This window comes from Psammomys obesus, unplaced genomic scaffold (genome assembly GCF_907164565.1).
Source record: "Psammomys obesus unplaced genomic scaffold, mPsaObe1.curated_primary_1811, whole genome shotgun sequence".
NCBI classification, from domain to species: Eukaryota; Metazoa; Chordata; class Mammalia; order Rodentia; family Muridae; genus Psammomys; species Psammomys obesus.
This window is the reverse complement of record NW_026596034.1, coordinates 5,351,101-5,495,279: the sequence shown is the minus strand read 5'-3', so window position 1 is coordinate 5,495,279 and position 144,179 is coordinate 5,351,101. Positions and strand designations below refer to the sequence as shown.

The 144,179-nt window shown below is 44.7% G+C and overlaps 2 protein-coding genes and 1 pseudogene across 7 annotated transcripts; 1 reads left to right on the top strand and 2 right to left on the bottom strand.

The window, feature by feature from the left end:
- Positions 1 to 39,931: 39,931 nt before the first annotated feature.
- On the bottom strand, positions 39,932 to 95,823 carry Cyld (CYLD lysine 63 deubiquitinase). Of its 5 annotated transcripts, none has more exons than XM_055620773.1 (17): positions 95,774 to 95,823; positions 87,037 to 87,689; positions 85,431 to 85,733; positions 83,363 to 83,468; positions 72,188 to 72,286; positions 68,044 to 68,157; positions 60,986 to 61,365; positions 59,949 to 60,114; positions 58,538 to 58,679; positions 57,292 to 57,414; positions 55,398 to 55,489; positions 54,441 to 54,507; positions 48,567 to 48,699; positions 47,571 to 47,679; positions 46,663 to 46,781; positions 46,142 to 46,358; positions 39,932 to 44,985 (listed from the first exon to the last, which is right to left on the bottom strand). In XM_055620773.1, the coding sequence occupies exons 2-17, from the start codon at positions 87,538 to 87,540 to the stop codon at positions 44,801 to 44,803; spliced, it is 2,859 nt and encodes a 952-aa protein (XP_055476748.1). In that variant the 5' UTR covers positions 87,541 to 87,689; positions 95,774 to 95,823; the 3' UTR covers positions 39,932 to 44,800. The 5 variants fall into 5 exon arrangements, with proteins under 5 accessions (XP_055476748.1, XP_055476750.1, XP_055476752.1 ...); XM_055620775.1 differs by lacking the exon at positions 95,774 to 95,823 and adding an exon at positions 95,682 to 95,747; XM_055620777.1 differs by lacking the exon at positions 95,774 to 95,823 and adding an exon at positions 93,666 to 93,684.
- Positions 61,783 to 63,014, top strand: LOC129686749 (nucleophosmin-like; annotated as a pseudogene).
- An 8,290-nt stretch (positions 95,824 to 104,113) lies between the features above and the next one.
- Nod2 (nucleotide binding oligomerization domain containing 2) lies at positions 104,114 to 139,369 on the bottom strand. Of its 2 annotated transcripts, none has more exons than XM_055621519.1 (13): positions 139,325 to 139,369; positions 133,225 to 133,691; positions 128,036 to 128,141; positions 123,226 to 125,041; positions 119,440 to 119,523; positions 119,185 to 119,271; positions 117,250 to 117,333; positions 115,097 to 115,180; positions 114,547 to 114,630; positions 109,825 to 109,908; positions 107,460 to 107,543; positions 105,109 to 105,781; positions 104,114 to 104,939 (listed from the first exon to the last, which is right to left on the bottom strand). In XM_055621519.1, exons 2-12 carry the CDS (start codon positions 133,681 to 133,683, stop codon positions 105,709 to 105,711), a joined length of 3,045 nt encoding a protein of 1,014 aa, XP_055477494.1. In that variant the 5' UTR covers positions 133,684 to 133,691; positions 139,325 to 139,369; the 3' UTR covers positions 104,114 to 104,939; positions 105,109 to 105,708. The 2 variants fall into 2 exon arrangements, with proteins under 2 accessions (XP_055477494.1, XP_055477495.1); XM_055621520.1 differs by having other exon boundaries at positions 119,185 to 119,268.
- Positions 139,370 to 144,179: the final 4,810 nt, after the last annotated feature.

The following is a 144,179-nucleotide window of genomic DNA, read 5'->3' as shown; positions in this document are numbered from 1 at the left end:
AGAACCGGTACCGCCCTTTTACCCAGCAGCACCAGCACACTAGACGGTGACGGCAGTAAGAGTGCCTGCCAGAGGCCAGGGCTCCACAGACCCAGCAGCAACCCTCTACATACTGTGCTCCTGGAGATTATGACGGCGCTGAGCAGAAACCCCTCACACGTCCATAAACAAGAGACCCCTGGCTAATCACGACATACCCGCAAGTAAAATGAGCAAACCACCGGTCTGTAGTAAATAGGGGCCTTACCCACATGTCAGCAAAGGATGGCAAACACATGCCATGGCACATGCATGATCCCATTTCTGCGATGTTTAAAAGAGGCTCCCTGCTGATAGAGAGTAGACCCCTGAACACCCATGGCACGTGCTGGGGAGAGCCGGAAGAGAGCATCCGGGAACTCTCCACCTACCTTCACGTGGAGCATTAGGGGGCACTCGTTAAACTTGTCAAGTCTCAGGTTTGAGATTTGTACCCTCCAGTGTTGGACATTTCACTCCATTGTCTTAAAAACGTCTGTCAACTCCCTCCCACTTACTACCTGTGGAAGGCTAGACCAGACCCTGTTCCATTCCCAAAACAAGCAGCATTCCCAGCTCAGTACATTTCTCCAGCTCGAGCTCCTGGGAAATGATGACGGTGCTATGAACCGTCTCACAAATGAAATAAGTACACAAGCCAGTGGGTCAGAGGCGGCCTTGCTAATCCTGCTGACAGAGTTCCACCAGTGCCACTACCAGCAAGAATAAACAAGAATGTTTTCCATTTTACACTAGCTGAAGCATCCCAGGCCCTGCCTTATTTTACCTTACTCAATCCTTGCACTCCAGGTAGCTCATCCGGCCTGCAAAAGCCATCTGTTAAGTTTACGGAGGAAACAGGAGTGGCTCTTAATTACTCTCTGTCAAAAATTAAGTGATATAAATTCATGGTTAAATAGATTATATTAAAAACGAGCAATAATTCCCATAGCTTAACACTTCCTAATTACATATAGTATTACCCATGGCGTCACTAACTTAGAACACTTGTGAGGCCAGAACTGTGCATTAGCTGCTCTTCTCACCGATACCAAACACCGGATAGAAGCAGGAAGGGCTTATTTCAGCTCACATGCTGTGGTTCTCAAGACGTGGGCCGTGGCCCCCAACAGGGGCCGCATATCAAATATTTGTACCACGACTCCTAATAGGAGCAAAGTTTACAGTTATGAAGTAGCAACAAAATAATTTTACGGTTGAGGATCGCCACAACATGAGGAACTGTATTAAAGGGTCGTAGCATTAGGGAGGTCGAGAGCCACTGGTTTAGGATTTGGTATGTCACCGCTAGGGAAGGATGGTGGCAGCTTCATCCATGGCAGCAAGAATGTGGCAGAGATGCCTCACTGGGTGGCAGATACAAAGCAGGGAAACGGTGAGTGGAACCAGGGATGGGTGTACCTTCCCAAGGCAGCTCCTAGGAACCACTTCCACCAGCCAGCACCACCCCACCCCCAACCCACCCCTAAAGGGTTCCACAGCCTTCAAGTTCGCCTTCAAGAGCTGGAGACTTGGCATCTCAACTGCGAAGCTGGGGAGGCTGCCACAGATGGAGCTGCCACAGCCCCGTGTGCTTGTGTGCTGTCGCATGCTGCTGCCCAACGGGAGGACCAGTACTAAGAGCATTCTCCACAGAGGTCAGCCAGCATCACAAATCAGGGCTTCTTGTTTTCTTCATTGCCCAGACTTCAAAAAAACTAGTCAAAAGTATCAACAGTGCCTCTTAAACTTAAGTGGGCAGCACCTGGAGCCATTATATTGTCATTTTGGGCAAAGTTTTGACACATATTTAAGCTGTCTCACTTCTGTTAGCCTCATTTACGAAGAGGAAGCATCAACAAGCTTTACTTCAGAACCGTCTCCATTCATCAGCTGCCACCACAGGCAGGAAAGGAGCCAACACCATTTTGGGAGAAGCAATTGACTGTGTGGAACTTACAAGAAGCATTGGATAGGGCAAGGGTAAACTGCTATATTTCTTTATATTTGTAAATTTTAGAATTACTTTTGTAGTATGTAGTCCATACAATACTTTTTTTATCAAGCCGGCTGTTGTACATTTACACATTACTGACTTTGTTTTCACCTCAACACAAACATGTCATAACATAGGTTAATACCTATGAGGCTTAGAAAAGTGTGTGTGTGTGTGTGTGTGTGTGTGTGTGTGTGTGTGTGTGTGTGTAAAACACGGTCTTTTATCCATCATAGCTTTGTCAGTCTCACTGACACACAGCTCTCAGAAACCTGGCATTTCATGCGCTTGTGCAAACACCCCAGAAAGCACACTGGCCAATGCCTCTCATATTTCCCGTTCACACCTGAGGAAAAAGAAGCTGGAGAAGGTGAGCATGTTATGCAAAGCCTAAGTCTGGCCAGTGGCATGGGTGGCACAGGCCCTGATCAGGAGCTTCATCTCCGCTCTAGCGGACACTGAGAAGCCTTCGCTGCCCTGTTCCACCACACATACACACTGCCGCCAAGCATCCTGAAAGCCTGGAATGAAGGGGTACCAGCAAACGGTGTTCCAAGTAAGGCACTATGACTTGGCTTAGCATGCAGTGTTTCATTATTTACCCTAAGTCAAATGAATCCCTTCCAAGCCCTCACTGTGCAGATCCAGCCAGGAAAGCAGTCACAACTATTCGTAGCTCACCATGAGCTGGGTGGGATCTTTGAGAATCCAGCAATGGGAAGAGGGAGCCCCCTAGTTGTCCCCCTGCTGCGTAGGGACCTTACAGCTTTATAGTGGGTCCCTGAGTGTGCCAGCGACCAGTAGCCACCATTCTTCAGCCATTGGGCTGCCAGGGTGGTAGAATTCTCTCCGGCATATGGCCAGAGGCAGGCACCAACATTACCATACTTTGGTACTTTGACAATCACTCGCATAGATAGAAACCCTCACACTTCGTTCGGCACATCAGACAGCGGCAGAGCCATGAACCTCACACACCACACACCACACACCACACACCACACACAACGCACGCATGCATGTACCCTCAACCAGAAGTACAGAGGCACCGACCACACTTACACACTGCCAGAGGCACAGATAGCTGCTGAGGGGCCCAACAGGCAAGCATACAGGCTCCATGCTCTCAGACTCGAGACACTCATTAGACATACCCCACCACCCTCAGACCAGAGAGTGAGTGTGCACACTCCCACTCCCACACAGGCAGGCAGTGTTTGCAGCCCCTCAGCAGACACACACACACACACACACACAGGTTCACACCCCGACACCCAACCACACGCCCACACTAGCGTGGATGTATCTGAAAACCCTCCAACAACCCCACCGCTCCTGCCCCCGCCCCCCAAACCAGCAGGATGCAAGTTCAAAGGCAGGCAATGGGCTCCCACTCTGCCCTCGAAGCTTGGCCACAGCAGCAGCCCCCCCCCAACCACCGCAGGTGCCTGCAGAGGTGCCAGGCCCTGCTGCCACTCAGCCAATGGCAGCAGCCCCCTGCCCCCACCCCACCAACAACGGTATGCATGAAAAGACGGATGTAGACGGGGCGGAGCCAGTGGTGAGAAGGGCAGAAGATGAAATCATAATCCTGCCGGGTTTGTTCATTTCAGTGATAATTAGCGGCGCATTCACGCCGACTCACCGGCCGCTCCCGGCTGATCCCGAGTGATGGATGCCTGGTGGTGCTGAATGCAAATTAGCATAATTTCATTACCGAGGGACCCGTGAAAAGGTTCAATTATAGAGCAATCTCATTAATACCAGGGCTTGTTAAACTAATAGAAAGAGACAGGCCCCGCAGCTCCGAGAGGAGACACGTGCCCCGAATGCAATTTCATGAAGCCCCAGTACCTGGCCACACCCACACCCCCACTGCCCTGCAAGCTTGGAGCTGGGATCCTGGCCTCTGAGGCCCAGAGCCCCAGAAGACACTGATCCACAGCTTCAGAGCTCTGGCTCACAGTGCTAAAGTGACTTGTCCAAGGTGTGTGGTGCCATGGGGATACCTGCATGGAGGAAGAGAGTGCCCACTTCTGTCTAGGGACTGACCTTATAAACATGTAGGTAACCTCTCTGGAGCCTTTCAGCTGTGACTCAGTTTCTCCACTATTATCAGCCCTTGTTAGCCCCAAACTCTTGGAAACCCGGCTCTGGAAGGAAAGCAGACTGGAAACCATAGTCCGCGTGAGTAAAGAGAAACACCCCCACACACTCACTTCTTTCTGGTCACCAACATGGGTAGTCTAGCTGAAGAACCCACAGGAAACAGCTTCACCCAGGAGGGCACTTCCTGGCCCTAGGGAGCTCTTGGATTAGAAAAGAAAGCAGCTGCCTCTGCCTTTGACATGGGATTTCTTAGAAGTTTAACCTTCCTCTTATTTGACCTTAGCAAAAATGGGTCAAGCTTGGCCCAACCTCAAACTCCCAGGAGCCCTTGGCAATGACCTCAGGCCTGCACTCTTCCCACAAGCCTGGGACATGCAGAGGTGGATTATATGACTTCGCTGTATTTTTTTTTTTTTGTCACCTCTGCAATATCTGAATTTTTTCCCCTGCAATTGTAAGTAAAACAGAACAAGTCCCCAAATGCCCCAAGTGGGAGAATGAGTCACAGCATTTGTGACTGAGCACACAAAAATATGCAGTGACTCAGAGGGCCCAGCAGAAGAGACCAGCCCACAAAAGGCCTCCTTGTTGAGACTTTCAAGGTATAGGGGAGGGAGCCGAGCATCTGCAGCCTGCAGCTTGCCTGACTGCGGCTGGTGACACTTGTGGTGGGTGTGTTTTTGTTCTGCCTGTGCTGTCCCTCCCCCTCTGTTTGTTTTGCTGTTTTGTTTTGAGACAGGATTGCACACAGCCCAGGCTCTTCTCCACCTGACTGAGATTGCCACAGATGGCTTTGAACCCCTGATCATCCTGCCTCTACCTCCTAAGTACTAGGAGTACAGGTAGGCCTGCACCAGCATACCTTGACTGGTTTTCTTTTTTTGCAATAACACAGCGAAGACAGATAGTATTGTAAGTGTACCCTGGCAGCTACAAACAATTTCTATTTGCAAACGGTGATGAGAGAGAAGAGGAAGCACCTCAGAAAACAGCTGGTTCCTGGGACTCCAGAAGTCAAGTAACAGGAAAGCCACAGCGTAGGCTGGCCTAGTCACAATAATCACAGTACCCAGGAGGCTGAGGCAGGAGAATCTTCATGAGTTGCAGACCAGCCTGAGTTATACAGTTATACAGTTCACAGTATATATACTGTGAAAGGGAAAAAAGAAAAGAAAAGAAAAAAAGGCAGGTATGGATGGGTATTGCAGGGCATGGCAGAGCCTTGGGTAGGTACAGAACATCAGAGAAGGGACAGCGATGGGATGAGAGCTTCGTGGGGCCTTGGACCACGGTAACTGGCTGGTCCCTGGGTAGACTTGGGGAACTGTGGGCAAGAGAAGGTCTCAGAGCTGTGGGAGATGTTTCTAGCAACCTCAGAGTTAGACCACCAACCCTCAGAAGCCATAAAAATCCCTGGCAGAGATGTGTGGGAAAGGTGGGAGCCAGAGCTAGGTCCCCATTGATCACAGCAGAAAGCTAACAGCCACTTCCCCCAAAGTGATGAATTGGCAAGTCCTGGCAGCAGACACTCATTCCTGAGAGAGGGGGATGGTTTGGGAGTATATTATATATGTATGTATGTATGTATGTATGTATGTATGTATATACATATATATACATACATATATATACATATATACATATATGTATGTATATACATATATATACATGTATATACATATATATATACATATATATATACATACATACATACATATACACACACACACACACACACACATATGCATATACATATACACACCTGACCAAGCATCTTATCTGCCAACCCATCACCCAGAATGGTTTTTGCTATCCCTTATCTGACCTCAGCAAAAACGGGTCAGATGAAGACCGAGAAGGGCTGGGGGTGGGGTGAGCATGTCGGTGTGCACACACCTTCACACTTGTGCACACATCCTATAATCACTGTTCTATGGCAGAACAAGGGCCTCATCTCCCTTTGCTCCTAACTGGAGATTTTGTGACTAGGCTACTAATGGTAGATTTCACAGAGAGCTCAGACTCAGATTCAGCTCAACTACTTCCTAACTGTATAGCCTGAGCAAACCGCTCAACTCTCTATTTCCTCTTCTTTAAAATAAGCAGGCCAGTGAGGCTGGGCTGGCTCTTGGGGTACTTCACTCGGGTCCTCAGGCTCACAGGCCCTGCATGACACTCTACTGCCCTCTCCTTTTCCTCAACCCCTCTCATAGTCTGTGGCCACCAGAAGGAAGAAAATGAAAAGCTTGCACCGAAGTAAAGGATGGGGATACAGAAAGGTACTCAATTAGAAAAGGAAGGGGTCCAGGGACCGTGGACAATGAATGGAGAGGCACAAATGTGTCCTAGGGCCATCAGGACCCTGGGCTGACATCGGCCCAATGCAAAGAGGGTTCATTGCCTCATTTAAATGAGAGCCCTGTACCACCTTCAGGGTGGATACAGATGTCTTGTTAGTGACTCTGTTCTGTTATTCTCCGGTTTGCATCAATCCCATCAGTCCCAGGCAGGCAGCTTGTGCACAAGGATGGCCTCTGCGGGCTTTGCGCGGGCTACTTTTCCTGTTGCTGTGAACAAATGCCTCACAAGAAGTTTCTCGATGAGGAAGAATTAATTTGTGTGGAGTCTGTGGGTATAATCTACCATGATGGAGAAGGCAAGAGGGTCAGCATGAGCTGGTTGGTTACCTTATGCCCGGAGTCCAAAAGCAAAAGCAGACAGAAAGAGGGAGCAGGCCATAGACCCTCAAAGTTCTCACCCTGAGTCACTCACTTCCCCCACAGAAGCTCTGCCTCTTGATTGCTCCACAGCTTACCCAGACAGCACCACCATCTGAGGTCCAAGCATCCAAACGCACGAGCCTTTGGGGAGCATTCACATTCAAATCACATGTCTTACAGTCTCCAATTCCTGAAGACCCTCCATCCTTCAGCCTCCCTAGCAAGACCCACAAGGAAACACAGGACAACCTTTTAATCATGTGCACATCTGACCAATCACTGTTTCCAGGCAGCTGGGGGCTTCTTGATGAACTCCCTGGGGTCACATGGACATAAGGCCAAACCTTTCAGATGCTCAAACACCCCAAGGAAAAGAGAGAGCCCACAAGGAACACAGGACTGAAGGCTACTTTCTAAGCCCAGGTTCTTAACCTGAGAGACAGAGTGGGGGGGGGGGGAGCAAGGTCAGCCATGGCTGGACCACAGGTGCTGGTCTCAGAGACTTGCCAACTCCTGGCCTGTGGACTGCAGCTAGAAGGTAAGATTCAGCCAGGGTGATGGCCTTGGGGAGAGCACACGGTATAAAGAACAGAAGCCTAGATGAAACTTGCCCGTAGGTAATGCGGGCCACATCTCAAGAAGACCATGGTTTCCCCTGACCCTGTGGGATAAAGAGGCATGCCTAGAGACATAAGCCTAGCTTAAAATTACAGCTTTAGACCTGCCAGGGTTCAACCCCCTCTGCTGCCTCCTACCCGGAAGCTACCCCTCCAGAACAAAAAGCACGCTGGGGCCAACCCTTTCCTCACACCTGCCATGGCTCTGCAGTGTCCCAGCAGAACACTGTCTGTCCTGGTTTAGCTTTATGGCCTCCACTGTTTCTCCTCATACCCACCACTTGCCCTGCCTTCATCTAGAGCATGTCTCCTGCCCAGCAGCCTTCTACTCAGCCTCTGCTCAGAGCAGCTCATCCAGCACCATTGTCGCAGGCCCAGGCCATCTTCCAAAGCCTGGCTGAAGTGTGTAGGGCTGCCAGTGGGGCTTATCCTGGCCCATCCAGCACCCAGCATGCTCACTTTCCCTGACCTCCCCATTCTTGCTCTCCTCACACTTACCTCTTCAGAGATCCGTCGCCCTAGCCTGGCTGTACTGTATGCCGGGCTTAGGCCTCCATGTCACACCAGTACAGGTAAATGTGCTCAGTGGCTGTATACACAGCAGGGTGCTTATGGAGATTAAGATGAGACTGTGTGGAGAAATGTTTAGTAAGCAGTGGATCCAATGCCTCATTGTCACTGCTGCCACCTTCTGGCAGGGGTGGCAGATGGAAAATTCCAAAATATTTTCAGTACCCTGGATTCCAGAGCCTTAAGTCACCTGGCCTGTCCCCTCCTCAGCTGGGAGAGCTGGGGTCGGTCTGCTCCTCAGTCTCCCTTGGAGCCCACTGGGAGAAGGATGTTCTGTGACTCCAAACAGCTCAGGACCAGACAGCCTCTGCTCACTCCACCCCGCTTCCCTCCTATGGAGCCAGGTCACCCAGCAGACACATGCTTGAGCAGCGGAATAGTCTGGTCCATGCAGGACACCTACTCCGTTCTCCTCACCTCAGTCCTTAGATCTGTGGTTCCCTTGCACGGCACTGCAGAGCAGTTTGTCGGGGTCTGGACCTTGAGAGAGCAGCTGGGATGATCCAGGTTGCCCAATCTCAAAACACACACACACACACACACACACACACACACACACACCACATTAAAAGCCATGCTGTCACACTGACATACCATGCCACTACAATACCACTATCAGAAAACAGGAAGCGGGAAGTGTGATCCCTTGTGCATTGCTGAGAGACATTTTATTAGTTGCTGTGGAAAACACCATGTAGGTTCCAGAAATATTAAATGTCACATCACCATAGTGATCCTTCCACATCTGGGTCCAAACCCCCAAAGAACTGAAAGTTGCAATAAGCACAGTGGCCACAAGGTGGAAACCACTCTGGTGTCCATGATCACTGAACGGACTTTTAAGATGGAGCCTAGAGACAAAACTGACTAGTACTCAGCCTTTGAGGAGAGTAAAGACCAGTGTGCGTACGTTAAACAAGCCAGGAGCAGAGGAACAAGCACAGCCCCACTCCACTCCTTCCAGGTTCCAAGCTGAGGCTGCAGCGGCTAAGGACAGATGGTGGAAAGTGACGTGGAAGTTTCTGGTTTCTCTGAAGACTCTGTTGAGTCCTGTGATGTTTTGCTGGAGGCTGGCTTGTGGGAGGGCACTTGATGTTTTGCTGAGAGCTCTCCGGTGTGAGGGGCGCGACTTTGGCCAGCTGAGAACATCCGTGGGTGGACTCCGTGGAGAGGAGATACACAGAAGCCCACAGGAGAGTGAGACATTGCTTTTCGGATGGACATCGCTGTGCTGATCTTCGTGCTTGACTGCACAGAGAGGAACGTCCCAGAGTACAGGGTAAGAACTGAGTCTTGTGGCTTTCTCTGACTTGTTCCCAATCTGCTAAATCACGCTGATTCGTGCTGCTGCTTGGTGTTGGCATTTGGACTGGACTGCTGGTATCCAGACAATGGAGAGTGGACTCATCCCCAAAAAAACACTTCCGAAAAGGTCTACAACACCCTTTCCATAAAAAACCTTCTTTCTTTCCTACCTCTGGTTAGTGGGTGGAGGGGTGGTAGGAGTGCTTAGGAACCCTAACTAAAGCAGGTTAGGTGAAAAATCTAAGCCTACAGGAAGGACAGCTCTGTGGCCCCTCCACACCATGTGTGGGGCAAGTGGCTTGAAGTCAGCAGAGCCCCTTGACCTAGGTGGTTTGTGTCCCCGCTAAGGTCAGCCCTTTCCAAAAAGCCCATGCTGAGCAGCCCTGTATTTCTCTACTAACAGGCTCATGTGCCGTGCTAGTGGGTTTCTGCAGCTGAGCAGGCCCCTCGGTGCCTCCCTCACTATAAGCATGTGCTGTCCAGCACAGGAGGGAACACTGAGCCAGCTCTGCCAGGCACCTGCTTCACTAGCCTGGGGGTGTTGATTAAGCGTTCTGCATTTGTTTGTTTATTTATAAATTAAAATCTGCTTCATAGACTGAGCTGGTGAAATCAGGAACATGATAAATATGCATTCTAGCAACAGACGCTGGTAAGCAGTAGGAGGGGCCTGAGAAAGCAATACGGCAGGCCTTACTAGACACATAATTGTGTAGCTAGCCGCCTCCTTCTGGTTGAAACGTTCCCTCCTGAGCTGAGAAAGGAGGCTCAGATCCTCGGAAAGCTACTGCATTTACAAGGCTTGGAAATAAAACTCGCAAGATGGAGAAGCTGGAAAGTTACAAAGCCTTTTACCCAAGGCTGTATAAACACTGCACGGTTGCTAGGAGAGAGGGAGCTCTCTCCAGTGGAACTGCCCGCAGTCCGTGCACAGAACTGCAGGGACTGGGCTTGCGTGAGTCCTCACTCCCGCTGGGGCTGGCTTTCCAGGCAGAGTCTGCTTTTGAGCCATCCATGCTCCTGCAAGTCACCTCTCACTGTAGCGGAAGTTTTGGTTTCTTTGTAAACTCAGTTATGCTATGTAAATTTGTTTTTGTTTAACCCCAAGGTTGGGATTTTAGTTTGAGCTTTATTTTGTCCATAGCCCATAGTTATCTCATGGGGCGTGGTCCTTGCCAGCTGATGATGGCCTGCCTAGAGCAACATGGAGAAGGGCGTGGTCTAGGGCTCTGGAGATACAAATATGAGCACACTGAAAGTGAATGTGTGGTGTGCGGTGTCGGCCTGTGGCGTGTAACAGTTTGAAGAGACCGGAGACAGATGGATAGTGTGGTGTGTCTACTTGGAGACAGACGGAGAGAAACATTTCAAAGCAGGGGCTTGGGGGAGACTGATTGCTGCGTCTGCTGTTGACAGAGACAGGTATAACCCTGAAAGAACCCTTCGGCCCTAATCAGCCCCGAGAAATAAAGGGGTGGGGGTCCTCTCTCCACACTAATCTTCTCTCCTAGGTTTGCAGGGTTGCTGGAAGGAAGAGGCTTTAAAGGAACCCCAATAAAAAAGAGTTTAAAAATGAGCACAACACTTCACCTATACCCCTGGACTGAGCTGGAGCTGCTGCTTTGATTGCCTGTCAGCACCCTATCTGGGGTGCATGCGCATTTGCTCACATCATTTGTTCCTGGTTGCCCAGGAACAACCACACAATGGGCAGGGAAGTTTTACTACTGAGCGAAGAACATGACTGAATGTGTCTGCAGAATAACCAATTGATATATAATATATAGTATTGTATATTATATATAATATATATCATTAATATGCAAATATATAATAGTTATACATAATAAATATATAAAACAGCATTCAAATTTAAGAAGTGAAAATTGGAATAACAACAGAATATCATTTTTATGCCTCAGACCTGGTAAGAATCATAATGTCTGCCAAGAGGATGTGGGAAATGGGTGTTCTTGCTCTAACTGGGGTGACCTGGAAAGTATTTCAGATTTATGAGATTTTAATTGACACCATCTTCCAGATATGTATCATCTGGTAAAGAAAAGCCACAAGTGCCTGCCGCATGCTTGTTTATAGTGACAAGGCCCTGGGCTTGATCAGGAGATGCCCATCAGAAGGCAAATGGAGTTGTGCAGATGCTAACACGGATCCTGTGAAGGCAGGAGGACGCTGCCCGCGCAAGCTGCCACATCCATGGAAACGGGCTGGGTGGGGCTGTGGTTAAGCCAGCTTCAGAACATCCTGACCCTAAAACCTCTGCAGCACTCCACAAGAGGGTGGGTCTGACGTGGAAGAGAGGTCTTCATGACAGAATTCAAAAACAAGACATGCATGCTTGGCGTAGCTACAGTGACATAGTCACGCAGCCCCCTTCCCCACGCCGCTTCTCACACCAGAACACACTCTGGGTGTTGTCTCCTCCACACTAGAATTATAGCTGTAAGTGGACTGGAATCTGTGCCTAGGTCCATATAAGCCACCCAGTTAAATCCATTGAATGAATAAATGAATGAATGAATGCCCTCTCCATATAATTTCAAGACATACACAGTGAGGTGAACAGAGCCCTGCCCTCCGAGTATCACTTTCTCTCCTTATCTTCCCTCTCCCTTCCACAGGCTCCACCTGGCAAAACCTCATGCAGGGTTCCACTCTTTCTGGACACCCTCTTCTAACCATCTACGTTTCATTAACCACCAAGCACATGCTCTAGGCCAGGCCTCGTGCTGGGTGCTGGGTGACACGGCAGAAAGGAAACAGGCCCTAAACTCAGAGTGCTCACTGTGTGATGGACACAGACAGGCCACATCCCTGAGGTGCACTTCGCTCTGAACTTACAGGGGAGCTTGTGCACAGCTTTGCACAAGCTGGAGCAAATGGCAAAGACCACTGAAGTGGTCATGAACCAAGGTGCACAAAGAGGGAGGGAGCAGCATGGGTCCCAGAGCCCCAGTACATCTGTCCTAGTGGTCAGTGTCCATTTATTCAAGTAAGAACACTCTCATGGAAAATTAAAAGGCCTATGTCTCCACAGCCAAGTGTCCCAGTGCTAGTGCGTAGTGAGGAGGAAGGCAGGAAGAAAGGGGAAAGGGAATGAAGTAGACACCAGATGCCCATCATACCAGAGAAGACCAAAGAAAAGCAAATCAAGGCTGTTTCAGCAATGGCCCCAAGGCAGGACACAGAGCCTGCATTCAAAGAGGGCACAAGTGACAAAGATAACCTTGGGCCAAGCTTAGCATGGCGGGACCTGCTGCAGCGATTTAGTGACTGATGGTTGTGTTCAGTCTAGACAAAACTAGACTTATCTAAAAATAAGGAACCTTAATTGAGAAAATGCCATCATTTTCTGTGAGCAAGCCAGCAGGGCATTTTCTTGATTGATGTAGAAAGAGCTAGCCTATTGTGGGTGGTGCCCCACCCCAGGCTGGTGGTCTGAGTGTGATAAGAAAGCAGGCTGGGCAAGCCAGGAGGAGCAAGCTGGCAAGCAGCACCCCTCCTTGGCTTCTGCATCAGTTCCTGTCTTGAGTTCCTATCCTGACTTCCTTCAGTGATGGGCTGTGATACGGAAGTGTAAGCCAAATAAGCCCTTCCCTCTGCACGCTGCTTTCTGTCACAGTATTTATGGCAACAGTAGAAGCCCTAAGACAGGGATTGAGGTCACCGTTTGCCTGTTAGTATTAGTTTCTTTTCTATCGCTGTGCTAAAACTCCATGACCAAAGCAGTTTATAGAAGGAAGGGCTTCTATAAAGATGGAAGGGCTTATTTTTGGCTTATGGTTCCAAAGGGTTAGAGTCCATGATGGCAGAGTGGACTTAGCAGGTGGCAGGCAGCTGGGGAAGCAGCTGAGAACTCACATTTGGAAACACAAACAGGAAGCAGAGTCTTATGAAACCTCAAAGCCTGCCATCCCCAGTGATGTACTTCCTCCAGCAAAGCCGCACCTCCTAGTCCATCCCAAACAACCAGCAACCGGAGACCAAGTACTCAAATGTCTGGGAGCATCTCGTCCAAACCCCCACAATGATGTTCTCTTCATTGTATGCAGAGGGTGGGGGAAGGGTAACACACATGTTAGAATGCTGTGTTCTCGCCGGGGCACCTGAAAGTCTGAGAGCTTCCGTCCTGCAAATGGCAAGGGTAAGAAGAGGGGATGCCCCCATGAACAAAGATGCCATGACTGTTTTGACCAAACTAGCAAAGCACATTCTACTGTCCAAATACTTGGAGCCATGAAGCCGTGAACTGGATTATACTCAGCCTCTATGGCAAAGGTCTCATATATACAATAGAGATGGGTCCTCCTGAGAGCATTTTAAGTGGAAAAAATAACAATATAAAACATTAGCTGAAAGCTGCTTTCGAAGTCTCCACTCACGAAGACAGATGCAGAAAGCATGGACATGGCCTTAATTTCAGAGGGAGTACAATTAGCTGGGGGGTTTTTCTGCCTCTATTTTTATGGTTGTTGCTACAATATTGTTTGTTCAATTACAAATGCTGAAATCAAATGCAAACCACTTAAGGCCACTCATAACTCGGATCTCTCCAATGGCATTAAACAGTCATTGATTGATCCAGCATCAACTCTGTAGCCGCAAAGCTGGGACCTCAGGATTGCAGTGACAAAAGACTGGGGAAAGCAGGTAAGAGTGCTATGCAAATATTAGGACTTGAATTTGGATTCTCAGACCCATATGAAATGTGCAAACTTGTACCCAGCTCTGGGGTGTGGGAGGGGATAAGGGGGAATGAAGACAGGAAGATCTCTGAGGCCCATTGGGCCACCAGCCTAGCCAAAAGATAACCAGCTCCAGAGAGCAATACAAGAAGGTGTCCATCTTCCTCTGGCCTCCGTGTGAATACACAGGCATATGCACCTGTACACATACATTCACAAACACGTGAGGGGGGAGGGAGGGAGAAGGGAAGTAGACCCCTAACAGCTCATCGGATGTACCTCAGAGAATCATCAGTTCATAAGAGCTGGGCTTTGGGTACAGGCAGAAAGGCTGCGAAGAGCGTGCTTAGCGTGTGCAGGGCCCTGCGTTTGTTCTCCAGGAGCAATCACATGCAAGTCTCTGATGAGATGGACACAAGAAACGATAGTGAAAACATTAAGATAGTCTGATACTCACATAGAGCCCTGTTAGGGAGGATGGGCCAGGTGCTGCTGCAATGACACCCCTCCCCCATCTCAGCGGCTTAAAACAGCTCAGCTGTGTTCTTAGCTCATGCCACAGCTCCTGCAGGATGACATTGGAAGGAAGCGAGGAGGGGACCCAGCTTATTCGTTATATAAATACCAAGCGTGGAAAACCACAACCTGAGAAGTCAGAGGCCACTAGGCTAGAAAGAAGGGCAGCTGGAGGACATTTTATTCGTGCAGCTAAGTAATCCAGTGAGAAAATGATTCTATGGTTTCTACAAACAAGGCTTTGGGGGCCAGGTCCAATAGTTATCTGCTCTACCTTAAGACTTGGGGACCTGGGGGGAGCAGAAAGTACATTCATCCATCAATCTTCCAAGCAGAAAGACATAAATATTTAGCAAAATGCATTAAGAAACCTATCAGAAACTCCACTGCTGCCACTACTCGTGTATAGGATGTGAACTTGCTTATTTAATTCAGGTAACAGCCATACAGGCCTTTCCTGAGATGCATGGCTGAGCGCAGCTATGGACACAGGATGAGATGCTAGTTCTGTCTGTGACAGTTTTACTGACGGAAACTATCACATTGTGTGTGTGTGTGTGTGTGTCCACATGGGTGTTATGAAATATAATGCAGTGAGAAGGTACCATGGAGGACCCATGCCAAGTGGTGCCCCTGAGGGATTATGCCATGCAAAAGAATTGGTATAAAGGGGATTTACTGGGGTGAATGAGAGGAATGAGGACCTGGGAAAGGGTAGAGGCAGCAAGAAGGTGATGAAGGCAAAGAAGAAGGGGGACAGAGGACAGAAAGAAGGAGAAAGAAAATAGAGAACAGAGAGAGAACTAAGGTGTGGGGGGGTACTTTTACCTGGCCGCACACACCTGTCGCACCTGGCAGCAGTGGCATGTCATGACATGAGCAGTTGCTAGGTCCCGGAGGTCAGGCCAGCAGAATCACCTGCACGCTTACAGTGTGGAAGAGAAGAGAAAGTCCTATTCTCGGATGTTCCCTGTAGTCTGGGCGGGGGGGGGCATGTGCTTCCCCCCCCCCAGAAGCCTGCGCATCTCATTGACAGTGACATATCCATGCAGAGAGAGAGCACAGATGTGGCCATCCAAGACCGGTCCTGCTATTCCTTGTTCAATTCCTGCCACTTCACACAGCCTCAAAGCTCCCTTTCCTGGTTTCCTGTGAGAACATGCCACCTGCCTTCTGTCCTGCGTTTCAGTGGCAAGAGGGGTCTGCCACTCTGCTGGTGGCATGAGCAATCCTCACCCACCGCTCTCCTCTTTATGGATTGCCATATCCTGTCCAAATTATCCAAAAAGTCTGTTGCAGGGTGTCATCCGTTATACCCTCTTCCCCCTTCTGCAAAACCACCTTGGGTTCTGATCCATCCTCCAGCTTCCCACCAGCTTGTCAGCCATGGAGCGGGCTTCCTTCTCTTCCTATTTCAGAGTGGTTTTTTAAGTCCCTCCCTCACCCAGCTTCCAGTGAGACCCCTTGAGCAGGGGCGCCCCCAGCCTCTGCAGGTAGACTAGGCCACAACACAGTGCCTCCCTTCCTTTTTCCAGACCAGCGTGAGGTCAGGTTGTCCACTTTTTCACTCCCTTCTCGGCTTACCTTCCCGGAGAGGTTGAGATTAGCTCAGTGTGGACACATGGTTGTATGGTCGTGGCTTAGTCACTGTTCTATTGCTGTGACAAGGAAACTTATCAAAGAAAGCTTAAGGGGGCTCACTTACCTTTGCCCTTCTGTAACAGTAGCCCAGCCCAGTATAAGTCATTCATCAGTTAGCTCTTGGCACAATGATATGTAACAACCAGCCCCAAATCTGATGGCTTTATCTAAGGGACTCCCTGTTGTAGGCAAGCCTACAAATCATATGAGTAGTTCTAAGCCAGGCTGGATGGACTCCACAATACGTCTGTAAGTGGCCGTTGCAGTGTCTAATGGTTGCCCTGTTCTCACCTGGTTCCCTCCCAGGACCTTGATCAGAATCCCTCTGCTGGCTGGCCACCACTGAGAGGCCCCTCCTCCTCCATCAAGCTTATCTAGGCTTATCCATGGCAGACACAAAATTCCAGAAGAGAGCCAGAGCTCTAGCCAAGGAAACTCACAAGTTCAAGAAGTAACAGGCTCCAGTTCTCCATGACAAACTGAGAGTCGTATTACCCTGCAGTAGATGAAGAGCAGCAAGAAGCTGGGGCCAATTTTGCAACTAGTCTAGAAAACCAAAATGGGTGTGCATGTCCGTGTGCTTGCCTGCAAGCATGGGCTGTGGGAGCAGAATGCATGTGAGAAAGAAACTCTGCTTTTTTCATTTTTCAGATGTTTTTAGGTTTTTAAATTTTTTAGATTTATTTTTACATGCTTTCTCAGCATGTTTATCTGTCTGTACAGCACACACATGCCTGGTGCCTGCAGAGGTCAGGGGGAAGCATCACGTGCCCTAGAACTGGGGTTATGGATAGTTGCAAACTGCAGTGCTCTTCTGCAAGAACCAGTCTTAACCACTGAGCCATCTCCTCTGCCCTAGAAAAGTGTTTTGGTCTATGAAAAAAGCGAAGCTAATCCACTGATAAGAAGTGTCTGCCTCCGTATCTACCTGTATGTGCAAGCATGGGCTAGGCGAGCAGGCCTCCCCTCGCACGCTCACCTTTCTGGGATGGGCCACGGGCTCAAGGGCAACACCAGGGACTCTCTTGGGGTCTCATGAAGCTGGGGCCACGCCAGAGGGCAGCCCTCAGCCAATGACATACAGAACGGAGACAAACACGCTCACCTAGGATGGGCCAATCCCAAAGCTCCGCCCTAGAGTGTGACCCCAGGTGTTCCCACAGAGCTGCACCCCAGTTGCCTGTAGCAGACACCTGCTTAACAATGGACACTTTCCTCTTCTCTGAAACTGCTTCCGTGGACCCCTCTCAAAGAAAAGGAGCTAGCCTACACCTTTCGTGCCAAGGTTACTCCTAGCCAGAAGCCTAACCTTGGAAATACTAGGAAGCCTTGGGGTCCTGGAGACATTGAAAAGGCTTTTCAGACCAACAGTCTCGAGGCAACAGGCCACCACCAGTCTCACGGTGCCGCTTCCGTCTCCTGGAGACCAAGAGGTAAAGCTGCGCCCTGTCCACAAGCCCAGGTCCCGTCAGCAGGAGGGGCTGCGGCTTGGGGACTTAATGAGGTCCCTGGCAGAAGCATACCCCGCTGAAAATGACAAACGAACAGCATTACAGACTGGTCCCACAATTACTATCAGTTGGCTGTAATATAAATATGCAAATTCCCTGGGCTTGAACTTTAACACCCTCTGTAGAGACCATTCATCTCTTTAAAGTATTAATTTAAGTTGTAAAAGGGCTCATACATCACTGCGTGTCATTTTGAAAACAAATATTAATCAATTTTACCCTCGGAATTGCTGTGGAGGAGGCAGTCCCCGCTCCTGTAATCCAGGAGGCTGTGGGGAAGATTTACATATTCATCCTGGTTTAGGGATGCTGTGATAATGCAGGTACATCTACAGCCACAGCCTCGCAGACCCTTATCTGCCGCCAGCTTCTGCATCCTGCCCTGCAGAGTCTGCCGCTATGCTGATGACCTTGAGCAGGGACAGTGGGCTCAGGCCCGGGCCCAACTTCTTCCGTCCCTGAAAGTCTAGACTTTTTTCTCCTTAAACCCAGGAGGAACAGCTCCGGCTTCAGGGCCTGGGAGCGATAGGCCGGCCACCCACTAACCGGAGTCTTCTCTCTTCCACCAGCCTTAGAACCTGCAGATACGAGGAGAGGAGGCTCATTCTGGAAAGCAGGTTCCAGGTGCAGAGTGAGAAGAATGTCAGGTGGGTGCTTTCTGAGGAGGTCGTGGGGGGCGTTCGGACTTCGTACCCAACTATTCAAAACTAATGACCAAGCGGTCCTACTTCTCTGCTCTGTTACCTGAGAAACAGATCTGGATTCTAAAGATAGCGACTTCCGGTCAGTGTCAGGTGGGGGAGCCGTGAAAAGCCCCCTGGGGCAGGCACATCTGTGCAGTGTGTGCTGGGATTGGACTGTGTGCAAGCGTTCTTACTCCCACCATCCTCGGTTGTTCTCCCCTCCTCATTGGCCCCTTCTTTCACGTCTTCCTGCGTGGAGTTGGGGAGGCAGGACCCTCTTGCCAGCTGCCCCATCCAACAGAACCTGCCCCCTTGGTCCATACTGCACCCCCAGAATAAAATACACACTTGGATAAAAGGATTCCACAAGTCTGAACAACCTGGGCTTCCCCCAAGAAAATGAGGACGCCCCCCCCCGCCCCATTTCCGAGACAGCAGCCTTTAGGCGCCTCTGGCTCAGGACTCTCAGGAAGGCAAGACTGCCCTTCGTTCCTGCTGCTGTTGACTGTCCATGACAAACCCGCAGAGAGTGCATTGCCCTCGGCAGCGCACGGGAGAAGGGTCTCCTTCTCCCATCCGTGCTGCCCACTCAGAACTGTGGGCACGCCCTGCTCTGCGGCAGGCACGCTCACATGCCCAGCACCGGTTGCACACCTGACTTTAACTCCAAAGCTGGCACCCAGCTCTTTGTTTCCACAAGCCGGGCCTTTGCGTTCAGCTGTCCGTGAGTGCTGACAACCCCACAAGCAGGTGTGAGCCCTCCCGCTGGTGACAGCCACTTTCCACTCTGACCCCTTTCTCTTGCTGTCCCAATGTGAACCAGTATGAGCACCTTTACTTCCAATGGCTCCTCCCAGTAAACACGTGGGAAACTGAGGTTCAAAGGTGAAAGGAAGCCTGCTGCAGCGTGGTTGTTCCGACATCCATGTGTCTCCCTTTCCCAGCCTGGAGCCTGAAGTCGCATGCTGTCTTTTCAGGGAGCATACAGGACTAGAGGAAGGCTAATAATGTCTTGGCTGGGATTTTGCAAAGCTCTGAGAAACCCACCCCTCCCTTGCTCAGTATAAGGGGATTTTCAAAGATGGGTGGGGATGATGGTTTCCGGAGAGGTGGAGGCTGTGTGACAGGAACCGGTGCCTGGTGCTTCAGTTTTGTCTCTTCCATCTCTCCCGTTTAGGGTATTACCAATATTAAGGCAAAGTAGACTCATTTGACAATCACCAAAGGGAAATCAGCTGCTGCCATAAAACCAATGAAGTTATGACAGCGGGGCCCGGGAGGAGTCAGAGCTGAGTAAAACCTGTCAGGCTGCTGACAAATGATGATAAAGTGATTGCTCGTTGCAGCGCTCGATGGAAATTGACAAGGTGGGCCTCCCCACCTAATGAACAGAGCCAACCCTTTGGCTCCGCCGATGAAGCGCACAAGTTTAATCTCAGTGACATCAAAAAGAAAGCCCCTCCCATGCTTAGAAAGCATGCAGCCAGTAGGGCAGGAGCTGCGGCCTCCAAAGAAAGGTTTGCCAAATGAGTATGGCATGAAGGCCCCGGGGGGGTTCCCCATATGTGGTATGCTGAGTGCACCTGCCTAAAGACACCTCTGCCACTAACCCATCCGAATCCCCAAACAGAAGCTAAGGCTCAAATGGCACCTACGTCACATAGCCTCTCAGCGAACAACTGTCTCTGTGATTCGTATTAACTGTGCCCAGCTCTGGATTCTTATAAAGTAATGTCAGTTACAGAACAATACCAGCCTACCAGACAAGACACGTTAGAGGAACAAGGCGGGTGGCGTGAGGCTGGGGGAGGGACCCCCCCCCCCAGCAGCCCTCTGAATACAATGCACCAGCTGCACATTAATAAATATGTAATGTTTGATTAGAAATATGTATAGTATTTTTTTCCCTCCCCAAATGCCGGCTGGCCCTCAGGCGGAAGACAGGATCTGGCCCACTCTGACGGGTTTCTTTCGCTTGCTTTGAAAATACAAACTCAAATGTTTTCCTGTCCCAGCTGTTTCCCATTGTTGCTGTTTATCAGCTTGAAGGATGAACAGTGGAATAAAAAAACAGGCTCGCATTTCAAATGTGCCAGTCAGTCACGCCATTGTTCAAAGAAGAAAGCTTAATTGTCTGTGCTGGCAAACTTCTTTTTGGTGAATGTCCAGGTTTTAAGAACAGCTATTCAGCTGTGCAATTTGTTTAATACATGCAGAGAAAAGCATATAAAATCGCACAGTTTTCTGGGGTGGGGGGAAAATTAAATAAGGGGAAAAAAAGAATTTGGGGGGAAAGTGGGGGTGACTCCCATGTTGAAGTTCTTCACCATGCTCCCCCCAAAACAAGACTCTCCCGAGCCTGTTTTCTACGTGGGATGCTCTGAAGCATCCCATCATGGATGAGATGTCTGTAAACAGACTGCAGACACAGCCCCGGCAGCTGAAACTGCAGACAGGCCCGTTCAAAGTTCTTTCTCCTCTTGCCGAACGCACCAGCACCGACTTCTGTTTAAACAGCCCCTGCTCTCTAGGCACAGACTCCATCAGCAGTGCCCAGGGACCATAGGGAAACAAAATCACTTCTGGAATTTGGGACTGTCAAACAAAAGTTCCTGTGGGTAAGGTTTTGAATGTAAAGAAGACGACTCACCTGCCCAGGGGAGCACCCCAGGACAAGCGTGGACAACCCAACCAGCCCCTCCACTTGTCAGAAGTAAGCAGAGGCTGTGGTTGGCTGGCTCACACACTGGGTGAAGCTTTACACCCCCACTCCAGAAGATGCGCGCATGCAACTAACAGGGTTGGGGTCTTCTGCTTGTGGTAGAGGGAACTCAGCTGGCCCAGCGGGGGAGCCTGCTTCCAAGAGGTTTCCACATGGAAGCTGGGTGTCCTATGGGCAGGAGAATAGTCTAAAACAGTGGTAGGAAAACCAGCTTGTCCCTTCCAGAGCCAGGTGTTTGAGGCACTACTCCCACCTGTGTGGATGACTGCTACCCAGACCTCATCTGTGGAAGGAAGGGGGAGGGGAGACGGGGACTAAGAAAATACCAAGACTCTGAGGAAGGACCCCAAAGTGGTAGAAGAAGAACCTTCTCAATGTACCCAGAGGGCAGCCTGTCCTTGCAAGACAATCTCTCTCGGCCAAGATTTTAACTCTACAGTGTTTTTCTATTACTAGGAAGGAGTGAGGTGTCTGGAAGTACCTCAGCCAGATACACAACAGTGTAGACACACACACACACACACACACGTTTCCAGCACTCTCCCCTCCATGCCATTCACAGTGGACTCTGCCCACAGCACCCCACCCCCAGCCTTCTGTATACAATGTCTTATCGGCCTTATCAGAGAGCCCTGTCTAATACCACATAGAAAGACAAAGTGCTGAGGACACAGTATTGCCCACAGTCAAACCTGCAAGGTCAGCCACATCTGTGCCTGCCTGTCCATCTCTCCTGTACCTCCCCTGTCCACCCAAAGCCAGCAGTACCTCTTGACCTTGAGCCTAACCCCTCATGCTCCTCAAGGCCTGCAGTGACTCTGTTGTCACCTCTTTCCTGCACCTTCCACTTCTCCCTCCCTTGCTGGCCCCTGCGTCTTCAGAGAAACACGTCTTACACCCAAGAACGAGCAGGAAAATGAATTGGATTGATAAAACAACTGAGGCATGTCCATCTATCAGCAGTGCTCCAAATTTCTCCAAAGAAAAGCCACTTTTGAGAAGGAAAAATGAATGCACAACTACATTGGATAACCAAAGACTTACTTCGGTCATGGTTTCTGAGAGATAGAAAATATGTGGCAGAACAGAGGAAGCCATGACTAGAGCTGCCGAGGAAGTAGAGACATCCAAAGCAGCCCACGGAGGAGGAGGAGCGGAGGAGTGATGGATATAGCAACGAGCAGAACTGGCAAAGCCAACACCTGCCTCTGTATCCTAAGTGTAGGTGGGCGGAGCATTAAACCCCAGGCCAAACCCCCAAGGACTGCACCCTAGAAAAAGGGAACCCATTTCTACAGTTGATTTTGCCCACTGCAGGGAAAGAACAGGTATCTCAATTCAGGAACAAGCAAATGCAAGAGACTTTTTTTTTTTCCATCTCAAGCTAAAAAGATCATGTCATGATGTAAGTTCAACCCCAGAAACCTGTCAGGCTCATTCACAGTGAAAACAACAACCACAGAAACATACATAAAATAACTACAAATAAACCTATGGAGAAATGTTCAGGACCTATGTGAACAGAATCATAAAACTTTACTGAGGGCCGTAAAAGAAGGCCTGAATAAATGAAAGGTGTAGCCATGGCCTGGATGGAAACACTCAATATTGTAAAGATGTCAGATGCCCTTGAATTAAGCTATAAATTCAATGCCACCCCAGCCATTGCCCCCTCAAGATCTGTGTGTATGTGTGTCTGTGTGTGTTTTTGTACGTGTGTGTGTGTAAAACTGGACAGCCTCCCTGAAAAAGAAAATACATGAGAATGGCCAAAAAAAAAAAAAAAGTAAAAGAAGAAATTATTCCTGAGTATGATGTAGCAGATATTAAAACAGATGATAGGGGATTTAAAGGAGCATGAAGCTGCTTGGCTTAGGTTAAAAAACCAAGGAAGCAGGCTAGAAAGAGCAGACATAACACGTGGGCCTCAATTCAGAGAAAAGAAAATGGCAGATCCCACCCCAGACCACAAATCCACACATGATGGGATTAAGAAGCTGAAAGACAAATCTGCAAAGACGTCAGAAGAGAATTCTGTGCATGTGCAATTGGAAGATGTGATGTTTTAAAATTATGCAAAAATCAGGCGGTGATGGCGCAAGCCTTTAAGCTCAGCAGAAGCAGGCAAATCTCTGAGTTCAAGGCCAGCCTAGTCTACAGAGTTAAGCTGCAGGACAGCCAAGGTTACACCGAGAAACCCTGTCTCAAACATAAAAGAATAAAATGAAATTATGCAAAATACAATTAAAGAAACAAACTCCTCAGGAACTTTTTAAATTCTGGACTGGAGTGATGTCTTTGCCGTTGACAGCGCTTGCTGCTCTTCCAGAAAACTGCATGTGCGGCTTCAGTTCACCAGCCTCCTTTGTTTTAAAATTTACTATGTAACTGAGTTGTTCTTTCCCCATTACAGCTTCCTACAGTGTGTTTGGTAATAAGCATTCATATCATCTTAAATAGTAAACAGCCTTGTGATTTCAGGGTTTTTGTTATTTTGTTGGTTTTTTTTGTTGTTGTTGTTGTTGTTGCTTTTTCTTTTTTTTTCTTTCTGTTTTTTGTTTGTTTGTTTGGGGTTTTGGGGGGGGGGGTTGGTTGGTTGGTTTTGGTTTGGTTTTTCAAGACAAACTGTGGCTGTCCTGGAACTCTGTAGACCACGCTGGCCTCCAACTCACAGAGAGCCACCTGCCTCTGCTTCCACAGTGCTGGGATCAAAGGCGTGTGCTACCACACCCAGCTTCAAATGCTCTTTTTAAAATCTTTTTATAACAAAACCCAGAGCCCATACTAAAACACACGTGCCCACCTAAGGACTCTTCTTAAACAGTGGCTCTACGCCACAGAAGAGAGGGGACACACCTGTCTTAAGGACCAAAGACGACAGTGTGCTGGGACACCAAGACTGCGTGCCCTGTCGTTCCAGATGTGCATACAAACACCGATCCCTCCATGATCCGTACAAATACAGATCCACCTATCCCCTCATTCACAAGTTAGCCGGAACAGTGCTGGACCTCAGCCGAGTGCCTGAGCAGGGAACAGCTCCCTTTTCTAGAGCACTGTAGTAAGCTAACAAAAGACACATAGGCCAGAAGCTAAACCCCACTACAGCAAGTGTGGCCTACAGACAATGGCTGACAGAGCAAAGGATCCAAAAGACCCCAACACAAGAGATGACTGCAGTGCAATTTACATTCCAGATGTTCCTCAGCCACTGCCACGGCCCCTCCCACAGCCACCGTCCCCCTCCCCCAACCTCCGACAACCACGGCATGGCAGAAAAGGGTTTTGTATTTGTTTGGGGGTTTTTTGTTTGTTTGTTTCTTATAAACACGGTGGGCCCAGAAACATCTCTGAAATCATGAGCCAAAAGTAACTAATCCTCCTCTCTGGGTAGTTGTCTTACTACTCTGTCACCGCAATGAGAAAGGTGGCCAAGGCTTCTTGCAGCGCAGACTCCTGCAGCCGGGAACAGGCGCTGCCAGTCTGAGTTCTCACATGCCACAGTTCTCATCATGGAGAACTTGGACCGGGACCGGACCAGGACCAGGACCGGGATGGGATGGGAGGGCTCTCCAGGTCCTGGTGAGCAGGCATGGGCAGGGCCATGGGGGACAGAACGGAACTCTGCGTTAAGGGAGCACTGTTTGAGACAGTCCCTTTGACACAGGACCTAACACCCCAGAGAGGGTTCCAGGAATGGAGTGTAATCCCAACCTATTGTCCCTTAGAGGCTTGACAAATTGGGATGGCTCATTTAAAGAGCAGTGTCGCTGGCACTTCCCATGCCCACGGTGGAGGGAAGGTGCAACCAAGCTTAGGCCTAACACCCTCTCCTATGTAGAGATGGTGTCTTCACTGTTCTTCTGCTGTGGGAGAACACTGACCAAAAACAACTTGGGAGGGAAAGAACTGTTTTCATTCTCAGCTCGCAGTCCACTGTGAAGGGAAGGCAGGAACTGAAGCAGAGGTCATGGAATGCTGCTGTGCTCAGCCTGCTTTAATATACTATCCAGCAAGGGGTGCTTTCATAGGCCCCGTAGGACCACCTGCTCAGGGTGGCACCTCCACGGGGACCTGGGCCCTCCCTCATCAATCTTCATTAGAGAAAACGCCCTACAGGCTTGCCCACAGGCCAAGCTGGTGGGAGCCTTTTCTTCTCTGAGACTCCCTCTTTTCAAATCTAGTTTTTGTCAAGCTGACTGAACACTAACCATAACACACAGCATATTTACCAGAGCCAACTACCAGTGTGTGGCTTAGGGTCAGCTCTGATAAAAGTGTCCTTTTCCATACCATGTCAGTTTTTTTCTTTTTTAAACACCACTATAACAAATTTCCACAAATGTATTGTTTTAATACAACAGAAAATTATCCTTTACAGTTCAGGAATCTGAGAGTTTGACACAACAGCATTGGCAGACCATTCTCTTTCTAGATAGCCCTGCCTCTTCCAGCTTCTAATGACAGCCATAAACCCTTCACCTTTCTTGACTGGCAGATACATTACAGTCTCTACCCTATTTTCACAAGATCTTCCTCACAGTGTATTTCCAATTCTAAGAACATAGTTCGGCCCACCCTAATCCAAGATTGCTTTGATGCAGTTGTGTCTTCGAGGGACCTCATTCTACATAAGGTCACTGTTTCGGTCACTGTTCTATTGCTGTGAAGAAACATTCTGACCATAGCAACTCTTATAAAAAACAACTATTTAATTGGGGCTGGCTGACAGTTTGAGGGGTTCAGTCCCTTGTAATGATGGCGGGAAGCATGGCGGCATGCAGGCAAACGTGGTGCTGGAGAAGGAGCTGAGAGTTCTACATTCAGATCCCCAGGCAGCAGAAAGAAAGAACCACAGTGAACCCAGCTTGGACGTTTGAACTCAAAGCCCAGCCCAGTGACATATTTTCTCCAACAAGGCCGCATCTCTTACACCTTCTCACATAGTATCACTCCCCGATAAGTAAGCGTTCAAGTATATGAGCCTGTGGGGCCATTCACAGCCAGAGCACCACAGCTATGCATGTCCATTCAGGACACATGTTTAGTGCGCAGGATCAACCAACTACACATCTTAACCATAAAGGAAGCTCAAAATCTTTGCAGTTATGTGCTGTGGGTAACAGTAAATTAGTTCAAATTGATAACAATTATTTTATTTGGATATTTATTTTATTTGGATATTTCTCAAAGCATCTGACATCTGTTCACTATATTAATGGCATTTTGTTAGCCGGGTCATATAAGCAAGAAGGAGCAAGTCTTCTGGAAGCCTTGGCATGATGTATGCACCCCCAAAAGTGAATGTTTAAAGATCCAGAGGGTGAACATCAACCAAGTAGTCTGGAGAAATGGAAAAGTTTCTACAAAGTAAAACCCATTACCATACTGTATAACTCACCCCAGGAAAGGAGCCTGATACACAGTAGAGCTGCTGGAATAGGGAGATGTGTGTGGCCACACTCAGGAACCTGCCCCTGCCCTTTCAGAAGCTTTGTGGAGAGATGATGGTCTTGCATGCCTTCAGGCAAGACAGTGCTCTGTCAGTTCTGTAGTGTGGCCCTGTGACCCCACAGGCCCCATGGCACTGGCTTAGACTAAGAGGGCTTTAATTAATTATTTCTGCTTATACCTTGATAAATTAGAAACAAGACAATAAATAAATAATCAAAGCAGATGAAGTGAAGTAATAAATTAGGGCAGAAATCAATGAAATAATAAAAAGAAGAAGAAACCCAAGTACACAAAGATCTGGTCCATAACCAATAAAATTTTCTGTGAAATATCAGGGGGAAAAAGGGAAAACACAAATCACCAATAGTAGCGATGAAAGCAGAGACACAACTACAGACCTTTCTGAAATTAAAATGTTAGCTAGATAACTTCAATGAAGGGGATAGCCTTAACACACAGTGTATACTTGTATGAAAATGTAACTAAAGTATGATTTTGCATTAAAGTTGATGACCAATATAAGACTGAAAAAAATATCCTAAGAGATACAAATTACTAGCACCTAATTGATAAGAAACAGATAATTTACCACATAACCGCTAAAGAAATTTGATGCATAGCTTCAAACATTCTCACAAACACAACTTCAGGCGCCCGGTGCTTATCTGGCAGGTCAGGCCCTTAGGAAGGGTCCCAGGGCTTTGTTCCCAACAAAAGAAATCTGATGCATAGCTTCAAACATTCTCACAAACACAACTTCAGCCCAGATTGCTCCTCTGGTGGACTGCGCTAAAAGCTTAAGAAACAGTCTAGTACAGCTGCAGACAAGAGACCGTGTACTTGGAACTCACTTTGAAGATAAACTTGCGCTGACAGTAAAACCATCCACAGAGCAGGGCTGGGGGTGCGGCTCACCTAGCACGTGCCAAGCACTGTAAAACAGAGTAGACAACGACACAAGAGGTTTTCAAGCTTGATAACAAATACTCGAGCATGCTCTGCTGCGGTCCCTAGGAGAAAGCTGAAAATCAGCCATCGTAAAATCAATGAATACTCTAGGCCACAGCCAGGGTACCAGCAGGGGAAGCCAGAGAGCCTCCTCTCCTTGCCTCTGGGTGTTCAGCACCGGCAGCCAACACTGCATCAGCAAGACAACACTGTTTCAAAGAGACCCGGCTTCCGTGGTTACTAGGACAGAACAGAATGTCAGGAGACTGCAGGAAAGAAATTGTGGATCAGATCTGCATAGCATTTAGTTCCTGGTGGGAACCAAAGCCTACAGGGGAACTTCCAGACTCCACGCAAGACACAAATTGGGTCTGTCAGTACCCTATCACGGAGGGGAAAGGGTCAGGATCCTCCCTCCCTCCCTGGGGGTTTCTATGTAGACAATGATGACGGGGTGGAAGCCACCTTTTCTTCAGGGGATAGCCACGCATGGGTACAGTGCAGGCACACTGTGAATAATGCTCACTTCATTAAGCAGAGCACTAACTGTCCTCACCAGGGCTATGAGGTCTGCAAAGAAAAAAAGGCACATATGCTGAAAAAGACTATCATCACTACTTGTCCAATGCGATGGCACACTTCCTTTTTAAACCCGAGCTAATTCACCAGAAAGCTAACTAACTAACTAACATGTTACTTTAACATTAACCAGGACTTAAGAATGATATACAAAAACCATAAATGAAAATTTTTTATCTGGATGCAGTGGCCCAGGCCTATACCCCAGAGTTCAGGTCATCTTCAGAGACACAGTGAGGTCAAGTCCAGGCGGGACTATAGGAGACCCTGTGTCAAAATACTGTCCCCCCACCAAAAATAAACACATAAACGCCTTACAATGACCATTTATAGTAGCCTCAAAAATACTCCATCTCTTGGCTTGTGTGACTAGATAACCTCAAAACTCACCAAGCTGGGGCTTGGGAGCACAGAGAGTTTTTCCTGCTTGTGCGAGGCCATGAGTTCTATCCTCACAAAGTGTGGACAGTCTAATGGCCTAAAGCCGAGGCCCAGCCAAGGCTTTACATGTGAGTGACAAGCAGCCGCCTCCGAGCTGCAGCTCCTCACTGAACTTCTTGAAACCGATGCTTATTGTGTAGGAATTTTGCCTCAATGAACCTGGCAAACACTCGATGTTTGAGAATCTTTGCCTACATGCCAGACTCTGAGCCGGTCTGGTCTTACGAAGTTACTAAAGCTCACTTCAGATCACTCACCCCAGCCTCACCATGGTGCCAATCGATGTGTCTGGCATGTTAAACCCAGTGCTTCCTCTGATCTCGAACTAGCTCACTTCTTTACCCAGCCCCATTTGAGTCTGGCTTGTTTTACTTAACATAATGATCTCCAAATGCATCCGTTTTCTGGCAAATGACATCTTTACAGATGAACAAAATTTAAGCATATATACACACTGCATTTTTTAACCATTTATCTGCTGACAGACATTTAGCCTGACTCCACATCCTGGCTGTTGTGAATATACATCTATTATATTTTAACTTGTAAATTAGGCACAGTGTAAGACTAACAACAATTACAAATGCAATAGAATAATTATAACAAGATTCTACAGTTAAAGTTATCTGTAACTTATGAATTGTTCCCTTCTGGAACTTTCAGACTACAGTTGACCGCGGGTCACTGAAACCTCAGTAAGCAAAACCAAAGTCCACATAGAAGAAGGAGGTTATAATTTGATTAAAATTTTGAGGTGAAAATAGTTAAGGGCAAGGCAGTTTTGAAAACTGGAAAAGGGTGTCAGAAACCTCAGCCTGTGCACTCAGACTGCCTCAGACGCATCTTTGCCACTCAGCCTTTAAAAAGGTGAACTTGGAGGCAGAGGTGTAGCTCAGTGGTGCCATGTCAGCCTGCTGGTGTAAGACCAGCTCCCTGAACCGTGGCAGGGGAGATAGATTTCAGGGTAGCCAACCAGCATCATGGCTGCACCTGAGAAGCCAGAGCACTGATTGGTAGCCTGTGGTTCCAGCTCCTCCTCCTCCTCCTCCTCCTCCTCCTCCTCCTCCTCTTCTTGTCTTTTCTAGAGATATCTGCCCTCAAATTTAGGGCCTACTCAGGAATGATACCATCTTGGGGTCCTGACGTTTACATCTGCAAAGACCCTACAGTAACCCGGTAGGGTCACTTTGAGGATTGGCTGGATTGATTTGGGGAGATGGTATTCGGCTACTCAGTCCCTGCTTTGAGTGAACAGGTCTGGGGGGGGGGGAGTGTCAGATCCTTCCTTCTCCCACTCCACTCGCCAGTAGATTAATCTCCCTTTGACTCGACTCCTATATCCAGAGCAAGCCATGACTGAGCTACATCTTCCTCTCCTGTGTGTGTGTGTGTGTGTGTGTGTGTGTGTGTGTGTGTGTGCGCGCGTTTGGGTGTGATGTGTATATGCATATGTACATTCTAATATGTATGCAGAAACAGTAAGAGAATGTCTAACCTCCTCTGTCATTCTCTCCCTTTTTCTTCTGAGGCAGGGTCTCTTGCTCAGCCCATTTGCATTTTCAGCTTGGCCTTCAGGCAGCTAACCCTAGCAATTCCTCCCATGACTCCACTCTGCTCAGCACTAGGATTTCAGCTTGTGTGGGTGCTGGAATACAAATGCTGGTCCCCCAGTGCTCATAACTGCTCATAAGAGCAGGCACTCAACTCCTGAGCCATCGCTTCAGCCCTGAAGATCAGGGAAGACCTGACTTCTGAAGCATGACTTTTGGATCTCCACTCCTAAAGAGAGACATTTTTGATCACTCTGGGGAAATCCATCTTCCCCTCAAGCAACCCCATGCACAGGCCTGGGGCCTCCTCAAAGGCCAGACACTTGGACTTGTCACTTTCTGGCTGACGTAATTTATCATCGTCTCCATGGGATTCAGTGAATGAGATAAATGAGGAGATGTAAAAGACCAGCCATTTGGGATGACTGAAAAGCAAAGAGGGATGTCCTGCCTCCTCCTCATAGCCCATCCTCTTACTTTGATGACAACAATGGAGCCTTTCTGTCTCCAGTCCAGGGCTAAAGACCATTGCTTGGTCCTGAAGCTCCAACCTTTAAGACAGATGTAGGAATCTCTGGCACCTAGGTACACTCTCTGATCACTTGCCATCTTTTTGGACAAAGAACCCAAAGGGAGAAGCAGAATAACTCTGGACAGAACCATCACATCTCTCTCCTCCTCCCAGACAAGTCTCAGGGCAAGAAGCTCAGAGCAGCCACCAAGACCTTGGTGGAATTCTAGGTCTTTCTTTGAGACCCCTACACCGACTCCTGCAGGAAGCTGTGCTGACCAGATGAAGGCTATGTGAAGGGCTCTGGGTTCTCCTAGACCAGAGTTTGGTTCCTGGCTCCATCACAGCTCCGCCAAGATGTCCCGGGTAAATCACTTCCCTTCAAAGACGGCAACACTAAGATCCACCTCATGGGAAGTTGAAGTAGGCTAGCTGAATGCACGCAGTATGCTTGGCCTTTGGTAATGAGCAAAGAGTAGGCGGTGGTGGCCTCCTTCCAGCTGAGGTCTCGGGCAATGCATTATTAACCTACAACCATTCTCTTCATTCTTCTGAATCTCCTGCCTTTGGGCAGGCTCTGAGACTCATCGCCAAGCTGCAACCAGGTGTGAGATCTGGCGACTCTTAAACTGTCTCTGAGCTGTGAAGCTAAGAGCCCCCCATACCGAGAGTCCTACTGGAGACCATTGTGGTGTGGGCTCGGGAAGGCTCCCCTGGTGTCTGGATGGCACAAATGCCAACCGAGGCTCAAGAAAATCAACAGAAGGTGTGCCGTGTGCCGTGTGCCGTGGCCAGTATCCTGACCTGAAGGAAGAGCAGGTTCTGAATCTAGTGGGGAGTGGGAAGCAAAGAGGAGAGAGGCAGGGAGGGGAGTCGCCGATGGTGGCCCAGGTGAGCAGTGGGGAATGGGCAGGCAGAGGAACCGGAAGTTGCTGTGCTGAAGTTGAAGGGACAGGGAAGTCATCCCCAGGTGAACAGACACTTGCCAGTGTCCAGGACATGAAACCCCATCCAGCCCAGCTGTGAGAGGGTGCCCCCATGCTCCCTATTCATTACCTGACATAACTAATTGCCTGGTGACATTTCCCATATTATAGACAAATGTGAGTTATGGGCCCAGCTGCTCCCTCTCTCGTCACCAGGAATCGGTTGATAAATATGTTTATTCGAGGTCAGCCTGGCCTCATCCATTAGAAATATTGTTTTTCTAAACATTACATTGATTTAATTTAACTCTAATCAATTTAAAATGGTTCTGACAATTAACAAAAGCTTCAAATATGACCTTAAAGTAATAGGATTCATTAGCTATGTTTAGGATTAAACTTACCCTAATAGGGCGATTTTTCTTCCAAGGGTATTTGGTAAGCGACTAGTGGTCAGTCAAAATGAAATCAATTATTATAAATTATACAGTTAAAGTTGATTATGTATCCCCTGCTAATTTGTATAAATAAGGGTCTCTGACAATGGGAGTAATTTATTAATAACTATCTCTCCCCCAGCCCGGATCACACTTCATGTTCCAGCTGCCGAGGCATCTGTAATCCATGAAGTATTATTTTCAGGGCTGCTCTCGATGTATGCTAATTAAACCATAATTAATTGGAGCAGTTATAGTTAAAGACAATGCTGGTGCCCTTTGCTCTGTTATTCATGACAGTTAACTCATTCAAAAGGCAACCTGATCAAAAATGCATACGCTATGCTGGCCCCGGTCAGCACACAGCGAGCTGGTGACACGACAGCTGGCGAGCTGGCAGGGTGACACACGGGCAGAACTCTAACCTGCTCCGGTCTAGATTTCCCACCCTGCTGCCACCAGTCTGGGCCCAAGGATAGAAGACGTGGTCTTGGTCTCTCAGAGTGACGGGGAGGGTGTGGAGATCACCAGTCGCTGGCCCATCCGTTGAAGAGAAAATGGTTGTCAGAACTTTGGGGATGTTGAGCTCTCACCTCCTCCGGAAAACTGCATTTAGAATAGAGAAGACAACCTCCCGCTTGTTCCCTTTCACCACACCAACTCTTCCTTCACTACAGGAGCAGCCTGGCCCCTGCCAGCACCTGAAGCCTAAGAGCTGTGATCTAGGATGCCTCATTTTGTTGTTGTTTGTTTTTTTTCCAGACAGGGTTTCTCTGTGTAGCACTGGCTACCCTGAAACTCCCTCTGTCGACCAGGCTGGCCTTGAACATAGAGCCTCCTGCGGGCTGGAATGAAAGGCGTGTGCCACCACACCACCCAGTGTAGGATGCCTTGTTTGAAAGCCCAACATCAGCACGTGGCCAGCCTTTCCCTGACACTCAGGCAACACTCAGCAGGAATTCCAAGAAGGAGCCCTCCTCCACTGAAGCTCATAGCACTGCCCAGGTCCCTCTGCAAGGTGTCCCAGGGTGTCCCAGGGCAGGAAGGCTTGGCTGATTTGTCCTGATTCAGCCCTGCCTCTCACTCTCCTGAGGTCCCTCGAGTGCTATTCCCAGGGGAGGGTGTGCCTGTTTAATAGAGGAAGTGTTGTAGAATGTGACCAGCCCAGTGACAGCCGCAGATTCCACCTCAGCGTGGAAGCCCACAGACTTCCACACAATGTCATGAAGCTGGTGGGGACAGGAGCCACAATGTTGGCTGGGCTGTGCAGGGGCTGTTGTCACTTGCCTGCAGGAGCACAGGGAGCCTGGGCTCAGGCTGGAAGATGTCCCTGGTGTGCCATGTGACCTGTGCAGGACAGGGCCTTGCAGAAGTCCCACATGGCAGGCGTGCATTGTCAGTGGCATGACATTTACAGGGAAGAAGTGAAACCAGCTCATTGATCCCTGTGGCCCCAGAGCCACACAACCACACCAAGGGCTTCCCTTTCCCATGGGCTTTATACAGGTGGGACCCGAGGGAACCATCATGACCAAGCACTTCTCTCCTATTTTAGGGTCAAGGCTAAGTCTCTAGAGCCAGGGGCCCCCAAGTCCAGGTCCACAGCTCTATCACTGCCTGTCTCTGCACATGAGAAATAAGGATAAAACAAGCCAGGGGCCTTGTTCCCTCTAGAGGAACTGGAGCCCAGGCCAGACACACCCTGATTTCTTATTTGCCAGGCTTCTCTTCTGTCAGCTTCTGCCCTTGCTCCTCCATTCTTAGCATCCTTACATGTCACCTTGGATCCTGAGTGTGCCCACCCAGTTGGTCTTTCCGTGACCCTTATCTACAGCTACCCTTTGTCAGCCCAAACTACCCATGCCTAGTGCCTCCTCTATCCTCACAGCACACCCACCTTAGCCTTGCTCTGCTCCTCCTGGGTACCATCTGTCCATGTCACCCTTCTCTCCAGAGCCCCCCAACACCAGAAGCTGGGACAGCGAAAAAACATTTAGCTGAGGTGGAGAGCACAGAGTCCTTCCTTACAGTCTCCCAAATAATGCAGTTACGGAATGACCCTCTTGGTCTGTGGATGGTTCTAGTCATAGCGACAGCACCCCCAGAGACACACAGGAGGCCAACAGCGCTTCACCTCTCCACAAGGCCATACAACCCGCCTCCATCCTGCCGTTGCTTTCCACAGACACCGACAGGCCTCTTCTCCCCAAAGAGGCCAAGAGAAGGACTCGTTGCAAACCTAAGGGAAGCGTGCCCAGGCCTTTGCCATCCCGGCGAACTCCAGAACTCCTGCAGCGCACTCCCCGGCACCTGGAGCACCGCGTGGGTGTGAACCACAGCTCATAAGGCTCCCGACGTCACCTCCTTCTGACGTGCCCAGCCACACTCCCTCAGGTCCTGCTGCTCAACTGTTAGTTCCAGCTCACAAGACAGATGAGAGAAGAGAAAACTCATAATCATTCATAGCCAATGAGAGTTCTGTAGTCAGTGCAGTGCCTGCTAGTGGCCTTTTCAGCACACACACACATGCACACACACACACACACAGACACACACATGCACACACACACACACACACACACACATGCACACACACACACACACACGAACACTCTCAAGTGCACACACACACACACACCTGCACACATGCATGCAGGCAGAAACATATGCACAGAGTCTTCTTGTAAGCCAACTGAGGCCCACTGTGATATGTGAGATTTTATAGCCCACTTCTTTCGCCTAATATATTATGAAACCTGGCTTGTGCCCTTCCGATTAACCGCCTACAGGCTGGGAAGGTGGCTTCGGCAGTGAAATGCGTGCCATGCACCCACGTATGAAAACAAAAAGCTGAGTGTGGAGGGCCACCCACGCCATCCCAGCACTGGCTGGACCTTTGCGGCTTGCTGGTTGACCAGCAAGATGACTCCACCATTTCCATGTCCAGTGAGAGACACTGACTCAAAACTAGAGATCAACTGAGAAAGACACTCATGTCAACCTCTGAGCTACACATACATGCACTTGCATGAATGTACATGAGTACACACACATACACACAAATACACACATGATCCAGAGGACCCATCAGAGACTGCGCCATACTTCCACCATCATAATCAGAGTTCTGCATGTCCAGGCTTCTCAACTTAGTCCCATTATGCATAAAGCTGCCAGGGGTCTTCCAACTTATCCTGTGGCATGTGTGCAGCCATTAATTCCCTCAAAAAGGCTTCTAGTAATACATACGCTGACTACAAGGTCTGCAGAACATGGAGGCTTCTGAACCATGACTCACAGTTTGCAAGTAATTATCCAGGAACAGGGAGCTGAAGAAGAATCAAAACAAGAAAAGCCAACAGCCCAAGGAGAACTAGACCCCACACTACCAGAGTGGAGTTCCTTGATGGAGACCTCAAATGCCAGAACTAGACAGGAAGTGGGGAATGCCACCCGGTCCCGCTGTGTGTGTGTGCTGATGCTGTGAGAGAGGCCGTGAGGAAGGTGGAAGGTGACAGGATCTTTCCAGAACACCCCTATGATTTGTTTATGACGAGCCCTGCACAGGATCCAGGAACGGCGCTTCTCACTTCTATGCCCCACCCTGAAGCAGAGCAGAGGTGGGAGAAGGCTGGTGGAAGCCAGGCAGCCCATGGTGGCACCACACAGGGACGGTAGCGGCAGTAACCTGCAGGAACTCCTAGGGAATGCCAGGTCTGACCCGAGGGGCACACCGGATGCATGTCACAGAATGAGCAGGGAGGGGGGCCGTGTGGCCACTGTGGCCCCACAAGGGCTGCCTGCTCCATGCGCACAGAAGGCAGCTTATTAGCATCCTTTCCAGATGCAATCTCCAGGGTTCCTGAAAGATAGAAAGTGTTCTCCACATGGCAGGAAGTAGCCGACAGCACACATGGAGGAGGAGACGGGTGAAATACCATTCCAGGGCCTGTTCTGCAAAGATGGCTCTGCAGCGTCTGCATGGGACCTCCACACCTGCCTTTCCTCATCACCCAGAGGCAGGTGTGCCATAGAGCACTCTCGGCTTCGATGAGGTAAATAATGGGGGCATTAGTGAAACTTATGGTTTTACGTTGAAGCTGCGACAGGCACATGAAGGAGATGTGATAGCAGAACCTCTTCTTTTCCAACTTTCTTCACACAAAACAAGATTCATTCCACAGATCTGGGCTAGGACTCCACAGCCAATCTCACTGTGTTCTCCCAGTAGATGGCACTAACTCATTTTAAATTAGAGGCCCCTGGAAACTCAAGCTGGAGTCAGAACTAGGGCAGAGCCAATCATGGGAGAGGACAGAAGCAGCAGAAATGGCGTCAACAACCATCTGTCTTCAAGTAACACAGGGGAAGCTCAAGCCTTCCTGCATGGTGCCCCGTATCCCTGAAGGCCAGGTTTGCTTTCAACATCACCTGCTGCCTTCCACACATACTGTCTGGCTGGGGCTGACTACTTGGGAGCCATAGGTACGGTGTCATATCCTAAAGTGGCCACAAGATGGCGCTGCTGCACTCGGGAGAAGCGGTTTAAGAATAACGGAGTCTTACAAAGCAATGTGAAGACTGTTTGGTAATTAATCTTGCAAGTCTTTCTCAAATTCATGATTATATTTCCGCTGTGCTTCTTTCTGCTGCTACTGGTCGGTTATATATATATATATATAAAATGTGTATATATATATATGCATATAAAGGGTTTATATATATATATATAAAGGGTTTCTGAGCACCAGGCAGTGTGCTAGGCATGAAGGAATTAATGAAGTATGGCTTCATTCAATGTTTATTTCTGGAGAAGCTCTGCGATGTCTCTAAGAAAATGTGTCATGGGGCAACTAGAGACTGGGACCTCTTGTACTTTCTCAAAAGGACTAACAGCGATCCAGTTCTGGCTGTATCCACAATAGTGAATAGGACAGCTTATCTGCCTAGGAGGCTAACAGTTCCTTTCCCCATTCAGCAAGTGTTTGGGAACCTACTTTGTGTCAGATGCTGGTCAAAATGCTAAGAAGAGGGGAGTAACGAATCAGAGAAAGCCCTGCTGCTAGTTCCGAGACCACAGCAAACACCAGATCAGAGCAAATGGTGGAAGGGGTGAAGAGTACAGGGAAGAAAGGGGCACTTGAAAAGCCCATGGCAAGCAAAGGGCTCCTTAGACACAACAGTTAAAGCCTCAGGGATGGACAGCAGTGAGCTAGCTCTTAAATGCATCTGTTATGAAAGTTAAGCTCAGACAGGAGAGGTAATTCACACCTGGAATCTCAGAACACTGAGGCAGGAGGATTATGGAAAATTTGGGGTTACTCTGTGCTATAGAGTGAGACCCTTCCTTTAAAACAAACAAAAATACAAGGAAGAGAGGGAGAAGGAAATGGAGAAGAGATATACAGTTAATTACATTCACAACTAAAACAACCTCTAGGAACTCAACCCTTCCTAATTACATATCTATTTTACCACAACTATAACAGCAGTGGGAAGATTTTTTGTGCAAGTAGCCAGAGAGTAAATGTTTTAGGCTGTGCAAGGCCTTAAGTTGTCTGTCACAGCTCTACAACTCTGCTGTTGCTAGACAAGTGGGCGTGACTGTGTTCCACTAAAATGTCACTTGGGAAAACAGTATTGAGTTAGGCTTGGTCCTCAAGCAGTGTGCAGAGCCCGGGCCTGGACTCTAGCTCTGCACTTTTGTGAAGAATCTTTCTCTGCCTCTCTTTCCAGTTCCATCTGCTGAGCTGGCACTTTGACAGCTTGCAATACCCATGCTATGGACGTTTATGCAACAAAACAAGCAAAGGGAACCATCTGGGTTATTCCTCATGTCCCCCATACTCTACCTTCAGGCTTCCCATCCTTCCAGCCCCTAGCCACTGCCTTTCAGACCTCTCGTAATGCTCCTCTGAGGAGACTCCCGAGACTTACTGTAGCAGTGTTTGTCCACAATACAATGCTTCCTACAGTATAATCTCACCACATGACAATCCTGAGCAGGCTTGACCTCCTGAAGCCAGCAGAACACAGAGCTGAGAAGCGAGATGTGGGTACAGGGTGGAGGCCTGACTGCATTTATTCCATGGGCTGCTAAGAACACCTAGCCACCGAGAAAAGCACACCAGAGCGGCATAACTTCTTCAATAGTGGTATTGTCAACGTGAACTCCTTACAGATTTTTGTTGTGCTTTGTGATATGAGAGGCCCTGGCTAAGAGAAACTACCCAGTTTCTATAGTATCCAAGTCAGTCTTCACTACCCATCAGACCCCAGAAACAACCCTTTTCATCAGTATTGTGTACTGTAAAGTCACCACTGGTGACCCACCTAGAACCCACCCAGACCTGCTGTTTACCAACAGATGAAAACAGGCAGGAGATTCTTCCAGACTGTCCTTCCCAGGGACTCCTTCCCCAGTCACCCTGATGGGCTACTCTTTTGAATGACATCTGAGACATCTGGAGTTCACACACACACTTTGGAATGTTTCCTAAACAAAATATGCTGTATCTTCATGGCACACATATTGGTACTCTAAAAAATATCTTTTAACCTTTATTTTTATGTGTATGGCTGTTTTGCCTGCATGTATGGCTGTGCATCAGGTTGTATCCAGTGCCTGTGGAGGTCAGAAAAGGGTGTCAGATCAACTACGGTTGTAGATGGCTGTGAGCCATTAAGTGGGTGCTGAAAATAGTCCTACGGAAAAGCAACCAGTGCTCTTAACCATTGAGCCATCTCTCTGGCCCCATATCAGCATTCTTAACTCAAGTGTTCTTCCATCCTGCTTCTAAACTGTCTCTCCTATATCCAACACTATGTCCAGGGATCTTTCTTGAAAGGTTGGGCCAGTACATTTTCCATAAAAGTTTCTGCCTTCCCCTTGGAACTTACATCCGCAGTCCTATCTTCCACCAGAGCAGAAGGTTCGCATTAGGAATGATGTGTGGATTGCTTACCTTGGAAAATTCTGTCCATATGTGGTTCCTACTTGGTGGCACACTGGCCTAGTGGAAAGAGCCCTGACAAATACCCACCTCTGGGCCACCTTCAGACAATCCCATGGGCCTTTGTACAGCATGAGTACCATGAGAAAAAAAAAAAAAAAAAAAAAAAAAAAAAAAAAAAAAAAACCTGTATAGACCAGAGCTCCTGCCAGAGTGAAGAACTCCGGGCAGTGCATCCCAGCTTTCAGATTGTGTCAGGGAGTCCGGCAGAGGCCAAGGGTGGGACCAGAGTTCCTTTGGCTAGGTCAGCTCTCCTCAACAAAGACTGGTTTTCATTTGACTGTCCAGATAGACAGATGGGCAAAGCATATACTATCCCTGTCACCTCAATCTGCCCAAACACAAGAATGGGGTCTATGAAAATGTATGACAACCTTTGAGTCAAACAAGAAAAAGTACAGCTGCAAAATAGCCCATGTTGTTATCGGCATGTGCATTCAGCTGTGGGTTTTCTGAACAGAAACCTTGGCACACTAGGTAGCAATATAACTCATTCTAGCCTCCCTTCCTGTATGCACTAAGTGTCTTGGCCTCCAGGGAAGGACTTTGTCATCTATTTTGTTACCTAAAAGAAGCCTGGAGTAAAACTTCAGTCTCTAAAATGTCATGTGATCATTCCCTGGGCATTTCCAGGAAGCAGCCACATCCTTTCAAGCCAAGCATAGCCCTCTGTAGTGAACAGCTCTGGGCCACATCTGCACATGGAATGGCAGCTCAGGAGGAGCAACCTGTGGTTGCAGGCTTGGAGGCTGGCGGCAATGAGCCACATCCAGCACCAGAGCCCAGAGCCTAACTACACCTGAAATGCTCCCTGGATACAGTGTGGGCCAGGACGCTTGAAGACAACTGTGGAGAGCATTTCCCAGGAGATTCTTGCCTTAAGCATTTGAGAAGTTGTAAAGAACTAATTTGTATGTTCCTCTAACCCCAAGACCCTTCCCCTAAAGAAATCAAGGAAAAAGAAGCATAAAATTCATTTTAATGATACAGAAATAGTACATGGTACATTTCTTTCCACAGCAGCACTCCATTCATTTCTAGGTTTAACAAAATTAAGGCTAAATTGGAGCATTCTGATAGAAAAGGATTGTTTTATGTGATGTTATTCATTTTCTCATAAGCAAAAGGATGTTCTTTGGGAAAAAAGAAAAAAAAAAAAAAAACAGTTGAAACAGATACCAGAAAAGGAAATGGGATACAAATTGTGTTCCTTTGGGTCAGACTGCTAATAACCACCCCCTAAGAGAGGGCCAGTGGGATTTTTTTTAAATGAATATTTCTGGTATGAGGGCAATTCTCCAGAGTTAGCATTCCACAGTATAAGGCTGTTTCATAACATGAGACCAAAGACAGTTGTGTCTCCAGTATAATCCCCTTAGAATAAATAACTAATGAAAGTCAACAATATTTAAAAGTACACTGTGCTAAGGCCGGTGGTGCCTGGAAGGATAACCCCTGCACTAACAGCCCTTTTCCCTCAAATCTGTTAGGAAGAAAATGAAACTAAAACATGAAGAAACAAAATGGTCAGCACTACCAGACAGAGGCCAGGACCCTGTGGTGCTCCTGAATACACTCACTGCTACTTAAGGCCACCAGAAGGGGTTTACCCCCACCCACCCCGCTTTCCCAGTGTGCACTACTCCTGGCCAGCTCCCTACTCACCTTCTGTTGCCACATTTGGACTCAAGGGAAACCCTTTAGCAACTCTAGAATTCATGAGACAAAGCATATGTCCACTGATGCTACCACCCAGTGCCCCACCCAATAAGACAACAGAAGCTCACTCAGAAGCAAGATTAATTCCCTGACAGGAAGCCGTACTTTCATGCCTTTGACAAGAGTGCAATGCCCAAAGCCACAGAAGCTTGCATTCATGTGAGGCCTATCCTCAGCTCCGACAGGCAGCTCCTGCCTCCTCCAACCCTTTCTGCTCACTAGTTCCCACTGTAACATCTTCTTCTCCACCACCCAGCTGCATTATGGAACTAAGGAGTTATTTCACTGAGGAAGAATTGGAGATGGCGTGGGAATCACCAAGCCCAAGGAAAGCGGCCTTGTTTTTCCGCTTGTTTGTTTTTTAATGACAGGCCTTATAACCTACCTTCTCTTAGAAGGATATCCTATTTATGACATGACGGCCTGTTACGTGGGGGTGGGGAGGCAAAATCTTCCCATGAGTTTAAATGTTTTCATTAAAAGTAGTAGAGAGAAATTAATTCAGTGATTTTTTTCCCCTTCAACATGAAAATAAATTTTTATCTATTCCTTTGGCTCCCAGTTTCTATTTCTATAGAAACAGGATAAAGGGAAACAGCCAAGTAAGTACCATCAAATATCCTCTAAGATTTATGTGTATTCCAAAGACTACCAATCCCTCTAGGAATAGAGGGTGTAGGTACACATACCAAATGCACTTCTTATAGAAGTTCACATGTAAACAGAGATAAACACATAAACAATGCCCACTTCTTCACACTTATATAGAATAACTGCTAAGGATACTAGCATTGTTTGATCCCACAGTAACAGAAGGAAAAGGGATCTTTGAAACCTTCCAACCTTATGATTCCATACCCACTGGCCACTGGTTTCTGTTGATGAGCTTCTGAGTTTGAAACTTCCTACCTTCAACAGGATATCAGATCGAGGCATGTCCTGAACATTGACAATTTGTACTGCTTCCCCCTATCCAACTCCACAGTCTGAACCCTTCATTACACAGAGCAAAACACTCAAGCTCAGGAAGTCAAGATATTGTTTGGGCACAGAGCAAGTGATGGAGAAAGGACCTAGGGTTTTTGTTCTTTTTTTCTTTACTTCTCCCTGTTGTTCTACGACATCTCCCAAAGTGGTCCCCACAAAGGCCTGTCACCCACACCCAGGCTAAGATGCTATCAATGGGTACTCTGGTGTTGAAATTGGGCAGGATGCTGTAGAAGAGCAGGCACCCGCTCTCATAGGGTCTATGCCATATATTAGCCACCTAATAAATATCCAGTAAATACTTGTTGGCAGTTACTCATGAAGGCCAAACATTGTATTTTGCACAGCCTTCTCGGTGTAGGATACTTCAAACAGACACAAGATTATCTAGCTGCTTACTAAACTCCAACTGGGGGTGGGGTTGCTACTCCTAGATTTATGAAAATTCCACATTCAGACCACCAGAGAATTGACAAGCTCCTAACAGTCAATCCTTTGTCCTCATTTGTGCTCAAGAGGGTATGCAGAGAAAAAGATATGAGTCTGAGGGAAGATGAGCCTTGCCATTTACCTAAGCATTTGGCAAACGTAATAAAAACTCTAAGCTACTTGGAGGATGCAATGCATAGCAACTTCCAACAGCTGCACTATACAGATACCCATTTCTGTTTTTCAATATATTTCCCCCATCTTAGGAAACACTGCTTTGTGGATTGGGCTAGACTCTCTATGAAGCTGGCAGTGAGGGGCTGGACATTTAGCTTATGTATTAAAAGTATTCCTGGCTCCCTTCCCTCTCTCTCTGCCTATCCCCCTGGCTCTTCATACATATATACAGATTTGCTTCAAGGTAGAAAAATATAAATTCTTATATTTTCTATTTGTAGCCATGGATCATAAACCATATTGTAAGTAAGATGATCCTACTACACTGTCATCTTGATAAGAAAAAAGGATAATCAAAGCATTTTCAAAGGCAATGGGAAAACAGTACAAAAAAAAAAAAAAACCTGATTAAAAATTAGGTTAACCCATAGGCACACAAGCTATCTGCATTACACAGTCTAGCCCTATTGCCTCGGTGGCAAACCAGGCTCTGTGGGGACAGAGAATGAGGAAGGAGGACCCAGAGGGAAAAGAAGGCATGGGGGGAAAGCTCCTGCTGGCCTGTGGTCCTCGGGCCTCCCCAGCCACTGAAAGTGGGCCCTTCACTGTGTGCCCCACCTACCCACTACTGCTAAAGAACACTGAGTGCGACTTCAAGAAAAATCTTCCTAGGGTTTGCCTGTAGACATGGTCCTACTCGCTCACAAAGTGCCACCCCAACTTGGGACCCACTGCCAAACAAGCATTGAGTCCTTTGCTCAGAAAGCCAAGTAGCTGGTCTCTTACCACATGGATTTTGCCTCCATTTCTACAATTAAAAAAAAAAAAAGTTTTCCCTCACCCCCTTTTACTGTTAAACCTGGCTTGCCTATATATACAGATTCCTGATCATTCCACAGTTAAACTTTACAAAGTCACACTAACGGACTCATTCAATACATACTTATTATAGGGTGACTGACTCTGGGTGGTCAGAGCCTGCGAGCTCAGCCCCTGTGCTCATCATTCTCACCTGCCCCTAGGTGAAGGAAGGCCAGCCCATAGCTGGAGGTCTTCATTCCAAACTAGTTGTGGCACTCAGTGTAGGCATTCAGCTATACAAAAGTCTGTGCAGAATATACGTACTTTTCCATTACAAAAGTACAAAGATTACAAGATGGAAGAGCTTTTGTGCCTTGTGATTTATAAAGCTAATACATGCTAGCAAAATAGAATAATAAAACCAAGAAGGAAAGTGCCTTTAAAAATAACAGCAAGATTTATAAAACTCTTTTGACATTAAATATTTTATAAAGGCATATGCTACACATACAATACCTTTTCTGTCTTTCTGTGAGGTTGACATTATTCCAGAAAGACAGCCATACCACAAAACATGCAGACAACAAACACTCTAGAGTGTCCACCAATGGCCTATACACACACTACGAGCTGTCCTAAGGCAACATCCATTATTTCCTTCTTCAATCAGGAGGATGAAGCTGTCACTAACATTCCAGTAACACACTGATATGGCTGTTCCTGTTTCAAGTCAAACAAAACTGCTATCAGTGAGTTTAAGACTCTCTGATTAAACAAAACCACAGTCTTACTTAAATTAAGAGAAGTTCATGTAAACTAAAAATAAAATAATTTATTTGAAATGAGAATTTTAAATATCTATTACATCTTTTCATGGAAATGTTAGTACTGTCTCTAAGCAAACTTTATTTTCTCTGGACTCTGTATCTGTACAAGAATATATTATTTATCACTCTTGTCATTTCATAAATCAGTGCACTTTGTTCCATACTTACAAGTCCCTACAGAAAAACCTGTTTATGACTGAGATGCTTCAATTGTCTTGTACCCTAATCCTCCAAGAAGACATCAAAAATGGACATTTTATGACAGAGCCTCTCGTTTATCTTAAAACCAGAATAGAAAATAACACCACAAAAGGAATTTCAACATGTTCTGACCACTGCTGCAGGAACACAGAAACTTGGCAAAGTACAGACATGCAGGAAATCAGCATTATGTAGGAAAAATTAACAATTAAAGTCAGCACACCTTCAACAACTGGAGTAAAGGTCGACTCTTAATAAAACCATATTATTTTCCCTCAAGGCAATCATTAGCTACAAAAGAAAAATTATTTCATATCCTTGGTCCATAAGAAGAAATATTTATTTACATCCTCATTGGACTAAAAGAGGTTTTAAACGTCACAATTAAAATTGTATGCTTCCAAAAATATCATATCAATGCAGTTAACTTAAAATTTCAGGTATTAATAACTTCATTAAGACTTCTTAAAAAACCAACACAAACATACTTCCTAGAGTGCAAAATGCTTCTTATTAAATACTTCAGGAACACAAAAGCAATTTGTTTGGAAACACAGCAATCCTTTGCTGAAGGCCCATCATCACAAAAGACACCCACTGCCGGCAATGGGCGCCTGTAGAACCACCAGCTGGAGGAAAATGGAGCGTTAAGCTTTGTGCTCCATCTCTGCCAGTTTCAGATGACCTGGTTATTTGTACAAGCTCATGGTTGGACTCTGGTACATGCACATGTATGCATCGCAGAGAAGTCTGCGTGCACAGCCTTGAATTCTTCTGGAGTCCAAAGAGTGTAGATCCTCCAGAGACATCTTCAAGTACTCTCCCACTTCCGGGCAGGGCGTCACCTGTGGAATGTTGAAGCCATTCTGACCACCTGCAGAGAAAGAAGAGCTCTTTTTAGGGAAGGGAACTTCCAAGTCCTCTTAGCACCCTGTCCTACCACAACAATTTTGCTATCCTAGAACTTAATGAAGACCAACACTCAGAATCAGAAAATAAACAAACTTTGGTTTGACTTTTAATTCCTAGAATTATAGTCTCTTTGGCTTCGAGAGGGTTCTGAAGGCAAAAATGAATAAAATTGGTGAAAGGACGTATATTTAGGAAAGGCCTGATTTGCAGGCTGCTACCCATGTGTGCACACACAGCCTTGACGCCTCACACTTGCATGTCCCTCCCAGACAGTAGCAGCCTGACATTTCCCAAATGTCATGATGTTAGGTTAACTGAGTGAAGCACATGGTCAGGAGGGGTGAGCTGTACCCTCAAGCACCTGAGAGCTAAGGAAACATGGAGAACTGCTGGTCTACAACTTGTGCCTCTGGTCTAGTGGTACCTCTGGGGTGTGTGTGTGTGTGTGTGTGTGTGTGTACTGTGGCAAGTTCCTTATTACCAAAACCTCTTGAGATCCTGGACTAGTGTGTATTAAGTAATGACTAAGCTTCCTAAATTAATTTATTGGGTAAAGATTTCTTCCTGAAAAGGAATGCGTGAGATCAGGAACACTGAGTTAAATACACACCATGTAACATTCAACACTTTAAACCTTAGCTTAGACAACAGAGAAACAGGCACGATTTCTATACCAAAGTATTCCCACAGAGGTTGGCATACAGATGCTCAATAAATGGCTACTACAGTGTATACAAAAATAAAAGGAAGTAGTTGGTAGAATCAGCTTCAAAAGAAGAATTTTAGAATTTTTTTTTCTTTGAGATAGGGTAAATTGAAACAGGTTCTCATTATGTAACACAAACTGGCTTTAATTCAATATCCTCCACCTCCCAAGTAAAGATTATGGACAGCATTCTTTTAAAAAATCTGTCTGAGTGCCAAGATGTCACAATATTATCGTTTCTTAGTTTGGGTAGAATTATTAATACACTTTGAATATTAAATTCTGTAACAGCATGATATCCCTCAAAGGATTTTTCTCACAAAATACTTTATTACTCCAAACAAGTGCTCTCACTAGGAAGCATCACACCCCAAATAAAGGATACTGAGTACAAAAGAAAAATTTTAAATACCATCTCTATCAGCCATACTGTCAAAGAACAGCCAGGCAGAGTCATCCTTCCCATACTTCACAAAAGCAACGTAGTGGCTCGTTTCTATGCAGAGAACAGCAAATAACTCCATCTTCTGACAGGGGATGCAGCCATGTCTCCAGTCCCAGTCAGGCAAGTCTTTGGGAAGTGATACTGGGTGATAAGTATGATTCAACCTCCTCGGATGAAGGTGAACCTAAAATGGACCATGAAGCAAATGACACGCATGAGCTAATGCCATGTTTCAAGGGAGCAAACGCTTAACCACTTTTAATGACCACATCTCTTATAAACACAACCAAGTACTACACACACACACACACACACACACACACACACACACACACACACACCAGCAGAAGAGACATGAGCAATAACATTCATTGCGAATGTTTAAAGTGAACTTCAATTCTGAAAGGCTTTCAAGCCCTGAAATGCTCTGGACCATCTGTGAGAACCTGACTGCTACAGGGCACATCCAGCAGGTGAGTGCGGATTACCTGAGTGCTGCAGGTCTTACAGAACTGCTTGATCTTCCCTGCTGAGATGTCAGGGTCATCATAGCACTCTCTACACTCATACATCGCAAGTCCTCCACAGATGCGGCACTGCCTGGGAGCTACCATATGCAGAGAGGGAGGGAGGAAGGAAGAAGTCTTTTAAAAGGCATTCTAAGGTAGTCTGTCTTTAAGAATAAAAGCTATATTTTCAAAAGAAGAATGCTCAGGTGAAAAAAGAAAAGGCCTAACTAGCCCTCTCTGATCCTCTTAAAATCTCATTTAGTTTTTCTTGTAGTTGTAATATTCTAAAGGATTTTTTTTTCAAATAACCATTTTTGATAGCCTATTCTAGGATTGTTCCTCTGATTATAAAATGTCTAAAGATACAAAGAAAGCTGATAGTACATATGATCTTAGTCAGCAAGAGACAACCACTGCCAATCTTTTAAACTTTCTCTAATATTTTGGTGTCTAAACATTTACATAACTGTGTGTGCCCGGCACGTACGTGTATGTCAAGCATCTCTCAGCCAGCCTCTCACTGCACTTTCCTTCTACTCACTACTACCTTCATGTGCGTTGTCCTCAAGCCCCTGGGTTTTAACTGCAGTCGTTCTATTGTTATAGACATATAATCCAATTAGCCTCTTCCCTCTTACTTACGTTTACTTGCCTCTAATTTCTTATCATATGGTGATAAGTAATTTTGCATTTAAAGTGTTTTTTTTTTTTACCTCTACTTTTTTCAGAAAAATTCTCAGTACTCAAATTATTGGCTTAGTATGTCTAAGCTCTTCAGATACTGAACTGCCTTTTAGAAGTGCTATATCTACAACAAATGAAAAGCCCAGGGGGACTATTTCTAAAACAAAACAAAACAAAACAAAAACAAAGGCCTGTATACTTACTGTCTTCAAGTAAATCTGTTATATTTAACTCCAAGGAAGGAAAAATTTTTTTAAATAGTTTAAAGTCTTTTCCAAACCGAGGCATCTGGATAATCAAACATGATGGTGCCTAATAAACAAACAAACAAAGAAATAAGACATACAGTTTTAGAAAGCAAAGTCCTAAGGGGCTGGGGACTCAGCTTAGTATAGTAGCATGCCCAAAGCCTGAGTCTTGTCCCCTGCACAATGGGAGGAAAAGTGCAAAAAACAGGTTTCCTGTGAAGATGAAATAGTCACGGCTGTCAAACACAGCAGTGGTTTCAGCACAGTTCTGTTGTCATGAAACAGAGCCTACGTGTAAATGTGCAATGCGGATGCAGAGCAGCAGCAAGCTTCAGAATTTCCAGACTTCCCTGTCAGACATCCTCATAGAGGATGCTCCCGAAACATCAGCAATGGAGTAAGGAAACCACTACTCCACCAGAGATGAACATGACAGAAACAGGCCGCAGCATGCACCACAGAAACCACACATTCAGGTTAAAGACTTTTCTATCACATTCATTAACAAACCCATACAGAAGAACCTACTGGCACTTTATCTTAACCAAAAGGAGAAAAGCAACAGTACCTTTGACATGTTTAAATAATATGCTTGGGTAAAACGACACCTAAAAATATAAACATGTATGTATATATACATATCTTTAGCATTAAGCTACTTTAAAGCTTTTCAAGTGAAAATTAGCTTTTTTCCTCCCTTTCCACACAAATCCAAAACATTCCAACTTAAGCTAAAGTGCTTTCATAAAAAAGAACAAAGTTGAAATACCATTTTTCTTAAATGTGTGTTCTTAACACTGTGTGTTTTGAACTGTTCTTGGTTAAAGCACAGTGACAGCTCGGTGTAGTTCAGTGGGCAGCACTCAGGATAGTGTATAAAAAAGTCCGACTTTAATCTCCAGCACTGCTAAGAAGCAAAATAAAGTAACAATAAAACTCAGAATCACTAACCTCTGCAAATTTCAGGTTGCTGTTGATAAAAGACCATTCTAGTAACTGCTGAATTGTAGGAACTCCAACTTTCTCATTTTTTTCCATAAAAATTTGATAGAAGTTACAGTCTTGAACTTTTTGACCTGCTGACCTAGGAACATGCAGAAAGAAATATACATAAGCTATCTCTTAAATGCTTAATTCAGAATACTAAGCCATCTGGCAGGACCTGAGAACACGATACCATGATGCTGATGTACAGCTCTGGACCATCCAAAGGCCAGGTGGGCAAAAGACAATGATTTGGATGAGATAATTAAATGCACTTATGTAGAAAACCTCATAAAATATTTTTCTGCCTTATTCATAAATTATTCACAAGTTCTCTTTGTGATCACAAGAAAAATGTAGAATGATATCCCAAAGAAATACTATGTAAACAATAATCAGTTGGATTTCTCCCTCCAAATCTAGAAAGAAGCAAGCTGCTTTTTGTAGTGAGAGTTTTTTGTTTCTTTAAAGATCCAGTTATTAGTTATGTGAATGTTTATTTCAATCGCAGGTGTGGGATATGGTGCTCCTTCAGTTTGTCCACAGCCATTAACTGTGGTTTGTCCTGTGCTCTAGAGGGGCATGGGTTTTTGCCAGCTGTAGACAATTTAATTCTGGGGACTCTAGAGAAGGTATAAATGGGAGAGCCCTGAGAGGGACTGAGGAGGCTGTTGTTCCCCCTGCAGCTCCTGGTTGCTGTTGTTACAGTTTGATGGAAAAAATAAATAAATAATCTCACTGCTAGAGTTTTAGAAGTCTGAAAACCTACAGAATCACAACAAAGTTGTGAAACTGTACCAAACCATGCTAGTTGGGTTGTACTCTCCACTAGGGACAACCTAAGAGTACAAGAATACAAACTTAGTAATTTTTTAATGGACATCTACATTTTACAAATATTAATATGGGAACACTTGTGAATTGGCATGGTCTGGATCTGTCTTTGTGGTGGAGACCATAATAGGTGGGTCCTGAAGTCCTGTACTCATTCATCTAAGAACACCCAAATCCTGCAACTCCATGGTGAGCATGTGGGGTTTGTGATGTTATCACCAGTGCTACAAGGAGCTTGGAGAGCCCTGCCTTATGTTCATATTACTAATGTCAGTCTTGCTTTGGTCTGACCTTTTCTTGCTCTACCCCAACTCCTACCTTTGGAAATGAGAAACTTCCCCTATACCACTGTAAGTTGGAAGAATAAAACTTGTTTACTGATTTTTCAGGGGCTCATAGTTAAAAAGACTCTACATTTAAACACTGTTTGAACAGTATTGAAATAGCTAAAGATGAAGACTCTGACCTTCAAATGAATGTATTCTGTATTAAAGGTAGTCAAGAGCCTACAGGGACGAGAAGAAGAAAGTAATAGCATTAAAATTGTAACTTGGGGATTGAGAAAGAGCTCAGCCATTAAAACAAACAAACAAAGGCTCACAACCAAAAGCGGTAGGAGATGTCTCAGCACTTCTGACAGCACACTGCTCTTACAGAGGATCATAGCTAAGTTCCCAAAGCCCACAACAGGTGTTTCTGACTGCCTGCAACTCCTGCTTCAGGTGATATGACATCTTCTTACCTCTGTGGGCACTGCACTCACATACACAATTAAAAAATAAAAGCAAAATTATTTTTTAAATAGTATGTTTGGGTATCAGGTTGAGTGGACTTGTGATGCTCATGCTGTCAACTTAACAAGACCTAAAATAACCTGTAAGATAAACCTCTGAGCATGCCTGTAAAGTTTCCAGTTGGACTGAGGTGAGAAGACCCTCCCTAAATGTGGGCAGCACTATTTCATTAGCTTGGGCCCCAGACTGGATAAAAAGGAGAAAGTGATCTGAGCGGCAGCACTCATCTCCACCTGCTTCCTGATTGCAGATGCAGCATGACCCCGGCTACCTCATGCTCCCTGCACTGTCACCTCACCATGGACTACACTCTGGAACTCAGAGCCAGAAGCCCCTCCTTCCTTAAAAAGAGGAAGGGACAAGGAAGGAGATAAAGGAAATGAAAGGGAAAAGAAATAGAAAAGAAAAAGGAAATCTAGACCATGCTTCAGACACAGTGTGAAAATTCCCCAAATTTGCTTCTTAATTATTAATGTCATTTACCTCTTTGCCTGCCTCCAATCACCATCTTTTCTCATTAAATGACTTAATTTTCAATTTATTATCATTAATGCCGCATATGTAATCATCACTGCTCTTTAAATTGTAAAGTTCAACTTACCTAATTTTACCAATTTCTTCACTCTTCCTTCTTACTCCTTTTGTCTAAGTTCTGTCAGTCTTACCTTTCAAGTGTATCTTGTAACATGTTTCTTCTGAGTGATAATTTAGTCCTAGTTCTTTGGGAGTTCTATACATTCTTTTCTTAGAATTAAGTATCAAAATTCTCAAATGTTCATATAACTTGCCTCTGTATGTCTAGCATCACCTTCAGGAACTTAGTTACCATCTACTTTCTATGTACCAACCCCTTTCTGGTTTTCCAACCCACACCTGTCTTCTACTTGGGGTGCTTTCTCAGCTCCATCTTTAGTACACAAATCCCTCCCGTGTCCACTGCCTCAAGTGATCTCCTCCCCACCCACACACACACTCACTACTTTTACATTCTACTTTGTACGCTTATTTGATCTTGTTACTCAAATCTACTTTTATCCTCCACTAGTCTTAGTCTTTCTTGTGTCTATTTTGGACTGTATTTATTTCTCCTTATAAGGGTACTCAACTTCCTATTGGCTCAGTCAGCTGACCTTCCTCATAAAGAGAAAAATGGCACTTGGGGGGACAAAAAGAACTCAAAATATCATCTTACATTCTTTAGGAAGTAGTTGGTAGGGATATGAGCAGGTTGCTTGGAAGCTGGGGGCGGGGGGTGTATTCCTTAAGCCTAAAGAACTGCCCAGATGCCTTTCCCAACTCCAGAAAGGCCTTCACACTCTGAACAGTGCCTGACTCTGCCTTACTTCTGAGAATTACTGCAGTATCCAACTTATATTAACCCTGAGAAGTCCCTGATTTCCTTTAGATATAGCTAGACTAAGAGTAAAAAATTAAAAACAACTATTTTAAGCATCCTCAGTTTATTTCATTAAAAGGTAAAAAAAAAAAAAACAAACAAAACAGGTTATTCCTCTCTGAAGTCCTTCCCTTTCTCAATTCCTTCTCATTTTTTCTTAATAAATTTATGTTTGTTCTGCTTTTTTTTAAAGTTTTTTTTTTTTTAAGAGAGTCTGGGTATGGTGGCACATGCCTTTAATGCCAGCATTCAGGAGGCAGAAGCAGGTGGATCACTGTGAGTTTGAGACCAGCCTGGTCTACATACCATGTTACAGGCTAGACAGGAAAATATTCTAAGTTCCCACCTCAGGGCAAAACAAATAAAACATTTTAAAGATGAAAAATAAAACTGACCTTTTCTTCTAGAACTACCTGCCAGATGTTCTATACCATTTTTTTTCTTTCAATACCACTGAGCTTTCTATTTAAGTCTATTGATAAATCCTTCTAATTATATTCTATTTTAATGTCTTGTTTTGCCTACAGAAACTATAATGTCCCCCCCTTTAAATAAAAGAACCCTATACCTGTGGTAGTCAGGATAGCTGGCCCCACCTCTCACTGGCTACAGCACTCAAGAGAACTAACTCTGTACCTTACGTGGGCAGCACAGTTGACCCTCTTAGAGGGGGGCACAAGTGAGCCAGCCTAAGGGCAAGAGCATGGGAGAGCTGTCCCTGCCACTCATCTGCTGTGGGATGGCAAGGGTGCGGGGGCGATGGCCTCCCCTGCTGCTGGTCACCTGTAGTGGTCAGGAGAGCTGATCCCAAGGGCATGAGATGGGGGAAGAGTTAGCCCTGTCTCCTCACTGGCTGTGGCACTGAGAGCTGACCCTGCCTCTTCCTGCTCTCATGCCCTTGGAGCCAGTTCACCCATGCCTTCATCATCAGGGCAAGCTCCACTGTGTTGCCCAGGGGAGGTACAAGGCTCGGTCTCCCAGTGCCTAGCTCAAACAGTGCTGGAGACTGCCCAGTGGTATGGATAAGGGAGAGCAGGTACCATCCACGATCAGATCCAGGACTCTGAGTTGGCCTGCCCCAAAATCTTATCATCTGTGAATGATTGGGATGAGTGAATGTGCCAGCCCTGCTGATCCAAAGCTGCAGGGTATCCCTGACACAGGGCAACAACTGGATAACAGGGAGTCCTGGTGAGGATCCAATACTGATGGTGTCACAGAAACCAGTGACTATAAGCCAGACCAGTGACTCATTGCAATGAACATATGCAAGTAAAGATGTATGAACAGAGGGATATAATGTAGTGTTCTGTGACATACTATAGCTTCCACAATGAGATGTTTTGTATGCTTTGTTTTGGGTTTTTGTTTGTTTTGTGGTTTTATTTGGGGGGGGGGGTTTACAAGGGCAAAGGGTGTGTACAGAAGAAAGGCAGATGAGTGGGACATGGGTACATGATGTATAAAAAGCTTAAAAAAAAAAAAAGAACTCCAGTATTTTTACCTACTTCATTTTGTAGAAAACTCTAAAATCATTTTAAGTTTCAATAAAAGTGGTTAAGATGCTGTTAATATGAAAATTATTTTGCAAGAAACTAACATCTTTATTTAATCTTTCTCACTAACTAATCAAATCCTCCTTTTATTTCGGTGTAAATCTTTTTTTAAAATCTACTTTTAAAAACTTGATTGCTGCTTATTTTTCTTTCCTGAAACATAAAATATTCCGTTTTCTATATGTTTGAAGAAATACAAAAATGTTACTGACTTTTCCATGATTACTTTTGACATGGCTAATTCTTTTGTTAATCCTTTATAGCTATTTCTCTACAATTTTCTACGTACATGAAAAGCTATCATCAACTTTGAGTTGCTAATGAGTATAGACACCCTATCTTCTGCATCATGTCATTTCATCTGTTAGGAATTCCCAAACAGAACCAAACTTAAACTGTGGTACAGTTGTCCTTGTTCCCACAAATCAGTCTAACATTGGCTCAAATTGTATCACTTAGACACAGAGGTGAGAGATCAGGAACTCATTAAGGAAGTAGGACATTTCTAAGATTTTTAACAGAAAACCAACTGATTGAAATTGAGAGGGATCTACCACTAAGACTGTGACCTCTCAAATAACCTGGGAAACTTGAGATGTTTAGAATATCTCACTAAGAAGTGTACCACAGTAAACTCTGGTATTCCTTCAACATGGAGAGAAGGAAGAGATCAAGTTACTAAACTGAGAACTAGAGAGCTAATTTAAAGCTGAGTTCTGTAAGTGATGGGAAGTCAAAAACAATGTTCTCAGATTTTTTTTTTAAATTCAGTTAGAATAAGATTCTCTTTAAAAGTTCATTAACTGGCTGGGCACGATGGCATGTACCTATAATCCCAGCACTCAGGGAGGCAGAGGCAAAGGCAGGTGGATCGCTGTGGGTTTGAGGTCAGCCTGGTCTACAAAGTGTGAACAGGACAGCCAAGGCTACGTAGAGAAACCCTCTCTTGAAAACAAAAACAAACAAAACAAAAAAAAGTTAATTAACTGAACTTCCAAAAATACTCATGTTCAATTTCCTAAGTAAATAAATGTGGGCAAATTTGTCACTAGAGCTAATTAACTTGTAAAGCACAAGGTGAATATGTCCTTTTAAGTGTAGCTTATGGAAAAGACAACAGCTAGCAAGACCCACATCTGTTCTTGCAATGTTAGCTAAGCCCAGATAACACTGATGAAGTATCAGTAAGGACTTCATTCCTAGGGTGATGGAAGAGGGAAAGGTCTGCTTCCCCAGTGTTTCTAGACACCTTGAGATTTACCTTATTTTTAACAATGGTTCAACCCTTAAAATATCATGAAACAGGATATTTAGAAATTCTTCAGGATCTAGGAGAAAATTAAAAAAAAAATTAAGTAAATCACAGGCAAATTTAAAAGCCATTCTATTCTTTATGACAGACATATTTCTACATTGAACTTAATTTCATTCCTTTAATATTATTTCAATTAAAAGTTTAGCTTTTTTCAGTTTCCTAGAAAGGGAAACTTTTACTTAAATGTTATAATAAAATATTACTTTTTCATTTTGTTGTCATGTTGCCCCATTTAATAAAATATACTCATTCACACAAAGTGAAATCAGTTGTATGTCTTTTGGAGGGTTTCAGTAGAATAATATCTGAAATATGTCCTATTTTTCCTTCTATTCAAGTAATTATCCTGTGTGTAACTGTCATAGTTATGTATTTAGTACACTGTTAACAAACTCAGAGTCAGAAGTTGAATCTGAATAAATTCTCAGTTGTGAGTAGATGGAAGTGCTATCCAGCTGTTCCACGGCTCCTTTCAACAAGGAGCCTGAGTGGGAAACTGAATGTCTCAGGACACCCTTCACCACAGGAGGAGAATCAACTCCAAACACCATTGCCGGTGACAGGGACTTTACTTAGCTATCTACTGCAGAGCCAGCCAGCTTCTTAGAGTTCTTTACTTCACATCACATTCACTTCAAAGAGAATCATTTACAAAATCAGGAGAAATCTGCACGTCATATAGAAAAGATTTTTTTTTCATTTAGTTTTGCAGTGCTGGAAATCAAACCCAGGGTCTTGCATACTCTGCCACTGAGTTACATATCCCTAGACTTCTCAAATAATTCTAACTTAAGATTAACCCTCTAAACTAACCAGGCATATTTCAAGAAATAACTCAGCATGCTGTTTACTAGCATTCTCTCAAGTTATTTTCAATGCATATACTATGAATTAAAGGGTCACCTTTTTCTTCAGAGGTAAATCCTGACGCAGCCTCAACTTTTTCAAGTATCTTCCTCAGTTTCATAATCTTTGTGGCACACACATATCCATATCTATGTCAATAAAAATGGATTAACTGACACTGGCACTGGGAATTCTGACACATCTTAATAATCAAATACTTTTCTGTATAATTCTAACATGTGAAACAAATCAATAGACAAGGCAGTTATTTTTAAGAATACAATTATAGGCTTCTTACTAAACTTTGAAAAGTGAAAGACTGAGAAGCAGAATTGTTCTCAGATACTATTAAACACCTGAAAAAAAAAATACTACCACGAACTAAGTATTTTAAAAGTCTTGGTGAATGGCTTTGAAATAATATTTGCTTACTACATTAAAATGCTTGTTTATAAGATGGAATATTCAAATTTTAGGAAGTCCCTTTAATATGCAGGAAAAGAGACATGGAAAAGGAAATTGATAAGATATTGAAAATCTAAAGTCTGTAATCAGACCAGTCAAAATAATTATGATATTGTCTTTAACTATAAAGGACCACGGGCTTAAGGAGGCAAGTCAGAGCCAGCTAATAACTAACTGCATTCCTGCTTTTTAGAGTGACTATTCACTCATTAGCTCTTTGCAATCAGCATACACTAAACTACCACTTATATAATAATATAATGTGTTGGCCACTGGGAATACAAAATGAGAAGGTTAAAAGAACAAACCAACAAACAAACCAACAACAACAACAAAACTAGGGTCTCTGCTTTTGGGAAGCTTCAATAAAGCAACACCCCTGTCCAAACACCAGATATAAAGTTTGCAGACACCAGAAGTAGATCTCATATTTCTGAGCTCAAGTGATTTTGCTTTTGCCTCTTGAGCTATGACGTGCTGAGATTACAGGGGTATACCACCATGTCTGGCAAGATACATCTTGATCTCACGGGCCATTGACAAGTTTCTTAGTGTAGAGTAGGTGACAAAGTATGATAACAACGATCTTGGGCTTGGACAATAGTATGCAAAGAATACTAAGTCTATTACTGAAGACTTACAGTGTCTTAAAAAGAAGGGAGTCTGTGATAATATACCTTGTAGTCGATTTGACCTGTATTGTTCTAGTGTCATTTATATAAGGAACAAAATCTGAATGTTTAAAATTTGCATAAGACAAAATAATGTGAAAATCAAAGCACATAATTATTTTAAAGGGTAACAGGATTATAGAATTTAAGGAAAACAAGTATCTAAATAGAGAAATTTATTCTTTTAATTTACTTTCTTAGTTATGTGCCACAGTGAGTCATTTGGAATATTACTTATATTTCCATATTTTGTTATTTTTAATATATTAAGTTCAATTTTCTTTTCATTGTTCAGAAAAGTGTATCACAAACTTTAAACTGATCATAATTGGACTTTAACTTGCATGATTTGTTCTCTGTGTTCCTGACCTAGTTGTTTCATGGTCATTGAATGACCTAACGCTTCATCACTTAAACACCTTGTGATGCTATCACACATCGCTGTCATGTACTGAAGTCTTCCCAGATGGTCTTCTGTACATTTACAACTCACCTTAGTAAAGGAGTATAGGAAGACCTAAATATACACTTTTAAACAAACAAAACACCATATTACTATAATATGCATCATCTGTTTCTAGTACAAAGTATTATTACTAACTTGTGGTATATGATACCAAATGGTTCACATCATTTCACAGAATGCACTATGTTATGTACACTGAAATAAAAACAGAAGCAAACTAAAGGTTTTAAAAAGCTATAATTTCATGAGAATTAATTTCTGTTCATTTTTTTTATTACTGAGCATAAATTAACTACACAAGAAAACAACAAACAGCATCAACTAAAGACAAAACATGTCTTCTACTTACATTCTCAGAGGATTAACTATCTCTGTTCTTAGTAGCTCTTGAGTCTCACTATAATATTCCACGTCATTTTTTTCTTTGGGTCTAAGTAACACAGTGTCCAGAGCAGAACTAAAAGCAAATAAGCTGCAAAATAAAAACAACATTTCCACTCATGATATAAACATATTGATATTTGAGAAATATTCTTAAAGGAGTCAAAAGAAGAAAGAAAACAAAGTGGAGGGAACCAACGGCATAAGAATATATGTATCACACAGTACAGGCCCTGTGTTCAGCCATTAGTGCCCAGAGACCCTGCAGGTACAGACCACAAACACCAGAATGCAGCACGTATATGAAGGGTAAAAACATGTCAAGGAATATTACTAAAGAAACTTGTTTGCAATAACCTAAGAAAGGCCTAAAATCAGTCATACACACAGACAACATGGGGGGGAAAGTTGGAGCCCACTAGTCAGGACAAATACATCTTGATATCATAAGACATGTACTTCCTTTAATAACTTGTAAATGACCAGCAGCAGAAACTTCCTGGCATCAAAGAAAATAACATTTGGCAAAAATATATATTTTATCAGAAATCTAAGGAATATTATAGCAGTGCTATAAGGTTTGTTCATTTAATCAAAAGTGTTCCAACAACAAAAAGGCCCACAGCCTTTACTCTGTTTACTTTAAAATTCTAACATCCACGCTAACTCCCTAGCTCTTGTGGCACAGAGCAGAGCTGGTAGAGCCACTTAGTTTAACTGGCATGGCAGTGTACAACCCTTAAAGCTATAGAGTCTCAGTTTGGTTCAATCTTCAGAGCTTAATGCTCCTTGTTGTATTAACTTGTTCCAATTTAGAGAAAACTACACAAAGAGGAACAGTGATTCCATGGGAAACAATTTTTAACATAAAGAATTTATGATCATCTCCACATATGAAAATGTATACAACATAAAATGCCAATAGTTTACTATTAGTTACTTGGCACATTGGAAGCAGATGCCCTCAGTGTATCTGCTCACAGGGATCACTGCTTTTATTCATTAGTCACTGCAGTGTTTTTCTATTAGTTTTTTGAATCTAGGATTAAGATGAAATTCTTTAGTTGCCAAGGACCAAATCTCATGATCTTTCCTAACTCCCAGTCAGTTTTTCTACTCAAAGGTACCTGGTACCTCCTTTCATATACACACATATATACCTGTCTCCCTTCCCCCACATAAAGCACTATCTACTGCAGAAAATATGAACTTACCAGAATAAAGTTGAGTCTAAATAACAAGAATTGTAATGGCCCTGGATGCCTTTCTTCTTTCCAATCATTATCTCTAAACCTTCCTTTTCCATTTTTGGTGGAGTATTTTCTTCTACTACTTCACTTAAGTAGCCTCCAAATGCTGAAAAGATAAAAAAAATAAAAATAAATCATTTAAACCATGAGAGCATACATTCATATACATGTGCATATGTATATATCATCATGTATAATATATTTTGGCATCCTGTGCAAATTTTTTCAACTTTCAGTTAATTGCTTTTTATCTGGGCTTCCTCATGGGGGCTTACAGAGACTGAGATATTAACATGCATCATCGTCTGGACCTAGGCCCCCTGCACATTTGTGGCCAATGGGTGGCTTTGTCTTCATATGTGGAGTCAGGCGAGTGGAGAGGGAGGCTGTTTCTAATATAGACTCTGCCTGCTTTTGGATCACTTCCCCTGGCAGTGCTGCCTTGCCTGCTCTCAGGGGATGAGGATATGCTCAGTCTTTATGTGACTTGATGTGCTGGAGAGGGCTGATACTAGGGGAGGGAGCTCCCCTTTTCTGGGGGGAAAGGGAGAGGGAAAGGGAAAAGAAGGGAAAAGGGTAAAGATACTGGGAAGAGAAGAGGGAGAAGGCACCCTTGGAATGAAAAGTAAATAAACTGAAATAATAAAAAAATAAATAAATAATGCTATTATTAATTTTCAACATTATTATTCACTTTCAACATTACTTCCTTCATATAGTTTAGAAAATTAAGTCAGTAAAACACCTGTCAAATAAATATTTTTGTTACTTGTCCAAAATGTTTCATTTTCAAGTGTGAAAAGAAAACGAAAATTTCCAAAGTACTCTTTAACATTAATACAAATGGCTTTCATATGGATGATTTCCCTATGTGCCCCTACTTGACTCTCACTATTGTTCAGAACTGGGAAAGGCCAGCATCAGCAAGCTGATGACAAGTAATGAGAAGAACTGTCCTCCATCTGTGAAGCTGACTGTGTCAGTCCCTAGACTGTATCAGATTTCTTCATAAGACATCCTAGGAGAACGAGGTACTTAAATAAGATGGTGAGGGGGTAGTTGATGCTAAAAGGGTCACATTTTCATTTCTACCACCTACACTGCCAAAAATTAAATGTCTATAATCACTAGAAGACAAGAAAAAAACAAACTACAACTTTCACTCTTTAGATCCGAAACACTTATCCTGACTAAGACTTTTTTAATGTATCTCCTCTTAGGACAACTTTCTTATGAACCAAGTAACAATCTTTACCAACTTAGAACCTGTTGTACATTGGCAAGCAAATCATTTAAACACTGTCACCCTCAGATACTGAAAAGCAACATGAAATAGTCACTCCAGATGGGTAAATAATTAAAAATATCCGAGTACCTAAAGAGTTACACCTTTCAATCTGATTGGAAACAGGCTGCAAGGACGCAAACCTAGAGTCAGGTCTGCAGCTCTTCAGTTTCACGAACAGCGCCTTCTTCAGGGCACAGGTGAAATAGCGTGTGCCCCTGAAAGTTCCATCTGTACAGCCTGCACATTCATCTTCCTGAAAAAGAAAGGCTTCAGTATGTGTTACACTGTACCTCGCAGAAGGAGCAGGAAGAACTATTGCATTTACACTTTTTTCTGAATTCCTTCTTCACATCTGTACTAACTAGAACAGCACCAAGGAAAGAAAACTAACTATGCTTTGGCTCTCAGCTAGTGGTTTAAGAAAATAATTCTTAGCCCACCAGGAAGTACTTGATCTATTTCCTTTCAAAATATGTACTTAGAACTTCCCTGTTTACTGACTTTCTCTGATCCATTTCAAAAGTATTAAGACCAAGAGGCAGGAGGAGACAGAGTAATTTATCTAGTTCCTCACCAGCAAGAACACAGTGAAAAACAAATTAAACAAAACCCACATTTAGGTAATAGCTAAATTTACTTAGGATCTCCATCCAGATTATGAAAAATCACACAACATGCTTCTCTACTCTTCACAGGGAAAACCTTTCCTTCTACCAAAAAACCTCCAAACATGACGACTAACTGTAAAGTCAATCACATCCCTGAACTGACTGTGATAGGAGGAGGCTGAGGAATAAAAAAAGCCGATAAATACTTTGTTTGCTGCATTATGTTTAATATAAGTAAGCTAAATATTCTAGCCTAAAAATCAATCTACTCCTTGACCACAGACAAACAAACATGAGGAGAAAGTGAGCCTGAAGCTTACAGAATGAAAAAGGGTGAAGCTAGGAAATATGGTAAAAAAATTTTCTCTACTATTGACTTTAAAAAATATTTATTTATATAAATATTATATACATGTACATATATATAATATTTCTCAAGAAATTGTCTAATAGTGGAAAACCTAGGCAAAACTTCATGCAAGAAAGAGTTGTAGATTTTAGACCAAATTCAATTACCAGTTCCAGTCCAGCTAGCACGTCACTGAGCCCTGGTGGCTGGCCAATCCAACGGATAACCCCATAGAACGGGGGGTTCTCTTTCACTTCAGCCAGTGAGCCCACCTCTAGACCGTGTGCATTACCAGAAGAGATGGGCAAGGGTAGACTCTCCTGGACAGGTGTGCTGTTCAGCTCCCCCATCACAGACTGTACTGACAGTGAGAGTGGACTATGAGCAATGGTGCCATTAGTATTGGGCATCTTTGTCAGGCTGAAGGGTAAAGAGTGAAATCTGTTTTCGCTGGATAAGGAGTTCATGGAAGGAGGTTGTGGTGGAGGTGATGAATGTCCAAAGTCTGGAGACATCTCTGTAAGTGACTTTGCAGGGTCTTCTGCAACTATGAAAAATTGTTCTTAATTAGAACATTGTTCAAGAACATTAAATATGTGTGCACATCTAAAAACAGTAAAAGGTCTTGTCTAACTTGACTCCTTTACAAGTCTGCTCACAAGCACCATAAACTTACTAGATATGAATAATGTTCTTGTTTCTCTTCTTTACCTCCAAACTTTTCTGTCTCACTAAGCTGGCACCCAACTGCTCAGCTCTGTCTAGTCAGTATCACAAGGGTTATATTCTTTGCCCATAAAATGATTAAGTTAGAAATCAGTATGAACAGATATAAAAAAAAAAAAAAAAAACTAAGTAGCAATGCTAAATGGATCAAAGGAAAAATAATATGTTTTTTAAAATAAAGAAAAGCCATGGTGTGATTCTATCCTGCATGTCTATTCTAAGGAACAGTAGGCACCTCATGGAAGATTTGATGGATATGGACATGAGCCCTCTTTGGCCTCAGAACTACCTTTTCAGTTGTGAACTAAAGTTTGACAAAGATTATCTTTTTAAAGTGGATAATGATGAAAATGAGCACCAGTCATCATTAAGAATAGCCAGTTTAGGAGCAGGGACAAAAAGATGAATCACACATTGTAGAAGCAGAAGCAATGAACTATGAAGGCAGTCCAATTAAAGCAACACTGAAAATGTCTGTACAAGCAGCAGTTTCATTTGGGGGCTTTGAAATAACACCACCTGTGGTCTTAAGGTTGAAGTGTGGTTTAGGGCCTGTGCACAATAGTGACTAATGTGCTGGTGACTGTAGAGGAAGATACAGAGTCAGAAGATGAGGAGAATGTAAAACTCTTAAGTATGTCTGGAAAGTGATCTTCCCGTGGAGGTGATAATAAGGTTCCACAGAAAAAAGAAAAACTTGATGAAGGTGATGAGGACAATGATGAAGATGAAGATGACAATGATAACTTTGATGAGGAGGAAACTGAAGAAAAAGTTCCAGTGAAGAAATTGTATGATATACCCCAGCCAAAATGCACAAAAATCAAGCCAAAATGGAAAAGACTTAACCAAGGACCACTCATGGGGATAACCTAGAACCCCTGCACAGATGTAGCCCATGGCAGTTCAGTGTCCAAGTGGTTCCATACTAATGGGAACAAGAACTGTCTCTGACTTGAACTGATTGGCCTGCTCTGTCACCAACCCCTGATGGGGGAGCAGCCTTACCAGGACACAGAGGAAGACAATGCAGCCACTCCTGACGAGACCTGATAGACTATGATCAGAAGGAAGGGGAGGAAGACCTCCCCTATCAGTGGACTAGGGGAGCGGCATGGGTGGAGGAAGGGGAGGGAGGGTGAGATTGGAAGAGGAAAAGGGAGGGAGCTACAGGGGGGGGGGGGTACAAAGTGAATAGATTGTAATTAATAAAAATTTAAAAATGTATTTCTCAAAAAAAAAAAAAACCCTACCAACACCAAGATTAAAGGGCCCAAGTCCTTAAAAAAACAGGGAGAAAAAAACCCTAAAACATTAAAAGATAATAAGAGAAAAATGCAAGCAGGTATAGAAAAAGGTAGTTCTCTTCTCAAAGTGGAAGCCACGTTCATTGATTATGTGAAGAATTGCTCCTAGAAGACTGACCAGGAGGCTATACAAGATCTCTGGCAGAAGAGGTAATCTCTTTAAGAAAATCATTTAAAATAGTTTGAAATATTCCATCTTACTTCATTTCTGTAATAGCTGATATCTGGCTGTCCTTTTTATAATGCAAAGTGAAAACTTTCCCTATTGTGTTTGATAAATGTTATCCAGGTTCAATTGCCAGAATATGATGTCTAAAATGCTGTTCACTTTTCAAGGATGGAACTCCACCGTGGGCTTGGTTTTAAGTATGTATGGAATCTTATGATAGGACATAGTAACAGTGGTGGTCAGATGTGGAAATGGTAGGGAGACAAATATACATGTGAAATAAACTCAGTAGTTTAATAAAAGTAAAAAAGAAAAAAGAAACCAAAGAATAAAGAACATTTGTGAAACATAGATAAGTAATGTTTATAAAAGAAAATTATTGACAGCTTATTTTAGAAAAAAACAAAAAGCTAGCTATTAATTAACTCAAATATTACTTGGTATACCAGAAAGACAAAACAGAGAACAAAGATTAATGAAAAAGGAAAAAAAAATAAAGAAGCTTAACCAAAGTAAACAGCAAGAAAACAAACTACAATAGAGCCAACTCTCAAAAGTTATTTCCTTGAGTGACTGGCAGGCACACACTGCTTCTCAGCAGGAGAAAATGATCTTTTTTATATTGCTGAGCTATTCAATGATACATTTGTTTAACATCAAAAGCTGGAAAGATGGCTCAGCATTTAAGAGTGCTTATGGCTCTGTTAGAGAACCTGGGTTTGATTCCTTGCACCCACATGGCAGCTTACAATTGTCTGTAACTCCAGTTCCAGGGAATCTGATTCCTTCCTTTAGCCTCTGGGGGCTCCTGCATGCATGAGGTGCACATAAACTCACACAAGTGCAAGCACATTTACACTAGCATGTACACACACATGTGCACATGCACACACACACATTAAATTTTGTTGTTTGGTTGGTTTTGCTTTTTGAAACAGGGTTTCTCTGTGTAGCCCTGGCTATCCTGATTCACTTTGTAGACCAGGCTGGCCTCTAACTCATAGAGATCTGCCTGCCTCTGCCTCTCTGAGTGTTGGGATTACAACAATGCACCACCAATCCCAGCTCACACATTTGTTTAAAAATTAAGCTGAGACTAACAATATAGTAGGGGCTTGTCGGGCATGTGTGAGGCCCTAAGTTCAGTTCCCAACATGACAAAGCAAAAACCAAACAACAAAAACAACCCAATAAACCAGAATCTTATCCACACTCTGTAAAAATCACTTCCAGGCAGCATATAAAACAATGTGACTGCTAACTATATATTATCTAGAATACAATATAAAAAAGTGCTCTTTATGACTTCAAGGAAGAGAGCAATTAGATGTAAGTATATGAACCTGTAAGGGAAAATGACAACTATCATCCGGTTAAAATTAAGAACGTGTTCATGAAAAGTGGTCGTAGCTGAGAGTAGTTTTGAGCTAAAGGAGAGAATGCTTGCAATACATTTTTCTCAGAAGATGAGAACTTCAACAGAAACAGAAAAAAGAAAACAGATGAAATATATGAAAAAGTAAGTCACAGAAAAATAAAAAAACCTCAAGTAACTAGTGAACAAGTGATGTGAAAACCCAAACCAATACAAGGTGTCATTTCAAAAGTTCTGGGTCTTATACACTACTCTCATCTTTAATCAAGAGACTCTTCCCTTTATAGTGAGCAGAGGTGAATATAGAGACTTTGCTACACTTAGAATGTATAACCGCTTGAGTGTTCAGCCTTAAAAGGACATTTATATAACCTCCTCTAAGGCTCAAGGAATACTGCAGAAGAGGAAGTGGAAAGAATGAAAGAGTTGGAAGATAGGAAAACAACATGTGATATTTTTTTTTTAAATTTTTGAAACAGGGTGCCTGTAGCCCAGGCTATCCTCTAAGTTCCTGTATAGTCAAGGATATCCTTGAACTCCAGCTCTCCCTGCCTCTATCTCCCAAATACTGAAATGATAAGTGTGTATCACCATATCCATTTTTTCATCTAAGTCTTTTAGGACCAATATTATTTCATAAAATTATTGAACAATACATCAGATTCTATTACATTAAGAAGTTATGAATATTCTAGTTGTGGTGGTTTGAATAAGAATAGCCCTCATAAGTTCATATATGTGAATGCTCAGTAACCACACAGTAGAACTGTTTGAGAAGAATTAGGAGGTGTGGCCTTACTGGAGTAGGTATGGCACTGTGGGTGGGCTTTGAGGTTTCAAAAGTCCATACCAGGCCCAGTCTCGTTTTTTCTGTGTGCTTTCTACAGATCAGATATAAAACTCTCAGCTACTGTTCCATGACTGACTATTTCCCACCATGATGATCATGGACTAACACTCAAAAACTGTAAGCAAGCCCCCAATTAAATGTTTTCTTTTGTAAGAGTTGCCTTAGTCATAGGGTCTCTTCACAGTAATAGAACAGTAACTAAGACACTAGTATAGTACAAAATGTATATTAATAAAAAGATGAAACTACAGCATAAATTGGAAGAAAGAGCATTGTCTGGTTTATGAAGGCCTCTATTTCCACTAGCTCCTTTTTCTTAGGAGTCAATCAGCACCTTGGAAAGCATCTCTGAAGCAGCTGGGAATGACTGGCATGATCAGTCAGGCTTCTTCAGTCATCCTGGATGGCTTCTGTGCCATCAGTATTTGGAGAGGCCAAAAGTTCTGTCAGGCACTCTCCAGCTGTGAAGCTAGAGGGGTGAGAAATGGTAGTAATCCACTAGGAGACAGGCCCTCCTGAAGGAACACCTTTTAGATACATGTCCTGCTATGTGGGCAAGAGTGAGTTCTCGAGGGAGGCAGGTCATGCTGCCTATGTTCACAAGAGCCCACTCAGTGCAGGAATCAGACGTAGAGAATATCCACTCAAGTCACTTTCCCTAGAAGTGTATATGTAACCTATGTTATGCAACTGCAGATTTTTACTGTGTGTTTTAGCCTATTACTGAATTCATGTGATAATTCATGTGATATTTACACAATATAAATTCATATTTTCATCTACTTTATCAAATCTACTGAATATCAAACACTGTAAAAGCACTACTTACAGAAAAGACAGGCAAGTAACCAAAACCACTTTAAGGATATTTAACCTAACCTAAAAGAGTGGGTGAGAACAGGGAAGGCTTCTGGATAAACTAAAAAGCTTTAGTTTAAGAGGTGAACAGTAGTCAGCCAGACCATTAAACTAGAGAAACTAAAAGGACTTCCAGGCAATTGACCATACACACAAATGAATAGACAGACAGACATACACACACATGTACACATCCACACACCCATACAAGGAAGAAACCCAAGCTTCTTGTCTTATGTCAATTACTTCACTCTATATCCTCAGCACACCCCAATTGAGCCTCTAATGAATTCTTCCCATGACAGAACTAAGGAAATCAATGATTGTAACAGAGTCAAATAAGCTCTATGGGGGCCTCACTTCATGTGTCCTGGTCTGAGAATTCAAGGATGCTGTCTCACTCAATGTACTCTTGACCCAATGGTCATTTCGTTTTCCAAAGCCCCACTGTCAGTTTTCCTTAGACTCCATTAACAACTCATCTTCCTTCCAGCCTAGTCACTGAGTCCTTCAACATTTCAATCCCTGACCCTCCTCCTCACTGTTAACAAAGAACTTTAATACTCTGATGTGAAGACAACCTACAAATTTATTTCTCTAGCTCTTACCTCTCTTCCATGCTCTAAACCTACACATCCAACCCTATTTAATTATTTACCTCTGGGTAGTTTCAAGGACCCCCTCACCACCTACCTCCTGCCATCTAAATACATGACTCAAAAAATCAGGGGTATGCCTTTCTTCCTCAACTTTTATATTGAATTTACCTGTAACTCCTTTCAATTCCCTGTAACAGAATGCCATTTCCAAAAGACAAACCTGGTTATGCCACTCTCTCCATTTTCTTTCAGAGAGAGTATAACTAGGCGACATGGGCCTGACCCTGCTGACTGTTCTCTTTCCTTCTCTGGATCTTTCTAGCCTACTAGGCTCCACTCTTCTTAGGGGACTTTATACTATTTCCATGGCCTAACTTATGATATTCCTCTCACTGAACCATTTCTTTGATGTCCTAGTTAGTTTTCTGTCAATTTGACACAGGGCAGAGTTATTTGGAAAGAGGGACCTTAGTTGAGAAAAGTATTCCATTAGATTGCCTGTGGGTAGTTCTGTAGGGCATTTTTGTGATTAATGATTAATATTAGAAGGTCCAGCCCACTGTGAGTGGGTGCCATCCCTGGGCAGGTACTCCCGAGTTGCATAAGAAAGCATGCTAAGCAAGCCATGAGGAACAAGCCAGGAAGCAGCATTCTTTCATGGCCTCTGCCTCTCCTCCTACCTCCAGGTTCCTGCCTTGAGTTCTCTTGGTGATGAAATGTTACCTGAAAGCATAAGATGAAATAAACCTTTTCTTCCCAAGTTGCTTTTGGTCAGTGCTTTCTCACAGCACTGAGACCTCGTAAACATGGACTGCCCTGTGACCTCTCCAGCACCCTCACAGAACCAAGTCCTGCACTGCACTCAGCAACACTACAATTCCACATATTTGTATCTGATGATGTTCTATCTTAACAAATTGACTACAACTTCAAACATGGTGAGAGCTAAATGTATTTTATTCTCTGTCATAGTAACCTGAGAATGTCTCACGTTTGCTGAACACATGAAGGAAATGAATGAATGTGAGGAAAATGATGTCTAAGAAACAAGGGAAGATAGAGTGTTAAAGGAAGTAAAATAGGTAAGCCTTTAAATGAGTCACTTCATTTCTAGAAACCTTTGATCCTAAGCATATAAATTATGTGATAAGAACTGACTAACACATTTCAAATACATCATCAACCCTAATAGCGAGTAGTTCAAACTACATTTAATATTCTAGTTCAGCAATATTAGCATATTAGCAATGATCTATTTACCGTTTCCAAAAATTCAAAAATATCGATAAAAAGCCATTAAGCCCAAGTATCATTATAAAGAGAAATAAAATTATAGATTACCTTCATCAATGTACCATGGATTTTTGGATTTCGATTGTTGTGAGTCAACAGATGACCCATTTAAGTTATAAAATAATTCAGATCTGTTTCTACTTCCAGGGTCTGAGGTAGAGCCTGTGGAACAAGAAAAGTTCCTTTTTTAAAAAAAGCCAATATAGTGTAAAAAATATTTTATAAATAAATTAATATGCATACAGTAAACCAGCTGCTCACACAACTAACAGACACATACAAACAATGCACTATCTTCAGCTTTTAAATTTTGTTAATTGGTCAATACAGAAGAGAACAGGAGAAAGTTAAAACCTGCTCACTTTTTTATATTAAAGCTCTAAAAAATCATTCCTCAAGCAATGGTAGCCCAGATCTTTGATCCCAGGACTCAGGAGGCAGAGACAAAAGGATCTGAGTTCAAGCCAGCCTGGTCTACAGAGCAAGTTTCAGGACACCCAGAACTACACGGAGAAACCCTGATGAAACAAAGGAAGGGAAGGAGGTAAGGAGAGAAGGAAGGAAGGAAGAAAGGGAGACAAATGGACTCATTCTATGTAATCTTTCTCAATATCAAAATCATCTCCTCTAGTTTCAGTTGGTGAAACTACTGACTCACAAATTTAACCTATTACAGTCATACCATATAAGTGATTCTTAACCTTCCTAATGCTGTAACCTTTTAATACAGTTCCTCATGTTGTAGTAAACCCCAACCATAAAATTATTGCTACTTCATAACTGTAATTTTGCTACTATTATGAATCTAATGTAAATATCTGTGTTTTCCAATGGTCTGAAGCAACCCCCGTGAAAGCATCGTTTGACCCCCCAAAGGGACTACAACCCATGGGGTAAGAACTGCTGCCATATAAAGACATTTCAGTAAACAAAAGAACAAACATGTGCCAGGCGCTATGGCGCACTCCTGTAATCCCAGCACTCAGGGAGGCAGAGGCAGGTAGATGGCTTTGAGTTCAAGGCCAGCCTGGTCTACAAAGTGTGTCTAGAACAACCAAGGATACACAGAGAAATCCTGTCTCAAAAAAAAAAAAAAAAAAAAAACCAGCAATGTTACAGAGCTAGATATACACGAAGTTCTATCACCAAGTTTTATGTCAGTGGTCACAGAAAACTCATGATTATAATTTCCTTTTGGTAATCTTCAAATGCTATATATAAACTGATGAACAAATTAAATTATTTTTCAGGTTTAGGCTCAGTATGTGGCTTAGTAGTAGAGTCCTGGTTTAGTTTGTGAAAGATGGTAGATTTGATTCCAGAACCCAAAAAAAAAAAAAAAACAAAACAGTAACTTCAGTGTCTGAGTGGTGAAGTACTTGTCTAGCCAAGTATAAGGTTCTGTTGACTTTAATCCCCAACACTACAAAAGAAATAATAACTTAAAATTTATTTTAGATTTACTATTTAAACATCTTAGAATTTTATTAAGAAATTTTCTTGCTTCTTAGAGTGTCAAGGGAAGGACCCTTGAGGAACCTCTAGGGCAGCAAACCCTGCACCCTGGGTGAGGATGTGGTGGATTACCCAGCCTGCGTCCACTGACGGCTCTGGCTGTGATGCCCACGACCCAGGTGAAAGGTGGCAACTCCCTCCCCCCACCCCATGCTCATCTCAAGAAGTTCAACTGTGAGAAGCCAGACAAGTTTGAGTCTGGTATCTCAGACATTGCTTGAGTTGGAGATCTAAGGCGTAGCCACAAGAACTCAACATCACCATAGCCAAGAAAATTGAAGTTGGTGATCTGAAAGCTATATTTTTACTATACTGGTTCCTTAGCTGAAATCTTTCCAGAAAATCCAAGTCTGGCTGGTTTGTGAACTGGAGAAAAAGCTCAGTGGGAAGCATATCTAATCTTCACTGCTCAGAGGAGGAGTCTGCCCAAGCCAACTCAGAAAAGCTGAACAAAAAATGAGCAAAAGCGTCCAGAAGTAGCTAGCCCCCTGACAACAGTGCACGAAACCATCCTTGAGGGCATGATCCTCCCAAGTGAGACTGTGGGTAAAAGGACCATGCGGACCTGGCTGGCAGCCAGTTCATAAAGGTTCATTTAGACAAAGGACAGCAGAGCAATGTAGAGCACATGGCCGAACTTTTTTGGGTGTATGTAAAAAGCCCACAAGCAAGGACATTGATTTTGAATTCCAAGCATTTCAATTATGAAGAAAATGACTGAATAAAGTATCTTTCATAGTAAAAGAAACTAAATATTTAAAAATAAATTAATATTTTTAAAAATAAATAAAATTTCTCACTTTCTTCTGTCTGAAAAAAATGAAGCACCATATTTATCACACTTTAGATTTATTATAGGACAAATTATACTAAAGATTAATTATGTGATGTGTCTTTTGTTTTTTGATTGTTTGTTTTGTCAAGACAGAGTTTCTTTGTATAACCATCCTGGCTGTCCTGAACCTCGATTTGTAGAACAGGCTGGCCTCCAACTCACAGAGATCTGCCTACCTCTGCCTCCCAAGTGGTGGAATTAAAGGCGTGCACCACCACTGCTCAGCCAATTATGTGAGTCTAATAGCTAGATGTAAAACAAGCTGAATTCCAAAACACTCAGTAAAAATGTCTCTTCCATAGTCTTCCCCATGTTGCATGTAGAGATCACACAACTCTTTTCTGTTAGCGTCTACACACCTCAAAGATTTGTAACAGTGCAAAAACTACAGTCATGAAGTAGCAACGGCATAATTTTATGGTTGGGGTCACCACAACATAAAGAATTGTATTAAAGGGTCAAAGCATTAGGCTGAGAGCACTGGTTTATAGGGTGACAGTTAAATCAGAAGAAAATATACCTGTATCACAAGCAAGTGCAGATACTTCCCTGCCACAATATTAGCCACAAAGACACACCTCATTGCTGATTACTAGGAGTTCCTCAACCCATACTGAAAGCCAATTGTTTTTTAATTTAAAGTAAAAAGTTCTGCACTTCATAGCTTAAGTCGTACTTCATATGGTACACACTAGCTAGCTACTCAGAAAGCTAAGACAGGAGGATCATCACCAGAGTCCACAAGTATAAAGTAAGCATAGGAAACTTATCAAGACCCTCATCCCCAAACAAGGATTCAATAGCTATTTTATATTTGAGGGTAGTGATCTTGTTGAATCTTTTCTGTGTGTGTGTATGACATGTAGGGGTATGTGCATGTATGTATGTATGTGTGTGTGTGTGTGTGTGTGTGTGTGTGTGTGTGTGTGTGTGTTAGTCCTCAAGAGCCATCATCTTGTTTTTTTTGTTTCTTTTGAAGAGGGCCTCCACTGACCTGAAATTTGCCAATTAAAATAGGAAGGTTGGTTGGTAGTAGTAACAGCTAGCAAATCTCAGGAATCTCCATGTTTCTATGTCCCCAGTGTCAGGTCCAAAGGAAACTTCATTTCTCCAACCCCCCAAAAGCAGTCCTGCACTATATGAGAATTTCTCGTGGTTAGTTAAAAGCCTGCACTCCGCAGGAACTTGTGAAGCTGGTTCCAATCTCTACCAAAAGGAGCAATTTCCTAATCAATGGCAGAAGGGATAAATGGCTATCTGTAGTGCCTATTAGCATACTAAAGTACATGCTGGCCTCTAGACTCCTTCAGTATCACAAGTACCTGTTAAACAGAGCTCATGCTAACATCCTAGTTCTTCTCACTTCCTCCTCTATCCTAATTCCCTCCAGCTCATGCACTTCCCTATTCCCAGCAAGCCATTTGTCCTCTATATAAAGGCAAGGTTTTTCTCCCTGTCCCCACTACTCACTTCTCTTGCAGATAGCCCTGGTCATGTCCAGTCTGTTTCCTTTTCTCTGTGCTCCGGACTCTTTTTCAGATGCCTCCCTCTGGATGTTCTCTCTTATTCACAATAAAAACTTCCCCCCACAACTCATGGGGTGGCCATTTTGTTGGTTTCTTTACTGTATTCTCATAATCATGTACATAAAATTTTAGTTTATATAAAATGTTTGAATAAATTATATATATCCATGTGTGTGTGTATATATATATATATATATACACACACACACACACACACATGGATATATATAATATCCATACATACATAATACCATATAGCTTATTTAACATCTGGAAAAATCAGATATCATGTAAACTATCAAGAATGGCTCCATACCTGTAACCTTTGGTTTATTATGACTAGATGAACTTTTGTCACCAACACCTCTTGACATAAAGGCAAGTTTAGGAGGCCTCCTTTCCTGTGTCATGCTATCTGAAACAGTAAATATACTTTTTAAATATAAACATAATTCATATGGAAGAGAAATAGTTTAATAATCAATGACAACAGCATAAACAAAACAAAGATATCCTTTCCAACAAAAAAAGCTCAATCTTTATAATTATACAGATTCTCTTTAAAGACTCAAAAGCACTGAAAAGTAATTTCTCAGGAAAAAAAAATCAACACTGTAGTTAAAAACATAATTTCTACAAGAAAATAAACTCCTAAATTCATCCAAATGCCTTAACTTTTGAAAAGTTAGTCAGATGTAGTCAATTTTGTTTGATGTTTTTAAAAGCTATAAAGAAAACCTTATTCACAATTTTTGTTGCATTTTCCAAGTCAGCATGCCCAGCACAACCCTACATAGTACAAAGTGTTCTGCACTCAAGAATTTATGAAAGGTGCTGATATAAAGAAAGACAATTTATTTACTACAAAAACTAGAATTTTTACATGGCAGTGCGCCCGGAGACTCTCTAAATGATGTCATATACTAAACTCATTTGATAAAACTTCTTGTGCTCTCTAGCGAGTATCTCAGATTAATGTATTTCACAGACACAGCATGATGACAGCCTGGGTAGGAGACAGGTCAGGGTCAGGAATGCACTCAGTAAATAATAAATATGCTTCCACTTTTAAACACGCACACATTCAGATTAACAGATGTGTATACAAGCACATGTAAAAAAAGAAAGACACAGAAAATTACACACAGATTAATAATGTAGAAAGCCAGAGATATACAACAGTATTTTTTTTTTCTTTGAAGAAAGCACTCTAAGTTTCACTTCGAAGTAAGATACAAAAAAATCTGGCAAACTTTTTTTAGATTCAAAAATATTTCTAAACCTTAAAGCCTGGTCACATTTATACAACACTCAAACACTGATCAAATAAACATGAAAGAGCCAAGGGAAGTTCAACAGCACATCCATGAAGTGCAACACAATGCTGAGGAGCCATACCTGATAACGCTGTTAGCAGAACAAACAGTAGCACCCACAGTGGGATTTTGAGATCAGAAAGAAAAGATAGGAAAATTTTTATATTTTAAACACAGAAAAGGCCATATAAAATTTAAATGGGAGTCATATTGAATTAATTATATATAAATAATGCTTTACATCTTTTTTCCATGGTTGGAAGAGAAAGGAAATATATATTAAACTATATATTTTAAACGTCTCAAAATATAATCAAATGAAATACTAGGATATCATTTCAATTAAAAAATTGTACTAACCATAATTTTAACAAATGATATAATAAAAGAAATACTAAAAATGCTTTTGTAGCATTATATTTAGATATCGATAAACAGTATCTATGACAGTTTTTGTAGGAAAAATAACTCTCTGTCATTGGAGAAAGGTTCCAAATTATAGCATATAAGGTGACTAAAAGAATTACTGCCCACTGTCAATTGTAACCAAGAGTGTGCAACTCCATCTGAAAAAAAAAGATGTTTATTAATCCAAAACAGTTTATAATCCAAAATCACTTGGATCGTAAAGAAAATGAGACTTAATGGCTTAATTTTGAAGAATAGGTAAATATGATCTGGTAAACAGGGTGAGGAACAAATTTAAAGGACAATTTTGTAAGACTGAAATTATCATGATTAAAGATATTCAAGGAAATAATAATTCCACCCAACAGCCCACCAAAATGCACATAGTAACCCTATTCATAATAACTATAGGCTGGAACCAATCTATTCTATAGAACAGATAAACTGATTGAGGCATATAAAATTGTGGTCTGGAGATACAGGTCTGTGGTAGAGCACTTGCCAGCATATTCAAAGCCCTGGGTTCAACCCCTGCACTACAAGAAAACAAAACACTTCTAAGGAATCATTTTCAGAGTTCACCAAAAATGTCGTCTATAAATACAACACCATATTACATAGGAATAAGACGAAGCAAACTGCTGCTTCACACAACAACGTGAACCTGCTGAGCAAAAGAAACCAGACCTCAAGAATACACAGCTTACACACATCAGGACTGCATTCAAAATGATAAAACTGAGAACTTAATTTATGGTTCTGTAAGAAAAAGAAAAGTGTTTTTTGGAGATTCCTGGGCTGAAAATCATAACAATAAAAGAGTGAACAAGTTATTCAACTAAATGTCTGTAAATCTGAATAGCCCATTAAATTGATAGGGGTTTTAAAAATAGTGTATTATTCAACAACAGTCATAGAGCACAATTCAAACCCAAATGAGAACTTAACATGTACCCCCAAAATGAGGGTATTATAAAACCTGATGCCACACATGCTATGCATAGCAATTGACTAAAAAGCTCTATAAGATTAGATGATTAATCAGAATATTTTATATAATGACTGAATATATGTAACAATTATATATATAATAATTTTATATAATAACTGTATATAATGACTGTATCTGTATGGGACCTTACAGAACATCAGACCTGCCTGCTGAGCTCTGGAACTTCAAACCATTCTTCCTTTGGGATCTAACTGTCTCCCATGACCAGAAGTGTTGCCTTAATACAGAAAAAATTCCAGAGTAGGACAACTTGGAGAGACTGAAAGCAGATTCACAGCTGCCAGGGTATACAGAGAAGCTGCTGCTAGGAATAGGTAACAGGGTTTCTACTTAGGATGATGAAACAGTCCTTGAGCTAGATAACAACAGATAAACAATATTCTAAATGCACTTAATACTGCTGAGTTATCTTTGGTCCTTGTGGAGCTCCTATCCTTTCCACATCATACTAACTCCCCTTTCTTTAATATGATTCCCTGCACTCTGCTGAAGGTTTGGTTATGAGTCTTCGTATCTGCTTTGATACACTGCTAGGTAGAGTCTTTCAGGGGCCCTCTGCATGTAGGCTCCTGTCTTGTTACTTGTTTTCTCCTACGTCCAATGCACATCCCATTTGTCTTTCTAAGTGAGGATTGATCATCTTACCCCGTATCCGCTTTCTTGTTTATCTTCTTTAGGTGTATAGATTTCATTATGTTTATCATATCTTATAGGTCTATATAAGTGAGTATATACCATGTTTGTCTTTCTCCTTCTGGGATACTTCACTCAGAATGATCTTTCCTAGATCCCACCATTTGCCTGCAAATTTCATGATTTCCTCGCTTTTGATTGCTGAGTAGTATTCCATTGTGTAAAAATACCACAATTTCTGTATCCATTCCTCCGTTGATGGACATCTGGGTTGGCACAGGGGTCTTTTCTGAGACTGACACTCCACCAAGGACCATGTATGGATATAACCTAGAACCTCTGCTCAGATGTAGCCCGCGGCAGCTCAGTAACCAATTAGTTTCCCATAGTAAGGGGAACAGGGACTATTTCTGACAGGAACTCAATGGCAGGCTCTTTGACCTCCCCACCCCCCAAGGGAGGAGCAGTCCTGCTAGGCCACAGAGGAGGACTTTGCAGCCAGTCCTGAAGATACTTAATAAAACAGGGTCAGATGAAAGGGGAGGAGGTCCTCCCAAAGCAGTGGACTTGGAAAGGGGCAGGGAGGAGATGAGGGAGAGAGGGTTTGGGAGGGAATGAGAGAGCGGGATACAGCTGGGATACAGAGTTAATAACATGTAACTAGTAATAAAAATAAAAATAAATTAAATTAAAAAAATGCTGCTGAGTTATATCTTAATGGAATAACAGTAGTGGTACACGAATTATACTTCATGTTTAAAAACTAAGAAAACTTCCAAATATAAAACTATGTAAAAGTTTCTGCACTTAATCCCAAAAGTGAACCATGTGAAGTAGATGAGAAGACAAGGTAAAGACTAGGAGAAAATATTTGCAAAGCATATTCAACAAAGGGCTAGTATCTAGAATATATTTTTTAAAATTACAAAACAATAAAAAAAAAGAAGTAACTCAATTAGAACCTGGCCAAAACATATAAGAATATATTTTACTAAAGAATATAAACATATAATCACATTAAAAAGATATTCAATATCATGAGCTGTCAAGGAAACAAAACTACAATGGACTATTACCACACATTTCTCAGAAAGGCTAACATGAAAAGCAGCTAGGAGGATACAAAAAGACTGGATCATTTAAATAGTTCCAGTAATCATTTGACACCATCCAGTCACTCTATAAAACAGTGTACCAGTTTCTTTAAAAAGCTTAATATAAAAAATAGTGGTACCCTAGGTGGGTAGATCAAGTTCCTTCTAGAGGCCATTGGTTGTTAAATGAGAACCCCAGTGCCAAGGGTGTGAGCTATTTCCCTTGAGTTGCTGCTCAAGAAGGCTCCTGCAGTCCCCAAAACATCAATTGCCACTGCTATTAGTTACCCACCAGATTTAGATGGTAAGACCTTATTGCTGAAGGTATCACATGCTCTGGTCATAGAGCATACATAAATCAAGCTGCAACTCGGCTGGGACCTTCCTCTCTGCTAACTATCCCTCATAGTTAAGAAATTGTAATGTAGGCTGCTAGGAGAAAAACTGTCATAAAGGGTCTTATTCAGTTATTTACCTGTCTACAACAATGGCCAAGCAAAATGAGCTCACAAGCACAACAGTGGCAAGTCTATTATAAGGGTAACCAACAGTTTCTGATTAGGTTTGGGGCCTATTCTACAGAAGGAACTCATGTTTCATACTGTAAAATCAATCAAAAGTCCATGGGTAAGGAGATCATAAAACCTAGTGCAGACACGCCTGCTACTGTTTTGTTAAATGAACAGGATATGACTCATAAAGTGTCTTCTAAATAACTTACATTTAAGCCCACAGTGTTGCTGTCATTTGTCAAAAGCTTCCTTTTGCAGCAGTCAAAATACTGAGAACAAATTGCTGAGTAACTACAAATGGTGTATCTATATCATCCTTTCCAAGGCTCAGGGAACATTCAGAAAAAAGGGTGGAAAGCATATAAGAGCAGAAAGAAGTAGAGAAGCATGTGGAATGCTGACTTCTTGGTCGTTGCACTCTTGAACTTACAACAGCTATGATACCTTGCACAAGATGTACATGAGATTGGACCTGCCATGAAAGGGGAAAGGACTCATGAGGTCCCACCCTCCTTAAGGACTGATACATAGTTAATAATTGATAGGATAAGGACAAACATTTTTTTCCCAATGGTCTTGCCACATGTAAGGCATACATGCTCCTATAACAACACTAATGAAACTCATTGTCTCTCTCACACACACACAACCCCCCAAAACACGCATGCACACATGACATTAAAGCAGGACTAATTGGGAAGAGAAGGATTAGCAGGGATGAGAAGGGTCAAAAAGGGTAACAGGGTAATCATGGTTGAAACGCATTATGTACATTTATGAAAATATAATGTAAACCATTATTATGTATAATTAACACTTGCTAATAAAACATTTTAAAGCTTACTATGGAAATAACATATGAACAACTAGGAAAACTGCATATTTCTACACATTTTCTGCCAGAAAAATGGAGGTTTGCATTCACTCAAATCCCAGCATACAATGCTCATTAAAGCATCGGTCATTATGACCCCAACTTAAATGTACTTCGATGGGCACTCATTAAATCAACAGTACATCAAAAACAAGGACTGTCTTAGCAATTAAAGGGAAAAGACCACTTACACCACATTAATAATCTCCAGAGAATAATGGTGAGATAAAAAGTCAATCAAGAACCCCAAAATTACGTCCTATACAAATCCACTAACATATAACTTTTCTGAAATGGCAAACTTAGAGAAACAAAGAACACACTGTTCTTTGATACAGATGCTTCCTCCCCTAGCCACTACCAAATGCCAACAATGCTTCAAATAGTATTGGGATTTCATACCCACTACTCTCTCCCTCCATGCTGGGATTCTGTCATGCACAGGTCTTGTGCATGATGACACAATTCATGTGAGATTTTATATACAACTAACTGCCCTACTGCATCTAGAAAATTCTCTTTTCTTGAAGTCAACTTCTACCTCTGCTTCTGTAATCTGCCTGCCCTCTCTTCTCTTCTACAAAGTTCTCTGAGCCTTGACAGGAGGGATGTAAGATGTATGTTCCTACTTAAGGCTGAGCATGCCATAGTCTCTTATTCTTTGTGCCTTGACCAATTGAGGGTCTCTGTGTTAACTGTCATCAATTGCAGAAGGAAGCTTCTCTGATGACAGCTGAGATGCACTGTTCTACAGCTATGTTCAATTACAGTGCAACAAAATGGTTACTTTCTTAAAAGACATGAACTATGAAGACATGCAACACACACAACATACATACATACATACACACACACACACAAATTGATCAAGAAGGACACAAAAGCACATTATCAGCCTCAGGAGAAAGGTTCCCACTAAATGACATCTTTTCTAAATTTCTGTGAATGTGCTTATACTGTGTAGTCTGAGTTGTTTTTAATTGCATTATACTCTTTTTTTTTTAAATCTTTTATTTTTTTTTTATTAATTACACTTTATTCATTTTGTATCCCCCCATGAGCCCCTCCCTCCTCCCCTGCCGATCCCACCCTTCCTCCCCTTTCTGCATGCATGCCACTCCCCAAGTCCACTGATAGGGGAGGTCCTCCTCTCCTTCTTTCTGATCTTAGTCTATCAGTTCTCATCAAAAGTGGCTGCATTGTCCTCTACTGTGGCCTGGTAAGGCTGCTCCCCCCTCAGGGGGAAGTGATCAACGAGCAGGCCAATCAGATTATGTCAGAGGCAGTCCCTCTTCCCATTACTATGGAACCCACTTGGACACTGAACTGCCATGGGCTACACCTGTGCAGGGGTTCCAGGTCATCTCCACAAATAGTCCTTGGTTGGAGTATGAGTCTCTGGGAAGTTCCCTGTGTTCAAATTATCTTGTTCTGTTGCTCTGCTTGTGGAGTTCCTGCATTATACTCTTAACCTTCACAACTAAAAGAGAGAGACAGAGCTCAACAAGCAGAAATGCATTACTTTAGGGGTGTCACAAATTGTCACGCTTCATCACAACTTCACAAACTTGGATGTGCTATCACATCAGATGCGTTAATGCTTTGGGCTATCAGAAACAGCAGTGTAAAGAGGGACATTTTTTACAGCAGGCTGAAGCAAAGGTTTCCAGACACCAACAGTAAGAGACAGTTCACTGGAGAGAATCCTTCTCAAATCTCACCAACTGTTCAGCTGTTCCAAAAAGAATCTTTCCTACGTGCTGAAAATGTTAATTTTGTCCCACAAACGAACATAATTGGGCAAGAAAAAAATAAAATAAGCGAAGGAACTAAAGGAGACATTGCCATGCTTTTTCCCCCTTAAAGAAAAGAGTGTTAATGATACTAAATATAGAGGAAGGCTTATTCAAACAAACTAAATTAACTGTCATCTAAACAACTTTACTTTTTAAAAATCTATTTGCAAGCTTTATTTTGTTGGCAAATAAGTGTAATTTATTGTATAAAAGAAGTATCATTCTTAATTATCCACTATTCAAGATTTATGAATATCAATAGTTTTGAAAGAGAAAAAGCATTCTTTTCCTTTCTCATCACCGCTCTAAACCAGCAATAACATTAATGACAAGCAAGGATCTAGAAGATTCCTGACAACAGACTCCCAGGTCATGAAACTTACATGTTTTGCTGTGATTAAATCTATGCCAGTGATTAAATAAAATACAATTTAAATGTTTTTAAGGTAAGTACTGATAAAAATTTTTTTTTCCTTGTAAGGTTACACCCCAATTTCACCACAGCAGAAGTAAAAACTAGCTTATTTCTTCTCTCCTTTCCATTTCTTATGTGCTATTGAAGAATCTAAGACAATTTACATTTCAAACAAATTTAGAGGTGGAATGTATACATACATATTATTCACATATATACATATATAAAGAAAGAAATAGAGCTGGAGAGTTGGGGGAGGTTGGAACATTTCAAAGCCTTATTCTACAGAATGAAAACAACACAGGCCTGCTTAAGTGAGCCTCCCAGCTCTTTCCCCTTCTTTAATGGTAATACTAATTTACGATTCCCCAAATCTCACAACTTTATATAACATAATCCATTCAGCTATAAAATGTAAAGGTCAAAGCACTGCCATTAAGATAACTAAAAATGACAGTTACATTCACTCAAAAATGTCACCTGTTTTAAGGTATCAAAAGTACCCCTGGATAGCCCCCTGAAAAAAAATTCCTTAAAAAAGAAAATGCTCAAAGAAATTTATTTGCTAACTGAAATGGAATTTCACTTGAGAATATGACTGCAGAAAAGCTGTATTACCCATATTTCATTCCCCTGCAAAAATTCACAAACAATGAAAGAAAAAATTACAAGGGCTTATTCTCAGCCACCCAGAAAGTTAGCGTTATAAAATCGGCATAGCTCCCCAAATTTATTTAAAAACACAGCTTCTCAATTCAGCTCTACTGAAATTTTGAGGCCAAATAATTTTTTGTGTGGCTGCTCAAATGTCTCCTGGAGAGGTCTGCTGGAACATATGAATGTGACCGGTCAGTACCCCATCCACCCTATCCCTTATTTTATCATTCTCTAGCCTTGATACAATCAAACTGACCACAGATTCTGCTCAATTATTGTCTATCTCCACTCCTTAAAATGAAAGCTCCACATAAGAATTATTTTTAAAATTTATATAGTTAATTCATCGTGTGTGTGTGTGTGTGTGTGTGTGTGTGTGTGTGTGTGTGTGTGTATCAATGTGCCATAGCGTGCACGTGGAGGTCAGAGGACAATCTGCAAGAGTCGCTCTTTCCTTCTAACATGTGAGTTCTAGGAACTAGGTTTGAGGACAAGGGCCCTTATTCAGTGAGCTATATTGCTGTCCCTAATGATCACTTTTATTCAATGCTGGACTTGAACTTACACCTTTGTTCACGTTAGGCAAGTGTTCTACCATGGAGCTATATTCCTAGCCTCAAGAATTCTTACCTGTTTTGCTTTCTAAAATATCCACATCTAAAGAAGCCTATGTAAGGGCTTCCTATTATCTGAACAAATGGTACTTTATATTGCTACTCTTTTTTAAACAATAAGCACTCACTGTAACATTAAAACAGTGTTTCAATTCATAAACATCCTAAGCTATGCTATCGATAAAACAGGCATAAAAAAGTAAATACCACTAAATAAAATATGAACACACATATATGCTTTCCCCTGAATATAAACCATTTGTTTCTAAGAGGTTGGACAAGGAATTGGAAGTAGGGGACCCAGAAGGAGTTGGAGGGGGGGTATTATAATCAAAATATATTATTACATGCATGAAAATTCTCAAAGAATAACCACTATATCTTAAAAGAAATCAAAAGTAAAGTATGCTTTCTTAAGAGCAAAATTGAAATAATGCTAACACATGAATCTCACAGCTCTTGCTACAAAACTAAAAGCTGCCTGGGAAGCATGTTCGAACTGTAAAACAAGTATTCATGACTTGACACCAACAGGGAGACAGAATGGGCAGAGTCAGGCCAGGAGCCTTCATTTTCTAATTCTATGAAACAAGAAACTCAGGACCTAAAATAAGCTATAGAAAGAAACTTTAAAAGCATTTTGTATCAACATTACCAATAATGGAAAAACATTAGAAGGAAAAAAATAGTTTGCTGATCATTTATGATTCTTGCTACAGTAAAATCACCCTTTATAGAACCAGAGAGAAAATACATCTCCATAGAAACAATATCCCCTAGCATGTGACACTAAGAAATACAGTTTTCTATGCAGATCTTCACAATGTATGAGTACTCATAAAAGAGGGGATTTGTTGGGGGACTGAAGAGAACACAGGTTGATAATCAGACAGGACTGGACATAAACTTTGGCTCTGCCACTTAGTTTCATCAATCTAAATTTGATTTGAGCCACAGTTTTTTTTTGGTTATTTTTGCTGTTTGTTCTCTTTTACATTTTTAATAAGCAAAATGTATTAAGTCCCACCTCATAAATCTGTTCAGAAGATAAAGATAGCACAAACCATCTAATTCCAGGCCTGGCACATTCCTGGTTATGGTCTAGCAGCAGGCTTTTGGGCATTCCATTCATAGTTACAGTAACACCCCATCTCTGAATGTCTTTGTTGGCGTTACTACACTAGGCATCACTGGGAATTCCAATAGCAGGGGCTGGTGCTGTCAATTGCCTCATAGTAGCCAAGGCAGATAGTTATTTGAGGCCAAACAAAAGGTTCTTAAGTTTTATAGGGGTTTTCTAGTGGCGGTGGTTTTACCATTTGTTTTATAAGTTCAGAGGCTGTACTACAGCTTAAGGAGAAAGTGTTTTACCACTGTATCACTTATACCACATGTACAAAACTCAGGGTTCCATCTCCAGACATAAATATATATTCATTGCCTTTACCCACTGAGCCATCTTGCTGGCCCTAATTATCACTTTTGTAATAATATATAATAAATATAATAATAATAATACATAAAACTATGTAATGTTTCTGACTACAGTCATGGAACATGATCATTCTAATACCATCTTTCTTTTTAAAGATTTATTTATACAGCATTCTGCCTGCGCACCAGAAGAGGGCACCAGATCTCACTATAGAGGTTATGAGCCACCATGTGGTTGCTGGGAATTGAACTCGACCTTTGGAAGAACAGCCAGTGTTCTTAACCTCTGAACCTTCTCTCAAGCCGCATAAGACCATCTTTAAAGATAAAGAAGTTCTGCCATCATTTAGCAAAAATCCTGAATCTGCTATGGAGTTTAGATGAGATAACCAATTTCTCTTTACAGGATCCTAGTTTCAACTCTTACTCCAATGGGTAGCAGTTTTTGTATTTTGTACCTTCCAATTATATAAAAGAATTTCTTTCTCTATAAGAATGTCTAGAAGACAATTTAAAAGTTAATACACAAACTTCATTCTGTACTTATATACTTTTAGAAATAAAGCAAACCTTTATTGCTTTTGTTTGGGGTAAATAAAAGATATTCTATTTAATGACAATGCTATACTATAAGTGTTTCAAAAGACCTATCTTAAGTATGTATTTGCATTCTCATAACAAAATGCATGTTAGAAACTGTGTTCTAAACACACAAAGGAGACATACCTGGGATGATGTCATTGATGTGCAGGAGAATTGTACTTTCAACACTTGCAAAACTACAAAGCTGTACTCCATCAAACCTTCCATCCCAGTTGCCAATAGGGTTATCCTAGAAATGCCATAAAAAAAATTTTAAACACAAAGAAAAATGTTTCAAAGGTGTTTTCATACTTTACTCTGCATTAATAACACTACCTGAGGTTTAAAGAGATATTGTTTACATAAGAAAATTCAGTAGGAATGCATTATTTTACCCAGACACCTACCCTTAAAAGCTAATTATACATTTAGATTCTCTAGGCACTTTGCTCATCTAAATTATTATATGCCTTTCTATAAGTAGAATGGTAGTTATTTCAGAATTCTCTTGTCATTCATGCATATACAAGACTTTCCTCAAAAATGGATATTTCCTAAGTTATACTCTACTATTATCAGCAGCCACATGGGTATGGACAAGGTATGGACAGATGAGCCAGTGAAACAACTGCTCTGAGTACCAATTTGTGTAGAAAGTATCCCTGGAAACAGAAAGGCATGAGAAAAGTTGTACCTGATGAACATTGTTCTCAAGAAGCTTAACTGGAGTGTTTGGAACTGATGTTTGCATAATAATGGACGGAACATAGGTAGAACTGGCAAGCAAGCATCAAGACAGCCTGCCTGAACTAACAAGATGATCCCCTAGCCCACCATCAAAGAAAGGGAGGGTCCTCACAGTTCCTGTCACATTTAAAGTCTGGACCAAAGAATCTATAGCAATACAAAGATTAATGACCTTCTTTCTCCAACCTTCTCTCTACCCAGCCCACAACTTCTCCTCTGAAACACCAAACTCATATTTAAAGAATACTGGTTCTTAATTACTAGCAATGCTGAGAAGCCTACAGGTCCTAATCTGGCTCTAATTTCACATGGTAAGAGTCTGGAAATTTCTTAATTTGTACTTAACTAATGAGTATCTAACAAAATTTCTAAGCAAAGATAACAGAAACAGGCTAGAACATTCATGCCCTACCATCTCTTCAGGGTGTTTCTGAATAGGTAAAAATGACTACTAAAATTATCCCACACTGTGAGTCCACTGCTCCTACCCTCTCCTAATACACCCTGGTGTTGATAATTATAAAGGAATCTCTATCCATAATGAACTTTTGTCCATATTTTCAATCTATGAAGAAAATGTTCTCAACCTCTTTCTTCTCATTCACTTAATGACACAGGTTAATTCAATATGTGCATTGGGGTGTATCCATTATTAATAAGTGTGATTATTCAGTAATAAAAATGAGTGACACAAACAAAAGAGGTGATACCATATAACCTCAATTCTGAGGTACCTACAGCAAGCAAATTCCCAATCTGTAGTTAACAGGCATGGGCAAACTGGACAGAATTTAATAGGAACAGAGCTCAGCATGAAATGGTGAAAAAGTTCTGCAGACAGTGGAGAAGGCATAATGAGACTATACCAAATGCCACTGACCTGTTAATTCAATGGTTAAGGTGAAAACTTTCTTATTTATATTACATATTTTACCACAATAAGACAACAGGTTTAAACAACGCAAATCCTGTGGACATACTCTGTCTGCTCAAAAGCAGTGTGTTTTTTTTCCCCCCTGGGAATTTTCTATTAATGAAAATTTTACATTCTTATTAGAAAAAATTAGAAAAAAAATCAATAAAACTTTATCAAATATACATAAAAGAGTACAAAATTCTTTTAAAAGGAAAATATAGTATCATACAATGTATTTGGGCTTGGTCAGGGAATATTGGTTTGTTTTATTGGTTTGGTTTGGTTTTTGCTTTTGTCTACTGGTTAGTTATAATAAGGAGAATTTAAAGACAGAGTATTTTCCCAAATTATTAAAACTGGAAAAAATTGTAGTGGACACATTCCATATCTGCTCACATGTCCTATTTCAATGTTCCTGTGCCAAAGAAAAACAGAACTGTCTTCTTTAAAGTACTGTAAATTAGTCCTTTTTAAGTATTCAACTTATACCTAAATTGGTAATGAAACTAATACACATATTCATAATAATATAATCCAAAATTTCCTTACCATGTCTACACCAACAAAATATCCTAGGCTCTCTTTTCCTGGCAAAACATCACAGAATATTACTGTTCCAGATTCTATACTTTCTCCAACCTTCAAAGAAACTCTGGAGTTTATTTCCAAAGGGGGAGGTTCAACCTGCATTGTATCCCCTGGACCTGCAAAATCACTTTCCAATCCATTGTCATCATCTTCTATGAGTTCCAGCTTGTCCAACGCAACAAACACACCACAGTCTTCATCGCACTGGAAGAGCTGCTTCCCTTGATATACCCCGTCAGTGAATCCTTGACCACGACCTTCTTCCTAGTTTTGAGAGATAGTTTTAAAAGAGAGACACAGAAAAATTATCCATTAAAGGGATGTCGGGACAAGTACTTCGGAAAACCTCTAAATTACACATATAATAAGAGATATCATGACTAGCAGTAGCAGTTGGTTTTAGGATATTTAGTGAATAAAGAAGCTGTACCTGATGGTGAAATTACCTCATAATTTCAAATCATAATTCTTTTATGAAAGTTAAGCTGAAATTTACAGTAGGATTCTACCATGACTTTTGCCATTCTCCCTTAAGCAAATAGTAGCATTCGCGACATTTACTGAGAACAAATTGCATGCCACCCACTGTGTTAAAGCCTGAATCAATGTACCCTAGAAACACTCCAAGTCACATGTGTTATAAGCACATCACAGATGAGAAACAGATCAGGAGAACTGATGTAAAGTAGACTGGCAACCCTCCACACATAAACACACACATACCATAACTGGCTGTCAAAACCTAATTATCTCACTGCTTGAAAATCAAATCAAGAAGCAAATAAAGCATAAAATTCTACTCAGCAAGAATGTCAGAGTGTGGCATTTCTGAGAACCAATATTCAGTTTGCAAATACAGAATCCTTAGGTATGTTTCTAGCAGAAATAAAGTCCTAGCAGTTTATACAAATTGGGGATAAGTATAAGCAAACTGAAATTGCTGCAACATACTTCAGAAATCTTGCCTCTAACCTATGATGCCATTTTAAAAAGTTTTTAGAAACAGGGTATATCTGTGTAGCCTTGGCTGTCCTGGACTCATTTTGTAGACCAGGCTGGCCTTGAACTCATGGAGATCTGCCTGCCTCTGCCTTCCTGAGTGCTGAGATTAAAGGAGAATGGCACCATGCCCAGCTTAATCCGTGATACTTAATAGCATACATTAAGAACTAAGAATTCTATAGATGTCACAAGATATTTCACAATTTGGAGGGGGGTAATTAATTGCAATTGGTACAGTTAACCTTTAATATAGGTAACTTAAAACTTTAGATATAAAAGCCCAGAATAATGCCTTATATATTCCTACTATAAGAGCTAATTTTTAAATTTTTTGATAATTGTCTTTATATCCTCTCAATTTATCATTTAATAAATTCTGGGGCCAAGATATAACTCAGTGGCTGAGGGCCCTGGGGTCCATCCTGAGAACTGCAACAAAACCCATAATGCTGAGGATCGTGAATAGTAAAAATACACTGTACATAAAGGGGGAAAATACGTATGTGTTGTGAGCAGACACAGACAACATACACACAAAACCACTAAAATGCCTTATCAAACTTACCAGCAATTCTACTCCAAAGAAAATCCCCGACACTGTCCTCTCCGCTAATAAGGGTCCTCTGAAGCGTACAACTCCTGGAAATTTTTCTTCCCCAGATCGCAGCTGTACTTTCACAGGACTGCCCACGTCTACCTGGAGGCCTTTACTGAGTCGGATTCTGTTTCTAAATAGGCTGAGCCTCTCCTCACAGTTGGTAATTGCCAACAGTAACTCTGTGAATTTCTCATTTATTTCCACAACATCCTTCTCATCAACAAACAGAACTGCATGTGGTTGCTCTAAGATTTTTAATCCAATCTGATTTTTCTTGCTTTTTGCAGAAGGAACTCTTGAATGCCCCACAGAACGGTCTTGGATGTACTGTCCTATACTCCCTTTGGGTACTTTCAGGAGCTTCTGTGTTTGTTTGTCTGTTACACTGCATTCTTGAAGAAGCAGATAGAAAATCCGTTCTTCCCAGTAGGGTGAAGTGACTTTCTCTTGGCTCCATAGGCCTGAACTCATTGTGACAGTTACTTCAGAACATCAACTCACAAAAAGGAACCACTAGGAAATCTGTCATAAAATCCAAAAAATTCAACTCACTGGAAGTCCCAAAGCAAGATTTTAGCAACCTGGTGTCCATGCTGTAAAAAGACAGCAAGTCAAAGTGCCTGGCAAACAAGCAAAACAAACTTTAGACTCCATTCAAAACAACCTTAAATTAAAGCTAAAGATTTTAAAATCTCTTTTGACTATACACATATATAAACATCTCAGAGAGCAAATTGGCACATATAATTGTATCCACTTTAACTGCATTTTTTAAAAATCCAGTAACAACGCATCCACAGACAATAACAATAGCGTTTCAAAATTATAATGTTTCAAAATTATAATCAGAATCTAACAAAAATTTTAAGGCTACCGTCATACACAGACTTTCTTTCTTTTCTTTTCTTTTCTTTTTTCTTTCTTTCTTATTTATTTTTGGTTTATGTTTGTTTGTTGTTTTGAGACAGGGTTTCTCTGTGTAGCCCTAGCTATCCTAGAACTTGCTCTGTAGACCAGGCTGACCTCAAACTCATAGAGATCTGGTGCCTCTGCCTCCTGAGTAATGGTATTAAAGGCATATGTCACCGCTGCCCAACTGAGATTTTTTAAAATTTTAAAAGGTAGCATTTCCACCTTACTTGAATGGATAAGACACAGTATTTGAGAAAACACACATAATCTTATTAATTAAAAAGGCTACTATTTCCAAACATGTAACTTAAGTAGAAAGTTACATATTACACTATTGAACATCTTTTATCAATAAAAATGACAATATTACATTCTGAAACTTCATTTATAATTCATTTATCTGTATGATTTGTTTTCATAATGGTACATTATCTGACTCAATGTTATTTTTTATATATTTCATTTTTATTTACATGCATATATGTTGTATCCATGTGATTGTATGGCACATGTGTGTAGGCACTCCAGGTGGCCAGAGGAGGGGAGGGTTGGATCCTCTGGAGCTGAATTTTTTGTTTGTTTGTTTGTTTGTTTGTTTGTTTGTTTTTTCGAGACAGGGTTTCCCTGTGTAGCCTTGGCTGTCTTAGCCTCACTTTGTAGACAAGGCTGGCCTTGAACTCACAGAGATTCACCTGCTCCAGCCTCCCGAGTGCTGGAATGAAAGGCGTGTCACTGCCCCCAGCTATCTCATCTCTGGCGCTGACTTTACAGGCAGTTGTGAGCCACCCACCATGGGGATAGGACCCTGAATTCATGTCCTCTGTAACAGCAGTACAAACTCTTCACCACTAACCCTTCTCTTTAGCCCCTCAACTTCTTTTTCATAATCTTGTACATCTTCTGCTTATAAAAGGATAAGTTATCTAGGTAATTTTAACTCTTCTTATAATCATAAGTATTAAATATCATACTCTAAGTATATAAAGAATATTTGAAATTGGTTTATAGCATCAAAATTTGGACTATGTAATAGTGACATACTATGTAATACTGATGCAGATGTTTGTATCTAGAAATTGTGGGGTTTATGCCACAGTTTTAACTATGTATAATAGGAAAGAACATACAAGTGATTATTTTACAGCTTCAGTTTTTCATTTAAAACAATTATACAGCCTCATTTTAAAGCCTACTTTAACTGATGATTTAAAACAATATAATTTCAAATGCTGTATATGACAAGCCCATAGCCAACATCATGCTAAATGGAGAAAAACATGAAGCAATCCCACTAAAATCAGGAGCAAAACGAAGTTAACCACTTTTGCTGCACATGAATACCACAGTTCACATGTAAAGGTGCAAGGACAACATGTAAGAATTGGTTCTCTCTATCCACTATGTAGGCTCCAGGAATCAAATTCAGGTCATCAGGCTTGACAGCAAGCATTTTTACCTGCTACACCATCTTGCCAGTCCAAAATCTACTACTGTGTAGACCAATTTAAAAATAAAAGTTAAAAGAAACTTAACAGTTAGAACGGAGATATCCTGCTTGGCTAGATAATGCTGATTCTGGAAGCCATGATTATTAAACAAAAATCCCAGTGTCGAATGTAGGAAACCTCCTTTTGACCTGTCAATCAGGGAGGTCCCAAAGGCCCCCAAGACAATACAGACTCTTGCCAGTCTTCTTGGTTGTCCACCAGAAGTAGATGATAAGACTCTATTGCTGAAGATATCACATTCATTAGCTGTAAGATATAGAGAAACCAAACTAGAGCTGGGATGAACAATTCCTCCTGATGACTAGCTTTTACAGTGCTAAAACGTGCTATGTAGGCTTCTGGGCAGAGTAGGACACCAGTGGTCTTACCCAGCTGTGAACCCAATAAACTATAATACTAAATCAGCAGGCAAGACATGCCCACTAGTGGCACGACTATGATGGGATCAACCAACCATGCTCAATGGTATTTGAGGCCTGCTCTGCTAGAGGAAATCCATGTCAGGTATTATAAACCAGTTCAGAAACCCATGGCATAGGGACTAACTCCCAAACAATAATTTTTTTAAAAAACACAATTACATTCTTTCAATTTAAGGGCTTCATTACTTTTCTTTCTAAAAAGAAGATTTTCTATATATCTCTGCAATAAGAATGTGGCTGTTTGGTTCCCAAATATAGTATCTGTTTCATCCTTCTTTGAGATGGATGAAAAGTAAAAATGAATGCTGATCCAGCCCTGTGACTGAAGGCAGCAATTAATAAATATCAACCCACTTTATTCCTCCAATTTAAATCAAAGACACTTAAAACTAAAGCATCAAACTTTATTAATTGACTCAATGATGAAGCAACATGGATATTCCATACACAGAGTAATATAGCTCTTAGAAAACACTGTTAGTGAACTCGGTGGCTGGTTCTTTGATCACCTCCCCCGGGGGGGTGCTGCCTTGCCAGGCCACAGAGGAAGATGATGTAGCCAGCCTTGATGAGACCTGATAAGCTAGGATCAGAGAGAATGGGAGGAGGTCTTCCCCTGTCAGTGGACTAGGGAAAGGGCATAGGAGGAGAAGAGGGAGGGGGGCCACAGCTGGGATAAAAAGTGAATAAATTGTAATAAATATATAAATAAAATTAAAAATTTTTAAAGAAAAAATAAATAAAATCAGCCTGTACTATTTTAAAAAGAAAAGAAAAGAAAAAAGAAAAGAAAAGAAAAGAAAAGAAAAGAAAAGAAAAGAAAAGAAAAGAAAAGAAAAGAAAAGAAAAGAAAACACTGTTAGGTGATTAAGTATTCCATCACAGTAACATTTTCACAAGTCATTGTAAGTCCAAATTAGAGGTTCGGGTCACCCAAGACAGGCTAAGGTAGGCACTTTTCCAAACCACCACAATTTAAAGCATCTGTACATTTAGTGAGGATGAAGCAATGGCAGTATGAGCTTCTCTTCCTGCTTCCTTTTGTAATGTGCTCTTTAATTCCACTTGAGGGCACTGTCTACTTCAACAGAAACAATCAATTTATATCTGCCACTTACATAATACACCTGTGGACAACTCACTCTTAGCCCACATAAACAAAAATCCCTCAAAATGGCATCCAAGAAGCTATATAACCCCTTAATATGGCTCCGTGCCTCTGAGGCACCAACATAAAGTGTTTGGGCTTTTTACTAAAACGCTATAAATACGTCAGCATTTTTCAAGCATGAAAATTACTTTTTTCTCGATCACTAAGTTATTATTAGGAATATAAATTATTTTTAGTGAGTCTCAACATAGAATGCTATTTATTACTTTATTAAAAAGCTTTCCACCCTATCCTCTGGCTCTCTTGCCCGTTTTCTATAAATCACAGTACGTATTTATATGTCCTTCTTGCAACCAGCCATTTTCTGTGAATTCCTACAATCTGCCTCTGACTCTTTTTAAGGCCTTCTTGCTTTCCAATTTACTGTTTCTGATCACTTCTAAGAAGTGAGATGGTGAGCTATGTTTGTGTGTCTGAAAAAGCAAAGCAACAAAATAAAGAGAAACAGACAAATTACTAGAAGGGTCATGAAGAATAAGATGCATGAGGCCTCATTACAAAGATGTTGTTGAGACTGCTCCCAGGTAGTAACAAAGAAGTAAGTTATTGTTTAAATAACTCTTAAAATGCATTTCAAAATTTTTGGACAAAAACATTTCATACCTATTTTGTTGTTTTCTTTTTTTTTAATTTCTAAAAGTTTCTAAAACTGGATATCTTTAGATAGTAAGTTAGAAACTGCCTATTGGTTCTCTGACAAGTGTTAATTTTTCTGTTAATTGTTAATTTTGTAATTTGTTAATTGTTGTCATTAAATTAACAACTAATGCCACAATTTGAAATAAAAAAAAAACATTAGTGTTAATAGAACATTATCAAAACAAAACAGATCACTGTATATGTTTCAGGACATAATATTTTAAATAAATTTGATCACAAATCTGCCTTTTGCAACTCCTTAATAGAGGTAGTCTACATTTAAAAAAAAATACAGTTCATGGCAATAAATAGAAGTTTTTCAAACACATTTTTAAAGTGAACTAAAAGAATGATGAATGTCTGCCAACTTGTTGCACAAGTGAACCTGGGTTTATACTCAGTAACAGGACAGGTCACAACAGACAACTAAATTTGTCAAAGCAAACATTACAAAATACTTTTTTGGTATTATCCAAGTATAAGAAACATGCATGACCTTCCCTGTTTCAGAAGAAATATATTAAGAATATCATTGAGTGGGTTAGAGAGATGGCTCATCAATTAAGAGCACTAACCACTCTTCCAGAGAACCTGGGTTCAATCCCCAGCACCCACATCACAGCTCACAACAGTCCGTAACTCCAGAATCTGACACCCTAAACAGACATATGTTCAGGCAAAATGCCTAAGCACATAAAATAAGAATAAATAAATAATTTTTAAAATTGGTTTGAAACACATTAAAAGTAATTTCTTTTATTTGCAAATAATAAAGTTGAACAGAGAACTTTATGTCTCATTCTAGACACACACCTGACAATAAACCAAATGACCATTTATCATCTCAAAATATTAGCAATTACAACAAAAATGCACTAACACATCTTTCTTCCTACTGTAGTAATGAATATAAGGGCAACATTCTCATTCCACTGGGATCTATACAGTAGTTAAATAAAATCTTATAAAAAATGCCTCCAGACTCTACCAAAAAAAAAAAAAAATCAATTACATTGTGAGTTCTTTCTAGATCAGGGTTTAAATTCTGATGGAGTTGGGATTAGACACTGGCCTTTACCTCTTGAAGGTGTGACGACTGCTTTCCACCCACTCTGCTTCTGCTTTAAAGTACAGGTCATGACTGCTGTAACACAGCAAGTTCACGGTGAAGAGGAGGGGTTAGTGTTAAGGGAGAGACTTCCAAGTGTGCCCTCTTGTTACTTGGCAAATGGAATCACTGTAAAGGTGGGTATATCATAAACAACTCATCTACACACTGTCTCATGCCAGAATGGGTGACAGTAGTCGTGTATATTTATTTTTAATTACTGAAGTACTGAAAGAAGAGTATCAAAGAGCTGAAAAACAGCAGTGTAGCCTCAAACTGTTCAGCTTCAAACAAGAAGGACCAGAGGCCTTTCTTTTGAGGGCACTAGAGACCAGGCAATAGGAAAGAATCACAGATCTGCAATCATTATCTGTTTATGAGCTTGTTGACAGCCTGAATGCTGAGTAAAGGAGGGTTTCATTATATTAAGCTAAAAATCATTAAACTAATTGAGGGTTGGAAAAAAACAAATGTTGACCAATTCCCAATGAAGGAAATAAAAAGATGATCAAGACATAAGTCCCACAACATATACTAAAGATTACAATTACCAAGCTCTAAAACCCACAGTACAAATGGTCATTAGCTATATAAATATGGTTAACTGTTTAACTGTTCTAGACTATAAGACATCTTGATGCTCAAGTGGTCAGACTGTACCATCCCTAAGAACCTCACAAAGGCAGGTATAATCAAGAACTTCTGGCATCTTCTGAGGCAGCCTGCTTGTTCTAAAATCCACAGGAAGTCTTCTAAATCAGCATAAAAATTACAATACTAAATATTGCCCAAATCACAAACGGTAAAGAGGTAAGCAGGCTGGCATGGATACTCACAAAAAGAGAGAGACATCTTTTTCCAAATGCTTCAAGTCAGTTAAAATGACTACTTTAAGGAAAAAAAAAAAAAAACTCTCATTAAAAGAACAAGTTGTTGCATACTTAAACAGCACATAGAAATACAGAGATTTCAAGACCAGAATAACTTGTGACACAAGGACACAGTCCCTAAAACAAGTGGGACTTACAAGATTCAAAAAACAATAGTTTGGCTTTTACATCTGCAGTCACATCGGGAGGACAGGAACAATACTGTGTCCTGTGATTTAAACCTAGCCACTATACCCTAAACCGTGACTTCCCCACTCCTTGTCTTTCCTGAGCCTAGATCAGAAAGCTTGATTAGCTTAGGTGGTAACAGTGAAAGCCAAATGCTATTCCCTTGTCCTATTTAAGTGACTAAAAGTTTCTACTACATTAAAAATAAGATTCAAGAAACAAAAAAAAAAGAAAAAAAAAAGATTCAAGAAACAGAAAACATGACTTTTTCCTAAAGTATCATTAATTCTCTGGATTAAAAAAATCATAATCAATTTTATACTGTGCTACTACACATATACATAGAAATAAATAAGAAAAAAAATGTCACAATTACGAAACCCAGCTGTTTTGAGAGCCACTCGAAACTGGCTTCCTAGAGTCTCACACCACTTATGAATGTTAAAAAAAATAAGGAAACCGAGAAAGTTAAGATCATAGTATACAAACCAGGAACAAAATACTAGTTTGATGAGCAGGATAATTCCTGCCCTCTTTCTTCATGTATTAAAGACTTCCTTAAATCAATTAACCACAGTTTAGGTATCTTCTGTTTGATAATGTTATTTTATGTAACAAGTTCTTGATCTTATTAACTCATCTCAAAAGTTACCACTCCAAAACAAGAGGCTGCCTTTGAAAGAATACCTTAAATTTTGCAGCAGAACATTAGAGAATGTTCTGGATAATGTCAACATTCAAATTACATGAGCTTCACTAAGAATTTCCAGCAAATCATTTTCTCTTAATACTGTTCTAGTGCAAATCCACCCACTTCCCAGTGGGGAGCAGCAGGCTAAATTCTTGGGGCCATTCAACCTACTTGAGGTATGAGGGGGTGTGCAGGAGACTAATGCTTGAATGCACGCCCTCTTGATGCCTGCATTTTTCTCTGGAATCAATGATTATAAAAATGAACAATCTTCTTAAGATTCCCTGATTAATCCCAACTCAAAAAAAAAAAAAAAAAGGCAAGGTATGAATGAATGTTCCCCTACAGAGACAACTTTCCAGGGAAAATCAGAGAGCGGACGATGGCGAGGACGGTGGTAGAAGAGAGATTGCAAGGCTTGATGGCTAGATGATAGATGACAAACCCCTAAAACATGCAAATGCCAAGGGGTGGAACAGAAAGAGATGCCAAGGACATGAATAACCTGGCAGCTGATCCAGCTGAACTCAAGACCGTGATCATTCACGACTTTGCGATTCTCCTCCGAGGCTGACCATGACAATAAAAGGAAGAGGGGTACCTGTCTCAACAGGACACACCTTCCAACTACACCGTGCAGAACCACCCTCCGAGCCCTAGACCAGGGAAACTGAAAGAAAAAGCAGAACACGCCATTAGCCAGGCCAGGCTGCTCTTCCGGGAGCGGAGCCACCAACTTCCCCCAAACAGCACAGGCGTGAGGCACCCGCAACCCGGGGCTCTCCGTGCCTCCTGCAGCCGTTGGGAGCCGGCCAGGGTCCCGGCCTCAGTTTCCCCATCTGTCAAACGACGGCGGGCCAAAGAGGAAGACGGAGTCCCACGCCGCCCTACCCAAACCCCTCTCGTCCGGGAGTCCCGCAACTCGGGAGTCCTCCGCGAGGCTGGAGGTGGGCAGCGAGGCTGACGTCAGACGAAGCTCGGCGGCCCGGGGCAGCTAACGGGCGGGCGCCGAGGCCCGACGGTCGCCGCCGCGGCTCGGGGCGCCCGACGCAGGGCAAGAACGCCGGAGACCGAGGCTCGGCCGCTCGGCCGCGCGCACTCACCCGCCTCGTCCTCCGCTCCGCGACCCGCACCAGCTTCAGAGCCGGCGTCCCGGGCCGGCCCGGCGCCCCACACCCACCGCCCCAGTATTTACCTCAGGCGCGCGGCCCCCGCGCAGCCGAACCTGCTACCTGGGTCCGCCCCCACCTGCCCCGCCTCCGAACTGCCCGGGGGGAGGGAGGAGCGGGGGCTGAGAGGGCAGACGCCGCGCTAGCCAATCGCAGCCAGAGATCCGTCCCTGCGAGCGCTCTGATTGGGTCTTCCTGTAACAGACCTTCCTCCAATAGCTGCAGCGCGGAGCCGGCAGAAGGGACTTTCCGCTCGGTCAAGCTCGGTGGAGCCAAAGGGAAAGAGAAGGGGCGGAGCAGAGGAGACAGGATGGGGTCGAAGAGCGGTGGTTGATTGGGCGAAAGGCTGTGGGTTCCAAGTCACCATTGGCTGAAACCAGACCTGGGCGGAGCGCTGTGCTCCCAGCTCCACCCCTCGTTCGCTGGTCTGGGCTCTTGCCTTAGCTGTCAAAACTGGGGTGGGAAGCGATCCAGAGGAGAGCTGAGAATAGATTTTCAGGATTCCATGAAAGAGCAAAGCTTAGAATTACACCTAAGAGTCAATGTTTTCTTCCTCAGCTACTCGCCATGTGACGTGGGGAACTCCCAGCCATGCCGACCCTCAATTTCCTCATCTGTAGAATGGAGGTGTCAGTACCAGCTGTCTTACCGGGTTCTTGTGAGATGCTACATAGTATCTCCCAGGAAGGGCTCTGTAAAAGTTGAAGTTCTTTCTGCCCTCAGGTGGGGTCTTCTTTGAACTTCTGTGGCCACCTCGCCCAGGTTGGGGAGCGCCTCCTAAGATTTCCACCCTCTACCTTACCCAGGCCTGCAACCCTGGCCACCAGCCAGAATTGGGGATATAGTTAAGGATCTTTCAATTAGAAGGGAGGATTCCGACTCCCAAAAGTGCTCAAAATATTTAAGGAAACTCTTTTAATAATCAGCCCCAGAGCCTGGTAGCACATGACTTGCTTCACTGGATAGTTCTCTTAATTAATTCCTTCTCCTTTGACATTTTAACTACTAATTATGGGAGAAGGTGATTAATACTGAGAAAGAAAGTGTGTGTGTGTGTATGTGTGTGTGTGTGTGTGTTTATTTAATCATGACACAAATTTCCCCAGTGGAGAGTACCATGTTTCTGAAAATCCAAAGAATTGAAACCAATGAGAACATAAAAGCAGACAGACACATGGGTGAAGCATAAACTCACCACTCCTCTCCCTGCCGAAATCACTTGTGGTGGGATTGGCATCTCTTGGAAACCTAAGCCTCAAGCCTCTCCTGTCTTTCATTGGTATACACATATCCTGTTCCCAGCTTCCCGAGCTCTAGCAAGAAGCAACATGATAGAAATGAATAGTGACATGCAGAGGCCTTAGACATTCCTTTTGAACGGATGTGGTACTCCTTTGAAGAAAAGTTGCCAGGATGGATCTCGATTCTCCCATGACACTGGCAGGACTCAGAGAGCCAAACTGGCTGTGTGGGAGGACATTTCAGCCCCAAAACTGGCTTCAATGAGGAAAAGAAAGGAGTGGGGTGGGGGCTCTGGGAATCATCCAGTGAGGCAAGCACTTTCTCCAGCTTGCCACAGTCCTCCCCGTGGTTTTTTCTCCTCCAATCCTCTCTCGTGCTCGTTGTCCACTGGCTCCTGGAGATGTGATTTGCCACTCCTGGCTGAAGCATCTGTAAGTCCTCTCTGCTGGCAGTATCTGGTGGAGTTGAGCGTGCTGCTTCAGTAGGGCTCGCTGCCCCGTCAGCAGGGGCCACACCTCTCGCTTACCCCCCAGCTGTCACGTGCTCACTGAACCAAGGTCAGGCCCGACTTCCCAAGATCACCAGCTAAGCCAACCCTTATGCACAGGCTCTTCTTAGTCAGCATCCCCTGCAAGTTGGTACTGGCTGCCTAGAGTTGAGCTGACGTGATACTGAAGCTGTCTGTTCAGGCTCAAGAGGTAAGATACCTGGCATGATCTGAAACTGGAGAACAATGTCCTCGCCCTACATGTCATTTGCAGTTCTTCACCTTTCGGGCTCTCATTCTACAGGAGGGAGATTAAGGCTCAGAGAGGGAAAATAGCTTCCCTCAGTTACACAGAAGCTGTCTCCCCAGCTGTGTTGAAATGGTTTCTCTGACTGAAGTGCTTATCATCTCTCCCCAGTCTTCCCTTCGTGTAGGGCCCAGCCCAAGTCCAAACTCGACCAGCAGTCTTTTCAGACCGCTCCAATCCCCGCTGTCACCTATTGTTCGCCTACCCTCAGCCTGTTCCACGCAACCTGGCCTTAGGCCCACACAAATTAGTTGGAGCTGCTGAGCAGCTACCAGGAAACACACCAGTGGGCAAGAGGAACGCCAAGCCTGCCTCCCTCGGGAAAGCGGAGTAGCCCCCTGCTGTCACCATTGACAGCTCAGTCACAGTTGGAATTAGAATTGTCTAGAAGAACTCTGGGGAGGGGGGAGGGTGCACTCAGAGGGAGCTTGGAGATGCTCCTGCAAAACAAGAGAGCAATGACGACTCTCATCAAGAGCTGAGGGAACACCCCAAAGGGAACAGAAAGTGCTTGACATGTTGAAGGGACTGAGAAAGCACCGACTGACGGCATGACACACCTTGTCAAGGCCAGGCATTACTCATTCCTAGCGCAATGGGACTCCTTGAAGGGTTTTTAGCCTGGTTGTGAACGTGACTCCAAGCTGTCTTATGCATTCTCTTCATTGCATGTGCAAGACCCCCCCCCCATGCATGGCCATTGAATTAAATGCAGCTCTCTCTAGACACTGGTAAATCCAGGTAGCTTTTTAGGAGCTACGACAGACACACAGTTGGGACTGAAGAAAATGTTTCTTAGTAGGGCTGGCATGGCCATGACATAGACCTGCTCTGTGTCTCCCAGGAACTATCCCAGGCTTTGCTAAGTCCTGTGTTTATTTTGTATTTTCTGCTTATTCCATATCTGTATTTAACACAACCCAAAGTGAGTGTCTGGTGTCCTGCCCCTCCCGCCCCCCCCTCGTAAATCCTCTGCCCATCCCTGTCACAATGAATGCTGATTTCCAGTCAGGCATCCAGCCTCTAGAGTTCCAGCTGTGTTCCCACCAATCCAGTGAACATGGCTCTGAACTGGAACGAGCTCTGAGCCAAAAAGACTACCCAGACCCAGGTATCCCTGCAGGTGGGGATAGGGTACCATTGCTTCCTCCATAGGAGCCCAACATGGTGTCCTGATCATGGGTGGGGAGCTGAGAATCCTGACATAGATGTACTTATCTGTGGGGAAGGGACCCCTGGCCTACCTGAGCACTCTGTCTGGAAGCTTTTACTTCTGGCCACCTAACAGCTCTTTTCAAAGAGACAAAAATGATTACTTTAATCATCTTTAAGCTAATCCAGCTGAGCCTCTGCTCCCCTCTTTGAGCTGTTATCAGTACTGTTATCCTCGATGAGTGATTTCTGTGGGTGATTCCAAAGCGCACAGAGGAAAAGGCTTAGTACTCTTCTCTGACACATCTGTGCAACATCTGGAACTGATTTGGGGCAGTTAACACACTAACTATGGTCTCATGTCCCGTATAGACATCCTCCCTTGAGAAGAAAGAGCCACGGAGCCATGGGAAAGATTCATCCTTTTCATCCTTCTCATTGGTGCCGGCTTTGGTTTGTGCTCCTGTTTAACAAAGATCATTAAGTAAGCTCTTCATTTAGGTTTTTGTTGTTGTTGTTGTTGTTTAAGTTTAATGCCTAGAATGAGCTGTGTACCCTTCTAGAAGGGGCCCACTGTAGTGAGCATGGCCTCTGCTCTCACGCAGCTGGCATTCCAGAGAAAGCATGTCAACCTTTTCTTGCAGTGACAAAATACATATGAGAGAATAGACCTGTAAGGAAGGGGGATCTCTTTTGGCTCAGAGGTTTCATGGTTGCTTTGCTCAGTTGCTTTCAGCCTATGGTATCAAACTATCACAGGGTGGCTATTGCTTACCTTGTGCTAGTCAAGAAGCAAAGGACACACAAGGCAGAGCCAGAGCCCCCAAATCTCCTTCAGTAGCACAGCCCCAAGTGACCAGTAGACCTTCTATTAGGCTCCAGATCTTAAAGGTTCCACCGCCTCCCAACAGTGCCACAGATTGGCAATTAGGTCTTCAAGGGACTTTGGGGGATAGTCAAGATCCCAACTCTGTCAAGAAGGAAGGGGCAAATAAATGCACACAAGGAGTCCATACTGAGAAGAGCCTGAGGCAGGCCGTCAGGGAAAGAGGGGAGAGAGCAGACTCTTCAGGGAAGGACTTCTTTGAGGAGGAGATGTACAGGAAAACCTGGTGTGCAGGTCCAGAAGCAGCAAAGAAGTCCTTAGCAAAGGAGTGCTGTAGAGAATGTGGTATCTGTGGCAAGGGGAAATCCCAGCACAGACTCGGAAGTCAGCGGGAGACCTTGACTTTCCTCTGCACTGGGTGGGAAGTCTCAGAGGGCTTAGAGCAGGGCAGCGGCACATGCTGCCTCCTGCTGGTTCTGCCCGACTCACTCTGCAGGCCACCGGCAGAAGCAAAACCAGCCAAGGGGCTGCTACAATCAAGGGGTCCCTTGTTTCCTGGGGATGGAAGCAGTGAGCAAGAAGTGGTGGATACGGGGGAACACAGAACTGAAGATGCCGAAAAAGAAGTTAGCTAGGCACAGTAGTATACGCTTGTCACCCCTCTAGTGGGAAGGCTGAGGCAGGAAGATCTCAATTTCAAAGCCAGCCTGGACGTCATGGCAAAATGTCAGAAAAAAAAAGTATTACTTGGGAGAAAAAAGTTTGGAAAGAGGAAAATAAAGAAAGGAAGTCATCCCGATATTTTGAATGGATCTAGTGCTCCTTTGAGGAAAAGTTGCCAGGATGAGTGACAGAGGTAGACTGTGCTTACAAGACTGAGTAGTGGGTTGTTGGAGAATATAATTATAGGTTGAAATTAAATTGAGAGCCAAAACAACAGGTGTCGTGGGGGTGGGGGTGAAGCATAGCTAGAGAGCTTGGGTTTCCAGCCTACACAGCTGTAGTCTGTTTGGATATAACTCTCAAACAGGAATGTGCCGCTCAGTCCCCATGTCCCAGGTGACCTGCAGTCCCTACCCCAAACCTGAGGCTGAGCACCCCTCACACATGAACACTAGCTGAGCTTAACCCATCACACTGGGCCAGACGAGTGGGAGGAGACACACTGACCATACTCTGTTGACATAAAGCATTAACTGTGGTCTAGACTCAGACCTCTTCAGACACAGCTCTGCTTCTGGGGTTTCTCCTTTTTCTCAGTACTGGAGACTCAACCCTGGACTGCACACAGGCTAGGCAAGTGCCTCCCCACAGAGCTACATCCTCAGCTCTTTTGATCGCCTGTCTATGCCGCATATTCATTTCAGTATCTTGTTTCCTGACTGTGGAGGAGGCTGAGGTAGGGGTGAGGGAAATACTCAATACCCCGGTTTCTCCCAGGATCATGATGACTGTCACTAAAACATGAAAATTTTCCTAAACCAAAATCTAGAAAAGTCTCCAGCTCTGGTTCCTTTTGTTCCCCACACAAGAATTGGGTACTTTTGGCCACATGGGAAATCTGCAAGTGCCAGGCTAAGCCAAGAGCTATGAGCGCATGCACTTCTCCAGTTAACCTCTCAGCCAAAGAAACTGAAGACTAACAACCCGGATCCACTGGTTACCTGCTCAGACCCAGGAGTCCTTTTAGTGCTGTCTGCTAGACTTCTGAAAGTCTGGACAGCTCAACTCTGAACTCTGCCAGAATTCCTACCAAGGTCTGGGTACCATTCTTGTTGGGTCTTTGTAATGTCTCTCTCTCTCTCGTTTGTTGTTGTTTGATTTGGAGTCTCACATAGTCCAAGTTGACCTCAATTCAGTATGTAGCCAAAGGTGACCCTAATTGTTTCACTTCTACCTCCCAAGTGCTGGGATTACTAATGTGCATCACAGCCCTTGGCTTTGACCTCTTGTTTCTTCCTAATCTCTCCCTGGATTATACCATCCAACTGTAAGAACTCATTTTAATGCTGAGGGCACCGCCCTATTCTCTCTGTCAGTGTCCTCTCTGGGTCTCAGACTCATACATGCCTTCTCTTAGGCATAACAAACTTGGCCATCCAAAACAGGTGTCTCCTTTTTCTCCCAGCCCCTGGGGGCTCAGGACTAAACTCTGTCATTCTAGATTATTCTCGTTCTCTGGATCCTCTCTCTATATATATCTACCTGCATCCACCTCCCCTGGGCATCCACCTCCAGAGGGTCTCTGGGGTCCATCCTCCTAGCTCCGCCCCCTCCACCAGTACCCAGCCTGCACCAGACCCTCAATTGCCTCCCCATTTCCTCCTCTCTCATCCCCTCCTGTGCGAATTTGGGTCACATCTCACCCAAGAGCAAAGTTCTTTGTTAAAGAAAAATTAGATCATATCTTCCCTGCTTAGAACATCCCAATGGCTTGACCTTATTTTATTTATTTAGGTTTTCAAAATATATATAGATTCTCACCTCATAGCACAGCCCAGCCTCAAGCACTAAATTCTCCCATTGAGTTTCATGAGTGCTGGGATTACAGGCATGTGCCACAATACTTACCTCTATTCCAAGGTCAAGACCAAATTCTAAAATCACAGCCGTAGAGAACAAGCCCTACCAACCTCTGCAAACCCAGTTAGTGACATCCTCTTCCTGACTCATAGCAAGTCGGATGTGTTTATTTCCAACAGTTGTCACAAAATATCCTAAACACAGGGCCTGAAAGTGACATACATTGTTCCATCACCTGTAAAATCTAAGTGTACTGGGCTCCCTCCAAGGATCTGCGGGGAATCCAGTTCCCTGTCATTCCCAGCTTCTGGAGCTGCAGCCATTAGTTCCCCTTTTCTGCCTTCAGGGCCGGCAGCATGACATCTGCTTCAGCTGTCATGGTGTCTTCTGTTTCACACCCGCCTCTGCCTCTCTCTCACAAGGACACACACACATGACTGTGTGTAAAGCCAACCAGATAATTCGTGGCCGCCACCAACCCCAGCCTTGTAGGGACTAGAACCTGATGGCTTTGGAGACTATTACTGAGCTTGCTGCACATTCAAGGATCTTTTCCGAAGGAGTCTTTGTGCAGCTCGCTCCACGGCACTGAAAGCCTCTCTGCCCATTCACTAGCGGTGTGGTCAGCTCCTTTCCATGAGGACACAGAAAGATCCCCAATGCCTGGCATTTCTGCTTATTTCTAAGTAACTCAGCTGTCCTTTGAGAAGGTGATGAATAGCTGTGATGAACAATATACGAGGAAGAGGTTTTTTTTAGGCTCATGGTGTGGGAGGTTTCTGTCCAGCCTCTTGGCCTTGTTGCTATGGATCTATGGCAGTACAGTGTGTCACAGCAGAAACCAGTAATGGGATCTGTTCTCATGGTAGACAAGAAGCAAGAGCAATCAGAAGAGGTCGGATGTCCTGATATCCCATTGAAGGGCATAACCCCCAATGACCTCACTTCCCCCTGTCAGGCCCCACTTCCTTAAAGTTTTATCTCCAACAAGCCAGGCACCAAGCCATTAGCATACAGGCCTCTGAGGAACATTTAAATCCTAGCTATCATTTCCTCCCTAGTACTCTGATAGAAAAGTATTATTTTATATACAGACTTTTAGTGGATTTGCCCTGGAGCTCTGAGGACAAGGACAATGTCTGCTTGTTCTGACATAACTAGTTAATGAATTATTACTAAAGATGAGCTTACCATCCAACATGGTACTGTGCAAATGGCCATAATGATGTTCCCTCCTTAGAGAAGGTGGACTCTCCCTCTTCTTCCTGACCATCAGCACCAGCAACAACTATCCAAGGCAGGGAAGAGCCCCAGCAACAAGGAAGCACCATGGAGACACTCACACATATACACCCAGGGAGATGCCCCAGTATTCAGCAAGCCAGACACACAGAAGACATCTGAGGAAGCAGGCATCCGCCACAGCATGCTCACACCTGTGCGCACGCTCACAGCAGTCTGTCCTCCGTGAGACCAGTGCAGGGCTGCTGGCAGAGGAAAGCCACAGACCTGCCTTCTTCCGCTTCCTCCCATTAACCGACACCTACTCCTACAGCCACTAAAGAACTAAAGAAGGCCCAGGGCTATTCCCATGATCCCCCGTGAAGCTCCAGGACAGCTTCCTATTTCTCGCTGGGTTAGACTATGCTAAGTTGAGGCCAAGTGTGTTTTGACTGCCATCTATTTCTAAGAATTGCTTTTTCATTAGGCAGCAAACTATCCAGTAGAAAAACAACATTGACCATCCCACCCCCCCATACAGAATGTGGTACGTTAAATATTTGACGAGTATGGGGTATATTTTTAAATGTTTCAGCTCTGTGATTATTTATAGCAGAAAGTTCATGATCACACATTACATAAAAGTACCAACTTAAGACAATGCAGTTTATAAATATTAACCCATTTTTCACACACACTGAAATGGAAGGTAGTAAAATTTGTGTAATTTACAAATCACAAAGGTGGCATTTTGAAAAACACAAGAGACCTTGCTTAGGAAACAGAGCCTGGTTTTCTCCCCTGAGGACCTCCAACTTCTGACTCTATGTCCTAAAGCATTCTGTCACAAATAAAATGGAGATGTCTTTTATGAATAGGTTTCAGAAGTCTGTTGTCAGAGTTCAGCTCACAGGCACCAACTTGGGGCCTAGTGGGGTTCTTAGGAATTCTGGCTCAGATTAATTCTAAAAAGCTGCAGCTGACAGAGGAACCGATTCCAAAGGCTCAGCTATCGAGTAATTGAAGTTACTGAAAACCAAAGTCCATGTGTGATCCCAGCTGGAGTTGGTCATATTTTCCTTGTAAATCTAGAACATCCTGAGGCCAAATGGCTGCTGTTTGTGCTAATAAAGGAGAGCACGGTAAGGTATTATGTTGATTGTCTGAGGTGATGTCCTGTTGGGCCTCATGCAAGGTGACTGGGGGTACCAGAGTAGGATGGCCTTAGAAGGTGAGCTGAGTCCGGATGTGGCCAAGAGCTGCTTCCTGAAAATTCCTCTCCAAAAAAGAGAAGAGGTCTAGGTCCCCACACCAACAGGCCCTGAGGTGACGTTCATGGGTCCCAGTGACCCCCATCAGAACCCTGGAACTTCAGCTAGAGGCCAGCCACATACTGACCGGGGGATCCTCTTGTGTTCATCCCATGCTTGGAGTCTAGAAAAGAACATGAGAATAAAAGCAGGTGCATTAGCCAGAGTTCTCCTGAGGAACAGACCCAACAGGGTGGAAAGAAGGAGGGAGGGAGAGAGAGAAAAAGGATGGGGAGAGGGAAGGAGGGAGGGAGGGTGAGAGGGAGAAGGAGGAAATTCTCAAATTCACTTACACCATCCAGATTGGGTGGTCCACCAATGGCCATCTGGAGAGACAGAGAATCTGGTAGCTGTCCAGCTGAAGGAGCTGGACACCTCAGCAGTTCCATTAGGCTCGAAGCCTGGAAACTCCCTAAAACGTCGCTGGTGATGGGTCCATGTTGAAAGGCCAAAGAAGCTAGAGTCTGCCGTCCAATGGGGATGGTGGCAGCCATAGATGTCCTCACTCAGGAAGAAGAGGAGCTCAGTCATGCCAGTATATGCTATCTGCCTCCTCCTTCAACTTCCTCCCGTGGGGCACCCGGTAGATTGTGTCATCCACGTTCAGTGAGGGCCTTTCCCCTCTCAATTACTGTCCTACACAGCGATCTTTTCGAGAAACAGAAACGTGATCCTCTCCTCTCATGTGTCTCTAAAACCAGGTCAGTTAACAACCAAGACCAGGCATCATGCATCCTTGGGAAAAGTCAATTCTGGAGGGCATTGGGGTGCCTTTGCTCGCAGGTGACTGTAGTGTTCTCAGAAAAAAAGAAAAAAAAAATTCCAGCCCTGAGTAGCACAGAGATATGTCCTGACATTATTCAGCCTTCCTGGCCCAATCAGAAGCTGAGACGTCACAGCAAGAGTCTGGTGTCAGCAGAGCTGAGTGTTTCCATTTCCTCCGTGGAGAACTTGTTCCCTCGAAGCCTGCAGGGAAGTGAGGTCTGAGGGAAGGCAAACCTGAGCAAAGGCTTACAAGGGAAGTAGCCAGCTTTAAGCCACACTTTGGGGGAGGGGCTGGTGCTCAGTCCTAACCCCAGGCTCACCGGAAGAGCCTAGAGGTTCTGTTTTTAGGGTTTCATTTTACCAAGTGCCACCCAGGGCTGTCCTGACCATCCCACAGAATGAGCAAGGTTCCATGACTGGACACAGTCCACAACACTGGGCCGTGCCAGCCACAGACGCCCCAAGGCCACTATTGTCTGTCAGGCAACAGTCACATCTGGCCTACTCCTTGAAGACAGTATGGGACATCTCTTAGGTCTGTGCAGCGATTTAAAAAAACAAAACAAGGAGCGACAACAGTAAAAACAAACAATAAGAGCTGTCTTAATGCTAGATTACCTGACCTCACCAACTGTGAAACTTCTCAATCACACAGGAAGCCTGAGTGTCTTCAGCTCAAGAGATTTAAGGAGCTTTGGTTTTGATTTCACTCTTTGAGATCTGTTTGCAACTGTATGAAATTCAAGCGCCAACAGGACCTGTTCTAGGAAATGGGCCTTGTGGGTCTGCAGCCAGCTCTAAGAGTCTACCTACCCAAGAAAGGCTAGCTTTTCCTCTCCTCTGGGTAAATATCTGGCATTGAGAACGGGTCTCCAAGCCAGGCATGGTGGTGCACACCTGTAATCCCAGCACTTGGGAGGTGGAGTCAGAAGAATTAAGAGTTTCTCTTTGGCTACACAGTGAGTTTGAAGCCAGCCTGGGCTCTATGAGATTCTGTCTGAAGTGGGAAAAGAGGATGGGCAAGCAGGGGGATTGAGAAAATAGGGCCCTAGAGTTGACAGCACTTTTGCGAAAATCCTGAGAATACCGTGATTGTTTTGTTTTGAGATAGACTTATCTGGACCTCACAGTCCTGCCTCAGCCTCTTAAGTACTAGGACTATAGGCATGGCCTATACCTGATCTAAATAAGGAACCTTGCAGTAGCAACTTGCACTCACACGCGTCAAGCCAGAGCATTCCTCTCTGTTTGTCACATGAGGAACAAGGAGCCTAAGTCAGGCTGTATCGGAGTGCCTTTTTCCAGCACACGAAGGCTGTGGTTTTTAGTGATACGGATGTGGCCAACCACACTGCAGTCCCCACCCTGCATAATCTCCAGAATTCAAAGGTGCAGAGGGTCACATAGCATCTTCAATCGGTGGGAGCGTATTTTTGTGGTCAGAAGGGCACAGTGGAACTCTTGTTCTCATTATCTAACCACACCCCCAGCCTTACTTTACTGCTTAGAACACCAAAGTTTCAGGATAAATACTCCTGGTTTTACACTTTCATTTTCTTTCTTCCTTTCTTTCTGAGACAGGGTTACATTCTGTAACCTAGGCTAACCTAGAACTCAAACTTCTCCTGTCTCACCCTCTAGAGCACTGGGATTAGTTATATATCAATACACCCAGTACTACTGTTTTAAGCAGAACTGGCCCCGCTTAGAGACACAGATTTTTTTAACAGCTATCTAAATCTACTGTGTTCAGAATAATAGCAAATGTTGGTCAAACCTGATCTCCAAAACTCCACCATTCCTCTCTCCTCTCCTCCCATTTATCAGATACGAAAACCAAGGCTTGACGAGGCAAAGTCGTTTTCACAGGGGACCTTACCAAACTTCCAGAATTGTACTGTTCCTGTTGAGGGCCTGCAGGAGGGCTTCCGCACCCAGGAAGGTAATGCCGTTGTTGGACAGCCTGCAAGAGAAGTAGACAGTTGGGCTGCCATAGCACTTGGTTTTCCGCTAAGCCTGTCTGGTTCCAGAAAGCCTGCTGCACAAGCCGGGTGAGATAATCCACGAGGGTCAATGCTTCTGTGAAGAGAGCCCCTCCTCCACTCACCAGACTAGCCACACACTGAGGAGGGCATCCAGGCTGAGGACCCACAGCCCAGTGCCAGGCTTCCAAGGGTTCAGATCTAGCCCCTACCATTTGCTGTTCAATTTTCAGCAAATGTTTCTGAGTAAGGAAGTCCCTGACTCACAGAGAGTACGAATGGAAAAAAAATGACACAGCAAGAGCTCTGGGCACAGCACCTCACTGATAGAGAGTAACTCACCAACAGTGACGCACAGGGACATAGGTTAGAGACGGGGGCTGGGACAGGAGCCAGATCCACATGGCAACTTCTGCTCCCAGCTTTGCCTTCTAGGAACTACCGCCCCATCTGCCTTCCTCCCCAGCACCGGCCTGCTGCACATCTGCCACCCAGGCAATGCTGAGCACAATGCCAGTGTATGCTGAGCTTTCCCTGTGTGCCAGCTCTCTACCTACATCAGTGCATGCTCAGAACTCATGAGGAGGCCAATTACTATCCCTTTACATGTGAGGAAACTAAGGCATCTGTCCAAGGAGAGACTATCTGCTGTGAGGCCTGGACTCCAACCAACACTTGGCAGAGAAGACACTGGAAAAAGAAAGAGGTGGGATCTCTCTCTTTCTCTCTCTCCCCCCTCTCTGTCTACATCCTGTTTCTCTCCCTTTGTCTCCTCACAGTACAGTGAGATAGATGTAGATGATATAGATATAGATATAGATTTGGATATAGGTATAGGTATAGATATAGATATAGATATAGATATAGATATAGATATAGATATAGATATTATGAGAAAATGGGGATGGTCAGTATCACTACTCAGGATGCTGAATAATCTCATTCTGACAACAGGTAAACAGGACACCCCCCACCTCTTCCATTGTCTTGTCTTCTTTGGGATCAAGCAGAGTGTGGCAATGAGGAAAGACAAACCTGCCACATCCACACCCGATCCATGATGTACCAAGTGTACAAGCACTTGCTGTTCTGCACATGATGTGCTTCCCAGTGTGATGGGAACCTTTCCGATTCAAATTCAAACACTACTTTCTTAGAGAGGACTTATCTAAATGGTGGCAACCACATCTCCGCTCAACACATCCCTCTTCCAACCGGAAAGGAGCCCTTTGCTTGCCATCTGTCTCCAGCATTAGAGATGGGATAATGAGTCCTCTGTCTTTCCCACCTGACACAGAGTTGGGGTAGGAGCACTTCCTGTACGAATGCCGCGATGTGTGTGCCAACACTTGTCCATTCAATGGATGAACACACGCGTGAGCAAACGCCAGCACTCAAACCACACGACACGCCAGGAGACACCCCTTGGAGGTACCATCCAAGCAGCCCTTTTGCCTGAGCAGCAATGGCCCTGGAGGAGGGCGCACTTATAAGACACACAGCAGGTACGTTCAGCAGCCCGCCATCCGTGCTCCCTAACTGACATTTCCAATTCCGGAGCTGCTTGCTGAGATCTGCCACTCTCCAGAGCAACCTTCCTAACGCTGCGACCCTTTAATACAGTTCCTCATGTTGCAGCGACTCCTGACCATGAAATTAGTTTCGTTGCTGCTTTATAACTGTAATGTTGCTACTGTTATGAATTGGAATGTGAATATCTGTGTTTTCCGATGGTCTTGGGCGGCTCCTGTGAAAAGGTTGTTAGAACCCCCCAAAAGGGATTCAACGCACAGGTTGAGCACCGCCACTCTACACCCTTGGAGCAAGCTCAGCCACACGGGAGTGGCCGGTGGTTCAGGAGAACTGGCGACCCCCCAGACACACCTCTTACAGAAGGGTGTGTACCTGAAGATAAGTATCCAGCAGCTCCACTCATGGAATGGGTAAATGTCAAGCATGTTCTGCCAAATCCTGGAGGCTCCAGGAACTCCAGTTCTAATCTCCTTAGTCATAACTGACTCCAGATCCACTCTCTACGGTCACCATCTCCTCCTGCAGCACTTAACTTTTCTTTCTGCAGTGTTTTTCCAGAACCACCCAGATGCCAGGTAAGCAATGGGCGTTGACAACCTCATCTACCCACCTGAAAGCTTTCCCCACCAGAAACCTCAGTGGGGTTTCCAGAGCTGGCCAGAGCCTGACCTCTGACCTTAAAGCTCCCTCCCCAGGCTGGGAATTATTGTACTGCCAAAGAGTACTTACTTCAAGATTTTCAAAGTTGAATTTCTCTTCAGTCCTTCTGCGAGAGAACACACCCCTTCGTCACAGACATGGTTTTCCTCCAGGCTGTCAAGAACAGAGAGGAGGTCAAGTTGGCATTGACTGTGGAGGAAGATGTCAGGAAGGGTTAACTTCCTCAGTTAAAGAATCCCAACACACAGAAGAATAAGAATTCGCAAGAGGGGTGAGTAGTCTCAATTCCAGGGACAGCCTTGAAAGGCGACTCACTCCTTGGCGCCACTACATAAAAATCCCCAGCCTGCACAGCTACGACTACTCCTTCTTTCCTAGATTAACAAGAGACTTCATGATGGTGTGAGAAGCTATCTAGTTTGTGAAGAAAACGGCACTTCTCGCTTTCCACTGCAGCCGGAACTGGCCAAGCGGCACCGGCAGCGCCATGGGTGCACAAGGAAAGTTGACAGATGGGAGCTTCCAAGAATGCTTCTGAAATGGAGGTGCTCTACCTGTAGGTGCTCTTCCTGTCTCCAGCCCTTGGACGAGGCGGAGACTTAAACCTTGGGATATTAAAGTAACTGCTGCAGATGGAAGAGCCACCCTGATCAGGAGATGAAGACACATGCTAGGCATGCGTCATGGAACCAGGATGGGACAGGAAGAAACAGGGACAGGTAAGAAGGCCCTGGTAGCTCGCTGTAGACACCACTCCAGCTCTAAACTGCCTACCTCAAGACTTTCCAGACACAAGAATATAAAGCTTGGCTGGCTTAGGCCTCACAGATGGAGGTTTTCTATCATGCGGTAGAAATTAACTTACAGTAAATTTGGCTCCTTACTTTTGAGTTCCTTGCAGCAAACTGCAAGTTAATTTAGCAGGCAAATGAAGTGCGCCCTAACAAGATTATATTCTTTCAGCAAACGGCTAGTTTCAGACAATCACAACAGCCGTACTTCCCCAGGTCACAGACTGGCGTCTCATTACAGCCCATCCAAGTGAGTGGAGAGTTGTTGCCACCAAGTTGCTTCTGCATGTTACTTCCTGTTTGCAAATACTGCTGCCCTTGCTGCTGGACGGGCTCTCTGAGCCCCTCCTAGTTCTGAGTGCCAATCTGTCAATCAGTCTTTGCTCACAGTAACTCTGCTTCGTCTAAACTTCCTTTATGCCCAGCTATCCAACACCCATGTCCCTTTTTTTTTTTTCTATATTAATAAGAAACCTCATCTTGTTGTGGGAAGCTATGTGCTTGGAACAAACCAACATAGGGCATTTCCCGCTCTCTGCTACGGCCAGGGTTGGACAAGCACTCAGTCCGAATTCTAAGCAGTGGTGAGGATAATTCCCAATCAGCACATAATCCACGCTGCTTCCTCAGGGCCAAAGCCCCTCCTGTTGTGCAAATAGTTTCCTCTGAGATTGAAACATACTATCCGCAGGTAAACAACTTAAAATAGCTTCAGGAAGTCCCCAAAACCTACCAGATTCATGGACTCCTACTTGCCAGAGTAAACAATAAAAGCTGAGAGTCCCTCTCAGAGAAGCAAATAAGACTCTCAGACATGTCAAATTGCTAGAACAAAGAAGGTTCTAAAACAAGACCAGTTGCCTGGAGGAAGTAGAAACCAACCAAGAGGCTTAGACCACCGGAGTCACTTGGAAAGGATGTTCTTCAACCTACTGAGCTGTCTATAGACAGTGCGGTGTGCTCCAGGTTCAAAGAGCGACCACCACAACAAAACTCATGGTTCACCAGTGCTGGTGTCCTATCTGGGGTGAGTAGACTTACATGTTACGTCTCCCCAGGAAAAGTTTAGTCACACAACATAAATGGCACCTGAACAGGGACACAACAGAACCAAAGACGAGTTGGGGAGAAGTACACAGTCCTAGATATGGGTAGCAAGACATGCAATGAAGGCTGTTGCTGAGAAGTCTGTGGCAGAGGGCGGGGGTGGAGAGGCCAGCAGGCATCCATGTCTGATAGCGTTGTCCTTTCCTGTATAGTGTTAATGTTATGGCAGCGGTTGCATGGTTCTTGCTATGGGAAATAAGACATGAAACTAAGGCTAAGCCATCAGTATTTGGAGTGTCAGGATGGCAGTCTCTGTGTATATGGTGCAGGACGGTATGCCTGCTTGAACAGCGGGGTCCACAATGTGGATACGGAAGTACCCTGAAAACAGCTAAAGGGCTAGTGGAAATTTTGCAGTCTTTGAGATGAGCACACAAGGGTCAAAACTGTCGGCATGCAGCAGGAGAAGTTGGCTGGCCTCTGTTTTGTGTGGTTAAAAATGCATCTGAGGTCAAGATGGTGGCCAAGCAGGAGATTGTGTGAAACAGAAACTTGTTTGTGTAAAGGAGCAACTGCAATTAAAAAGGGAAATGTAGCTAGCATCCTCTGTGTTAGCCACTTTGTCAACTTAGTTAGATAGAGGAATGGTAAAAGCAATAAAAGATAGCCCTTAAGTCCAACCTTTAGTAAAGAAAAAAAAATCTGTAATCCAATGTCCAATGCAAAAAATAGTATAATCAACACCTGAGCTGCTGGATAAGGGAAGAGTTTTAAACAAACAATGAAAGAGCCTGTCTCAGCCTAGCTTGGGAAGCCGTGGGGCAGGAGAGTGCATATCAGTCTGACTGCTATGGAGGCAGAAAAAAAAAAGTAACATAATTTCCCATTCCTCCCTGAAACAGAGGCTGCATAACCTGAAGCCCTACAAGGGAAGTCGGTCTCTAGTGGAGACTGGCTTATCAAAGCCCTAAGAACAATTGGTTATCATTGTCTGAAGACCCCATAAACATCAGGAACTGGATGACCATAGAGGAAGAGAAAATATTACTGGAGGAACTAGGAATAAGAGTAGCTGCATTTGAACCCCAGTTCACAGGGCCAGTCAGAGGTGTGTTCACAGAGGAGGTAAAGAAGAGATTGATCCAGGAGGGACCTCAAGGCTGGCATGGAGCTTTAGCAGCTTCACTGAGCCCTTTGGCAGGACAAGATCTTTATGAGTTAGGAAAGGCTTTGGCAGATCTATGACTTAGACAAACATTAAGCTGGGACTGAACTGGAAACTCTGCTGGCTGGCTTTCATAGTGCCAAAAGGGCATTACAGGCCAATGGTAGAGAACTGTCACCAACGTTTCTGTTTGGCTATGGATCCTGCGTGCTGAAATACCAACATGCCAGGCAGGAAATGCCCACTTGCGCAATAGAGGCTCAGCTATCACGGGTAGGACCAACAGCCTTCCAATCGGATGTTAGCCCCACTCCACAAAAGGGAGTTCATGTCTGGTTACATAAGCCAGTATGGCTGCAGAGGTCATAGGTCTTGGTGAGCAAACAACTTCTATGGTTTTTCTAGATGGATGTGATGTGCCTGCCCAACTGCTTCTAAACTGTGTCCTTACATCTGCAAGTCACTGTTGTCAGCCTCAACTCATAGCCGGTGGTAAAGCGCCACGAAACGACTGACTGTTGCTGTGGCATGGTGGCCTGTTTCTTAGCTATCAGTGGACCTGTATAGTCATCTCCTCTCAGGCTCAAAGACCATTGCAAAAGAGGGGGCAAAAAGAACGAAAGAGCCAAAAAAGGAGGAGGGTTGTGCAACAGTTCCTCCTGAGATTAAAACACTCCATCCTACAGGAAAGCTCCTTAAACACAAACAACTCAAATAGCTTCAGGACGTCCCTAAAACTGACTCGATTCACTCTCCCCACTTCCTCCATCCTCCCATCCCCTCTCCCATTTTCCTATAAGTAGCCTCAATAAAACTCATGGTTTACCAAGTTAGACCCTGGTGGTATCCCTAAAGTTCTGTCATCGGCTCCCTATCTGGGGTGGAAGTCAGGTGTCTTGCATGTTCCCAGAAAAAGTTTGGTCACACGACACCTCCACACTGTGTTTGTGGCGATCCTTTGAGTGTCCATGCTTTGCTGGTTCCTGGATAAATCTCTCAGCATTTTCTCTGCCTGCTCTATCTGGAACTGCAAAGGTACCCCTGGAGTTGAAGTCTCTGGCAGCATCTACAGGGTGGATAACTTGGAATTTGCTTCAGTGTCATAAGCACACTTCGTGGCTCATCTTTCCATGATCCCAAACTCCAGTCAACTTCTGAGGTGACCCTTGACTCTAACAGCCAGTGTTCTGAAGAGCTCAAATTCATTTTGAAATACTAAATTTCACAAGCACTAGTACTCATGATACTACTGCCGCAGTTGTTGGCTGCTGTAGTAGCAGTAACCTCACCGCTACAATGGCTTAGCATTTGTGGGACACGTACACATATGGGAGGCACTATATTAAGCACATATACATATGGCAGGCTCTATATTAAGCTCCCTACAAACACTACCTTCCTTAATTCTAAAAAAATAAAAAAAGAAAGAAAAGAAAATCTTTCTGGAGCTGGAAACATTCTTGCTTTATGTCCCCAGGTAGAATCCTGTCATCTGGGGATTCTTTTAAGTTGCCTGCTTGATTCCAGAGTTTGTGGTCATCACCATTGTGGCATGGGCAGGCAATAAATGAAGCATCAAGCCAATGTATCCCCATCAGGGGGGTGGGGAGGGCCTAGCAGTGAGGTGCCAGGCTCTGCAGCTTCCCGCAGCTCAAAGCCGAAACCAGCTAATCACTCAGTCACCCAGGCTTCTTTTGCCCACACAGCCTCCCATGGCTGAGGCTAGCCAATCAATAAAGGCCAGCACCTACTTCCCAGGAACAGGGGGTCCCTTCCACCCCAACTCACCACAGTTCCTCTAGTGCCTTGTTCTTCTCCAGCATCAGTGCTAGGGCTTGGGCACCCGCCCTGCCAATGTTGTTTCCCACCAGGCTAGACATAATTGTGGAATAAAAATGAATCAGAATAGAAGGGGTACCCCAGAGACAAACTGGCCTATGAAGGGCAAATGACACATGCTGATAGTGTCCTCCATGTTAGACAGACTAACATGGAGTTAGTTGATGACAGTGCCCCTTAAGGCCAGGAGCCATCCCCAAACCCTCCCCAACTGGTCAGCCATTTTCTTTGGATAGGAACAGGTCCTTAAGATAAAATGTGATGGGTTCAACTCACAGCCTTAAACTTGCTAACAGGGAATCATGACTCTAAAAGGAGGAGAATCACCTCGAAATTCACCCCCAAATCCTCAAGTTTCCTGATCCCAAACCCAATGGTTTTTCCTCCTTACTCCACTGCCTAATACAAGGGAGTGCATACAAAGCCCAGTGACCTTCAAAACTCTCCCCAACCACCTAGGTCTCTCTAGGACAAGGACAAGACACATCTTGCAGCTTACCTGAGCCATTTCAAGCTCTGGTGGTTAGCCACAGCCTCGGCCAGGGCTTGGGTGCCTTCATCACCCACACTGTTACCCCAGAACCTGAGAAGATGATGGGGCATGTTTCAGGCATGTGTTAATGTCCGTCCATAGCACTCACCGTACCCCGCACAGGTCTCAGGGGTCCCAGCAGAGTGGACCTACTCCAACCACTCCACTCAGACCTTTCAGTGGCTTTAAAGGCCTGTGGGAATACCCTCAGTGGTAGCTCACACTAGGTACCATGATTGTGACTTTTTTTTCTCTTCCTAATGTTTAGTTCAGATTTGCTTCCTGGTAGCTATCACCCACCACAAATCTGTAACTATTCTAAAGACCACCCAGAATAATGCTAACTCTTCCTGCATGAGCCAGCTTTTCATCTCTTGTTCCTCCTGTATCACTTCTATCCCTGTGATGCCCGGTTCATTTGTTTTCTGAGCCATTCTCCTCCAAGCCACTGTAGCTTGGAAACAGTCCCCACGCTCTGACCCAGCATCAGACATTCGGGGACTTGCCCTGGAACTTGTATATGTACAGATGAACAAAGACAGCCACACTGGGTTGGCACAGCACCTTCATCCACTATGTAAAATCATTAATTTTGGTTGCCAACTTCATTAGGTTGAGAACTATTTTAAGAGGCAAAGCCCACCAGTGAGAGAGCTTCCAGCAACAATCAGATGGCATGAGGGGTATGGTCTAACCAATAAATAAATCCTCTAGTGGATTCATAATATGATGACATCAGTGGTAGGTGGTAAAATAGGGGTATGGGTCGTAGAAGAAGGTCACGTGAGGTGTGTCCTTGGGGCCATGTATTGCCCTGGTCTCTTCTACATCCTGCTTCCACTTGCTGGTCAGCCATGAAGTGAGCAGCTGTTCTCTCCCACAAGTTCCTACCACCACAATGTTCTCCTCAAACTTAAGGGGTCAATCATGGATTAAACCTTCTGAAACCATACATCAAAAATAAGCATCTCTTCCTTAACATTATCTAGGTCAGATATTTCAGTACTAGCAACAAAAAGGTAACCAAAGTATTAGATTAAGTGTGTACTGAGATGTGGCTGAATGAGGACACTGCTCTGGGGTTAGGGTATCCAAAGCGCACATCAACAGATGACCGTTGATTAGATGAAGAGATTAAGCAAAGCCACCCAACTGGTGGAGTGCTTCTTAAAATGAGCTCATACCAGTCTGAGGGATGGCCATACTATGTTGTGAAGCACGAGGATGGGCCAGGATTTCAGAGCAGTTTGCGTCTTACAAAAGTGTTTAGGATTTCATCTCAGTTCCTGGTGCAATCCTTGGCCCAGACAGATGTCTTTAAAAGAACGTTAAATGGAAACTGGGTGGTGGTGGTGCACACCTTTAATCCCAGCACTTGGGAGGCAAAGGCAGGAGGATCTCTGAGTTTGAGGCCAGCCTGGTCTACACAGTGAGTTTCAGGACAGCCAAGGCTACACAGAGAAACCCTGTTTCAGGAAAAAAAAAAATTAAATGAGACACAAATGTCCATATACCGCAGTGAAACCTCAGGCAGAAGGGAGCACCATGGGGCTAAGGCCTTGTTTCCTGTATTCTCTGTGCTGCTAACACAGCTGGAAAGGGTGTGCTGATTTCGGATTAGCACAGTCCCCTTCCTGGCTCACACTGAGTCTATGGGCAACTAGCCAGCCAGAGTAATGGGTCGAAACATTTGGGCCTTAGAGTTATTCTCTCTTCCTACATCTTGGATTCCACAATTCCCAGTTGTTGACAACTGACCCCTCCCTTGGAAGCACAGCAGCTGATTATTTCCATGACATTCCTGGTGTTCTTGAGAGACACAAAGTATTTCCCAGGGTAGCTCAGTCCTGAGCAGGCCTGAGGACAAGAAGGCTCAGGTCCCCAGTTCAAGGCACAGCATCTTCCTACCCAGGGTACCATGAACTCCCTCCTTAACCAGGTGAGGTGAGTTCAGAGGCAGCTCAGGAGCAGCCTAGCAACTGCCCACTCACCCCAGCCCACCCCTCCATCTGCAGCCAAGGCTGTCTGTTTGCTCTTCAGGTGAAGTGTTCGCCTGCCCCTAAATCTTTGAAACCCCCAAATTCCTTCATGTGGACCCTCTATCTCGAAACACAACCTACCCCAGGAACTGCAGGGATGTGTTGCTCTTGAGCCCCTGGGCCAGAACCTGGGCTCCAGCAGCTGTGATGTGATTGTTCCCCAGCCTGAAAGAAGACACAGAAGTTCACAGAAAGGGAACACGCTGGCACCTGGCCTCTCCTGGGACGTTGCAGTGGCATGCTGCTCAGCAGTGCTCCCTTGCATCACGCCTCCCACCTTGGTTCTTGCCACTTGGTCTTGGTTTTTCAAATAGGTCTGGTAGGAGTCTTAGCTGAAAGTTGTCCTAGGAGCTGGTTTTCCTATTTCCCTAGGAAACATCTTTCCTTCTTGGTCTCAGCCATTTTCAGTCCACACCCCAGCATACCCCGCTGCCTGACTTCCATTCCACTGTCACCATGGGTGGTACTGGTCTGTTCTGAAGGGACTGGGAAGACGAGGAATCTGGGTGTTCTCTGGCAGCACCAAGGATACTGTAGGAGGGAGGAAGGCAGGCCCAAAGGGGTGCAGCATTTAGCAAGGCTCTACCATAGCTGAATCTAGTCCCTTCTAACAGTTCAGAGCTGTTGCCCACAAGAGAAGCTTTCCAGAATAAACACAATACAGTTTCATCTTTCCAAGGTACTTTAAGCCGCTCCGGCTGACACCAATCTTAGAGTAGGTGTGACCATCTCATTCCAGAAAACATGTGACACCAAGAAAGCAGCCCAAGATCTCTGCTAGGCAAATTAGATCTTATAGCACCCCAGTGACCTTGGGAATTCTCTCAGAGCTGCATCGTCCAAAATACTTCCTCCCATGCATACTCTTCATGCAGGGTAAGTCCCCACCCTCCACAGCTCCCACCCTCCCTATGTTCCCACCCATGGGCATTTTCTGCTCATGTAATCCCTTCTCTGAGGACTGAACTAACATAAGGATACACAAGCTGGGAGCTTACATAATTTACCCACGATCTTTCAGTATCTGAGCTTACTATATAAAGCATGCACTGTACCAACTCTTTATGTGTGTTAACTCTATCGTGACAGCCTTTCAGACGGCTGGGAGTATGATCCCCATTTTAAGAAAAGAGCCAGGGTAACAAAAACATGATCTGACCCAAGGTCACACAGCTAATAAGGATTCAAATCTCTGGGTTTCTAGACTTCAACTAGCAGACAGCCATGATGAAAGTACTGTGTGCTGGCCACAAACCTAGTTCTCCAGTTCTGGGTCCCACAGCCCATGATATCCACAGACTAGATGCCTGGACCAGGTGGGAGAGGATGGCAGTGGTAGAACAGAGTGTTTTGTACAAGGCAGTACCCCTGACCTTGGCTTTCCTAGTCCTGTCTGAGATTAGCTACATGGCCAAATTTTAAGGTGGCATCCCTCAGTTTCAAAAGGCAGCCGGCAGGCAGAAAATAATAGATGGAAGTGGTTCTTCATTGTCTTTTCTATTGCCTCAAAAATCATAAGAGGCATGAATATTAGAGAGAGAGATGAGAGAAAGAGAGGTTAAAAAGAGAGTGAGTAGGGGCTTGGAGTATATCTATTGGTCTCTGGTAGGAGAGAGAGTCAGGCTGAAGGCAGAAGCAGCAGATGGAATTTCAAATCTTGCCTGATGTGTGTTGAGGAAGCTTTGGGGAACATTCCAGCAACTGGGTACCACTCCTGTGGTAGTAAGCACAGGTTTAACATGCATCAGAGAGAACTCGTAATCCTCATCAACACTGAGGGGGGGAAGACCTTAAAACTCTCCACCCTGGGACCAAACATCCAAAAGACTGGGGCTCCTTAGTCCCAGTGGAACAGAGCACGCCATGGGATCTGAGAAGCACACTCAAAGTGAGACCCGTTCCGAGATGCAGTCAAGGATTACAAGCTACTACGGGTCACACCATGGTCCAGACCAGATCACCTGAACTCAGCTCTGGAAACATCAGATTCAGAGAGGAAGGGAAGTCAGGGCTCACCTCAATGACAAGAAGTTATGCTTGTGCACAAGGAGCTTGGCCATGGAGTAGGCACAGCCATCCGTGAGTTTGTTGTTGAAGAGACTGCTGGGTTCCAGGAAAGATGGAAACAAAGCACGTGACCAGCAAGTTCTCAAATCAGGGTGTCCTCCTTTCTTCCCACGAGCCACCCTGCAATCCTCCAGCAGGGTCACACTTGGCCCACCCCATCACCCACTCAGAACTGCCTCAGTGGCCATGCCCAGTCTGACTCACGCTAGCTTCTGCAGCTGCTCACACTGAAGCGCACACTCAGTTAGCCTGCAGGCACCTTGATCTGAGATATTGTTATTCCGCAAACTGAAAAAGACATCAGTAGATCAGTTCAAAGTAGAGCTGACAAGAGAACCCCCCACCCCCAAAGAGACTCTCACTTCCAAATGAAAACCTCACTGTGCTTCTGGGAACCAGAAGGGCAAAGCACCCTGTACAGGTAGAGAGCCTCCAACCCCAACCCCAGAATCCCTGGCCAGGGGAGCTGATGTCAGGGGACAGACAATGCAATCCCTGGGGACCCTGAGAGGCCACCTGAAATCACAAGTATTCTCCATGTACCAGGCAACATGTTCCCAACAGCAATATCATTACTCTCACCCCAAGCTCAGGCAGTAGGTCCTACCGATGTGTCCCTAAGAGAGAGATAGTGGGGCACAAACAAGTGACATGACTTTGCTGAGGTTGCACAGTGCTGAAATGGTTGAGCGTAAGTGGACCTGCTGCCAGCCTCCCCTGAAGCACAGCGCTGTGTAGCCTTCCCAAGGCTTTTCTCCGGCTCTCAGAGAAGTGGTTTTCAAGCCGCAGGTTGTATGCCTATTTGTGAGTTCCACAGACAATTTTGGAGGCCCTGAGCAGGATTTAAAAGCTGAAATAGGACAGATGAAAGAAAGCAGAGAGAGGGAGTCAGAGCTAATAAGGGAAGTCATTTCACAAAGCTCTTGTCTCAATTCTGCGACCCCGTGGCTCTGTGCATTCTCTCTCTGAGAAAAGAGAACTGAAACCATCACCCTAGAGGCAGAAGGAGCAGAGTCTAAAGAAACCTGCACAGGAGCGTTTTGCATGTAGGGTTTCTTAGAGACGAGAATTTCAGTTGGCATGGAAACCCTTTGAGTAGGGAAGATGCAGATTCACAGTGTGGGAGAGAAGCCTACCCCTTCTTCCCTCTAGCTTTCTTTCCTCTCTCTATGGGGCTGTGTGTGTATGTGTACACACACACACACACACACACACACACAACATACAATGCCAACAACATCTTAGTTGTACATAGGTTAAGATCAGTAGAGCATGGTCCAGGGCTTTAACTGCTGTGTTCAGGTTTCTCTTAGTAACATAAATCCCTGAGGTGATTAACTTAAGAAGTGAAAAGGTTCACCATGACACACATTTTTTTGAAGATGTCAGTCTACCTGATGGCCTTATTGCTTTGGGACCTGTGTCAAGGCATCACATTGTGATAGGAAAGTGAAGGAGGAAAACAGTGTGTCTCCAGCCAGGGAATGAAGAGTGAAGGAATGAGGTGGGCTCCTATAACCCCTTACAAGGGCACACCTCCAACAGCCCACACTTTCCACAACACCCACTACGTAAAGACTACACCTCCCAACACATAGCCCCCTGAGGGACATACACCCGTGTATGGCAACTGCTCGGGATGAAAAGCAGCTGATTCCTGCAGAGCAATATTCTCCCAGGGCAAGACTCCTGGCATCTGAGTCAGCAGTGAACTTGTAATGCACAAGTTCCCAGTCCTGCCTCCCCAGTCCCAGCTCCCCACAAGCCCACTGAGCAGGAATTACACGAGCCCAGGAGCCTCCAACTCAACAAGCATTTTTTCTTGATACTGCTTGACCGCCATGAACTAGAACCAGGCCAGTCCTCCTTTTCTCTGCAAACAGACCCATAGCCTCCCAGACCTCCGGACCCATCAGCATGTCACAGAATCTTATGAACTTTCTTAATCATGGAAAGAGGACCATTTAAAAATTCCAGGGATAGTTGCTGAGCTTGGTAGACAAGATGTATCTGTAACTCCAGTACTGAGGAGGTGGGAGACAGAAAGATCTTAAGTCTGAGATCAGCCTGGACTAGCTGTGGCCCAATTTAAAAATAAAAATCCAGAGACAACTTTCTCTAGGCCAGTCTTCTGAGGTTCATGGTTTAAAAGTATGGACCCCCTAGCCAGGAAACTGCACGTTCATATTTCTACCATAGCAGCTCCAACACCCAGGTCTCCAATTTCCCAATCAAGATCTCATGCCTTTCTCGGGGAAATGGCATGGCACAGACCATGTCCACTCATTTTCCTGGCCAGATCCATGCTCTTCTCTTGGCTGTAGATGCTAGGAGGACTCTTAGAAGACATCAGGCAGGCTCAGCCAGCAGAGGGCACAATGCTAGAAAGGCAAGAGACAGAGAGCAAGGTCCAGGACTTCTTCCCTAAGATGAAGCCTTTCCTAAAGACCCTCTCCATGTCTTCCTCTCAGCCAGTAAATCCTCCCTTGCCTCAGCCCTTCCCTAGAGTCCTTCCTAATTCCGACCCATAATTCCATAGTCCCTTCTATAGACTTCCCTCTATTTCCCAACCAAAGGACAGCATCTGTTTCCTCAAGACCTAGTCATATTTATAGTATATAGTTAATGTATACAATAGAGCTTTATGTTAACTCCATATATGGTACATCATATTATGTTATAATCTTGAAACCACAGTCCCTGTGGAAGAGTTAATTCAAGTCAGCACAGTTTCACGTAAGTATCTGTGTGTTATGATTTTGCCTCAGAGCAGATGAGCCATCCTAATACAGACAGGAATCTTGTCTTTTGTTAAACTCAATTAAGGTTATCTGCAAGAAGAGCCGAAGCCCCAGGAGGCTGTTTTTAGATCTTAACTGTAATGTACAACTTCCTCTTTCTGATACGCCCTAAATAAATAGCAGGTTGTCCCTTTTGAGACAAATGAGAAGGGAAGTTGGGAGTTGGGGGCATGCTGGTCACTAGGCCTGGACATGTCCTCTGCCTTTGCCTGACCCCAGACATTCAAGAGCACAGATGTTCCAAAGAGCAGAGCCTCATTTTTTCAGCCATAAAGCAGAGAGCAACATATTAACAGAAAGTTCTCCAGCTGCTTTCTCTCAAGTTCTGAAATTCTCATCTTGGTGATATTTTTAAAGATTATGATGGGCTCAAATTATTTCTGATTTGAGGTGGTCCCTAGTACAGCTACAAAGCACTGCGTGGGACCTCAAGGCTTTCTAAGAGCAGTAGAAGTGCATCCATAGGCCGGAACCAGGAGACCTGGAACCAGAAAGGCATGATTTGTGAAAGCAACTCATTTCCTTGATTCTGAACAGGTTATCTGACTTCCGTAAGCCTCACGGGAAGAATCATGGGGGTGCTAATGGCCCTGCTGAGCCCACCATGGTTGTGGGGATAGATGAGGTCATTCTGGAAAGTATAGCATAGTGCCTGGCACAAAATTTCAACTATGGCTGGGATGGCCAATCTCAGTTGTCAACTGAGAAATTGCCTCCATCAGATTGGCCTGTGGGCATGTCTGTGGGGCAGCTTTTTGATTGCTAATTGATGTAGGAGGGCCAGCCCACTGGGAATGACACCATTCCTAGACAGGTGGGCCTGGGGCTTATAAAAAAGCTAGCTGAGCAAGCCAGAAGAAGCAAGCCAATAAGCAGCACTCTTACATAGTTTCTTCTTCATGCTCCTGCCCTGCCTTCCACTGACGATGGACTGTAAACCTGTACTACGAAATAAACCCTTTCTTCCTCAAGTTGCTTTTGGTCAGAATATTTTATCACAGCCACAGAAAACAAACTAGGACAATGGCTCTTGTTATCTGTACTAAACTAAGACCCAGCAGAGGAGCGGGTCTGGCTGGTGTTGTATGAAGGGTGGTAGAACTGAGACTGGGCCTGGACTTCTGGATCCCAACTGTGTGTTCCACTCCTACATCTAACCTTGACGGTAGCAAGACTTTGTCACACTCACTACAGAGCTGTGCAGACACCAAGGCAGGGCCGCAGCTGTTCCACTCCAACATCTCCAACAGAGTTGTGGTCCAGCTGCAGGGCCACAGGCCGCTGCAGGTGCCGCAGCACGAAGGCCAGCGCAGCACACTCTGCAGGGCCCACTCTGCAAAATGTCAACTTCAGGTGCCCAATGTCCAAGCGACGCACAGCCTCCTGCGCCAACTGCTCCTCCTGCATCTCATATAGACTCCGGATGAGCCAAATGAAGCCAGGCATGGCGTGCATGCTCTTGGCCTCTCCAGGCACAGCAGGTGGGATGGAGTGGAAATGCTCACGAAGGCTGTGGGCCAGACATGAGCGGGCACACGCGTGGCGCTGGAGCAGCACCCTCTGGGAGATCTGGCATGCGGCTAACAGGTCCCGATGCTCCCGGGACAGCAGACCGGCTACGAAGGCTGCTGTGAGCTGCAGGTTGTGTGGCTCAGCCTTCTGCAGTAAGGCCTCGTCACTGCGCCTCTTGACTCTGAAGCCATGGATACACAGATTAGGCAGCAGCCTAACCAGCAGGGAGCTGCCCAGCCGGCCACAGCTGAAGAGGCGCTTGAGGGAGGCTGCCGACGTGTCGGCACTGACCGCCAGGTAGAATGCTGCAAAAAAGCACTGGAAGGTAACGTGCAGGAATTCCAGGGGTGCCTTGCTCCCAGGCACCACGCTTTGCGCACGGACCAGGAAACCGAGAGAAATATCCTCAGAGTCAACCTGTGACGCCTGGAGTTGCTGGACTGAGAACACATAGCAGCTCATGGCCAGGCCCCGGAGAGCCAGGTGGCCGAGATGCAAGAGGGTGGAGAGCCGGCTTTGGAGAAGCCCAGGTCCCAGTCCGATGGGGTGGGAGTCTGGAGGGGAGGTGTGCAGCAGGAAATGTTGTAGGATCAGGAGGTACATGTCCGTGCTGGTCGTGGGGGACCCCCTGTTCTGCAGCAACAGCTCCCGATGGCATCTGGACACCATCCATGAGAAGACAGGGAGGTGGCACAGCCCATGCAGGGCTGAGGTGGCTTGGAGCAGGTGGATGAGGCGGTCCGCCACTCCAGGCTCCCTGTGGTGCTTTCTCAGGTACAGTTTGATGCCCTCTTCAGAGAAGCCCTTAAGGTGGCACTCTGTACGGACGAACTTCCTGAGGAGCGCTGACACAGCATCTGGACGGCTGGTCAGCACCTTGCAGGCGTTCTTCAGCAGGTTCCCCTGAAGAAGGTTGAAAAGCAGAGTCTGCACCGACGTGGGGTCAATTGGAGAGCAGTGACACTCCCGGTCTGTGAAGTGGAACTTGAACTCATCCAAGCCATCGAAGGTTAACAGGACACGGTCAGGATGGTCAAGGAGGAATTGGAAGACATCATTCTGACCGACATCAGGCCAACAACAATGCTCAAAGAGCAGCGTCCTTAGGGAGAGCGGTTTGGCCATGCATTGCAGCTGCCGGCAGCTGAACGGGAAAACGAAGAGAAACTCCTGGAAGCTCTGCCCGGTTGCCCACAACAAGTGCAACCGCTGCAGGAGAGTGCTCTTGCCACTGCCTGCTTCGCCCACCACCAGCACAGTGTCTGCGTCTTTGTTCAAGTGGCCGTGGGTACCAAAGAGTTCCTCCAGGCCCAGGAGCGCAGGGCTCTTCCGCAGGGTCCCAGCCATGCCCACCTCTGTCCGCAGCTCCAGGGTGTTCTCTGTGTAGATATCCTCCAGGCAAAGATTCTCCGAGCCATCATACGTACTGAGGAAGCGAGACTGGGCTGAAACCATGGTCCTCAGCTTAGATATGAACTTCTGACACTCAGCAGCTGGGATGCAGAAGAGGCAAATGAGGGTGAGATCATGGTCATAACAGGACCTGCGCAGAGAGTAAGCTACATGGGAGACGCCATGGGGGCTCAGAGAGAAGAACTAATGGGCATCTATCCTGTCTCGTCCGCTTACAAGCTGTGGGCTTTGGGAAAACCATGGAAGCATGCTAAATCTGGTTCTTCCCCTGTGAAGCAGGAAAACGGCAGAAAACATGTTGAGCAAACAGGGATGACACATGTCCCCTGGTAAGCATAGCATCCAACATGAAGATATTGGCCACTTTCATACTTAATATACACACCTGAAGGGGTCAGGGAGGGTATGACTCACAGGATCTGTACCCTGACTGTCTATTCCTGTTAGATGGCCTGAGACACCATTTAGTGTCTGCTGTCAATTTCTGAAGGAAACTAAAAGGGGACAGAGCTTAAGTATCCAAATTCTTAAGTCTGACCCCTGGACCTGCCATCAGCATGGCAAGCCACTTGGCCTTGCTGGGATCCAGTGTTCTTATATATGGAAATGGGTACTATTACAGCTTTCATTTGGAATGTCCCCACAGGTTCATGCGTCTGAGTGCTTGGTCCCCAGCTGATAGAAGGGTTTTCATTGACGTGAAACCTTTAGAATGCAGGACCTAGCTGGCTGGCATGGTCCACTGGGAGTAGGCCTCAAAGGTTATGGCCTGGCCAACTGTCACCTGAGCTCTCTGCTTCCTGTTGGTTCCTATAATGAAATTGGCCTCTCCTGTTACCACTTCCTGGGTCAAGGGGCAGCAGCCACCAACCCTCCTAGCCTAAACTAGGAGTACAGGCCTAAACTGGGAGCCAAAATAAACCTTACCCTCTCGAGCCAATGCTGTACCACAGCAAGAAAAGTGGCCACGGACAGTGCGCAGATATGATTCCTGGACCCGTGGCTGTATTACCTTTTATGGCTAAATGGAGTGGCCAAATGCAGAAGCTAACTCTGGAATTCAGGGTCACCAGGAGCCTTCACCAAGACCTTCTGACACTTCCTTCTTGCCCCTTCCTCCTCCCACCCATCTGAATCCAGGGGCTTACTGCTGGTCAAAGCACTTCCAAAGAGAACTTAGTTCCCCTTTCAGGAAACAGGGAAGTGCTGGTCAGAGGCTCAGGTCATCAGGACGTCATAGGACGTCAGTATCTTCACCCCACCATAGCCTCAATGGTCCCAGGAAAGCACCAGCTCATTTGGTCTCAACTCAGAGGCAAGCGAGTTCTTGTCGGAGAGCCCTTAGCCCACTGAAGTATCTGCAGAGACAAGAGAAGCGGTTTCCCCGTGCTGGCGCCACCCCCTTTTTATTTTCGTTTCTGATATAGGGCCTCACTATGGAGCCCAGTCTTGCCTCACACTTGCAATCTTTCTGCCTGAGCCTCCGTATGAGCTGGTTTTACAGGCTGCGCCTCCACATCCAGTATTCAATGTCTCTTGTTCTCAAAGGTGAGGACCCATAAGCTCCTTCTCTTGAAAGGCTGTATCAGGAGCACTGAGCAAACACCAAAAGATACTCAACCCCCTTTCCAATGCCCCGACTTGCTATGCCAGCCTCTAGCCACTATCAATATTACTAAAAGCTTCAAAACAAACAAACGAGCCTAGGCCTGACAAGATGGACCAGTGGGGAAATGCACTCGTCACCAGGCCGGATGACCTGAGTTCAATTCCCAAAATCCATATGGTGGAGGGAGACATCCAGCTCCCGTGGGTTGTCTTCTAACCTCCACATACATGCCAAGGTGCATTCACATGCATGTATGCAAACACACACACACAATAACTAGATAAACAAAATAAATGTAAAATGAAAATAAGCATAGTAAATTAAAAAATGTCTCCTATTTTCATTTTAAAAAAAAACCCAAATTTCTCTTTTCTTCTTCTTTTTTTTTTTTTTAAAACAGGGTCTCATGACTTCCAACTCGATACTGTGATGGAAGATGACCTTGAACTGGTCTTTCTGCCTCTACTCACAGGTGTCTGCAACCACGTCCACCTGCTTCACTGTCGTCTTTAGAAGCACCTTGCATAGGGAACTGTATAATGCCTGTGCAGCCAGCTATACTCGATGACATTGCAAATGCCTCACCCAGGGCCATACTGGCTTCTATGCAGGGAAGTCCATCTCCTGTTCTTGTATGAAATAGTGTACACCTGGCTGCCCAGCACAAGCCTTCAGCCTTCCTGCCCACAGGCTTGCTTCTGCACAGAGGGCAGAGCCAGAACTATTAGCCCTGGGCATATAGTTCATGGACCTTTAGTCCACACTAGCTTCCTTCTCAGCTATGAGGGAACAAGCCTGGGAGAGTAGCACGCTTGTATCCTCTCTGTGATTGATGATTTCTTCTCCCAAGCAGAGAAGGACACTACAGTCGGACCCATCTTCCGTACCTTGTCACTCAAGCCTCAGTTTTCTCATCGGTAAAAATGGAATAAAGTAATACCCACTTCTCAGGACTGTTGGTAAATAGCAGAGAAGGCCCGTAAAATGTGGGCAGGCTGCCTGGAATGTCTCAGCCGTGCCACCCAGGCCTCTTTCAGTTCTCAGCTGGTGAGCACCAACACGGATGAGACTGTGTTCTCTAAATCTGCCTGGTTATTAGTGCCAGAGCATGAGAGACTAGGTTTTATGGATCAAGAAATCCCAACCAGACCTGTGCCTGGTGTGGAAAGCACTTTGGACAGCAAGGCGCACCCATACCTGGCCCTCTCCATATACCATGGCTCCAGTGAGGGCCCAGTAGTTTGGGGAGCAAAGAAAGGGGGAGAGGCACTGTGTTGCCATACTTTGGATCTTCTCTAGCATGGAGTGAGTCAGGTAGTTGATAGACTTCAAATGGAGGAACTGAGTCTGGGGGCAGTTATGCAGCAATTCTTGAATGCTAGCTGCCATGTGCTTTGCTCTTTAACCAGGAGTCTGTGTTGACTTCCTCTTCTTTTCTGGTTAACCAAAAGGGACAAATACATACCCTCACAAGGCAGGCACAGTGAAGCTGGTAATTCCTTGATGTGCTGTAGAAGGAAGGCAGCCAGTCCATTCGCCTTCACTGTGGCGAGATCAAGCAGCCTTCTTGCCTACAGACAAAAAAAAAAAAAAAGGCCATTACTTTTTTCAGGAAGACCAATGGAGAAGGAACGGTGCTGGAAGGTTTCTATTAAAAGTTGGCCATCCCTAATCTGAAGAGCCCAAATCCAAATGCTCTTAAGTCTAAAACTTTTTGAGTGCTGACATGATGTTAAGAGTGGAAATTGAAACATTGTATAAAATTAGCTTCAGGCCATGTGCATGTGAAATATAAATGACTGTTGTCATTAGACATGGGTCTGGTTGCCAAGGTATTCATTGCTTATGCAAATATTCCAAGACAAAAAAAAATATCTGAAACACTTCTGGTATCAGGCATTTAGGAATGGGGAAAAAATGCCACCAACAATATAATTTATACAGATTCTGCTTCTATCATAATGAAAGCCCAGAAGAACAACTGTGCTACCGTCTGCGTTTAGCAAACAAAGATGGTGCAGTCGTGATTGGTGAAACAAACGCACAGTCAGTCAACCTGGCTCTCTCTCAAAAGCCACTGAAGGAATGGAGAGCCAACAACAGGGGGAAAGGGACAAAATAAATAAATACATAAACCTATCAAAGTTCAACAACAGCAACAAAATGATTTTGGAAGCTGTAGGCCCTTGGAAGGCAGGGGCTACGCCAAGTCCCATGGCCTGAATGCCTAAGTTCTTTCTCTACGCAGAACCCACGTTCTCCCCCAGCCTAAACTGCCCTGAGTCTGGGACCTGCACACCCAACTGCCCATTTTCTTCCTCCACTTAAATGTGTCATGAGCACATACACATGCCAGGCACCCATGCCAGGCACCCATGCCAGGCACCCATGCCAGGAGCGCAAGCCTTTCCTCATTCCTGCTCAAGTCTCCTCCATTCTTCTTGCTGCTCAGCCCAACATCTGAAATCCCTTTGCAGTCCCTTCTCTGCACTTCATCGACACATCCTGTGGTCTCCACCTTCAAAGTACCAGAATCACGTTGTCCAACAGAAGCAGAGTGCAAGGGATGCAAGCAAGTAATACAGGCATTGAGGCCTTCTAACTGCCACATTCTTCAGTAACAAGTAATAGGTGAACTTAGTCACAGATCACACTTAAGCACAGTATCCAAAATATTGCCACTTCAACACATTGTCATCATAAAAAAATAGTGAGATGTGCTGCTTACCCCCCCCTTTTCTGTTAAGTCTTCTACAGCTGGTACATTTAGACTCCTGGGGTGGTCCAGCTGTGTGGCAGTGCTCAGCAGCCACCCAGGAGCTGATGTCTATAAGCTACGGAGCCTGTACCTACATGAGCCCTACTGCTGTCCTGCTCCAAGCCACGCTGTGGCTCACCTGGAAACTGCTTGGCTGCCAGTCTCTGCACTGCCCCTGCCTATAGTCCATCCCCAGCACCACGGTCAAAAGAGAATGGTTGCTTCATCATCAGAGGTGAGTATTTCACAGGTCAATCAGCCCACACAGCCCTAGCATAGATGTCCAAGCTATGAAGCCAGTGGAAAGCTCTCTACAAAGTAGACAAGCATCCTGGCCTGAGACCATGTGAAACCAGACTTCATCTCTTCTGCTGCCTCCTCCTCTTCCCCTTGAATGCTCCACCTCACACTGGCCTCCCTCTCATGCAATAAACATGCCAGCCGGGCCTGGTGGCATACACCCAGGACTTAGGAGGCAGAGGCAGGCAGATATATGTGAGTTTGAGGCCAACTGAGTCTACAAAACAAGTCCGAGGTAGCTAAGGGTCCTTCTGCTATGATCTATCCCCAGGTGAGGTGCAAACATCTCCACAAGGTTTTCTCTTTTGTTCATTGAGTTAGTCTCAGTAGCAGAAGCAGTATGAAAGAACTGAATGGACAGACGGATGGACGGACGGATGGATGGATACACTGGTGGATGGTAGAGGACTCCTGAAAGCTAAGTTCTAAGACCTCGATATTGCTGTTGAAAAGCATGTCATGTGCAAAGCTCCGGCATGGTAGCATCAAGTACGTCTTTAACGCAAGGAGACAATGAAGACAAGGAACAAGTGAAAGAATTCTTGACATAGATCATCAGGCCTTCTTCCCTACTCCAAACGCTAACTAGCTGCTATCCCTTCCTGCCATGCAGTCTGGAGATCTGCATTCTGAAAGGATGAAAGAGGATCCCAGGACTGGAAGAAGCCAGGCTGCCGCACCCCATGGTTTAAATTACCATGTGCAAAGTGAATGCCGAGGCTACCTTGCCACTACCCAGACCACTCATCCTCCAGGCTCCTGGACCTAAACAAGGCAGGAGGCTTTCTACTGGAGGAACTTGGTAAACCCAGAAGAAAAAGTTCTACAGTTATAAGCACTGCCATTTTCTGGCCATCTATGGTGGAAGTCACAGTAGACCGGTTTTACCTGCCTGCTCACTAAATTTCAAAATCTGTCTTTTTAATAATAAGACAGACAACAAAGGCTTACCTATGCCCAAGGAAAGTGTCAAATATGAGCAATCAGAGCCAAATTAGTAGGGAAGGAAAAGCAACTTGAAAGTACAAAGGTTTATGCAGGGAGTGAGCAATGTCACAAGACCAGGATTTCCCCAGACTCATCAATGTCCTTGTCACTGACCCACTGGAAGGTCCCTGACAGACTCCCAAGGAAGGAGAAGTTGGCCCACATCTCCAGACCTGGGAACTTTCATCTAAGAAGAAAAGGCAACGTTGCTGTTTCCTGACACAGTTATGTTTAGCTTGCTGCTTTGTTTTTTAAACCAAAATATACTGTTTGGAAACTCCTTGCAAAAGACACAGAAAGCATAAAGAAAAGCAAAGGAATAATTAATAGACATGTCAGATCATTGGTTGCCTCTGCTGGCCACACCTGGTGGACAGGGTACCAATAATGCAGTTTCTTCATCTGGATGTGGGAAAGTTCTTACCCTAGACATATGACATTTATACACACTATTTTGTAGGTTTAGCACATCTCCCAATTTAAGACTATCTAAGTTGGTGGTATGACAGGAGCAAGCAAGTCAGAGCTGAGGCTGCCACCTCAGCCCCATTGGCTTTAGCATCTGCATGAGTCACACAGACAGCTGGCATCACAGTTGGTGTTACCAGCCTGAGGTTTCCCAACAAATGTTATCCCAGCTGAGCAGAACTACACGAACCTCACACATCTTTACAACACAAAGGGAAGTGTACACCCCTTGGAAAGAAACAGACCAAGATTCAGTTCCCAGCTAGCCCTTCCCAAATGGCCAATGTGCTCTTCCTTCTCAACAAATACAGTGAAGGGCGTAACAGGGCTTAACCGTGCCACTAGAGAGAAGGCTGGCCCAGTGCTTAGTGTTCACCTTGGGCTCAGGAAGCAGGGGCAAAGGGGTCCCTCAGATCAAATTCTCAGCTCTGCTACGTACTGTTCCTTCCACTGTCCCATCCCTTGTCTCACTCCCTCATCTCAAGTGTTGGCTTTTGCAGTACACTTAGTCCATCCGTTCATCCTTCCTTCTTTCCTTCCTTCCCTCCTTTCTTTTGGCACAGGATCTAACTATGCAGCCTTAGCTGGCCTGAAACTCAGAGTGATGGGATTAAAGGGATTTGGCCCCAGTTAGTTCTTCCTTGGGATGCAGTCTTTGCTCACTGTGTATCCGATTGATGTAGGTTAGATCATGCTCTCCTTTTGTTTTCCTTCTGGGCATCTACAGACATCCATTGCTTGCTTCTTTGGCCTGAGAGTTATCACATTTTCTTTTCTTGGACAGTCTAGATAATTTTGCCATTAATTCTGACATCTCCTCTGGGGCCTAAGCATTAGCTGCCTTATTCAAACCCTTCAGAGAATCCCTCCATGGGTACACTGCTGAACACTAGACCAAAGGTGATGGTCACAATCTGGTAACTTGTGGGTGAGTTGAATCTATCTCCACAGCTGGTCAGAGGAGGCACCAAGGAGGGACAATAAATATGTGCTTTTGAATGCCAATGGAAGGTACACCGGAATATATGTTCAGGCCCCATGTGCGGTAATGAGAAGGCCCATGTCATGCGTGTTCTACAAAGACTTACCCACTTCTAGCAGCTTGAAAGCAACACTGAAAACAGGTGTTCATTTCAACCATCTCAGCCAATGCTTACCCACACTCGCCTGAACTCCGACTCGCCCATTCTCACACTGCAGTTCACCAACAAGTGGACACCTATCGCATGCAAAGCTCTCAACACAGCAGACTTAAGCCTAGAGCTTGGCGTATGGTAAGCCTCATAGATTCTGGCTGAATGAATAAGTCAAGGACAAAGTCTACCACTGATTTCCTGAAACTGTAAGGCAGAATGTTACTATTTTCCATGCTTTACAAGCAGCCTGATGACCACCATGTACAAGAAAATAAAAGTTTCAGAAATACTCAGCAATACTATTCTGTCCTTGTGGTTTCTGTTGAGTCACTGCATTTCAGGGGCAGTTACTCACCAACAATATCACATCTCAAATCCTAGGTGGGCATTTAAACTATATTGGCACACAGTGGGCTATACTATTAAATTCAGATTTAATATAGTGCAGAATTATTCTCCATTGAGCTGTTGATTTGAAGCAGACAGCAATAAAAGTCTACAAGCACAGAGGGCCACTCAGCAAAAATGAGAGCAGCCAGGGGTGATGAGAACAGGGCTTTCCAGACACTTCTGTAATTGATACATGGGTTATCAGAGAGTGTTCTCCCACATCAGAGATTAACAGCGTCCTGCAGATGAGGAGACTGAGAGAGGCGAAATGAAGGGTACAGGATAAGGCAAGGACAAAGAAAAAAGCCTCAACACTGCAAACAAGAAAAAAGAAAGGGGGGGGGAATAGATGGAGAGCTTCTAAAAAGAAACATCCAGTCACACACAACTGGCCTTGAAATGCTCCATTCTGGCTGCTGAGGCCAAGTTCTGAGCTGCCAGCCATCAGAAATGATTTGCCAGCACAACCCTCGGCGGCTCTGATCTGCCTGGCCAACTGTGCATGGGAAATCCCACCAATCGTGTTACTCCGTGGGGCTGACTCCACAAGAGCCACAGTCTTTGTGACTAAGGAGACTGCTCCTGTGAATTCCACTGGCACAGGCCACAGCTTACCCTCTGGGATGATGTGAAGATTGGCAGCCTGATCTCATCACACTCATACTGGCTCAGGAGTCCACCCTCCCTTGCCAGCTCTAGCACAGCTTCTACATGGTTGTAGAGTCTCCGGACGATGGCTGGACGGTGACGCTGCAGGTCTCTGGTCGGATGAAGGGAGCCAGTGTCCCAGTATCCATGGAGTTCAGAGGTGTGACTGTTGGCCTGAGCCTCCTGCACAGCTTCAAGGAGCTTCTGACAGCCCCAAGCACCCTTGCTACAGACTGTGTCCAGCAGGCGCCTGGCAGAATGGGAGAGAGGTTGGCCAGGCAGGCTGAGGCCCTCATAGTCCTCCCAGGACAGCACATCCCAGGACAGCAGCCAGTCCAAGATGCTCTCGAAACCCTCCAAGGACCCTGAGACCAACAGTGCCACCAGTTGGCTCCTCTGTGCCTGGAAGTCTTCCTGTGAGCACATATCACAACCTGTAAGAGAGCAGGGGAGGTCAGGAAATGACTCATCTAGAAGCCAGGCCTGGGGTATAGGGAGCAACCTACACCAAGCCCAAGGGGGCCACACTTGTACTCAGGCATTTTCCAGTCTAAGCGGGCCCCTCCCCACCCAAAGTGTGGTCCTGGGATAGCAAGAAACTAGCTGCAGTTCCCATGAGTTTAAAGCAACCACCATGTTTGCTCTCCACCTTAGGAAGTTTTACCAGGCAGCACTGACAGGAAAGGCAGCCTCCTAGGAGGGAGGGAACAGTTCCCTCCTAGCAGGGTGACAGGCTCTTCCAGAGGTCACACTTAAGTCAGACAGCTTTGAAACCACTGCATCCATTAAGTCCACCATAAGCACTTCACTGAAAGACTTTACTTCCCACTCTCAGAAAGCAGGTGATGTGGCCAGTCCCATCAACCAAGAGAAAACCGAGGCACATGGGCAAGGGATTTGGTAGTACTTGTCATAACTGGGAAAGACAGAGCTGGGGTTTGAACCCAGTGGAACTCCTTGCCTGATGTAAAACTTTGTCGCTTAGCTTCGGTATCCGCAACAGGCCCCCAGCTCTGCCCTCTCTGTATATAACTCATTACTGCTCCGTGGGTAGAGCTGGGGCTTGCTGTAAAGGTGCCAATCCAGGTGAAATGGGACATCAGAGGACACACCAAGTTGGTATGCTGGCCCTGATAGCAACACACACGCACGCGCACACACACGCTGGCCAAGGGCTCCCGCTCCCTCCTATGCATTTAGCAGCACACACTACGTACAGCTGAGCTGTCACTATCCTCAGGAGCTAGTGCCGAGCTCGGCCTTCAGACCCAAATGCCTGGGCTTTGAGAGGAAGGGGCTGTGAGAAGCTTCAGGCATGGAGATCCCTGAGCAGCAAAGAAAAATCTCGGTGTGCCAGTTTGTCTTTGCCACTGTCCGAGATAAGGGCTGGGGCTGTGCCCAGCGAAAATGAAAGTGAAAAAGTGCAGGCATGGAGGAAGCAGAACAAAGGCTTCCTTTCAAAATCTGGAACCTTCTAACATGTTGGGGTGGGGTTGGGGGCGGAGGCAGTTGGAAATGGCCTGGGAGTCCAGGTCTTTCCTGTTAGATAGTGGCATTTTCCCCCTGTGGCGGGCCCACACTGCAGGCTAGGTCTCCTTCACTCTGAAACCCCTAAGCTTGCCTGGCACTGGGTTCTCTGGAAGCCCCGGGATGTTAACTCCAAGCCTGCCCAAGGAAGCCTGGGCTGGAATGCTCTGGGGCTATCTTCAGTCTCTAACTCAGCACCACACTACTAACACGCAAGATAAAAGCCCAGGGCTGGCCAGACTGGGAAACCGAAGCAGCGAAGCTACCTGCGCATCTGGCAGCTTAGGAGAGAAGGTATCCCTACTATGGAGGCTACTGTGAACCAGGAGCTAAGAGTTCTCGCTGGCTAAGCAGGTCACCTATGCCCTGTGCTCAGCCCAAGACAGAGAAGCCAAGGATGGGGAAGAGGCAGGTGGCAGCAAGGGGCAGCATGAGCTGTGGCCAAGTCATGGAGTGATTCTCAACTTTGCAAACCAGCCAAAGGTGGGGCACCAACTACCAAACCATCCCTGCCCTGGTCCTGAGGAAAGTAATCACTGGCCCTTCGTACTCTGAGAACAGCATAGAAGCTAGGTCGGCACACTGGCCCGAGGCTTGAGGTGCAGCCAGGAAGTTATGAAGGGTGAAAAATACTGAGATTTGATGGCCTGAACTTTACCTACAAGGATGCTGGGTATGCTAACTGCTTCCTTCTTTTGCAGAGCACATGAGCCAAAAAGTCCAGAGGCACTGCATAGGCAGTCCCTGATTCAGCTGACCCCACCCTAGGGGAAATCCCAAAAGTCTGAGCAGGAAGTCTGCACTGGCAGGCCAACACACAGAACTTGCTAGTTCCTGGCAGTCCTGGCACCAAAACCCGGTATATCGACCCTCGCTTTCCCTCCAAGCCCCTAGCGGTGTGAGATGTCTCCAAGAAATTTACTTACCCAGACAGAAACAACTGTGAGAGAACAGAAGCCCTCCCCAGAGATGCCAAGAGCTTGCTGGATACCCAAACCATTCACACACAGGCAATGAAGTCAGTCATGTAGACAACAGGCAGGGTGAGGCAAGAAAGCATGAGGCTTGGTGCTCTGCCTCCCACCCGCAGCTGGAAAGTCCCATCTTGCCAGTCTCCTGCAGACCACAAAGCAAGGCACATCCTCAAAGACCAATTTAGCCAGTCCCCTGCCTCTGAGAAGGCCATCTTCCTATCCATCTTAATCAGCTAGAAAAGAAAACCAAGGCTTGATACCATCCTCCAGACCAACTGAGAAAGTTCTTTATCAGTTAGTTCTAACATCCTCCTCTTGCATCTTCCTATCTGGTTGGGCTTGCCCTCTCCAAGCTAACCACACTGTCTGACTCCCCTGCTGTCTCGATCCAGCTAGTGTTGCCTTGGAGTCACTCTTAGGCTCTGCAAGGTGCAACCCAAACAAAAGGGGGACCTCCTTGCTGAAACAGAGTCAAGGGTATCTACAGAGGCCTCTCTCATCCTCAAGCCTACCCCACACTCCCATGCCTTATCACCTTCTTTCTTTCCAGGATCACAGGTTGTTAGGATTTTGGAACCAAACCTGCTTCTGGGTTGCCTAACAACTTATGATGTCATCATGTGTCACTGGCCAGGTGGCCACACCTGGAAGACATGGTTACCTTGCCCCTTAAAGGGACGAGCCGGCCATGTGGTCTTTCTTGGTCCTTTCTCTCTTGGTCTCTCTTGCTCTTGGCCTCTTCTCTCTTGGCCTTCTCCCCTTTCTCTATCAGGGTGTCCCCCTTCCTTCCCCCTCTCTCTCTTTGTCCCCATTATGTCCTCCTCTCTCTTCTCTCCCTCTCTTTATATCCACCTAATAAACCACTTTCATATAGAAGATCTGTTGTATGCCTAATCGTCATTATTTAATTTGTCCCATAACATTACACAGGTAGCCTGGTTTTCCTAAAGTTCCCAGCTGAGGACTTTGTTCAAGGCTGAAAATCTCCTTGCAGTGCCCCAGACCTCCCGCAGATGGAGAGGAGATGCAGAGAGCTGCAGAAGACGGCAGAAGACGCAGAAGACGGCTTGTCCTAGCCAAGCTCTCCCTGAGGCACCAACAAACCACACTCCTCCTTCCCCCCATCTCTGAGCTGCTCCCAGGAGACCAGTTCCCATCAGGGGATAACCGGGCTAAGTCATCCTTCATTTCTACTCTCCTTTGTTTGGGCCTGAACTGCCATCCCCAAGTTTACTCCTTGTCCTTCTCTGTCCCCAACCTCTCCACACCCACGACCAGTAAGAATGCAAACCACAACTTCCAGTTATTCTGTTCTGTTGGGAGCGTTTGTTCTACCTGTTCTAACCAACAACTTGGAGCACTTCCCTGGAAGCCATGAAGGATTTTTCTGATCTTTCTCCCCACTTAGCAGCCTCTCCTTCTATCCCTCCTGCCTCCAAGGTTGGTTTCTCACCGCCCCCATCCCCCAAACTGAATGAATCACTGCCGCTTCTCTGCCCACAGGCTTAATTCCCAACTGTCTGGTAGCGATGCTTGCCAGCTCTGGACACCATTCAACATCATGTGGTGCCTACCAAAATCTCCAAACAGAAAAATACAAAATCAACCACTGGCTCCTCCTCCTAACAGCTCCTCTCTCTCAGGTAAAGGCAGCCCACACTCCCACAATCATCCTCCTCTCTCATGCATCACGGACTATCTGCACGACCTTCAACAGACCCCAAGTTTGAAAGCCAAGGATTCTCTCTCCACCTCTCTCTATACCACAATGTAAGCTTATAGTTTCCTCATCTGCCATGAACCCCTGTCAGCCAGTCTCAGCCTCACAACTAGATGAACCTGCCAAACCCTAAGCCAGAGCAGGAGACTTACCTGTTTACAGCCCATCAGCCGCTCCCATCATAGTCAAGCCAAAAGCAACCTCAAGAATAGCAACCTCAAGCCCAATATAAGAGACCTCAAGTTCCACCCCTCTCCTCCTAGCCCCCCCTCCTCCAACCTTCCCATCTCCACCCCTCTCTACTCCCTCCACCCTGCTGCAGCCCCTGGCCTGCTCCTTATTTTCAGATAAAAAGAAGTCTGCTCTGGTCTGTCATGCTCCTGCCTTTGCATAAGCTTTTTGCTCACAGGACATCCTCTGTCCCCCAGATAGTCTCACGATGTGCCCATCATCTCCTTGAGACTCCGCTCAGTAGTTACTGTCTCAGAGGGGCCTTCCTCTGCTATGCAAAATTGTAGTCCCCAATCCCTGTCCCAGCCTTTTTCCGCACAGTACTTTCTGTCATCTGACATGGCACATCTTAGTATGATATATTCCTGAAGCTCTTCTCATCATGTCCCTGAGCATCACCCAGTGCATAGATGGGGTGTGAATGTGTTTGTTCCACAAAGCTTGGAGAGGTAGCTGTGGAACCAGAGAGTAGAAGTTCCAAGGCACAGACTTTGGCGAAACAGGCGAAGAAGCCACCTTGTCAGCAGTAAGTTGCCGCTCACTAGGCCACTTTGCAGTGCTGACCTGGGTGGGAGAGAGGGGGCAAAATGGAACCAGTGCCAACTTGGAACTGCAAGTGGAGGCCAACTGGTGGCATCAAGTGACTAAGAAACCAGCAGCCCCAATAGCCTTACAACAGACTGAACAGAACAGAGGCAATGGAGCTGTCCCTTTGGTCTTTTTCACCAAGAGGACACAGATGGGTGATAGGCAGGCTTTTTCCTCCGTGGGACACCGACCCTGGGAGAGATCACAGTCCACAGAAAAGCCAACACCCCGATCACAGGCCAGGCTCTGAAAAAGACATAGAAGTCAGAGCTTCAGCCAGAGGCTTGGGAGCTAGCTTGTCCAGACACAGGCAGCAATAATGGCTTGAGAAGCCAAGGAGAGAACCAAGCCTTAAGGCTGAGTACAGGGCTGGCAGTGGGCAGGTGGGAGAGGGTCTCTCCAGGCAGGAATAGGATTTGACCCCAATTCCCACACTCACAAATAAGGGCGCAGGCAGAAGACAGACATCAGGCAAGGATTATGGAGCAGCAGCTGGGGTTAGAAAGTATATCTCTGAAGACTAATGGCCGAGAAACTAAGGCCCACAGAGAAGGGGCAAGTGGGCCAGGAAGAGCTCCTGCTAAGCCCCAAAGCAGGATTTTCTCCCTCTGAGTAGGAACCTCACCTGAAAGTTTTCCCTCCATTGTCCCAGCCACCCCCTAATCACATCCTCCCTTTCAGACTTCAAAGGATCCTGGGGACTTCGATGTGCTACCCAGGCTGTAGCTCTCTTCATCCTCAATGACCACAGCCTGCCATAATTCCCCTCGAGACACCCCTTTCCTTCCACAGCCTATCTGCTCTGCTGATGCTTCCAGGAGAAGCACAGTCCCTTCCAGGAACGCAGCCAGGCCAGCTCCAGGGCTAGCTAGCAGCGTCCTGCGGGTGGAACATTTGGCACTCGTGGTCTCCACCACACCACGCAAGTGCCCGGGAACCTTCGGTCTGCCCCCAGAAAACCCTCCTTTCCACACACAAAGCCACCCCCAAGCACCGCAGACCGCAGAACCAGCAGGCAAGCACTCACCGCCAGCTGCAGCACGGGGGGGGGGTTCCTCCGCCTGCTTGCTGGTGACTCCCGGGAGGCACTGGAACTCCCTCAGTGATCTCGCCCCGCCCATAGTCCCACCCACCCAGCTGGAGACCCCGCCCACTCCGGCAGGCTGGAAGGGCGGTCACACCCATCCCGATTGCCCTGTGGGGACCGGTGAGGCTGGTATCCCGGAAGAAGAGGCCAGACTGCGGTATTGTGTGTCCTGCCCTTGTGTGGCCCGCTTTCTGGGCTGCGTTTCAATCAGAAGGGAACTACAAAGTCCTGGGAACAAGAAAGCCAAAGGTGTCGGTAGGAACCGATGCACCCTCCCTGGGATTTATAAGCCTTTAATCAGCTACAGTGTTAATGGCCACGTTTCCAGAGAGCTGTGCTGGGTGGAGATTTGTTAGGGCATTTAAAGTTCCTCTTTTCCCTTTGGCTGTCAGTCGCCTGAAAGCTGAGGAGGGAGGTCACAGTGTGGTGGTAGCTCTTGCCTCCCACGCAGCCAGCCTCCTAGGGCTCTGCCACCGTCCTAACCAGAATTCCATAGCATTTGTTTCCATTGCATTCATTTGATTTTATAACTTCTTCTTAAGGTTATTTCTAAAGACTTGAATGTGAGGTCTCGTTTAAAATAGAGAGAGAGAGAATAGTTGACATGGACATGGAAATTGTGTATAAAGTGAGGACATGACTGCTCCAAGGTATGGTTGAGGGAAGGTCTTTATTGTAGATAGGAAGGAGAGAACAGCCAGGAGCATCTGGAAGAGGCCAGAGCAGAGAAAGAAAGTAGCAGCTTGAACATAGCCAGCTGAACATGACAAGGCTTGGGGAGGGGCTGAGGGAGAATTGGGGAGGGGGAGACATGGCTAGGGAGGGAGAGATAGAGACAACGAAGAGAGAGGTGGATCAAGAGAGGAAAACAATAGAGGAGGAGCCAAGAGGGAGGATGACCAAAATGCCGGGGCTCTATAGGAATGAGAAGTTGCGGGGAGGGAAGCCGGTGAGCTGGAGAGGTTTAGGTAGGAGGTGAAGTGAAGAGAGCGAGCCTGGAGGCCAGCAGGAGCTTTGCTATGCTAATAGGCACCTCAGACTTCCAACTGTCTGGAATTTCTTTTGAACCCGGCAGTGTGTGCTGGACTGTTCACCATAACTCCCTTAACCCCACCTGCCGAGATCTATTCTCGTCCCTAACGTACGGTGAAGAAAGTGGAGCACAGAAAGGTTCATTAGCCTGTCCACACTGCAAAAGCACCATCGAGATGCCTCAGGCATCAAAGGCTGTGCACTAACCACTGCCTCACACTGCTTCCTGGTAAGTACCTGTGCAGGTGGTCCCCAGCCAGCCCAGGTGGCAGCTGCTGCTTTTGAAAGATGAGTTCTTCCCTAGGGAGAGAACCTGATGGTGCTCAGTGCTGTCTACAGGGTGTTCAGCACAAGCTGGTGAGAGTCCAGGCGGGCAGCAGGAACAAACTTCTTAGCACGGGGACAGGGTTTCTTGTTGTTTGTTTTAATTTTAAACTTCTTACATTTATTTCTTGTTTGTGGGTGTGGGTGCTTATATGCGTTGGCACACGAATGGAGATCACAGGGCAACTTTCAGGAGTCAGCTCTCTTTTTACCACGTGGGTTCCTGAGGATCAAGCTCAGGTTGTCTGTCTTGGCAGAAAGCACTTTTACCCAGTGAGCCATCTCAACCGCCCCAACTTTTATCACATTGTTTTGAGACAGGATACAATGTAGCACAGGCAGATGAGGAGGTGGCTGAGGCTGAGGCTGAGCTTGAAGACCTAAGATTACAGGCCTGTGTACCCTTGCCACTCCACTTTTCCCTGTTTAGATGATGCCCGGGATTGAACCCTGTGCCTCTGGCGTGCTTGGCCTGCACTCCAGGCACTGACCTACATTTCCAACAATAGCAGATGTCCTTAGAAAGGGGACTGTATTCCTTACGGTCAAAGGCCTACCTGCAGTGATCCAATTCTACCAGCTAGCCCCACTTCCTAAAGGCTCCAGAGCTTTACCAAATAGCATCACCAGCTGGACCCAGTACTTAAAGCATGAGCCTGTGGGGCATTTTACACTCAGCCATATCACTGACAGGCAAGTAGAACCTGGAGAACTCATCCTGACTCGAACTCACTCACACTCCACATTCAACCCCAGGAGCAAAATTTTGGGATTGCATTGGCTAGTGTCAGCCTGACATGAGCTAGAGTTATCTGAAAGGAGAGAAACTCAATTGAGAAAATGCCTTTATAAGACCTGGCTATCAGACAACTTAATTAGTGATCATTGTCCGGGAGGGCCCAGCCCATTGTGGGTGGTGCCACCCCTGGACTGGTGGTTCTGGGTTCTATAATAAAGCAAGGCAGTAAGTAGCACCCCTTACTGCATTAGCGTCTGCATTAGTTCCTGCCCTGCTTGAATTCCTGCTTTTGATGATGAACTGCTGTCTGGAACTGTGGGTGAAATAAACCCTTTCCAGACCGAGTTGCTTTCGGTCATGGTGTTCCACAACAATAGTGACCCTAACCACGGCAGGGATGTACCCTCAGAGGGTCTCCAGAATGCAGCCGCTTCTTACCAGATCTACTGCAGAGCAATTGCCCCTGGGCTGACACATTTCATCTTGGAGAGAAGGTCCCTAAGACTCAGAGTGCTCTAAAGAGAGGTCAAATAGTCCATCCTTTCAGAGGAGCTCTTAAGACTCAGGAAGTCACCTGGTGTTGGTGGCACATACCTTTAATCCCAGAACTCAGGAGGCAGAGAGGCAGGAGATCTGAGTTCAAGGCCAGTCTGGTATACAAAGCAAGTTCTGGGACATCCAGGTCTACACAGTGAAACCTTTCTTGAAACAAAACAAAACAGAAAAGACTCAGGGAGTTCTAAGGAGAAATTCCTTAGAGAACAAGAAATAAACAACTTCTGCGTTTCAGGAAGTCCCTGAAACTAAGTACACTAGGACTCTCCCTCCCAAGCTTATAGAAGCAATAAAACCCGTGAGATACTCTTAGACCAGCTTAGCTGCTTGGAGTTGATGTATTACAGCCTAGGTCTCCAGCTTTCATGTCTTCCATGCTGGAGTGGGCTTTTAATGATGCAGCTGTCTTGTCTTTGAGTTATTTCTGATGCTCTAAGTAACCCCTCACCTAGGTTCCTGTAAATGTATTGGTTCACCAAATTGAACTTTGGTGGTATCCTTACATTGGTCTGTCATCAATTACCTGAGTGAGGTGATGTATTGCACAGTGAGAGCCACCATTGTTACCTGGGTCCAGATCTCCATCACTCACCTATGGCCGTTCTCCATGCTTCCAGCAACATTACCTTAATAGAGGAGCCCTAGAGAGACTCTCTCAGAAAGTCAAATCATATCACTTCAGATGAGGATGCCTGTAACGTTCAAAGTAACAGAACATACCTACAGTGTCCATATAACCTCCATGTGACCCCAGCTCTCTCTCTCTCTCTCTCTCTCTCTCTCTCTCTCTCTGACCCTTCTAGTGATTAATGTTGGTGGGCAATTTAACTGAAGTGAGAACATTCAGAAAATAGACAAAGCACACATCTGGATGTCTATGAGGGTGTTTCCAGAGTAGATTTGGTGAACTGAGTGGGAAAGGCCTGCCCTATTTATGGGTAGTATTGTCTACTAGGGTAGAACAATATCAGCCAGATGATGACTGGAAAAGGGTGCTTGTGTCCTCTTGCTCTGGCTCTCACTCGTAAGATAAAGAAACAGAGGTCCCCAGAGGCTACTGGCTTCCTTACACTGGGCCAGCTACCCAGAGTGGCTGGCTAAGTCCCTGTCCTTCTCTACCCCCTTTACCAAGACCTTAGCTATCACTCAGTGGCCACACCCATGGCCCCTCCCCGACCATGGGACTCTCCTTGTGCTGTAAGCTGTGAGGAGCAGCTGTGCGTATGTTGTTCACCATCCAGATCATGTTCCCTGCCTGTCCTCTTCTCCTACCCAGCTGAGGGGTTTGGAGGATCAAGGCACCCAATGGCCTTTGCTGACCTCTGCCTCTGGCACAGGCATGACCCAGGATGGTTATTGAGTGACTTCCCGAAAGGTGGGCAAGTTCACTCAGGCACTTGTGACTGAGCTGCCTCAAACCTGGAGGGCCCAGGGTGTCTGGGTGTCCTGGGTGGCGTGTCTCCTCACTCCGTTCCCACCTGAGAATCAGAACCAGCCTCTGGCCAGCAGCCCGCCTCCTGTCCTAACCCATCCCTGAACAGTGAACTAGGAAGGTTTTGCTGAGTGCCTGTGATCCGGTCTGAATGTCGGGATCCTCCTCAGCCTTGTTTGTTTGTTGTTTGTTTGTTTGTTTTGATGTGTGTGGGTACTTTGCCTGCATGCACAGATATGTGCACCAAGTACATGCCTGGTGCAATGGATCCCCTCGAACTGGAGTTACAGACGTGAGCTGTCGTGTGGGTGCTGGGAATTGAACCCAGGTCATCTAGAGGAGCAACCAGTGCTCTTAACCATTGAACCATCTACCTAGCCCCTCTCCTCCTAACCACCCCCCCCCCAGGGGTTAGGAGGCTGGGGAGGTGATTCTGTCTTGAGCTCAGAGCCTCCTGAAAGGATTAATGCCTCTAATTAGGAGTCCCAGGGGATCCCATGAGAGCAAAGCAGAGATGAAGCACAGCCATTTGTGATGGGCCCTCTGCGGATACCCAAGCTGCAGGAATCTTGATCTTTGGCTCCCCAGCCTCCAGAACCACAGGAAATAAATTCCCGTCCTTAATAAACCACGTGGTCTGTGGTATTTTGTGACAGCAGCAGGGATCATCAGACGCCTAATAAATAGAAGCCAGCTCTCCCACCCCGGCCTCG

What these genes read in the sequence shown, in the direction of transcription:
- Cyld (XM_055620773.1), bottom strand. Translation starts at nt 87,540, where the DNA reads ATGAGTTCAGGCCTATGGAGCCAAGAGAAAGTCACTTCACCCTACTGG. An exon ending in TCCATGGTACATTGATGAAG is followed by an intron (nt 61,366 to 68,043) that starts GTAATCTATAAT and finishes AATTTTTCATAG; the next exon opens with TTGCAGAAGACCCTGCAAAG. An exon ending in TTAGACTCAACTTTATTCTG is followed by an intron (nt 57,415 to 58,537) that starts GTAAGTTCATAT and finishes TTTATTTTGCAG; the next exon opens with CTTATTTGCTTTTAGTTCTG.
- Nod2 (XM_055621519.1), bottom strand. Translation starts at nt 133,683, where the DNA reads ATGTGCTCACAGGAAGACTTCCAGGCACAGAGGAGCCAACTGGTGGCA. An exon ending in GGTGTCTGCACAGCTCTGTA is followed by an intron (nt 119,524 to 123,225) that starts GTGAGTGTGACA and finishes TGTCTTTTTCAG; the next exon opens with TTTGCGGAATAACAATATCT. An exon ending in AAGGCACTAGAGGAACTGTG is followed by an intron (nt 109,909 to 114,546) that starts GTGAGTTGGGGT and finishes TGTTCTTGACAG; the next exon opens with CCTGGAGGAAAACCATGTCT.